We start from the raw sequence: 144,179 nt of genomic DNA on the forward strand, positions 1-144,179 counted from the left end.
AAAAATGGTTCAGGAATGGTTTGAGGAGCACAACAACGAGTTGTTTTGCCTAATCTGTGTATACTCTATATCTCAATGCAGCTACAGTGTTACTTTACTATTATTTACTATTATAATATTCATTAATATTTTAAATAAGCTTTTATTTTTATATTCAGTTTTTATTTTATTTTAGTTTGTTTTAGTCTCTTTTTTTATCACCTTTTGTCTTTTTTTTTTGTTATAAAATATTTTTTTCGATTTAGCTTTATTTTATTTTATTTTTAGTTTAAAAAAAAGTTTTTCTTTAATTTATTGTAGCATTATTTTTAGTTGGTGAGTGACTTTTAATAGTTTTAGTTTTAGTTACCAACAATAACACTGTCATATCTTCTTCTAGGGAGCTTTTCATCCGTTTACTCATATCTACACGCAGTCAGATGTGACGAGAGTGATTGAACATGCTAGAATGAGGGGCATTAGAGTCGTACCTGAGTTTGACACGCCGGGACACACTCAGTCATGGGGGAAAGGTACCCACACACACACACACACACACACACACACACACACACACACACACACACACACACACACGTACACTGTGTTTTTGGGAATTGTGCGGTCTTTCCATAGGTGTAATGGATTTTATACTTTACAAACTGTACATTATATTCCTCTACAAACCTACCCATCATAGGGAACATTCTGCATTTTTACATTTTCAATAAAACATAATTTAGTATGTTTATGAATCCATTTACATTGTGAGGACCAATCGCTGGTCCCCACAATGTAGGTGAGCTCAGGTTTATATTACATTGTGGAAACATTTGGTCCCCACAATGTAATATAAACAAGTATACATACAAACATACACACACACACACATCCTGTATTGTGGAAATTTACTTTTAAAAGGAATGTGTTACGATATTGCGTTACTTTATAAAAAACGACCTAATGGTGTAACAGTTACTTTTTATTAAAAAAAGTTTATAAAGGCATCTTAACACAGCAAAGGTGCCACAGTCATTTGAAGTTACTTATAATCACAAAAATGTGCATTTACACAGACTGTTAAAGAAACATGCTTACTTTTTGGGACTTTAGCTTATTCACCATATCTCCCAGAGTTAAGATACGGTGAATAAGCTAGATAGACAGAGATAAGTCCATACAAACCATTTTTATCTCCCTGCGTGCCATAACTCTGTCTGACGCACGCCCCGCTAGCCTAGCTTAGGACAAAGACTGGAGGTAAATGGCTCCATCCCTACTGCTCAATCAGGCATTGCGTAATATCATTGCGCCGCTGCACCCATGGTACGACAGCAAAGTTCCCTGATTATTACGCAGGAATGAGAGTATAGTTCCTAGCCTGAACCCTTTAGCGGAACCCTTTAGCGGTTCATTTACTGAATCACAACCGTTTCAGTGTCTCCTTTGATATTAAGGGCTGAGGTGGCTCAGACCCGGCGTATTTTAAGTCTGCTTTTGCGGCATTGCGTGTTTACACTGAATTTTGAGCAGACACAGAGCCACTTTAGTGTAAAGATGCCTTTAATTGTACAATGAATCTATTATTTATATTGTGTTTACACTTTGTTGGTTACAGTGAAAGGATTCGAAAGCATTGAACAAAAAATCTTGTGTGTTTTTAGCGGATTTAACACACGCGGTTTTAAACAGATTCTGACTGACTTACTTACTAGCTCCTCTGATAGACTATTACATTCATGTGCTCAACATGTATGATTTTGATTGGCTACAATGCTCAACGCTTGTAAAAACACGCTGCAAATAGAAACGTTTGACTCTCAAACAGTGTTTAAAAGCAGCATCCATCAGCGGGTACCGAATATGCTTAATACTCTGTACAACTGGTACTGCAGAAATGCTGGTTCTTTCTGTTTTTTTAGAACCGACTGGTATCGTTTGAAAACCCTACAAAGAATAATGACGCTTGTCCCTTATTATCAGGACAACCAGACCTCTTGACACCCTGTTACAAGGGAGATGTGCCGTCTGGGTCATTTGGACCTGTCGATCCAACGGTAGACACCACTTATAAGTTCATGGAACGCCTCTTGAAAGAGGTGAAATATGTCTTTCCTGACTCATATGTTCACCTAGGAGGGGATGAGGTCAGTTTTGCCTGCTGGTAAGCACTTTTGTCACACGTTTTAGCAAAAAGGTGGTTATTTGAAGATTTTAATGAAGTTATTTTCTCAAACAGGCAGTCCAATCCAAATGTGCGAAAGTTTATGGCAAAGATGGGCTTTGGGAATGATTTTACCAAACTGGAATCATTCTATATGGAGAGGTTAGTTGAATTTTGAGAGTGTTTCAAATTTCACCAACTCTACACACTTCTGTTCAAAGTTTGGGTTCGGTAAGATTTTTAAATGTTTTAAAAGAAAGTCTCTCACACTCACCAAAATTACCATAAAAACAGCAATATTGTGAAATATTATTACAATTTTAAATAACTGTTTTCTATTTAATTATATTTTAAAATGTAATTTATTCCTGTCAATAAATCTATATTTACAGCATCATTACTCCAGTCTTCAGTGCCACATGATCCTTCAGAAATCATTCTGATATGATTTGATGCTCAAGAAATGTTGTTTTCTGAGTATTATTACTGTTGAAAACGATTGTTGGAAACCATAATACATTGTTTCCCCAGAGTTCTTTGATGAATAAAGCTAATAAGAATTTATTTAAAAATATACATATTTTGTAACATTATAAATGTTTGCTGTCAGTTTTGAGCAGCTTGTGGAATATAAGTCTTAATTTCTTTAAAAAATCAAAATGAACCTAAAATCTATACATACACCACAAATCAAAAGTTTGAATACCAAAAGTTTGAATACATGTTAGAATAACAGCATCTCTTGTTCGTTACTTTTCCTTCACAAGCCCTTGATAAATATTTATAAATACATATCATAAACATTAAAGATTTTAAGTGGTACATTTTAATTAATATTTAATTTTTCAAAAATGAACATGTTTAAAGGAAGTGTATGTAAGACTGTGGCCAAAACTGGTACTGCAATCACTTTCAAATGACTGTAGAGCGGTGTATCCCCTCTCCCCCTCCCCCTGACTCGAGGTTGCCAGATTGGCTGCAGGATCAGCAGGAGCGTTTGTAGCTGCAGCTGTGGTAACTAGAGCAGATCTGGCAACCCGGATGCAAAACACTACTGACTTCATGATTGGTCGATATGAGATAAGGTCATCTGTCACTGTGCATTGATTCAATTCTGTTTCAATGTTTAGCATACTATTTTTATTGTGATAAAATTATAAACAAACTGTTTGTTTTACAGATTTACTGCATAAACACAAGAAACAGAACATTCATGAACACAGTGCCTATGGTTTTTCTTTGTGTCTTTATGTCTCTCTTTATGTTCTTCAGTATAATGAACATGACCACCGCTCTCAACAAAACCTCCATTGTTTGGCAGGACGTGTTTGACTACCACGAGCGAGTGAGTACAAATCTGCTCTACATGGGTGTCTTTCAGACCTCAAAACTAGTGCGCGTGGTTTAACCGGAATGAGACACTTCTCTTCTAGCCCAGATCTAAGTACGTGGTGGAGGTTTGGAAGCAGGGATGTTACCTGTGCGAGATGCGCCGGGTGACTAAGGCAGGGTTAAAGGTCATCTTGGCGGCTCCTTTCTACCTCGACCTGCCAATACCCACTCACAGCTGGGCTCGCTACTACATCGTGCGGCCACTAGCCTTTAGGGGTCAGAGCATGAGTGCAAAAGACTAACAAGTACAACAGATTGCAGTGCTGTGTCTCCTTTTCCTTACATTTTGATTCAGTCCGGTGTGAAAGTGTGTGTTCTGCTTGAGAATCAAACCAACATGCTATTGATAAGCATTTTTTTTAAATATATATTATTTATAAACTATTATAGTTTGTATTAATATTTGTATATTGTCATTTAAATTAGGTTTTAAATTAGCTTTAAGTTCAGCTTTAAATTAAATTAGCTTTAAAATAATTTTTAATAGAGTAGGTTTTAGTAACAACACTGGTCTTTTTATTTTGGTATTATCCCCCTTTTCAATAGGAATTGCATCAAATACTTAGTAAATAACTATTTGAAGAAAAACACAAGAATGTGCTATTTCACGTTCCCCACGCAGCCCTCTTGCCCAGAATGCTGCATGAAATCCTGCTGTCACAAGCATTGCAAAGCACTTTCTTACCAGAAGGTGTCAACAAAGAGTTGACTTTTGAGGTGAAACATGTAACAGCCCAGCCTCCCAGAAGATATGAAGCAAAATGAAACAAAATGTATTTTTTGTATGTCAGAAATGTGGATTAGTGGTTAAGACATTGACAAGACATTGTTTTTTGGGCTTAAGAAAATTGTTGTTTGAGTCTAGCTTGCAACATTTTTAAAATCTCGTTTCCACCTCTTCACCCATCATTTCCTGTCCTCGCTCCACACAATATGCTCATTAAAAGTGATAAAAGCCCCCAAATGTTGCATTTATGCACAAAGAAATTGAATGTCATATTTGGACTAGTGGTTAAGGTGTTTTTTTGAGTTCCAGTCTAGATTGCAACATTTTTAAAATCTTGTTTCCACATTTTCACCCATCCTTACTCCACAATATGCTCTATATTTTTGGAAATCCCCAAAATGTAGCATTTATGCACAAAATAAAAAGACATGTATGTCGGAATTAGTGGTTAAGACGTTGAGCCCGGATGCTTATTTTGGACTTTTTGAGTTTGAGTCTAGCTCGCAACCTTTTTAAAATCTCGTTTCCACCTCTTCACCCCACCATTTCCTGTCCTCGCTCTACAATATGCTTAATAAATTTGGCAAAAGCCCCAAAATGTTATATTTATGCACAAAATAAAAATAAATGTATGTCAGAACTGTGGATTAGTGGTTAAGGCATTGAGCTCTGGTGCTTTTTTTAGTTTAATTCTAGCTTGCAATATTTTTTAAATCTAATTTTCACGTCTTCACCCCATCATTTCCTGTCCTCGCTTCAAAATGCACTATAAAAGTGATAAAAGCCTAAAAATGTTGTATTTATGCATAAAAACTGTATGTCAGAACTGTGGATTAGTGGTTAAAATGTTGAGCGCTGGTGCTTTTGTGGGTTTTTTGTATTTGAGTCTCATTTCTCATTTCCACCTCTTCATTCCATCATATCCTGTACACACACCACAATAAAAATACTAAATGCCCCAAAATGTTGCATTCATTCAGATTATAAGGCCGATAATGCGTGAAGAGAGCAATGCGTGTGACCCAGTCCTGTCTGTACGCTGTCTCAGATTCCACAGGACACGGTTCTGGAGATCTGGAAGGGTAAAGGTTACCAGGCTGAACTGAGCAAAATGACCAAGGCCGGGCACAGGGTTCTGCTCTCTGCCCCCTGGTACATCAACCACATCAGCTACGGCCAGGACTGGCGCATGTCCTACGCAGTGCAGCCCCAGAATTTCTCCGGTGTGTGGAACAGCATGTTAGGCTGGCGTCCAAATTGTAACATTGGGTATGAAATAGATAAGCAAACGGGCGATTAATAAGAGCCTAATGCTGTTACCAGTTCAGATTCAGCTGACTCTAATCTATGGGCTGGTGGTTGAGTTATTTTAATAAATCAGTCGGAATTAGTTAGTTAGCTCAAATTAATGACACATTAACTATTCTAATTAATGATAAATCAACTGTTATCTTTAAACTTTTACTGAAATAAACCATTTTGTTTGCTTTGTTGTTTGTTTGCAGTGCAGTGCTGGTGTATATTTCAGTGTAAATCTGCTTAATTTGTCCATATTCCATGTTTTAAGGACAGAAGAGTAAATTAATTCATTATTTATTCATTTTAAGTATTTTTATTTTAGCTTTAGTATTTTTAGTGATAAAGAACCTTTATTTTTAATAGTGTATTTGATTACATGTGATATGCGTTATTTTCCATGATTTAGGGACAGATGAGCAAAAGAAGTTGGTGATCGGTGGAGAGGTCGCCATGTGGGGGGAATATGTCGACGCCACCAATCTGTCCCCACGTCTGTGGTATGAAAAAATACACTGAGAAGATCATTCATTAATTATAGTACTATTGGTGCAAATCGTCCATAGTTCTAGATCTTTGTGATTGTGTTTGTGAAGGCCGAGAGCCTGCGCTGCAGCGGAGAGGTTGTGGAGCGATGAAGAAAAAACTTTGAATGCAGATCTGGCCTTCCCTCGCCTGGAAAAGTTTCGCTGTCAACTTCTGAAGTATTGAAATATATTCTTCATTAACCTCTGAATTATTTACACAGCACACGTAAAGCATGTTATGTAAGAGTTTTGAGTTTTAAATGATGAGAATGATTGACTTGTTTGTGTCTGTGTTTCTGCAGGCGGGGGATTCAAGCGGAGCCTCTGTTTGTTGGCCATTGTAAGCATGAGTATAATGGGCTGTAAGTTCACTGATGAGCCACTGAAACTAAAGAGGGAGGCCTTTGTCCACTGGAATATTGCTTCTGAATTTGCACAATTTTATTTTTATGATCATGTAAATGACTTTTGCAAAAGAAAATGTGAATTTTATTAATAAAGATCTCTGCAAGAATTATTTGCAAGTTAATCTCCTTTTTTAATAACATTATGTTTACACTAAATACAATGGCTCCAAAAAGTGTTTGGACACTATAAAGTTGCACTTAATTGTTTAAATGTTTGTATTAGATGTATAAATAACTGTATAATATCAAAATATTGTTATAGTGCAAATGTAAAATTCATAAATCATTCAGTTAGTTTATCATTTGTTCCTGACTTCCCAAATGTGGAGAGTACGAGGTTAATGGCTGATGTAAAGTAGCTACACATTTAATGAAATCGTCTGGCACTGGAAAGCAATCCCGTCTCCTCATCCTCACGGCTGCAGATCCTATTAATTCTGATGGGGGTTAAACAGGAGCTGAAGTAGGACACTATGAGGCGCGAATCTCCAAAAGCACACACTACTGTTGGTATATGAGGTGCAGAAAGCACCTGGAACCAATGTCATATATATATATATATATATATATATATATATATATATATATATATATATATATATATATGCATATATATATATATATATATGCTGCAGTCCTGTGCCAAAAACTGGATTGTTTTTCCCTTTTCACACCATTCTTTGTAAACCCTAGAAATAGTTGTGTGTGAAAATCCCAGTAACTGAGCAGATTGTGAAATACTCAGATCGGTCCGTCTGGCACCAACAACCATGCCACGCTCAAAATTAAAATATTTAATATTTTAGCACTATAATTTCATGTATTAGACAATATATTTACTATTTTTAGTCTGTATAAAGACAAGCACCTATTTATCAAACTTTTTTTATTACTGTGAGTCTTCATTTTTTGTTGTCTCTGTTAATTGCAGCTTGATCCTTTTTTGACGATTCAGCAGCGAGTTGCACGTAATGAATAAGCCTCCCTATCCCTTGCTCAGCACTAACGTGGTCTTTTAACTTAAGTCCTCCTAATGTTTAAGTTACTTGCCAAAATGAGCTTACATGCCTTTGATATTTACTTAGACAATTGATTTTCTCATTGACGGGATTATGCTGTGGCTAGCAGATGGCTGGGATTGGCTAATCCCAGAAGGCAACGGTGTCGCCCCATTCCCACCTGCCCTTTTCTGCTCCCCTACATCCACCCGTCCAGTGTGAAGGATGCTAGACTGAACCCTACATGACCTTTAGCTTATTATGGATGTGTAGATGATCATAACCAGGAATGTATACAGCTGTTCATAAAGCAAAAACACCTCGTATTAGGCATGTCTTACACATATTGTTGAAGTGATGATAAAAACGTCATTTTAAAAAGTTAGATATTGCATATAGTTTATGTGTGAGCAAAAGACTATCCGCTTATGTGTTGGGCAGCTGAAGAGATTTCCCGCCAAACTCTCCTCACTTGGCAAGCAACTTGCAATTTCTCTGTCGGTTAATGTCGATTCGGAAATCTAGTTAATAATCTCATTAGTTAATTAGTGCGAAAACCAGGCGTGTTGTTTTGTGCCAATTTTCCTCAGTTCCCCATTTACACAAGTTCAACACGAGCAGCATATGGCCACTTGTGTCCATGAATGCGTTTAATCCCAAACACAAAGATTAATCACGATGAGTCATAGATGTATAAATCGCTGGCTTCCTTCCACCACGAAAGGGGCATTAGGGCTTTTTCTGAATATGATAAATGGCCCTAATTAGATTTTAGAGCTTATTCGTTTTTATTTCATGATTAGAGCCTATTATTGGGAACTGTGCCATAAGCCACACTAAGGACAGCTGCATTGTTTCACTCACTGTAGAAGTAACTCTAAAACTATGTCTAAGTTAATATAAGTGATCTAAAAAGTTTTGTTAGACGACATTGTTTTATATAAATAACACTGACATTAGTCAGATAGGACCGTTCTGGATCACAGAAGGGGGGATATGTAGGATCTTTAATCGTTCACCCTTCACACAGTTTGTTTTCTTGAAGACTCGCATCCGTATCCTAGAGTGATTATCTCCGTCTCTGTCTAATTTACTTTGTTCAGTGATCTGTTTGCAGTTTGTCAAGGCAGCTACTTCACTGATTTAAGCCATAAAGCTTCAGTGAACTGAGAACAGTTCATACAGGAGAGAATGAGGCACGCCAGGTCCAGGTTTCAGTCTATAGCAAAACATACTTAAGGAAAACTGAAAATGAAGCCGGTTCTTCAAACTATTCAGTTTTTTTTTTTTTTTTTTTTTTTTTTTACTATTTAAAGTTTAAATATATAAATATTTTTTACTATTTTAAATTAAATTAAGCAAATCCTCCCCCATTTTCATTGCCGTAATGACAAAAACCCACTTTGTGATAAAAAATATAAAATATTATTGATCATTTTAGTTGTCTTGAAATTATTCAGATGTAAATGTCAGTGTTATAAAGTACTATCATATTAAACTGTTTAGTACAGTAAAAAGAATAAATATTACTAATGAGAATCTCATTAGAATCATCATTGAGATTAATGGGAGTTACAAAAATAAATGAACTAGTATTTGTGGGGGAAATGTTTGATTGCTATGAAAATTAAAAACAAATATTAATAGACTAAATAGTGGCTTCAATTTGTTAATGAAATATACAGATTTGTAATTAATTTTAATGTTTGTGTTTTGTTTTTGTTTGTTTTGATATTGTTTTTGATTGTTTTGTGTTTATTTCATATTTTATTTTTGATTGTTTATGTATGTATTTTGTATTGTGCTTTGTTTTGTATTTTGTTTGTACAATAGGGTTTTTGTACAAAACAATAGTGTTTTTATAGTTTTGTGTTTTTAATTGTATTTTGCTTTGTATGTTGTTTTTGTTTTTACAGTGGGGCAAAAAAGTATTTGGTCAGCCAACAATTGTGCAAGTTCTCCCACTTAAAAAGATGAGAGAGGCCCGTAATTTTCATCATAGGTACACTTCAACTATGAGAGACAGAATGAGAAAAAAAATCCAGAAAATCACAGTGTCTGATTTTTAAAGATTTTATTTGCAAATTAGGGTGGAAAATTAAGTATTTGGTCACCTACAAAAAACCAAGATATCTGTCTCTCACAGACCTGTAACTTCTTCTTTAAAGCTACACTGTGTGATATTTTCCCCCATCTAGTGGTGAAAAGATATATGACCATCCAGTGAATAATAGTTTCTGCTCCTCTCAATTTCGATTTCGTTTCAACTCCTACGGTGGCCGATTTAGTCATGGCTTTCAGTTCGACCTCTTCGGTGAGTGTTGCTTCAAGTGATGAGGTTACTTTTGAAAACTATTATAATTTGCAGTTATTTAATTTACCAAATGATCTATGATCAAGTTAATCTATGTAAAATGAATAATAGAACTGAATAATAACCAGTTCATTGCTAACATCAGCTATCAGGTTCCCAGACGAATGCAAGCTAATCTTAGTAAAGTAACTTTTATCAGTGCTATCGTTATTCTGTATATTGTACGACATCACTAGCGTAAGGCAAACAAATTATAATGCAATTAAAATATTAATCTCATGTTATCCGTCATAGAACACGGATTTATGTTATAAGGTAAACAATACTTTTTCATCATTGACGCGAGGAAAACTATCCTAGACGTCGTTCTAGTGTTATGCACAGCACAGCATGATATAATTAGCCAAGCAACAATAAAACTTCCAATATACACAAATAGGCTGAATTAATATTACCTGTCGAGAAGAAAGCAGGCAACGTCGGTGTTCTTTTTAAAATCGTTGCTCCTCATGAGCTCTTTCCATCTTGGAAAGGCCATTCCAATATTTACTTTTGTCTTGTTGATTTGCCCGTTGCGTTGCCATCTTAATTCTCTTTTCCGCTTCCTTGGCGACTCTGATACATATCCCGCAATGTTACTAGGTCCCCGACCCGGGTCGAATTCGGTAATCAATTCCGGGATGTGGGTGCTTTTACACAGAAGGCGACCCGGCAATGTTCCGGGAATATTGCGGGTCCGACGTGCAGTGTGAAAGGGGCTTAAGAGTGATCCTCCGTCATCATATAGCAGCCTCAAGCAATCCTCCTCTTCACATTCGACACGGTGCCATCGAGTGTAAAAACGCGAAAAGCGAAGCTTGAATTTACGGGTATGTCCCTCTTTGGCTAATGTACTTTCAAGATGGAGGAGCAACATGGCGACCGCCATCCGAACCCTCACCCGTATGTATTTTCAATGGTATATTATAAACTTAGGAGAATACTTTATTACTTGAAAGAAGTAAATATACATTAATGAGCACATATATTTTTGAAAGAACTAAGTGATTTTAGCTAAGAATAAACTAAAAAAGTTACACAGTGTAGCTTTAAAGCTACACTGTGTGATATTTTCCCCCGTCTAGCGGTGAAAAGGTATATGACCATCCAGTGAATAATAGTTTCTGTTCCTCTCAATTTCTAAACTCCTACAGTGGCCAATTTAGTCATGGCTTCCAGTTCGACCTCTTCGGTGAGTGTTGCTTCAAGTGATGAGGTTACTTTTGAAAACTATTATAATTTGCAGTTATTTAATTTGCCAAATGATCTATGATCAAATTAATCTATGTAAAATGAATAATAGTTTTACGTTTTCGTTATTTATTTTACCATTTCATTGCTAACATCAGCTATCAGGCTCCTAGACGAATGCAAGCTAATCTTAGTAAAGTAACTTTTATCAGTGCTATCGTTATTCTGTATATTGTACGACATCACTAGCGTAAGGCAAAGTTTACATTGTAGGCAATATCAGATTACAGGACAGATGTGAAAGTCTCGCTTAGAAACAGCTAATTTACACTAGCATTATCAGATTAGACTACATTAATTGTGTATACAGTAAAATAAATGAAAAATAACTAAAATTTAAAGTGCCTACATATATAATACAAATTATAATACAATTAAAATATTAATCTCAAGTTATCCGTCATAGAACACGGATTTATGTTACAAGGTAAACAATACTTTTTCATCATTGACGCGAGGAAAACTATCCTAGACGTCGTTCTAGTGTTATGCACAGCACACCATGACATATTTAGCCAAGCAACAATAAAACTTCCAATATACACAAATAGGCTGAATTAATATTACCTATCGAAAAGAAAGCAGGCAACGTTGGCGTCCTTTTTAAAATCGTTGCTCCTCATGAGCTCTTTCAATCTTGGAAATGCCACTCCAATATTTACTTTTGTCTTGTTGATTTGCCCGTTGCGTTGCCGTCTTAATTCTCTTTTCCACTTCCTTGGCGACTCTGGCAAATATCCTAGAGAATAAGAGTGATCCTCCATCATCATATAGCAGAGCTCAAGCAATCCCCCTCTTCACATTCGACATGATGCCATCGAGTGTTAAAACGCGAAAGGCGAAGCTTGAATTTACGGGTATGTCACTCTTTGGCTAATGTACTTTCAAGATGGAGGAGCAACATGGCGACCGCCATCCGAACCCCTCACCCGTATGTATTTTCAATGGTATATTATAAACTTACGAGAATACTTTATTACTTGAAAGAAGTAAATATACATTAATGAGCACATATATTTTTGAAAGAACTAAGTGATTTTAGCTAAGAATAAACAAAAAAAGTTACACAGTGTAGCTTTAAGTCCTCCACTCGTTACCTGTATTAATGACACCTGTTTGAACTCGTTATCAGAATAAAAGACACCTGTCCACAACCTCAAACAGTCAGACTCCAAACTCCACTATGGCCAAGACCAAAGAGCTGTCAAAGGACACCTGAAACAAAATTGTAGAACTGCACCAGGCTGGGAAGACTGAATAATTAGAAAATGGAAGACATACAAGACCACTAATCTCCCTAGATCTGCGGCTCCACACAAGATCTCACACCGTTCTCCAACGATCTCCAACGGAAAGCAAAATTCCCAGAACCACACGGGGGGACCTTGTGAATGACCTGCAGAGAGCTGGGACCAAAGTAACAAAGGCTACCATCAGTAACACACTACGCAAATCCTGCAGTGCCAGACGTGTCCCCCTGCTTAAGCCAATACATGTCCAGGCCCATCTGAAGTTTGCTAGAGAGCATTTGGATGATCCAGAAGAGGATTGGGAGAATGTCATATGGTCAGATGAACCCAAAAAATAACTTGTCGTGTTTGGAGGAGAAAGAATGCTGAGTTGCACCATATCTACTGTGAAGCATGGGGGTGGAAACATCATGATTTGGGGCTGTTTTTCTGCAAAGGGACTGGGGCGACTGATCAGTGTAAAGGAAAGAATGAATGGGGCCATGTATCGTGCGATTTCCAGTAAAAACCTCCATCCATCAGCAAGGTCATTGAAGATGAAAAGTGGCTGGGTCTTTCAGCATGACAATGATTCCAAACACATCGCCCGGGTGTGTGCAAAGGAGTGGCTTTGTAAGAAGCACTTCAAGGTCCTGGAGTGGCCTAGCCAGTGTCCAGATCTCAACTCCATAGAAAATCTTTGGAGGGAGTTGAAAATCTGTGTTGCCCAGTGACTGCCCCAAAATATCTCAGCTCTCGAGGAGATCTGCATGGCGGTATGGGCTAAACTAACAGCAACAGAGTGTAAAAACCTTGTGGTGACTTACAGAAAACATTTGACCTCTGTCATTGCCAACAAAGGGTATATAACAAAGTACTGAGATTACTTTTATTATTGACCAAATACTTAATAATTTGCAAATAAATTATTTTAAATCAGACACTGTGATTTTCTGGATTTTTTTTCTCATTCTGTCTCTCATAGTTGAAGTGTACCTATGATGAAAATTAAAGGCCTCTCTCATCTTTTTAAGTGGGAGAACTTGCACAATTGTTGGCTGACTAAATACTTTTTGCCCCACTGTATATTCTTTTGTATAGTGTCTGTTTTTTGTTTTTTTTGTATATAAATTATCTACCCAATATCCTACCTCAACAGCAGCACGTGTTTTGCAATACAACATGAACTCAGTAAGTACAATATAAATTAACACCTAATATAAAGTGAGATACACTTTATAAAAACACTATACTGTGGTTAATCAAACAATAATGACACATAGATAGAAATGGACTAAACCACTATCTCGTTTCAGCAAGCACATGTTCTTGCACACTGTAAAAGTTACCCTCACTCTTTGACAAGAGCTGACATTCAAAGAGATTATTTGCAAAGCGCCTTATGTGATGCACGGAGATGTGAACTTCTGTCAATATGCCTTCAAGGACATTCACTTCACCTGCGGAAAACACGCGGCTTTTTCTGATGCACAGGTGCCTGTCTGTCCTTTTCATAGATATTCCCTTATAATAAATACATCAAAAAATACATCTATAAATAATCAACAGCATAAATAATCATTTTAAATAATTAAATTCATATAGACAATACATAAATACATGACAAGTGTGTGTGTGTGTGTGTGTGTGTGTGTGTATATATATATATATATATATACACACACACACAATTGTGTCATGTATTTACAGTATTTGGACACCAATTTTTCAATATATTTACACAATTATTATATGATATTAGGGTTACACTTTACAATTAGGTCTCATTTCTTAACATTAATGTATTAATTAACATTAACTAACAATGAGCAATACATTTGTTACAGTATTTATATATTTTTTTGTCAACATTAGTTAATAAAAATCCAGATGTTCATTGATTGTCCATAGCTCACAGTGCATTAATATTAACAAATACATTTCATTTTAACAATGTATTAGTAAATGTTGAATTTAACATTAACTAAGATTAATAAATGCTGTAGAAATATTGCTCATTTATGTTAACTAAATTATTTAACTAATGAAACTTTATTGTAAAGTGTTACCAATTATATTTATGGATATATATATATATATATATATACACACACACACTATTAAAAAATCTATTAATTCTGAATTATTTTTGTCTTGCAATTGGATATAGACTCACAATTGCTTCTTTATAATATAAAATAATTAATATTATTTGTTTTTATTTGTTTACATCTGTATTTATTTAGATTTTTACTATTATATTTATTAGATACTTTTTTTATAATAAAAAACTTTTTTTGACATAAACAATGGTAGTTTCATAAAATTCTTTATCATGGTACATGAATAGGCCTATATAAAACCATGGAAATACCATCACTATTTTTAAATGTGCTTAAATTAATTAATAACGTTTTTCTTACAATAAATTACCATGATTCCAGAACAGTCATTTCATTTATACTAATATACCATGATTAAATTAATCCGTTTAATTTCGGCGTGAACGTATTAAAACCATTAAATGTATCCATGAATTGATTTACCCTCAGAACTTATTTGCAGGCCAACTTAAGCAGGAAGTTCTTAACGTCTTTAAATATGTCACGTCTTTATTGATTTAATGCTCCACCGCCCGTTCTTCCACTCGTGGCATACAATCGGTGACACGTGGCGTTGGCGCGGTCAGCCGTCAGTCGGTGAGCTCGTCCCCCGCAGCAGCGATGGCAGGCGAGGGCCGGCTGGAGCTCCTCAGCGGTAATCTGACAGTGATCCGCCCAGCGCTGCATTCTGCTGATCGCAGCAGCGCGACGGCCTGCGCGGCATCTGTTTACTGTCAGAGATCTAGGTCAGGCCGCGTTTGAGGCGGAGGTGAGGGGCTGCGAGTGAGACACACACACGCAAACCCTGCGCTCTGATCCAGAACCTTCCAGAACAACCAGTTCTCTTCTCCTTAATCTTCATCATTAGACATAGCCTACTCTGACTGATCATTATATTTAGATTTAACTTTATCATTTTTGGGGGTAATTTCGAATACCAAACTTTCAAAATACATAGGCTATTTCAAATAATAGTAGGCTATTATTATTCATATATTATTATAAAAATGTTCGATCAGTTTACATTAGCATTGCATTTTTAAAAGGTAATATATTTTGTGCATAACTCCAGTGAGAAATGACCCTAGGGGTAATTAACAGATGGTTACAGAGTAGATCGTTCTCTGAGATGCGTTTTCATGAAAATCGAATGTAAAGAGTTTTCTCTCTAAAAAAATATTAGCTTATAACACTTGTCTATGGGGCACAGAGTAAGTAAAATTAAATCGCTACTTAATACCACTAACACGGCTCAAAATAGTCTCACACTAACACGGGAGCATAATGAGGGTCCCTACATGCAAACCGAAGCACTGAGTAAGCAACTTTGTAAGTGTACAAAAAGTGCATTATGCGTTTACAGTCAGGCGCCATCATGGAAAACAGTCTCGACGAGTCGAGCCACGAGCGTTCTGCTAAGTGATGAACTGTGACTTGGAATCTCATACGGTCCGTTGTTTCCGGAAGAAAGCACTGAACGCAGTAGAGAAAAAAAAGATCCATGTAATTAGATTTCACAAACTTAATTACTATCGACCAGCTCACTTAGCACAGCGTTCGTGGCTCAACTAGTCGAGACTGTTTTACAAGATGGCTGCTGTCTGTATACGCATAATGCACTGTCTTTATAAAGTATCTTCTTATTAAACTGTTTGTACACTTACAAAGTTCTCAATGCTCCGGTTTGCATGTAGGGACCCTCATTATGCTCCCGTGTTAGTGTGAGACTATTTTGAGCCTTGTTAGTGGTATTAAGTAGCAATTTAATTTCACTTACCCTTTGCCCCATAGACAAGCATTATAAGTTAGTCTGTTTTAAGAGTAAACTCTTTACATTTGATTTTCATGAAAACGCATCCCACAGGTAACCATGTGTTAATTACCTCTAGGTTCATTTTTCACAGAGGTTGTCCTTTACAATAGCCGAAGAACCCCAAATTTACATTTTGTGTCTATATATAGCCTATAATTATATATGATTTATAAATATTACAAATATTTTTTTTATTACTTCAGTGTGACCTTTGCAAACCATCACATGACCAAAAGGCCAGTGTACACAACTGACAACAAAAATAAAAATAAACTTCATAAAAAATAAAGTCAAAACAAATGTAATGTTTCATATTTCATATTTGCACCATGTAAATAGCAACTAGATTTTTTTTACACTTAGTGAAAATAATGATATATTCTATCTATTTGCAATATGCTGTGTAAATAATTTGATTATATTAATACTGTTTTTTGACAGATACTATTTGCATCTCAATTGTTGTGCATTAACAGGAGTTATAATAATATAGTGTAAATTATTATATTTATTAAAATCTTTTAAACTGATGCAGCCTTAAGGACAACAAAGGCCCTCCCTACACCTACACACCTACCCTAACCCTACCCAAAATGCTTTTATTATTATTAAACATTTCATAAGGTACTTTTTTCCTTAGGACATTTTCTTCACTTTTATTGAAAGTAAATGGTAAATGCCTTTCCGATGTGATATGTGATGGGTAAAGGAAGAAGAGCGAGCTCGGCAAAAGGTTGATTTGAACCCAAGTCGATCGCATCAAAACCAAGTCCAAAACCCAGACATTGAGGGGGATAATTAGAAATGGCCAACCCCCCCAATAATTAAAAAATGTCTACTTGGTGTAAATAGACACTCTAATATTGGCAAATGTTTTTATACAACATATAGCAAATGTGTATTTTTATGTGTAAATTAAGTAGCTTTTCTACTTTAGCTTTAAGGTTTTTTTTAATTTATAATTTTTCTCCGTTGAAATGAACATTACTACCCATTTTTTAACAGTGTATGAATGGGATTTTACATTACAGTTTTTACTTTATTGTTTATTTATATTTTTCTCCATTTAAAATTAAACATTACTACAATTTATTTTCTACAATGGATGGTAGTCTGACAAGCCAGACCCACATCAAGATGTTTGGTCTGGAAACTCACCATAGACAGGGCTCAATCCGAGGGGCGGGATAAACGGTTGTCTTTCAAACTCCCTCTGCACGCGATAGGATAGCGCTACAACCAAACAGAGCAACGAAGGTGAAACAGAGCTTGTTGATAGATTAAACATTCACCGTATCCGGTCAGCAAAACTCCGAACACATCTTCCCTTTTTAAGAATGACTTCAGTGTCGTTCTTTGTTGTTTTCTCAGAGAAAAGCTTAACTCCAAGTCTTCCAGAATCGCAGTCAAAGCTGATTCGAAAGACCGCCGCCGTTCGCCAGTTTCTGTGTTTACTAGAAGCACGCAAACGCAACTCGGCCGTCGTTATTATTGCACCGCCCACCGACTCTATACACTCTATACCTAACTCTTGCCAGACCGATGTGATTGGTCCGGCAAGAGTGAGGGGAATACAGCTCAGAAGGTGTACTGAGAGTTGCTAGACGACACTCGCGGGCAGATTAAATTTGCTGCCGCTAGGGTGCGTCTAGATTTCTAGGCTAGATGTATGGGGTTTTACTTTATAGTTTTTTTTTTAACATGTCTTTACTTTTTTTAAAAAAAAGAAGTAGTAATCATTGTAAAGTAACATATATATATATATATATATATATATATATATATATATATATATATATATATATAATATGCTTTTATTTACCTTTTATTTACATAAATATAAACCGTACCCTATATTTCTCTATATAGATTTTTAAATTCACTTATTTTTTAACACAATTATTTCCCTAATATTACAGACCAACTAATCAGATTTGACAGTGGATTGAAGTGTTTGTAATAAGCAGGGCTGTTATGTTGTCCTGTGCGTGGAGTGTCTTACATCAACAGCTTTCCCCTGACGTATAGGGAGCCTACAGTAATCTGTGGCGTTCACGGTCTGGTCGCAGACACAGCGAGAGACTTCAGCATACGGTTATGTAACACCTGCTGAGTTACACTGTCAGCACTGCACAGATCAGACTCTAAACGCCTTAAATGTGCCCCATGACTGCTCTGCTACACTAAACCTGTGACAATGAGATGCCATTGTGATCAGTGTGTCTTTTGTTGCGTAAGGAATGTTCACAGCCAAATGTATATGATGTAATCTGAAGGTTTAAAGTCAGTAAATGCAATGAAATGGCAGAAGTTGCATATTGTCCGATATCTAATTTATAGTTTTAGCTTTAGTTATCATTCCGGAAACAAATAAAAGCAAACCAACAGACACAATAAAGTGGTGCAAAGGTCAGGCAAACACTACATTTCTAGATCAGCAGGGGAAAGGCAAAATAAAAAAAATGTGTAATCATATGTGTGTGTAATCATAAACATTTCCAAAAAATAATGGAATATTTTGTTGCATTATTTTATTTTTTACATAAAAAAAATAATAAAAAAAACTGCTCTCCAAACTGCTTGCTCTATGTTTGGGTCGTGGGTTTTGTTTTATTTTCCAAACCACACAGCATGTATTTTATTATTAAGAATTTTTATGAATGCAATGAAATGGTAGTAGTTGCATATTGTATGATAGCTAATTTATAATTGAAAAGGTAATGTTTTAGTTGTTAATATATTATTTTATATTAGTTATAATTTTATATCTTAAGTTAAAGCTAACTCAATCTGTTTCCCATACACATCCCATATATATATATATATATTGTTTTTTGCAAAATGTACTTTAAAAACCAAGACATATCAAAATAAATGCAACTCTGTATTTTGGACAACATAAATATATTTACATTTTATGTATTTAAAATGTATTGTATAAAAGTATACAGAATAGGCAAAAATATATAAGGAAATATGTTATGTAAAATTATTATATAACATATAGTTATTATATAAAATGTAATTATAGTATATCAAACTTATTAAAAAAAATAATAATAATACATAAATAAAAAATATATATTTTTTTGCCTATTTTGAATATATTAAAAAAAAAAATATATATATATATATATATATATATATATATAAAAGTGTATAAAAGATACAGAACTTGAGCACTAAAGATGATTATGAAATACAGTTTGAACACCAAATATGCTTAACCAGCATCCTAGTAAATAGCCTTGACCTGAAATGATCCAAAGTTGAACTTAGAGGGTTACCTGTAAACCTTATCAATCATAGTGTATAATATTCCTTCTATTTTAGGCCAATCTAATCTCTTTGTTTTATGGTAATCTCTGCTCTGCTCATCTAAGCAAGTCTTGTCCTAAAAAGCCACTAGGAACATTATGCGTTATTGCCACCTGCTAGTTACATAAACACAGCTAATGCCGAGCCGCGGTGACAGGCGTCGCTTTGAGCTGCTGAGAAGCACACGCTCAGGTGTGTCACTCACACATGACATCAACAGGAATGTGTCATGCGCCGAGCTATAGTTCTGGAAACTCGCAGTCACATGTTTTGACACCCCTGCTTTCAGCTCTCATTCTCCCATGGAACGCGCTGTTTGGAAACTAATAAAAGCAAACCATCAAAACACAATAAGTGGGTGCAGAGGTCAGGTGAACACTACAATTCTAGATCAGCAGGTGAAAGGCAAAAAGAAAAAGTTCCTGACATTTTTACAACGTTTTTGTGTAATCATACATTTGTTTATGTAATTGAATATTTTATTTTCCATCCGTATTCCAAATCGCATATTTATTTTATGTGTAGCCTACTTTACCGCTTGTCCTAAGTATTTGTCATGGATTTTTTTTAAAGAAAAAAGAAAAAACATATCTGGCACTTATCCTGATGCCTATCCATTATAAACATGAAATTATTTCCGGTAATAACACTTTTTACCACTAGGTACGTCTTTGAGTCATCACACAATTACTAACAACGATATCCATCCATGCATCCATCTTCTTCCGCTTATCTGGGGCCGGATCGCGGGGCAACAGTCTAAGCAGAGACGCCCAGACTTCCCTCTCCCTAGACACTTCCTCCAGTTATTCCGGGAGGAACCCCGAGGCATTCCCAGACCAGCTGGGAGACATAATCCCTCCAGCGTGTCCTAGGTCTTCCCCGGGGTCTCCTTCCGTTGGAACGTGCCCGGAACACCTACCTGGGAAGGCGTCTAGTAAACATCCGAAACAGATGCCCGGGCCACCTCTCGATGTGGAGGAGCAACTGCTCTACTCTGAGTACCTCCCCGAGTGACCAAGCTTCTCACCCTATCTCTAAGGGAGCACCCAGCCACCCTGCGGAGAAAGCTCATTTCAGCCGCCTGTATCCGAAATTTTGTCCTTTCGGTCATGACCCACAGCTCATGACCATAGGTGAGAGTAGGAACGTAGATTGACCGGTAAATCAAGAGCTTCACCTTACAGCTCCTTCTTCACCACGACAGACCGGTACATTGATTGCATTACTGCAGAAGCTTCGCCAATCCTTCTGTCAATGTTCACAACATATACAATTATAAACGGATCTGTAGGCCTACACTATTCAAACATATACATCTATATTCATCGGAAGCATCAATCAACAATCATTATTATATAGAACTTGTGTATTTGAAATATATATACATATAAATGGAACATCTTAGGCTAGATGCTAGAATAGTCATCGTCACTTTACAGACGAACAAACTCACAATGTCTTATTAATTATTAAACATATCTGACATTCAGTAGAAAACACATTAAATGACTTGTATGATCATCAACGCACAAAAACATATCCATGCAAAAGTTCAGTCCATATTCTGGAGGAACCAAGCGGTACCTGTTGCGGTCGGCTCATCAGGAACTGAAATTCACTGACGTAATGTAGTAACCACTGATCTGATTGGTTGTTCCTTCACAACATTGCCGCCCCCATGTTGAACATATTTGCTACACTTTAATGGAACAGTCATTAAGGGAGATCTGAGTCTTTGGCATGTTCAACGTCTGCGAGGGCTGGAAGCAGGATTAGTGACACAGCTGGACGAGGGTCAAGGAAAGGTCTTTATTACTTTACCCAACAAACACAGGTGGGTGTTGTGGGTCTAAAAGCATGGTAATAGTTCCCGGGGAAATGTTACTCACATCTGTATCCCATTTGTGACAAGCTTGGAGTGTTGGTAAGTAGTGGCGAATAAAGCTTGACCAAAACTGATCGGTTAGCAACTGGATTTGCCTCCATCTCCAATGCCTCTGTAGCTGGATATACAACAGGTGAAAATGGCTGCCCCATGAGCAGGTAATTGGGCATAACAGGGTCGAAGTCAGCTCCACTAGAAGATGTGTTTACTATTCAGGATTCCTTCCACTTCAAGTATAGTCAGGATCAATTAGGTGATGGTAATACAAATGGCATTTTTGAGAGCAAATATCTTGTTTCCAGGCACCACCAAAGTGTGGCAATAAGAGGCCGGAAAAGTTAAATGTACATATGAGGAACAGCTGGAGGACCAATTTGAAACTTATTAGGTAAATTGGCAACATGATTGGGTGTAAAAAGAGCCTCTCAGAGTGGCAGTGTCTCTCAGAAGTCAAGATGGGCAGAGGATCACCAATTCTCCTAATGCTGTGGCGAAAAATAGAGAAGCAATATGAAAAAGGAGTTTCTCAGAGAAAAATTGCAAAGAGTTTGAAGTTATCATCGTCTACAGTGCATAATATCATCCAAAGATTCAGAGAATCTGGAACAATCTCTGTGCGTAAGGGTCAAGGCTGGAAAACTATACTGGATGCCCGTGATCTTCAGGCCCTTAGACGGCACTGCATACAGGAATGCTACTGTAATGGAAATCACAACAAGGGCTCAGGAATACTTCCAAGAAACATTGTCGGTGAACACAATCCACCGTGCCATTTGCCGTTGCCGGCTAAAAATCTATAGGTAAAAAAAAAAGCAATATCTAAACATGATCCAGAAGCGCAGGTGTTTTTTCAAGGCTCATTTAAAATGGACTGTGGCAAACTGGAAAACAATTCTGTAGTTAGACGAATCAAACTTCTTTTTGAAAAACTGGGACTAAAGTTTTCCCAGTTGGGACTAACTGTCATTTGGACTAAAGAGGACAAGCACAACCTAAATTGTTATCAGCGCTCAGTTCAGAAGCCTGCATCTCTGATGGTATGGGGTTGAATGAGTGCGTGTGGCATGGGCAGCTTACACATCTGGAAAGGCACCATCAATGCTGAAAGGTAAATCCAAGTTCTAGAACAACATTTGCTCCCATTCAGACGTCGTCTCTTTTAGGGAACACCTTGCATTTTCCAACATGACAATGCCAGACCACATACTGCATCAATTACAACATCATGGCTGCGTAGAAGAAGGATCCGGCAACTGAAATGGCCAGCCTGCAGTCCAGACTTTCACCCATAGAAAACATTTGGTGCATCATAAAGAGGAAGATACGACAGTTGAGCAGCTAGAAGCCTGTATTAGACAAGAATGGGACAACATTCCTATTCCTAAACTTGAGCAACTTGTCTCCTCAGTCCCCAGATGTTTGCAGATTGTTATAAAAAGAAGAGGGGATGCCACATATTGGTAAACATGGCCTTGTACCAACTTTTTTGGAATCGGGTTTGTATCTTTTTGGCAACTTTGTAGTTGTACTGAGTATTTTGTACTGACTTAAGAGCTTGTAGACATTTAAGAGGCCAATTTTTAGGTGTTCAATTTTATTTTGATTTTAGAAAATAAACATGATTTCTCATCTTACAAATCAATTGTTTCTTATTTTCACTGGTATGTCTCCCAGGATTAGTGCATCATTAAGCCTATATATAGTATGAGTAAAATATATAAGTACTGTTAAAATCAGATACTTTAAGACTTTTTCTCAAGTTGTATTGAAAATGGGAGACTTGCAACTTGTAATTTGAGTCATTTTCACTGTAAGGAATCTATACTTTTACTCAAGTATGGTTTTCAGGTAATCTTTACACCTCTGCTAAATATATATTTATTACAAAGAGCCACAATGGTCAGAGAGATACAACGGTCATGTAACAGTAATCAGAGGAAGATCACATCACATGCCACAAAGGACAAGATCAGGTATTGTTTAAGGGTAAAACAATCACTATGGTAAAACAACTATTGCTGCTTATTGATATAATTTTGTCTGATGTAATACTAATAGGATGAAAGAATTGTGTGTAGGTCACAAAACAGGGTTAACCCAAAACTTAATTTCAAGTATTTAGTTTTAGTAAACAATATAACAATATCTTTCAATTATTGCTGCTGCATTAACAACTGTTGTAGATCACTTCTTGTATCTGAATCGGCATCACCAACATTACAAAGTCAGGCGTTCTTCATTACGACCACCACCCCATTCTGGCTATACCAACTATATCTATATCAACAACACCATTTACAATGCAGTCACTTCTACCTTCCTTTCAAACACCCAAATGTATTTTCAACTGGCTCAACTTGTTCTCACTTTGTATAGTTCTTGACCCTCTTTAAGCCTGCCAGTGTCGGGATATGGTTTTAACAACCATTTCAACAATGGGTAAGCAGAATCATTGGTGTAGTATTGATGCATCATCTGAAAAACTATGAAATGTAAATATTAATTCCTTAATTATGTTACAGATCTATGTTTAAACAGAATTAGGAAGTCATTCTACTATTCTTCGATTAATATGACCATATTAAGTAGTAAAGATAGTTAATTAATGCTAGTCAAAACAACTCCATACCATATGTTATAAGGTTAGACTCACATTAACTATAAGATAACAATAACTATACTATTTGATATTTACTTTTTTTTTAACCATTTCCATTCATTGTCTATGATTCTGCTTTCGGTGTAAACACAGCTGAACCTCCATCTTCTCATCTTGACTTTGCTGCCTCATCTTCCACCAAGCAACAGCACAAACCCCCCAAAAAGGCAAACTAATAGCTGATTCGGTTATCTCCATCTGTGATGATAATATCTAGCTAGTGTCCTGCCTAAATAAACTTCTTCCTGCTGAAATGGGTGGGGTTGTGTGACGTTTGATCCATGGAGGTGTGTTAAGGGTGGATTTTAGGATTTTGATGCGGGGCTACTGGCCCGACAGTGAAAACGCTGCTTGATTTTTCGCCTTGTGCTTGAGGTCCGAGGCCATTTGCCCCGACCGACATGCTGTTAGCCCTGGCTCGCACTGGCCCTACTGTGTTTATGACTGGACAAGAATATATCACAATCTCTTCAGTGCCTGCACTTGTGAAAGGACTGTTTGAGGTCCACTGAGTTTGCTCCACTGAAACCTTTCCAAACCATTGCAATGGAGAAGCTTCAAAATATATGGAAGGGAATTATTTTTGACCTAATAGCTAACACAGTGATTCTCTCCTTTGCCCTGTACCCAAGGTTCAGAAGGCAGACATTTTTAACACCTGAACAAATTATAAATGTGCAAGCAAAATTGCAAACAGTGAAGTGCAAAGGGGGCAACAGTAGCAGCAAACATCCACTTAAACTGCATATACAGCTAATGGACCTTTAACATCTGCCTCTTTCCTTTACTCACTCCTTAAGTCTGAAGGATGCAGTGAAGAAGAGAATAAAGAGGAGCAAGCTGAGGAGGACCTTACCAGCCAAGTTAGAAACAAAGTCTAGGCTTACTTTATTGAGGGGTCCCTTGCCAATATGTAAAACCCTTAGCAATGGTGGAAAGCTAACAACACAGCATATCCCACCTAGCCTGGTTTTACCAGACTCTCGTACATTTCATTTGTACGTAGAGTCTGGCCACTCTCCATTGACAAGGGTTTATTTCCGCGAAGGCGGGCATCCTGTTGAGGTTTAAAACTATTGGATCTGCCCTGTGCCACTCTGGATCTGCCATAACCAATCACTAACGTTTGGTCGTGACGTATGTCATGCGCCCTTCGCCTGTTTCACTCATGGAAATCCGACAAAATAAAAGTGCACATGTGCATGCCACCTCAGTAATAAAACTAGGATAAAACCTAAAACTCGTGCATTCGGATTGTGATTTATTCACGCCACGGTGGACAGGAGAGTTTTGTGTTCGGGAACGCGGCGCTCACGTGGTCCGTAACTTCATTGTATGCTGTAAATAAAATGTCATATGCTTGGTATGATAATAAATGTTGCTATAAATAACGGAACGATTCAAATGTTTAAGTGCTTTTATTTTAATTAGTTTGAGCGGTGATTAAATATATTGCTCTTCTAAATACTTGCCAGCATTTTAAGGAAATACAAGTCTATAAATGCATCCTAATAACAGCAAAGCAACCGTATGGTGTTCTGCAGTGGTCAAAAATGATTACAAACTGTGTATTTTGAAGTGATATATTGTTGAAAACGCAAGAGATGTGGATTCGGACAGCTGTTACATCAACATGACCTTGTGTTTGTCAAAAGCAGTAGGTAATTCGGCCGGGGATTTTTCCGCGGGTGGTTAGAGACGGACGGTAATAAAATAACTGACCAGTCCCTGTAAATTAAATGATGGCAATACCTTCCGACCCCACAAGAAACAGTTATCGTCCAAATAGCTTCAGCCAACTCCTTCATTACTAACGAAGCGATCTGGAAAATCAAACTTTTCCCGAGTTTACCCTGTTGGAGGGCCACAACATCATGGCCACCAACAAACCCCAGCAAAGACTGTTATTGCTCCGGCTTTAACTTCTGGATATTCGGCAGCGGTGCCACAATGCAATGAATGGTTTAGTTTGCATCTTTCTCCGCCGCCATTACTGAACTACATCTCAAACTAGCGCTCGACATCAACGTCATCGTTCTCAGCCACTCCCTCTGTTCGCTGATTGGACCGGTAAAAATTTGTTAGACAAAGACTACACAGCAGTCCCAGACGTAGTACTGAAGGAAAATTAAAATTGAGCGGAAGTACGTAGGAGGGCAGAGCCAGGCTATATCCCACCTTGGAGAAACTGGCAAATCCTACTTATACATTCCAGGCACCTTTTGCAAAAGTGAGCGACATTGGAGTGGGCATAAGGGGTGGCAGCAGTAATGCAGATGACCACAGTAAAAGCACATTCGCGGATGACCACGCTATTCCACCACATCCACCTCCTCCTTCTGCTGTTCTTCTTCGTCAACAGGATTTTGAGGATTATTTTGCTGATGATGAGGAAGATGATTGGGTTATTTTTTATAATAATAATAATAATAATAATAATAATAATAATAGGAATAATAATAATAATAATATTAATATAATAATAATAATTATAATAATAATCCATTACATTTCTATAGCGACAGCCATATTGCGCCGTCCTGGTTTTCCCATTTGGTCTCCCATCCAGGTACTGACCAGCTCAGCCCTGCTTAGCTTCAGTGGGAAACCAGTCTTGGGCTACAGGGTGATATGGCTGCTGGCAAAATTACTAAATAGTTTTAGTAAATGTGTTCGTTAAAACCATCAAAAAAATGCGGCTGGGTGGGGTGAGGATGGTCTGCTCCAATCAACAGCAATGGACAAACCTTATGAATATGCTGAAGTGGGAGACCTTTCAAATGGCAAATACTTTCAAATATTTCTGCTGTAAAGTTCAACCTCGCCCTCTGTTCCAAAAGTCTTAAGGAGACCTTGAAAAGCAGCACTCATAGCCCACTGTGTCACCAGGCTGAATATCTGGGGTCCATAACTGCTACTATCTTGTTTAGAGCTAGGTGATGAGGACATCCATATCTTTCCGTTAACGCCACTATGGCGTCTGCATTGGGGTAAGTGAATTCAGTAAGGATTCTGCCATCAGGCGTGCCTCTGTTCATTTCAAGTGATCAACTCACCCTAATGTTGTTCCACACCTGTAAGACCTCCGTTCATCTTCGGAACACAGCTTTAAGATATTTTATATCTTATCGGATCACATGTCAAACTGCCAAACTGCTGAAATCACGTGACATTGGCAATCCGAATCATGAATCAATCTGCTGATTCATAACAGTTTTAATCTTTTTTTGAGGACTGAAAACAAACCAGGAAGAGAATAAGGAAAAGCGTTAATGTCGAGCTATATATATATATATATATGAAAGTGATTGTTCATTTCTACATTTTAAGGCCTTTGTGAACAAGAACCATTTTAATGTCTCCAGTTCAGAGTTCAAGCGGCTCCGTCTGCTCCCCAAGAAGACCCCAACCTAATCGAGGAGCCGTAATCTTTTTACACACTCGTTTAGGTCAACAGAGAGGGCTCTGTCAGTGGGACTAAGACACCAGTTTAATGCCAACTAAGTATTAAGGAGGATCCTTGGTTCACAGAGATCATCTCCTCATCAGACTACATGCTGTCTGCTGCTAATTCATCTTTTGAGTTTAAACAAACCAATTAGAGAAGAGTTACATCAACCGAGTCTAAATAAGGCATGTACAACTTCTTCATATGTATTGTTTTGTGTAAACAGTCCGATGGGTTCAAGCAAAACAAAGCTTTTTGCAATTAAAATGTCAATTGATTTTGGTTACATGTTTATGAGCAATCTGACCACCTGTTGTGCTCGTGGCTCCAATGTAAGACCCTCCGCCGTGGTGGAAAGACTACGAGAGAGATGGGTTTAAGATGGCATGTGCTGCTGTCTGGCTTTTGTGTGTGACCTTGCAATGCTTAAGACTTTAATAAGATAGATACACAAATCAAAAGAAAAAAGCAAATCACTGACTTCAGCCCTCTAATTACCAGTAAATCACACAGGGGTCACTAATTAGGCAGAGCTGGATCCAGAGAGCAGCCACCATATGGCACCGGTGTCGTTGTCGGGGCCCGCATGGCTCCCACAGCCTCACAAGCGGCTAATTGTTTTCTTTCCCTGCTCCCCCTCTTTTCATTTGAGGTCTTTGTTATCTTGGGAGAACACGTTTTATGGTAGGCTAAGCCGCTTAGCTGATTTAAAGTGGGTGCTAGCGGATGCTAGCGGGGGTACAGGAGCGGACAGGACTTCTGCGGAGGTGATACGTGTTTATGCTCTGAAAGTTAGGTAGAGTTAGCATTTGTTGATTTGAGTAGTTTAATATAATATATATTTTTAGTATAATATTTTGCATGTGTGCATTTATTTTATAGCAATATTTTATATAGAAGTGTATAAAATGTAAAGTAATATAAAAATATGAAGGTGCAATGTGCACGGTACACTGTAAAAATGCATAAAACATATTTTTTAGTATTACATATTTTTCTTAGAATGTTTAAAAATGTATTTATTGTTTATGCAAATTATCTATATAGCAGTTGACATCAGTTGGGTAGATCATAAGTTCGTAATATATATATATATATATATATATATATATATATATATATATATATATATATATATATATAAATATATATATATATATATATATATATATATATATATATATATATATATATGTTACACCATGAATATTTAAATACGTTCAAATTTATTGTTTAAAAAATGGGTGGGGTGGGAGTGGTAACCAATTACAGCACCAAAACCATATTTTCCCATATAAATTAATATAATTTGACCAAAAATATTGCTTTTGAATAAAAATTTTGTGCAAAAGTAAAAATATATATAAACATGCCACAATCAATCATTGTTGAACATCATTTTTGGAGTAAAAACAGGATTTAAATCCAGCAGATTTGGCTAACTGGAGCCAATAGAGATTAGCATTGCCTCATCATTACTGGTGGACAGTTGAGGATTAAACAATGATGAAATACCACAAAACTTTATGGAAGAATCCCTTAGCAGATGTTCCCTACAGCCTGTGAACTGTACATAAGAAATAGGATTAATTTCTTTTAAAAAAAAGAGATAGTAGTTACACATCAAAACTTGTAGATACATATAGATATTAGCGTTCCTTCATATCTCGTGTCCTGTGTAGTCAAAAGTGAGCAATGTGAAATCAAATCAAATCAAACAACGAAAACAGGTATTGACCCATGAAATTAATATTGATTCCTGAAACTTAGAAAGGAACGGTAGCCAAGTCACTACATTAAAAAAAAATCAACCAATAGCTAACTATTAAAAGTTTTGGAGGTAACAATGTAACAATCATGCTAACAATGTCTCATTCATGAATTTTGAAGGAAACCCTCCAAAGAGAAGAGATGAGAGCATGAGAGAGAGAGCTAGATGGAGAGTTATGACTCAACCCCAATCCTTTTGTTTATTCGTTTCTCTCCACACTTGTTGTGGATGGAGCTAATACTGAGTGTGACTGATTGATCCACCCCTAGATGGACAGTAAAGATTAAGAGGATGACAAATAGGCACTTGCTTACACAGCGCTTGCTGCTAATCCCTTTGTCTTCCTTTAGGGAGCCCACAGTAGCCTCAGAGTCACTCACTGTCCGGCATCGCTAGACCCATCAGGAGGAGGTGACAGATCATTCTGCACTTTACAAAAGCAATAGACAAGAAGTTGAACAGGACATAGATACTCAGAGTAAAGAAGGGACCATCAGGATAGAGACCTTGAAGGAACTTGAAGAGGCATCTAACATTGTCAAGACTGGGCGGATCTTTTTGAGGACCCTCTAGGATTCCAATTAATCCACCCAGGACAGAAATTTTGACCTCAAAAGCCAGATCCTTCTAAGGGTACATTTCAGGAACAGCTTGTGTGAACTTCTACGATACATTTAATGGAGGATCCAATGTCAGAAATGTCAATGGTACAGTTTGTGTCACCATCAGAGTCGTCCAGGAGCAACTCTACAGATGACAGTCAAGAGGGTGAGTAACTTCTTCATTAATTTAGCTTGTAGACTAGAGGACATGCAACAAGTGGCAAAGACTCTTACAATCAATTACCTTTCTGACTTCTGGTATTCTTGAATTCCAGTTTGAATATTTTAACTAAAGTCCTAAAATACTATAGTTTAAACCAAGGTTTATGTAGACAAAATCTGGACACTTTTTCTTATACCTCAACAAGTATGAAACACACCAAGAAAACCTCCTAATGATTGAAATAGGAATAAGCGATTGCAACCTGGAATAACAAATAGTTGTTTCCTGTCCCTTCACAGGTAAAAGCCCTGCTCCTGGCAAGATCATGAACTCAGGACTTCTTTGTAAAGTGTGTTCAGACACCAGCAGTGGGAAACACTATGGGATATATGCTTGCAATGGTTGCAGTGGCTTTTTCAAGCGGAGTGTGAGGCGCAGACTTATCTACAGGTGAGAAAACACCTTACATATTTAAAGTTGGGATCAGAGAAGATTGAAGGTGGAATGTTGTATAAAACTGGTGCAATAACATAAACTAAGATTCTGATATTGAAATGTACAGATGTCAAGCTGGTACAGGCATGTGTCCTGTGGATAAAGCCCATCGGAATCAGTGCCAAGCTTGTCGCTTAAAGAAATGCCTTCAAGCAGGCATGAACAAAGATGGTGAGTCAACCTTTAAAGGCATCCTCTTCTTCTCGACTTCTTCTTGTATTGTCTCCACTTTCTAAACCTTTCCACCAATCTTCTCTTAGCTGTTCAGAATGAGCGTCAACCCCGCAGCACCGCTCAAGTCAGGTTAGATGCTCTGGATGTGGACAAGGACAAGGAGCACCTCGCCACCACCTTGGAGCCCACTTCCTCATCCACCTGCTCCGTGATCAACCGCCCACTGCTGGGCTCCTCCATCAGCTCCAGCATCAGCTCCACAGATACTAGCCAACACTCCAACAGCCCCAAGAACGGACATCGCTTCATGGCCAGCCTGATGACGGCCGAGACCTGCGCCAAGCTGGAACCAGAGGATGGTAAGTAATGAGACCACCTTGTTCCACCAGCATCTCTCACTAAGTTTTGTTGATATACACCATGTCTGAAAGTTCGGAAATAGAATAGCAACAAAGTAAAACTCACTTGAAGTAAAGCTTAGAATTTGTTCTAGATCTTTATGACTTTATGGTGATTTGGAAGGCAGTCTGAAACCTTACACTATCAGAAAATGTGCAAAAATTTTACCTTTAGTGATGCAAAAGCTTGTCACTGAGGGAGTATTGTGACACTAAGGCAAATTTGTACCTTATTTGCCCCTAAATAGTTGATAGTAGTACCTTAAGGGTACATATTGCTAGTACTGAGGTACTAATATGGCACTTTTAGGGGTATATAAGGTAAAAAAGTTGTCCCTTGGGCACTCCCTTAGTGTGATAAGCTTTAAAGGTACTTTTTTCTGACTGTGTACAAGGTCCCTTAATATACAAAATGATAACTGTTAAGTCATTGACTGACTAGGTAACAAGACAGTACTGCCTTAGGTTTTGGACACAGTCCATGGCTGGCTAAATACTGTAGCATAAATCCGCCTGAACCAGCTAAAGTTAATGTTGGTCTAAGCTGACCTTTTCAACAGGCTAATAACTCTTTATCCCCAACTTCATTAGTTCAATATTTTGTATGTAACTGTGTTTACAGTGGATGAGAACATTGATGTGACCAGTAATGAACCTGAAAGGAGTTCTCCGGAGTACGGCAGTGCTCTCTACCCCTCGCGTGGCCCTGAGAGTGTGTATGAGACTTCAGCCCGCCTACTCTTCATGTCTGTTAAATGGGCCAAGAATTTGCCAGTGTTTTCCCATCTACCTTTCAGAGACCAGGTAAGAGTCACTTGTACTATTTTTTCTCACTCTACTATTTCTTGCCCACAAAGTAAGCTGATTTCAGGCACACGCAATATTAATCGGCAGGTACATTTATCTACCATTGCCACTCAAAATAAGAAATATTGTTGATTAATTACCCTAACAATCTATAACTATCCATAACTGCAAGTTTCAAACCCACTATTTTTGTGATTCTAGGTGATTCTACTTGAGGAAGCGTGGAGTGAGCTTTTTCTTCTGTGTGCAATTCAGTGGTCGCTACCTCTGGACAACTGCCCCCTGCTGTCCCTGCCTGACCTCTCACCCCCAGGACACGGCAAGGGAAGCCCCTCCGCCTCGGACCTGAGGGTCCTTCAAGAAGTGTTTACCCGCTTCAAGCCTCTGCAAGTGGATCCAACTGAGTTTGCATGCTTGAAAGCCATTGTTTTGTTTAAACCAGGTAGGTTTTTCCCTCTTTTTGCCACAAGGGGGCATAAATGACAGCAAACATTACCAAAACTAAACTGTTGTTCTGAGTGAGTAATCATTGCAATCTGTAACAGAAACACGAGGACTTAAAGACCCAGAACAAGTGGAGAATCTACAAGATCAATCCCAGGTGCTGCTAGCTCAACATATCCATACTCTTTACCCCAATCAAGTCGCAAGGTGAGCAAACACACACACACACACACACACACACACACACACACACGCACGACATTTGCATAGTTAAAAGTAGTAAGTTAAAAGTATTTTTGAGAGAAGACACAACTAACACAAATTATTTTTACGAATCTTTGTCTTTAGGTTTGGCAGACTATTACTTCTCCTTCCATCCCTTCACTTTGTGAGTTCAGAAAGAATCGAGCACCTATTCTTCCAAAGAACCATCGGGAACACGCCTATGGAGAAACTGCTGTGTGACATGTTCAAAAACTGAGGAGCTTTTCTGAAAGACTGTTTGTAGAGGAACAAAATCCTCTAGACTTCAGGTGCTTTGCTTTACTGCCATGCTAGTTAGAGTACAATGCCAATGAATCTGCCTAAATGTTAAAAAAGCACAAATGTATTTATTATTTTACATAGGTTGCTTATTTTTCTCATTATGTATATTTTTATGTCTCTTTTTATTTGTGTTATTCTAGCTTTTGTACTCATAATAATGCTCACAAGTCTATGCATCTTTATTATGTGACTCAGCCTGGTTATGTTTATAATGCAAATTGCCTTCCAATGTCTTTATAATTCAAGATTATTTAGAATATGTTTGATGATCAGTTTAATAAAAGTTTGAAAGAAACTGTTGATTGGTAAAAGTTGGAAGATATGTCTCATATTTGTAGGAGTTATAAATAAAATGTATTATTGATCTTCATGATTTTTTGTATCTATCTATCTATATATCTATCTATCTATCTATCTATCTATCTATCTATCTATCTATCTATCTATCTATCTATCTATCTATCTATCTATCTATCTATCTATCTATCTATCTATCTATCTATCTATCTATCTGTCTGTCTGTCTGTCTGTCTGTCTGTCTGTCTGTCTGTCTGTTTGTCTGTCAGTTTCTCTCGCTGTGTAGTATAATATTTTGGGGTTTGCTTTATTATAATAGAAGAATTATGGAAGTAAAAAATAAGTGAAAGGTTCACACTATGAATGCAATAATAAGCATTTTCCAAAACAGGCATTGAGAATTGGCATTGTAGTTGTCAAAAAATACAATGAGATGATATTATTCTACTCACATGTAAACTATCAAACATTAAAAGGACATCTGAAATTGTAAAAGCTTTAACAAATTACTACAACTGATAGTAATAGTATGTGTTAAACAACTAAAGTATTAGCCTTAGTCCTGTATTATATAACACATTGCCTTAATATGCAAAAACTATGGGGGGGGGGGGAGAGATGGGGAGTAACATGTGTGTTATTTTGGCAAGGTTGCCAGCTAAAATTCGCACTCATGGATCTATATATCACATAATAGTCGCTTCAACAAGTGGACATGGAAAACAACCCGCGGGAAAAAACGCGGACTTGGCAACACAGTGCAGTTGAGCTCTGTTGACATTTGACAATGCGTGGCTTCGGTGCTCTGATTGGTTGTAGGTCTATCCAATTGAGGTCTTTCCTGGTTCGGTTGAAACCATAGACTGTAAAAAAATATGGACGTAGTGTCCGTGACGTCACCCATAGGATTCTGATAAGCCGTTCTGAAGCTTAAAGTAGGGGCGAGCTGGGTGTTGCCATCTTGTGAGCGAGTCAACGCGTGTCCCCATAAAAACCCCATAAAAGAAAATGGGCAAAAAGGCGGGATGTGCGCGGAGCTGAGGTGACGCAATAACTATAGACGGCGGATAAATGGCTATCCACTTGTAACCACGCCCTTAATTTTGCAGAACCTTAAGGCTTTATATAACGGAAACGAATGAGTTATAAAAAAATTCATCCCCCTCAGAGTTGTCATGAAGATCAAAATTAGCCTTATAAGCCAAAACCACAATTTGTACCAGGCTGTAAACATGTTTTTTTCTGCTTTAAAGTTGAGAATTTTAACATGGGGCTCAATGAGATTCTGCTCCCTTCTGGAGCCTGCCTCTAGTGGCCAGTTAAGGAATTACAGTTTACATTACTTCCGTATTGGCTTCAAAGGAGATCGCGGGAGGTTGCCGCTTGGTTGAAACACGCCCCATAATCACAGCCCAATGGAACAGTATCAGACTCATATTCTGACAAGTATGACCACGTCAGGCTATGTCACTACTACACTACACTACTACACCATGGTTACTATAATAAAACAATAAAATAAAGTACAGTAAAAAACAAAATAATAAAATAAAGATTCAAACGGTTGTGTATCAGTGAATCGATCAATGATTCGGATCGCATGCCAAACTGCCAAACTGCTGAAATCACGTGACACTGGCGATCCGAATCATTGATCGATTCACTGATTCATAACCGTTTGAATCTTTATTTGAGGATTGAACACAAACTAGGAAGAGAAGATAATGCTAAATAAAGTCATAGTTTTTGCTATTTTTGGACCAAAATGTATTTTCGATGCTTCAAGAGATTCTAATTAACCAACTGATGTCACATATGGACTACTTTGATGATGTTTTTTTTATTCCCTTTCTGGACATGGACAGTATAGTATGCATACACTTGGATACGCTCTCAGACTAAATATAAAATATCTTAAACTGTGTGTGAAGATGAACGGAGGTCTTACGGGTGTGGAACTACATTAGGGTGAGTCATTAATGACATCAATTTCATTTTTGGGTGAACTACCAAGCGTTCTGTTGAAGTCTGAATATGATAACATTATGAAGGAAATTTTACAGCTCTATCAACCAAACTACATCCCATAATCAAAACGAACACAGTAAGATTGTTAGGGAAAACGTTGTGTACACTACAATTGATATTGAAATAACATAATTGTTCATACTAATTTAAAAAATCATCACATTACCTTTTCAAACACGATGCATGCTACTTCCGTTACTATAGAGGGCGCCATTGCATTGGCCCTCAGCACACGACGTCACGGACGTCACGGTAGACGTCGCAAAATGCGGAAGTGCTTCTTGTTTCCATGCATTGACCATAAAACGCCTTTTTTAACGTTAATAAACAAACATAGTCACCACGGAGTGAGCGAGATCTATCCTGGCACGGCATGACGATGTTCGGGAAGTCTTCGGGTTATGAGTATCAGAGTCTGTCGCAGAGAGATCAGTTGTCCAGTGATAGTCCTGGACTGTTTTCATCTCATGCTGAATTCACTCACAGTTATTATGATCAGAGAGGACATTCATTTGATTATGTCCCTAAAGTCTCTCAAAACGACTTCACAGGTATTCACTCTGCGTTATAGCTGCGCTGCACATAAGTAAATATGATAATTTATGATAATAATACTAAATCTATATGTATATATTTATTTGATTAGAAACATTACTGTTTTGAATAATTTTAAAATAAATCTCTTATGCTCATCAAGCCTGGATTTATTGATCAAAAATACAGAAAATAAAAATATATTGTGAAAATATTACTATGTAAAATAATGGTTTTTTATTATGATATACTTTAACATATTTCTGTGATCAAAGCTGAATTTTCTGCATCATTCCTCCAGTCTTCAGTGTCACATGATCCTTCAGAAATCAATCTAATTTGATGATTTATTATCAATGTTGGAAACAGTTCTGCTGCTTAATACTTTTTTTGTAATTTTTTTCCAGGATTCTTTGATGAATAAAAAGTTAAAAATAACAGCATTTATTTAAAAGTATTAAGCAGCAGAACTGTTTCCAACATTGATAATAAATCATCATATTAGAATGATTTCTGAAGGATCATGTGACACTGAAGACTGGAGGAATGATGCTGAAAATTCAGCTTTGATCACAGAAATAAATTATATTTTAAAGAATTAAAATGTTTTAAATTGTAATAATATTTCACAATATTACAGTTTTTTCCCCCTGTATTTTCGATCAAATAAATGAAGGCTTTATGAGTATAAAATATTTCTTTCAAAAACATTAAAACTAGTAATGTCTCTAAACGTTTGACGTGTGTGTGTGTGTGTGTGTGTGTGTGTGTGTGTGTGTGTGTGTGTGTGTGTGTGTGTGTGTGTGTGTGTGTGTGTGTGTGTGTTTTCCTTATTTCAGATAAAACTCAAGGATTGTTCTCCTGGATTTGCAACCTGATCGTTACATTCCTGGTTTTCCTGCTTACTTTCATAACTTTTCCCATATCTGGATGGTTTGTCCTAAAGGTCCGTTCTAAGCACATTATTAGTCTTTAGCACATTATAGTTTTTAGTCTTAAGCACATTAGAGTTTTAGTCTGTGTTAAACATTTATTAAATGTACAGTATTATTTTCAGGTTGTACCAAACTATGAGAGGATAGTTGTTTTTCGTCTGGGCCGGATCCGTCCTCCTAAAGGCCCAGGAGTGGTTCTGGTTCTGCCCTTGATTGATCAGTGGCAGAGAGTTGACCTGCGGACCAGAGCCTTTAACGTCCCGCCATGCAAGGTGCATTGAAATAACATTGCTTTCTTAAAATCTCATCTTTGTATATACCAAGTATTTTGACGTTCCCGCATCTTTTCTGCCAAAAGGTAACCACCAAAGATGGGGGTCTGGTGTCAGTTGGAGCTGATATCCAGTTCCGGATCTGGAGTCCGGTGATGTCAGTGGTGGCCGTGCAGGATCTGAACGCTTCCACACGTCTCACTGCACAGAACGCCATGATGCAGACCTTGAGCAGAAAGACCCTGAGGGAGATCCAGACAGAGAGAATCAAACTAGGGGAACATCTCGGGGTGAGAGACAACATAGAAATATAACACTTTTAAAGTCCCCATGAAATCAAAATTGAGTTTTTTGGCTTTTAGTATGAATATGTTAGCTTTATTGTTGTCTATAAGCTAGTGTGCTCCAAAACAATGACAAAATTCAAAACTAACAATCACTTCCGCCAATATAAATCAATGGTTTTGATGACATCACTCTGCTCTTTAGCGTCTCATCAGATTTTCTGTCCAATCAAATACTCTCTTGAATTTGATGCCCCACCCCTCCATTATGAATAGACGGTGAATTTGTGGCTAAAATCTGTAATCTTTCACACATTTACTATTTTCTGCATGGTGAACTGCACTACATAGGGAGAGGGAATGATTCAGACAGTGTAAATATGCTTTCCATTGGGACAAATGAAGTCTGGTTTCACATTAGTGTCACGCAAAACTCCATTACGTGCACACAGTCTGCTCCGGTCCAGAGACATGACAGCACAGAGCGTATGATACACAATGATATTTTAAAGCGATACGGAGGAGATTAGGAGGAAACTGGCTTTACTGAGCTCAATGGTTCTGGCTGAGCTGTGATGTAAAATAAACTCTATTGCCTTCTAAAAAAAATTAAAGGGGGAGGAGCTTCTCGATATGGCCTGCCCTGTCTTCCCATTTCAGTGGAAATACATCAACACATTGAATAACGCCACATGTTGCTTGCAAGGCACTTCAGTGAGCCTTTAACCACTGAATTCTGAGATTTTTTCGTTTTTTTGTTGTTGCTTGTGTGATGAAGATGGATATGAATGAAATGACGAAGCCATGGGGACTGGAGGTGGACCGTGTGGAGCTGATCCTGGAGGGTGTGCTCCGGGAGCCAGACGGGGGTCACTCTGGGCCCTTAATTATGCCCCCCTCTGTCCCAGGGCTGGAAGCTCTCACCGGACCCATACAGCAGCTTGCAATGCATTTCCTGAGCCAGACGGCTACGACTCAATGCAGTCAAGGTAATGTTTGTGTCCTTCACACATTCAAGAACATACAGAGTGATCAAAAAAAAAAAAAAAAAACAGAGAAAAGGATATGGTTGGATTCAAAAGATAGAAACATCAAGACAAACTTTGAAACTTTTTTTAAAGTCATATGGTAAGGTTATTGTCTTATGTACATAGCTTGACTTTAGCAATCGCCATCCTATTTCAGTATTCAGTGTATTTCAGCAGTGGCGTATAACATAGTCACTTCACTTTGAGGGTTGAATTAATATGTAATATATATATATATTTTTTCAATTGTAGTCTTTTAAATAGCCATCTAAAATAATAAATTATGTGCAATGAAGTGTTGTAAGAATACAAGATTGTGAAATCTGAAATGCTTCCAATACTCATTTTCCACAGATTAGATACACAATCCTATCTCTCCGACAGCGAGTTGCACACAAACCCGCCTCCCCTCACTCACTTTTTTCATTTTGTCACGGCCGGCTCGAAAGCTGCGACAAAGAAGGACAACAATATATATATACAGTCCCTGACAAAAGTCGTGTCGCATATCTATTTTGTAGAAATACCTGATATTAACCTGACTTTTAATTAATCAATTGGTGTTAGAAATAGCTCATATGAAAAGCTAAAACCCTCCCAAATGATGTTTAATGCACTGAAATAAATAATTTTCACAGAAGAAATATTTATCATTTAATCAAGACAGAAAGGTCAAATTTTGACAAGACAAAAGTTTTGTCGCCTATACAGAAATGTAACAAATTTACTGCAAATACAAAAATATGTCAGCAAATTAAGTTGTGGCGCTGCGAGATCCAAATTTAATATCTTGTAGGACTTCCATGAGCTTGAAGGACTGCATCCATGCGGTTTGGCAAGGATTCATACAATTTATTGATGAAGTCATCAGGAATAGCTAAGAAAGCAGTCTTGCACGCCTCCCAGAGTTCATCAATATTCTTTGGTTTCATCTTCCATGCGTCCTCTTTCATCCTACTCCACATATGCTCAATGATGTTCATGTCTGGTGACTGGGCTGGCCAATCCTGGAGCATCTTGATCTTCTTCGCCTTCAGGAACTTTGATGTGGAGATGGAAGTATGCGATGGAGCACCGTCCTGCTGCAGAATTTGGCCTCTTTTATGGTTGGGAATAAGAGGTAGCTAAGATTTCTTGGTATTTTAGACTATTGATGTTGCCTTCCACCCTGCAGATCTCTCGCACACCCCCATACTGGATGTAACCCCAGACCATGATTTTGCCGCCACCAAACTTCACTGTTTTCTGGGTGAATCTCGGATCCATTCGGGCACCAGTAGGTCTCCTGCAATATTTGCGGCGACTGTGGTGTAATTCAACTGAAGATTCATCTGAAAAATCCACCTTCTGCCACTTTTCCAGCGTCCATCCTTTTAGCAGGCTGTGGGCCTTGGCAAATGCCACACGGTTTTTCAATTGTATTTTGTTTAGTGCTGGCTTCTGGGCACTGATTCGACCATGGAGGCCATTTCGAGACAGAATCCTACAAACTGTTCTGGTTGACACACTGCTCTGCTGCAGTGGAAAATGGGCTGGCCTTGGATTTTCGAGCCAACAAACGGTCCTCTCGAGCAGTTGTCTTGCGGGGTCTGCCTGACCTGGGCTTGTCAAAAACGTCTCCAGTCTCTTCAAATCTTTTTTTTCTCCTCTGTACTTGACGCTGAGACACATTGAAGGTGTCTGCCACATCAGCAGTGGATCTGGTCTTCAGCCTCTTGATAATCAAAACTTAAAGGGGGGGTGAAACACTCAGTTTCAGTCAATCTCATGTCAATCTTGAGTACCTATAGAGTAGTATTGCATCCTTCATATCTCCGAAAAGTCTTTAGTTTTATCATATTTATAAAAGAAATATGGGCTGTACCGAGTCTTTCCGGAAAAAACCGAGCGCCTGGAGGCGTATCGTGTGGGCGGAGCTAAAGAATGACAAGCGCGCAAAGCGGTGACATCCTCAAGCGTGGAGAAACCCATCTATCTCAGCTAATACAGATAATGATCCACAATCAAATCTGAGGGAGAAATAAATTGAACAGGAGAAACGGCAACATCAGGACGTCCGTCTCTGTGGTATGTAAGTTACTGTATTTAATGGCCTCTCCACATTTCTGTGTGTTTACTCGCAGTGTATGAGGACATGATTCGGTTTATGGACTATTTTATGCGACTAGACCTTAGAAGTAGCAAGCAAAACGGTTTTGCACGTCAGAATACTGTAACGTTATACAGAGAACAACAATGGAGTAACCGTTAGCGCATTTGAATGACGAAGCACGCGATCGTGTCGTTTACTGATGTTTACTCATGCGACGGTAGCCAATAGCAGAGACATTTGAAGCAGTTTAAGTTAACTCACCGTCGAAGCTTTATCGCTGGGACCGCTCCGTCAGAAACACACTTCTTTGGTATGATTTGGTAAAGTCCTGTGACAGCAGTGGCGTGTAAATCCATTTTGAGACGCAACTGAAACGATGTTGTCAAGCTTCCCGTCATTTCTGCGTTCAAATCGGTTCAAATGCAGCGCTGCCTTCCCGGAATGCTGTGCTGAAGAGTTGAAGTCGCTCGACGTCACCCATAGGCGTGCTCTAGTCACGCGCGCGCGCACCCTACCGGGAGAAGAGCCCGTACGGCCCATACAAGGACCTTCCGCTCTTATTAACGTCAAATAGACCCATACTCGAAAAAAACTCGCCGAAACTTGTGAGAAACCGGAAGGAGTATTTTTGACACAGAAATACTCCATCAAACGTCCAACATTAGTTTTTGAAACTTTGTCTATGTTTAGGATGGGAATCCAAGTCTTTAACAGTGTAAAAAGCTCAGTATGCATGAAACAGCATTTCACCCCCCCTTTAAGTCTCAGGGTGAATCTTAGGCATGTTTGCAGAGGTCTAGTTGCAGTTGATGTGAAGGTCTAGTGTACTGGGGTTCTTTTTATACACACTTGAGACCTAATTGATCCATTATTAGTCACAGGTGAAGCTCATATGACAAGGTGACAACACTTATGTCTTTGCAAAAATTGACTCAATGGGCTTTACCAAGCTGTGAATATTAGAATACTTTTTGAAAGTTTAGTTTTTCACTGAAACATTATCACAAAAGCTGGTGGGATTAAAATGAGCCATTTCTTGTAAAAATATCTTGATTAGAAATATATTTCAGCTGCACTTTAGGTCAATTTGTACACAAGCGACAAGACTTTTGTCAGGGACTGTATGTATGTATGTATATATATATATATCTTTAACATCTTTAACATATATACTGTTTACATAAACTATATAAACTATTATGGAGTTGACATGTTAAAGCTTTTGACCGCAGAGACATTTTTTTTTTTACATTAAAATATTTAACTTTCAGGACTGTGTCCTACTGTGAGATCCACAATGAGCAGGAAATAGGAAAGAGATTACCTGATTTATTCTGAATTATGAAATCATCTTCCATATGGCTAAATGTAAATTCATCTATGATGAAATGTTTTTAAGCCATCATAATAAAAATCCGTTTTATGGTTTCTTCCAGATACATTGAGCTTCGCCAATGAGCTGCCTTCAGTTTCAGCTGTGAGTGTCAGCAGTGTGGATGGACTGATGGATGGGGTCAGATCAGTGCTTTCAGAGGAGCTGGTTCATCAGGTGGGAGCCTGTTACCACTTTCAGATCACCACTGACTCTGGACAGACCAACTACTACTATGTGGACCTGACACAAGGTAAGACCGAAGCTCCGTTCACACCGCCAGCGATTTTGTCGCTGTATATACAATCCAAAAAAAAGAGAGTTTACCAATGCCATTTCACTGCCTATGTGAAGCATGTGTAGTGCCTGCTATTGGTCTTTTAAACCTATTTTGAAATAGAGTCAGGATGGAGCTGTGGCTTAGTGATGATGCTCATTTGATGATTCGGTTTCGTGCCTGGCTTGCAACTAGGGCTGCACGTTTTCAAGTTTTTCATTAACCGTTAACCGAGGCCCTTAGCGGTTAATACTCGGTTAACCATAGTGTGCGTCAGGGTTATTATTTTTAGTTTATCAATTTGACGAACGCCATCTCCGTAGTGAACGCGCCTATAGAGAGAAATGCACATCATGGATTACCTAATCAGAGAGTAGCCTATTTCTTTTCGTTTTAAATTGTTAAAAGACATTTCAAGCTTTCTTAAGATATATTTCATGTCTGCGAGGCGTACGCTGAGTTTCGTTAAATTAGGATGAGATGCGCTCCAGTTCACGAGCAATGCGAGTGGCCGCGAGGGCGCCTGCATGATTAGAGCATGTAGTAAAATATGCAGCCGAGAACGATTCACACAGCGTTTGACTCGCGCGGCAGAGAGTTCAAGCATCTGTGGACTCGTCCCTTCAGCTCTGGCCATCTTGCTTTCAGTCCGCGATTAGCTTTTTTGTTTTCTTCATTACAGTTAAAGTAACGTCTGCTTTTCTCTAGTCATTCACAAGTTTCTCACTTCAAACTTTCTTTCTTCTGCTCCGTTATGCACAGCGCACGCAACTCCCGCTCTGCTTCTGCCCTAATGCGACTTTTAGTCCAGTGCGACGTGTTATTTTCCTCTTCATGACGCATTTTTTGACTGATGCGACTTATACTCCGGAGCGACTTATAGCCTGAAAAATGCGGTAAGCACTGCATTGCAATACTTGCATTTTGCCCCGTCACTCTCATTTTTAAAGTGCTCCCACGCTTTCTTTGCGCGCTTCATTGCCCGCTTAGAAAGTTGGTCATGACTTCTTCTTGCGGATATTACAAATGTCCGGGAGCGCGCTGGCGGTCTCTATAGGTGCAAAAATATATTACAACTAAATTCAAAGCACGTCATTGACGCCACTTAACCGAGCAAAATGTTTCACTCGGTTACACAATTTTTAACGGTTAATCGGTTAATCTCTTTTTTACTATAATTTCCTGATGCTACTCTACTACTAGTCATTAAAAATGAGGGAAAAAAACACAAAAAAGGCAGAGGTAGATCAGGGTTGTTATCATTAACAAACTAAAAGTATATATGAAAAAAAAATCTGTAAATTGAAATAAAGTAAAAATTAAGTAAAATAAATATTAGCTGAAAAACATAAGTTGCCTTGGCATTACACTGAAGTAAGTTTAAGTTGAAGTACTAAAATTATTAACTAGAAATAACATTTAAAAATGAAATATGAATAAATGAAACAAATAAACATACATACAGTCTTGCTCAAAAGTTTACACACCCCTTGCAGAATCTTTGAAAATGTGACTAATTTTAACAAATTAAGAGGATTCATACAAAATGTGTTATTTTTTTATTTATTACTTTCCTGAATAAGATATTTTTCATAAAAAAGACACAATATTTAGACAAAAAATAGCTGAATTTATAAAAATGACCTTGTTTTAAAAGTTTATAAACCATTGAATACTATGTGTAGTTTTCTGATGATCCATGGCTGTTTTGTTTTCTTTAGTTGTTCTGAGTCTCTTGTTTGTCCTGAACAGTTGAACTGCTTAATGTTCTTCAGAAAAATTCATTCAGAGTTTTCCAGAATCTTTTGCATATTTGAACCCTTTTAAGCAGTGACTGTATGATTTTGAGATCCAAATATTGTTAATTAAATCTATAATGCTAAAATATAAACTAAAATAACACTGAGGAAGATGTTTAACTACTTGAAACATCAAGTAAGATTATTGAATGGTGAATAACTGTATAATGCCAGCAGCCATATCACCCTGTAGCCCAAGACTGGTTTCCCACTGAAGCTAAGCAGGGCTGAGCCCGGTCAGTACCTGGAGGGAGACCAAATGGGAAAACCAGGAGCTGCTGGTAGAGGTGTTAGTGAGGCCAGCAGGGGGCGCTCACCATGTGGTCTGTGTGGGTCCTATACTGGATGGGGACTATACTGGACTATATCACTATACTGTCAAAAGATCATCGTCCTCCAGATGAGATGTTAAACCAGGATGTCCTTCAGAAAAAAAGAAGGAAAAATTGTCCCATTGGCCTCTGTCCATCATAGCCTCCTGATCATCCCCCTATCCCGATTAGCTTCATCACTCTGTCTCCTCTCCTCCATAAGCTGGTGTGCGGTGAGAGTTCTGGCGCAATATGGCTGCCATCGCATCATCTACCCCCCCTCCATATGAAGCACTTGTAGGACCCAGAAAAGCGCTATATAAATGTAACATGAATTGTTATTATTATTTGGGTGCCTGGAAAAAGAGTACAAGAAATGTATTTCTTAACTGTGGTAATTATGGTAATCATACACAAAGTATATGATTACATTCAGAGAAAATGAATAACTACGAATTAAGATTTGGATTGACCATTTGGGAATGGTCTCTAGGCTGTTTGTGCACTGTAGTGAAATCCCCTGAATGCTGCCTCAGCGCTTCACTGTGTCTGTGTTCAGGTCGTGGAGCGTGTGGTGTGGGCGTCCTGCCGAGAGAGCCGGATGTTTCTCTGAGCATGAGCGAGCAGGATCTGCTGGCCATGTTCCAGGGCGGCCTGCGACCGTTCGCCGCCTACAGCAGCGGCAAACTGAGAGTACAGGGAGACCTGAACACCGCCATGAAGCTGGAGACTCTCATCAAACACCTCAAGAAAACATGACGTTTATAATGCTTTCAATCAAAGGCCTTTGTAAAGAATTTAAGGTTTACATTGTGAATATTTTTAATACATTTGATTGTGCATGCAGTACAAAGCATTTCACTTCCTGTTGTCTCAGTGTTTTTGTTGTTTGATTATTTATTACAAGCATTTCAATTTATGTATTTACAGAATTGATTGTGTATTCAAAATCTATTTATGACTGACTTGTCTTACGACATATATTTTCTAATAAATGTATATTCTAGTGGTCAGGTGTCTTTTAGATCATTGCACACACACTTAGCAACATCCTTGAGGTTTGTGTTTATGGGCGGATTCGTAGTCTTGTCCAAGGCTGACTGTCTCTCAAACTTTGACCCCCATATGTTTGGTGTCCTTGCACAACTATTTATACAGAAAACATAACAAGGTTATTCCACTATTATTGGTGTATATTTGTTCACTTGATTGAGTTTTCAACTATATATATATATATATATATATATATATATATATATATATATATATATATATATATATATATATATATATATATATATATATATATATATATATTACTTTAACAGAATTTTTTTTTTCTGTCAAACTAATTCATTTTAATTATTATGATTTATTTATTTGATTTATTATATATATATATATATATATATATATATATATATATATAAATCAAATAAATAAATCATAATAATAAATAAAATGAATTAGTTTGACAGAATAAAATATATTCTGTTAAAGTAATTAATTTAATAAATTAGTTAACTAATTCATTTTAATTATTATGATTATGAATTGTATTATTATTTATAATTTAATAGGGTTCTTCTGACGTCATTGGTGTTTTATTTATATATATATATAATTCTGTGACCCCGCATTTAATAAAAGTATGCTGTCAAATCAATGAATAGCATTCAAAACAAAAGTTTGTGTTTACATAATATATGTTTGTACTGGGTATAATTATAATATCCCAATAAAAATATAATATTTTGGGTAAGAGGGTCCTGAAAAATGTTTATTTTTATTATTACTATTACATACTTTTATATTTTTATTACATTTTGCAGAAATATAAAAGGCCAAGGACATCAGAAGAACCCTATTAAATTATAAATTAATAATAAATTAATTAATAATTAAATTTAAGAACCCTTAAAAAATATAAATGTATATCTAATGTACATAACTCCACATCTAATGAATGTCCCAGAGAATTTGGGGTGGTCTCTTTGCATATGTCCTGAGCACACTTGATGACCATCATCCTTGAAGTGTGAAGTCATTAAAGCAAACGGCTGCTCTCCATGAGACACTGAGAGAGAGGAGCGCCAGAGAGAGGGTGTGATGGACCGCTGGAGTCTGAGGGCCCGTCTGGCTCAGTGTCTGTCCACACTGAAGCACCTGCCGCAGGTCAGGACGACACACTCAGGAAGAAAGGACCGCTCTACCGTACAGCCCTTCAGTGAGATTCCTGGACTATGGAACAACAGTGTGGCGAGTCTCTACACATTCTGGAAAATGGATGGCCTCAGGAATATCCACCGGATTATGGTGCACAATTTCAATATGTTTGGTCCCATTTACAGGTAAAACAACACTTAAAAAAAAAACTAATAGTAACCAATAGTCTGCAATATACAGGTTGTCCATGGACATCTGGATATTTCAGGAAAAATGTGATTTCCATGCCTTAAAAAATTCATAGAAATTAATAAACAAAATAGGGCTGTCAAACAATGCATTGTATCCAAAATAAAAGTCTGTGTTTACATATTATATGTGTGTGTACTGTTTATAATTATGTATATATAAATGCACAGTCCTTCGTGTATAAGAACTATTTGCATGTATGTACTGTATATATATTTACATGATGTATCTTATATTTATACATGCATGTGTGTGTATTAAGATGTACATAATAATTATAACATAACACAGTAAACACACATATATTATGTAAACACAAACTTTTATTTTGGATGTGATTAATCAATTGCCCAGCACGAAAAAAAAAAGGTTTATAGATTTTTTAAACTCAGTTTGATGTAATTTAAGTTGAAAAACTTAAACATCCTAGATGAATGTATGAAAAAATGCATCTTTAAAACTATCCCTTTAATTTACCTCTTTGATGATGAACAGGTTCTGGTAAGATCTCCAAATAAAAAGTATTTATTTATGTGCGGTGTTGTAAAAATACATATACATTATCCCTTTAAAGTAATTTGCATACATATATTCAAATGTCTTTAATTTATTTAAATTTACATTTAATTTTATATTTAAAACGTGACTAGCCTTTAAGGGAGTGGTTGATTATGATTTTACTCTTTTAGCTATTAGTGTGTAACTTTGCTTTTTGAGCATAAACAGCATCTGCAAAATTATGGCGCTCAAAGTTCAAATCAAAGGGTGATATTTTCTTTTAAAGAAATTGCTTTATAAGGACTGCACCAAATGGCTGCTAGGAACTACAACAAGCTTCCTCCTGGGTTAGTGACATCACAAACCCTTGAATTTACATAAACCCGCCCCAAGCAACACACAATAAAGAGGGTGAGATTATCATGACATGCTAAACAATGACTTGAAGATCGTCAACTTCACATTTCTTCACACCATTCAAAAACGTCTTGTTACATTCTACACGTTGTCACTTCTTCTTGAGTCTCTCTATTATTGTCCGACTCCGGTTTGAACACAACAGGCTGAACAGTTTCTGACATTTTCAGTGCTTGTCTGCATGAGTTAATCGGAGCTGCTAACATGAGCTCTTCTTGAATGTGGGCCGGGAGCAGAAGCTCATTTGCATCATTTAAAGGGACACACAAAAACAGTGTGTTTTTGCTCACCCTCAAAAAGTGACAATTTTAATATGCTATAAATAATAATCTGTGGGGTATTTTGAGCTAAAACTTCATATACACACACTCTGGGGATATCAGAGACTTATTTTACATCTTGTAAAAAGGGGCAATCAACCACCCCTTTAATTCGAATAAAATGAGGGTGAGGCGACTGACCCTCATACAGAAACATCTGAACATCTAACATTATTTCATTCCTATATCTGCATTTGTACAGGGAAAAAGTTGGATACTACGAGAGTGTGAACATCATCAAACCTGAAGACGCTGCTATCCTGTTCAAAGCCGAGGGTCATTATCCCAAGAGACTCCGGGTGGAAGCGTGGACCTCCTACAGGGACTACAGGAACCGCAAATATGGCGTCCTGCTAAAGTAGGCAGCGTCTTTCCAGATCTGCTATAACCACGTTTACTGGAATGGTAAAAGATATTGATTTGTTCCTGCAGAGATGGAGAGGACTGGAAATCTAATAGGATCGTTCTAAACAAGGAGGTGATTTCTCCAAATGTGCAGGGGAACTTTGTGCCGCTCCTGGATGAGGTCGGGCAGGACTTTGTGGCTCGTGTTTATAAAAAGATTGAGAGGAGTGGACAAAATGAATGGACCACAGATCTGTCCCATGAACTCTTCAAGTACGCACTGGAATGTGAGTTTGACACCATCAGTAACAAACACAACTCTCGTTTTATTACAATTGTACACTGCAATGTGAAAAAGTTGATTAATGTATTGATATTAATATTAATAATTTCTGAAGGATCATGTGACACTGAAGACTGGAGTAATGTCTGATGAAAATTCAGCTTTGATCACAGAAATAAATATTTTAAAATATATTAAAAGAGAAAACCATTATATTAAATTGTAATATTTACACACACACACACACACACACACACACACACACACACACACACACACATATGTTGGTCTATGTGGTTTACAGGGACTCTCCATGTCCTCATAAACCACATTTATAGTGTAATACCCATGTAGTTATACAAATTTGTGTCCTCATAAACCACATAAACAGGCTCACACACACACACACACACACACACACACACACACACACACACACACACACACACACACACACACACACACACACACACACACACACACACACACACACACACACACACACACACACACACACACACACACACACACACACACACACACACACACACACACACACTAATAATATTAATATTAAGTGTTATATAATATAATACTATTTATATACTATTACTACTACTTCTAATAATATTAATAATGATATTAATAATAATAATTTAACACACTTACTGTATAAAGTTTAACTGCTGAAATGTTTCCACTGCAATTAGCGGATAAAACAAGGCTTTCTCCATACTTAATAAACCAAATCATGATCTGAGACCCAGCAATTTTTTTTAAATATATATTAAACAAATATTCTGCAAGAGAAATTTATACAAGAAAGTTATATATGACAGGGTATTGCTGCCAAAATGTTTAGCACTTTTTTTATATTAATTTAACAGGTTTTTGAACAAAGTTACAAATGATTTTTACAGTGATAGTTCACCCAAAACTGAGAACTCTGTATGATTCTTGTGTGTAAGTGAAGGGGATTTGAAAGCTAACCCTGTGTATTTTTCTCAGCCGTGAGTGCCGTGTTGTACGGCGAGCGTTTGGGTCTGCTGTTGGACTACATTGATCCAGACGCCCAGCACTTTATCGACTGCATTACCCTCATGTTCAAGACCACCTCACCGATGCTGTACCTCCCTCCGGCCCTGCTCCGCCGCATGGGGGCCAAAATCTGGAAAGACCACGTGGAGGCCTGGGACGGCATCTTTAACCAGGGTAGCTTGACACTGGTTGCATAGAATTACATTTATGCTGGTCTTTTTGCCTGGAAACACTTCAGGCGCTGAGAAAACAGCAGTTGAGAAAATTGCGATGTGGATGTTTGCACGTGCGCTGCAATTGAACATTAATGTCACGTTTATTTATATAGCACTTTATACAATAGATTGATTTAAAGCAAGCAGCTTAAATCTTTCCCCGGCATTGACAGAAATATTCGTAATTGTAAGTAAACACTTCCCAGCCACTGACGGAAATTTCAATTTTTTTACTGTCATGCGGTAGGGGGCGCTATTACACATCTTATGAACGAGTACTCAATCTCCAGATCAAAACACATGTGAAGAAGAAGCAGACACAGGCAATAGCATATGTAATCAGATGCATATTTAAAATAATGCGATCACAAATATTAAGCATATAAATCAAAACCGAATGTCACTGAATGAAATGTCGTCCCAGGATGAGCTATAGGTCTGTGACGCTTTGGAGGTGTTGATGGACTCGATCTACTCCATCTATGTTTTGATCATCGCTTTAAATCTGATCTGGATGTAGTCTTTGACAAAAACATGATTTTCTCAGCATTTTTGCTTATAATGTTGCTTTTTTGTGTTAAACTTACCCACATTCAAGCGGTGACAAAAACGGAATGCATGAAGCTAGAATAAAATGGGGCTTTTTAAAAAAAAGCTGACCCAGACAGTAATATAGTGTCGATCTAGATCCAGCCCAGATCTGATACACGTGGAATCCACATGTACACTATATTGCTGTCTGGGGAGAGTCTGTTCTTTCTTTTGACATATTGTATGTTCAGATATTCATACAAAAAATATTCTGAGGCCATGAACATTTTGTGAAAATTATCAAAAATGCTGACAGTGGCAGGTAACTTTTTCAAAAACGCTGGCAGGGAAAGAGTTAAACATGAAAAAACAGTTTCACTTTCACTTTCAATTAGAATTACAACTTCGTTATCTTCTATAAAGCGGCTTGTGTGTTCCTGTTTTTACACGTGAACCTCCGACCTCGATAGACTAAACAGGAGAAATGAACCACGTTAAAGAAGGCGGATGCTCAGAGCCACACCTACCTATTACATCATCGCCATGTGAAAATGGGAGTTTGAATGTGTTTAGCCGGAGTGAACTTTTCTGGGAAATACACACTACGCAATGCAACACGTGTTTTTTGCAAGTTTAACCCCGACGCAGTTATCATTTTCACGTCCGGCGCCATGTTGTTTAAAAAGCAAATGCACTCGCGCCCATCTGTTCGCCCATGGGCGTGCACGTCTTAAAACAAGGTGTGTTCAGACGCATTGTTGGCACGTTGCTATTTTGTGGCAACCGTTGCTATTTTGTGGCAACAAAAGCCTGGTCTAAAGTCAATAGTGCAGTATTTTTGTGTCATTTAAAGAGCACGTTAGTAATATGTGCCCATAGGTAGGTGCACAGCGAGCATATACTCTAATTATCACACACACAGGGATGCGCATCAGCACACAAACATTTTTAAATATTAAAAATACAAGGATTCCCCTCTTGAGAAGAGTTTCGTCTTTCCGCTCGCAAGTTCCGCCATAAATTGCGTAAATTGCAAATCCGTAAATTGCAAATCCGTCATGGCACGAGCGCAACTGGCTTTTAAAGGGAATGGGAGATGAGACTCTGATTGGTTTATTACACGTTATGCCTAAAACACAGCCATGACTCATGAAGAGACTAGGTACAACTATTTTGGACCTTGCGCCTGGGCACGCTGACCATTTTTTCTGTAGTTAAGCTAGCAAAAATGGATTCGGACATGGCCACGACCTGTGCCATGAGCTCTGACCGTTAAAGCTACACTGTGTAACTTTTTCAGTTTATTCTTAGCTAAAATCACTTAGTTCTTTCAAAAATATATGTGCTCATTAATGTATATTTACTCCTTTCAAGTAATAAAGTATTCTCCTAAGTTTATAATATACCATTGAAAATACATACGGGTGAGGGTTCGGATGGCGGTCGCCATGTTGCCCCTCCATCTTGAAAGTACATTAGCCAAAGAGGGACATACCTGTAAATTCAAGCTTCGCTTTTCGCGTTTTTACACTCGATGGCACCGTGTCGAATGTGAAGAGGAGGATTGCTTGAGGCTGCTATATGATGATGGAGGATCACTCTTAAGCCCCTTTCACACTGCACGTCGGACCCGCAATATTCCCGGTACACCTTCTGTGTAATAGCACCCACGTCCCGGAATTGATTACCGAATTCGACCCGGGTCGGGGACCTAGTAACATTGCGGGATATGTATCAGAGGAAACGGAAAAGAGAATTAAGACGGCAACGCAACGGGCAAATCAACAAGACAAAAGTAAATATTGGAGTGGCCTTTCCAAGATGGAAAGAGCTCATGAGGAGCAACGATTTTAAAAAGGACGCCAACGTTGCCTGCTTTCTTCTCGATAGGTAACGTTAATATTAATTCAGCCTATTTGTGTATATTGGAAGTTTTATTGTTGCTTGGCTAATTATATCATGGTGTGCTGTGCATAACACTAGAACGACGTCTAGGATAGTTTTCCTCGCGTCAATGATGAAAAAGTATTGTTTACCTTATAACATAAATCCGTGTTCTATGACGGATAACATGAGATTAATATTTGAATTGCATTATAATTTGTTTGCCTTACGCTAGTGATGTCGTACAATATACAGAATAACGATAGCACTGATAAAAGTTACTTTACTAAGAGCTTGCATTCGTCTGGGAACCTGATAGCTGATGTTAGCAATGAAATGGTAAAAAATAACGAAAACGTGAAACTATTATTCATTTTACATAGATTAATTTGATCATAGATCATTTGGCAAATTAAATAACTGCAAATTATAATAGTTTTCAAACGTAACCTCATCACTTGAAGCAACAGTCACCGAAGAGGTCGAACTGGAAGCCATGACTAAATCGGCCACCGTAGGAGTTGAAACGAAATCGAAATTGAGAGGAACAGAAACTATTATTCACTGGATGGTCATATACCTTTTCACCACTAGATGGGGGAAAAAATCACACAGTGTAGCTTTAAAATAGGGCACTTCATTTTGGCCTGATTTTGTTCGCAATTACAACATGCAAGTTCTTCGATTTCTCTTAAAGTATATCGTGGCCTTTCTCTTGAAACTTCCACTGATTTTTCATCTCATTGTGGTTTTTCCAAAGCTGACCGATGTATCCAGAATATCTACAGACAGTTGAGGAAAGATCCAGAAGCCAGTGGGAAATATCCTGGTGTCCTGGCTAGCCTTTTAATGCTGGACAAACTGTCCATCGAGGACATAAAGGCCAGTGTCACGGAGCTGATGGCTGGAGGGGTCGACACGGTATGATAAATAATCAACGCCAGAGATAATCTAGAAATAAAAATGGCATAATTTACTCACCGACATGTTCCACGCCTGTATGACTTTCTTCTGCAAGAACACAAAAGAAGATACGTTTTTGTCCATGTAAGGAAGTTTAGTGGGGTCCAATGTTGTTTGTTTTGGACTCCATTTGGACTTTCAATTTTATGGACAAAAACATTCCTCAAAATATATTTTGTGTTTTTCAGAAGTAAGAGGAAAAACATGACTGAGTAGCTGATTAAAATATTTTCATTTTTGGGTGGTATTAGTACAGAATATGAACTCGATGTGTATAAAGTGTGTTTAATAGAAACGTTTTCAAGGTTGATGTATTGAGATATTTTCTGTATTGTTGTGTGCGTCAGACGTCTATCACACTGATGTGGACACTCTATGAGTTGGCCCGACACCCGGATCTGCAGGAGGAGATCCGGGCGGAAATCTCGGCTGCTCGTGTCGCCTCTGAAGGAGACGTGATGCAGATGCTCAAGATGGTTCCTCTGCTTAAAGGAGCTCTGAAGGAAACTTTGAGGTAAATAAACAGTTCACTCCAAGATATCACAACATAAAACGATTTTCTGTTCAACTACAGCGACTTTATTTTCCAAGAGTTGATTTTGTATTAAGTCATTTGTCTTTTTGTTTAAGGTCAAAGCCACTTACAGCCACTTTACTAGTGGCTGGTGTATTCTTTTATGATTTTTATTTATATAATTATTAGATTTTATAAAGATCCATCATAAATATTGTTTTTAAATAGACTTTTACACTGATATAACTTAACACCATTTCAATATCAAAAGGGTCATGAACTGTAGGGTTTTATTGTTTTATAATGTTTCCTGGGATGCACTTATAATGTTAGTAGGATTTTTACATAAAATTTGGAAATAAAAGGCATTTTTCCTACCCTGATTTTAACCTCTAATTTAAACGCTCCGTTTGAAGGGCTGTGTCCCCTGGGAGACTTCAGTCTAAATCCCCACTGTTGTGATTGGCTAACATCTTTGCATTTGAAATAGCTCAGTATTACTCCTGGAACTCTGGAAAACTTTTAGCACAGCTCTCGTTTTACAGTTCTCAAGGTTAACTAATTATGAAAAGAGATGAGCGCATGTGCAGTGATCTCGTCACACTAGATTTCTGCACACTAATGAATGCTTTAATCATAGCAAAAACTGCAAACAATGTAAATAAGAGACTTTACCGTAAAATTACCGTATTTTCCGGACTATAAGTCGCTCCGGAGTATAAGTCGCATCAGTCAAAAAATGCATCATGAAGAGGAAAAAAACATATAAGTCACACTGGACTATAAGTCGCATTAGGGCAGAGCGGGAGCCGCGCGCACATGTGAGCACCCGCTCGCGTGCACTCGCTCGTGCCTGCTTCACTGCATAACCGAGCAGAAGAAAGAAAGTTTGAAGTGAGTGAGAAACTTGTAAGGGACTGGCGAAAAGCAGAGGTTACTTTAACTGTAATGAAGAAGACAAAGAAAGCTACTTGCGGACTGTAAGCAAGATGGCCAGAGCTGAAGGAACGAGTCCACAGACGCTTGAACTCTCTGCCGGGAGAGGCTCAGCCGCGCGAGACGAACGCTGCATATTTTACTACATGCTGTTTGTATTTTGCAGAATAAGATTTTCTTTATGGGGGCATTTTGTTTGTGTTCAGTCTTTCTAAGTTGTTGTCTTTAAGTTAATATTAGGCTAAAGGAGCAGCATAGAGCGCATTCTCGTGGCTATTCTTATTCTTGTCAGTCAGTATAAATTAAATTTGATATATAAGTCGCACCTGACTATAAGTCGCAGGACCAGCCAAACTATGAAAAAAGTGCGACTTATAGTCCGGAAAATACGGTATAAGAGGAGTTTTGGCGCAAGTCCAGAGCTCAGTCACTGATCAAACTGCACTGTTTGGTTGACAGATCCAGCAATTGTAAAGGGAGTATTCTTTAATGAATTTGTGTGTGTGTGTGTGATTGATATATATATATATATATATATATATATATATATGGTCTCAGATCAGGCATTAGAATTAACACAGTTACTCACATGTTGTGGAATTATTGCCGAGTCCATATTGTAAAAGTCTGTTTTCAAATAATGCTCAAATGAAACATTCACATTGTTGAAAATAAATGACCACATTCCTAGAATTAGGATCCTTTTGTTATTTTTAGTGCAGTGATCCTGTATCTCTTCTATCCTCGTCATCTCACTAACACACCAGTGGCCGGGCCCAAAGATCCAATGATGAATTAGGCGTTGGTTTTCTTTCACCTATATCTATGATAGATAGCACAATGATTCCACAATGAGTCATTTGCTGGACTTGGTTACAATAAAAGCCGTTTTTGGACTAAGAAGAAAGTTTTCAGTTTTTAAACGTACTATTCATAATAGATTTTCATATAGTATGACATCTTGTATGTTAAAAGCTCATGGAAAATTAGATTTATCAGTTCATGACCACTTTAATGTGTGAAATTCGTCAATATTTACACAAATTACAATGATGTCAGTTTAATTGTTAACCTTCAATTTCTTTTGAAGGTTACATCCTGTAGCAGTGAGTCTACAAAGATACATCACAGAAGACATTGTCCTTCAAAACTATCACATTCCAGCTGGGGTGAGTATGAATGTAAGGATATTGCTGAATTCATTCTCAACAAACTGAACACAAAACAAATGTTCTCATGTCTGTCTGGATCAGACTTTAGTTCAGCTGGGTCTGTACGCTATGGGTCGTGATCATCGGGTCTTCCCGCACCCAGAGCAGTACCGTCCCTCTCGCTGGGTCAGATCCCAGAGCCACTACTTCAAGAGCCTGAGCTTCGGCTTCGGCCCACGCCAGTGTTTAGGCCGCAGGATCGCCGAGACAGAGATGCAGCTCTTCCTTATTCATGTATGTGCATTTCTAAAGCGAGGAACCTCATATCCTCTTAAGTGGCTAAATAACGTTGGGCTGATTTTCTTTCTTATTTGTTGTTTTGTCATATTTATAGATGCTGGAGAACTTCAGATTTGAGAAGCAGAGACAGGTGGAGATCAGGAGCACATTCGAGCTCATCTTACTGCCTGAGAAGCCCATCATGCTAACCATCAAGCCACTGAACGCCAGCAGATAGCAGAGCTGCAAACGGAGAAATGATGTCGAGGACTGAACTGGATACAGCACTGAGCTTTAGGGACAGCAAACAATCCATCTTTGAGATGTAATATCTGTCAAAAGACTGGATTCAATTTAAGTTTTTAATGATCTTAGATGGATTGTTCTATCATTTACTCACCATTATGTCGTTCGTTCCAGACTTGCTTCTGTGGAACATAAAAGATGATATTTTGAAGAATGTTCAAAACATAATTAAATTTTTTGTATTTTTTATTGAATAATTTTTTTTGTGCATTTAAAACAGGGATATTAATATTACTGAAATTAAAATCATAATAAACGTTCTCGTTATTTAAAATAAAATAAAATCTAAAAAGTTGCAAAATATACATTTCTCATTTTTATTTGAAGTTTATTTTAATCTTTTTATTTATAAAACGTTTCTTATTTTACATTTATAACTTGATGTACTTAAAAATAAAAATGAAATCATAATGAACAAAAAATATATACACATTTATTTATTTTTAAAAAACTATAAAAAAATGACAAAAGCACATTACAAAATTAACTGAAAAAACTTTAACTGAAATGAAAATGAAAATAGAAAACGTAAACAAAATCTATTTCAAAAAACTATATCACTGATTTAAAATAAAAATACAATTTTTTCTTGATAACTCCTCATTGGATTAAAAGTTTTGATGACTTTATAATTAATATTTCTCAGACTTTAATAATAATAGTAAAAAGAAATGAGTACAGTATGTGTCCAAACATCTGACTGAATAGTATGTAAATAGCATGTCTTGTTATATTTTTAGAAACAAAAATATTGAAATAAATATGAACAAAAAACAAAAAACAAAATGCATCCAAATATTCTATAGGGTTATTAATATAAAAAAAGAAAAATGGCATATATAAATGTTGTGATGTGTTTTACTAACACTAACACTGATTAGATCACTTCAGAGGTTCCAGTTGCCTGTGTCTAGAATGTCCCAATACAGAATCAGTCACACTTTTCTGTTAGGAAATAAAAAAGACGACTCAATAGACGATAACATTGATATAGTACATACATTTCCATAGTCAAACAAATAATAATTATAAGTTTCAATGAGCAGTAGTTATTTACTCACCACGGGCAGATCAAGAAGAATCATGGTTGATGTTCGAGAGAATCCATGTTGATATTCACTGAGTCGAGTCAACATCTCTTGTTTCTCTTTCCCCCATTGTCTGGAGTTCTCTTTCAGCTGATGACCAATATCACAAAGACCGTGTTCAAAAAACGTTATTTATTAAAATTTCTTGAGTTGGCTGGAGTGTCTTTTTCCATGTTTGTGTAAACTAAAACATATTTCTATGGAGCTAAACAGGAACAGGTAATTTTTTTAGGACTTCTTTGGTAAAAAGATAAAGTGATACAGGAAATGATATGGGAAAGAAAGAACAAACGGGAAAAGTCACATGCCAGATTCAAACGTCGATCACCCCACATAAGCACTGCAGCTCGCTTGCACCAACCACCAGAGGTGGTAAAAGTACTCAAAAGTTATACTCGAGTGAAAGTATATATACCTAAATAAAAAAATACTCCAGTAAAAGTAGAAAGTCCTCCATTCAAACATCACTTGAGTAAAAGTACAAAAGTATCAGATTTAAAATGTACTCAAGTACTGAAAGTAAAAAGTAAATATTCAAATTAACTGTAAATATCAATAAGCAGATAAAATCTTTTGGGACTGATATGCAATGCTTTAATTGAACAAATGATAAGATTAGATACTGCAATTAAGAATTTGTTAGATTTGCAATTTAATAGGAGACAATGAAGCACCTTAACGCAGTATAGGGGTTAAACTTAAAATAGACATGTTCCATAACATTAGCTCCATAAAACAGATAAGGAGCAAGATACTATTAACTAATTCAAAATTAATTCAAAAACCATAACCACAATGACATATTACGTAATAATTAGTTAATAGTCATGTGCCTCAACAAGTAAAGTCATACTATAATTTTGCCAATTGTTATGATTAACGATGAATTAAACAGACAACTAAGAGTCGGAATGCATGCTTTGAATAAATTTACATTATTAGTTTATCTAATATGTTATTAGGGAATTAATGGTCATATTTAATTAATAGAAATTCATATATTACTTAATCTATTAATCATAGAGAATGTTCATTAGTTGCTGAGGCATTAATCATTAATAAATGGTTTAGTTCTTCATTAGTAATACATTAACTCATGATTATCTGTGCATTAGGCATGAATTATAATAGTGCACCTGTATTGTAAAATGTTACCGATGTTTTCATAGTAAATAGTGTGCTGCAAAATAAAAAAGTTGGGGAAACACTGAGCTAACGTTAGTGTGGCAAACCTGACTTGTCAGCTTTTCCAAGTCTATACCCGACTGGATCATCCATGACCGACCAGACCGGTTTGGAAATCAAGTGTAATGAATACTCAATACTTGGAGCGGGCATGGGGAAATGTATTGGAGTAAAAAGTAAACTTTGCCTTTAATATTGTAGTGAAGTAAGAGTAAAAGTAGATGCAAATAAAATATACTCAAGTAAAGTACAGATACCCGAAAAAAATACTTAAGTAAAGTATAAAAGTATTTTTACTTGATTACTTACCACCCCTGCCAACCACTGCGCCCAAACCCATAATCTACACGGTGTGAAAGTGAAATGTCTTCTCAAATCAGTAAAGGATCAAACCTGCTGTTCCAGTGTCTGGATTCTACCCTCAGCTCTCGCCAGCTGCGTCAATAAGTCCAGCTTCTCGCTGTCTGAGAAAGGCTGATGGGACTGAGATCAAAACCATTAATGAAATGTGCACAATAAAGCATTCATGCAGCATGGCTGTTTGAGCGGAAACTACCGGTGGTCTGGGGTTTACCTGCACAGGCTGTTGAATGATGACAGGTGGGGGTAAATGACGCTGCCTGTCCAGCTCTGCTCGGAGTCGAGAGTTTTCTGCCGCCAGCACAGACTCGATCTCTCTTCTCTTCAGCTCTTCTTCATCTACATACAACAGCATGATTACTTGTCAGTCGCAATTTCTGAAAAGCTTTCAACACTTTGCATTGATAAAGAAATTAGTAAGAGGACTGGAAACTATAGAGAGAGGGGGGGGGGGGGGGGGGGGGCATGTTGCAGGCCAGATTCTAACCCAAATTTCCAGCATGAGCACCACAACCGTTAAGCCAATGGCTCTGACTAATAAATTATAACTGAAACATGTCAATTAGTTTTTTGGCACACCTTTATGTTTCACAGCTGTTCTCTTCTTCTTTGAATTTTCTTTATTTATTTCCTTCAGTCTTGCATCCAATATTTTCTCCATCTTCTCAATGACCTGCTCATTGAAATAAAACAAATATTAATATAAAACATTTAATATAAAACAAATACAACACATTATGCATTAGGTAGATATGAAAAGAAATAGCAAAAATCAACCAACTATAACCAAGAGTATGGAGAGCGGAAGTATGTATATATATATATATATATATATATATATATATATATATATATATATATATATATATATATATATATATATATATTTTTTTTTTTTTTTTTTTTGACCAAAAGCTATAATAGGACTTGAGAATAGAATAGAGAATGGAATAGAGAATTGAGTCTCATGGATTCATTTTGCAATACCTTTATGTCCTTTTAGGAGCTTGAACATTTTGGATCCCATTGACTTTCATTGTATGGAGAAAAGAAGCTGAGACTTTCTTCAAAATATCTACTTGTATGTCTACTACTATGTTTTTTTTATTTTTAGAAAGTCTCTGAGGTTTTGGAATGCAGTGCTGTAAACCAAAACTATTAAAAATCATTTTCAGTAAATTAAATAAAGCTGAAATAAAAGAGCAGCTCTGTGATGTGGTGGAACTGGAGATTCACATCATGGGTGAGCAGCCGACAAATCTGCAGCAACTGCGTGATGCTTTAATGTCAATATGGACCAAAACTTTTCCAGCACCTTGTCCAATCTGTGTCATGAAGAATTAAGGCAGTTCTGAAGTAAAAAGGGTCCTTCTGCTAACAAGGTGTACCTGATTAAGTGGCCGATAAGTGTAAATGTTAGACGAATAACATAAATGTATTATTATTATTATAAACTTAAGTTGACATTAACAAAAGTTGATATTAATAAATATTAAAGGTGCACTATACAACTTTCCGTCCACTGGAGGGAGCCTATTCTAAACAAAGGCGTAGTTTGATGACGCCAAGTGTGAGCGCAGTATCTTGGGACATGTGGACTTCACCTCACAGCCGGTGGAAAATAGGACTCGGCAGAAATCATGTTGATGGATGCGGTTATTAACCCAACTGTAGTGTAAAGCAGAGCAGGACCGAGTGTTGTGGAGCTGAGCACGGCCGCTGGAGCGATAGTTACAGAAATACCTGCCTCGCAAGCACCGGCGCGCCTGCACTTCCGCGTTTCCGGTCATGAGTATGAGGTAAAGCAGCTCTGTTTATCATATTAGATACATTTAAGTGCGTTTAAAATGATGTTATGACGTTACTCCGTGCGTTCACTCGGCGCTGCTGTGACATGTTCACACCACTAAGAGAAAAACGCTTCTGCAGAATAAAACCGAGGGTAAAGCAGATATGACACGATTGACAGGCGACTCCCTCACACGTCCCGGTCCTTAGTTAAAATAGCAATTTTCTCACAATTTACAAATAGTTGGTTTACGAATAGTTGGTTTTTGGATATTTTACTGCAAAAAGACTACATAGTGCACCTTTAATAAATACTCATTGTTGGGGAAAGTTACTTTTTAAAGTAATGCGTTACAATATTGCGTTACTCCCTAAAATGAACTAATTGCATAACTTTGTTACTTTTTATGGGGGCTGATTATTTTTGTGTTACCACGCCTGTACAGTGTTATTTACAATACTGCTCTTACTTATTACTATACTTCTTTGAAAAAAGTAACACATTTTTTGTTATAAATGTCAAAGTAATGCATTACTAGTTACTTGAAAAAGTAATCTGATTACACAACTTGCATTACTTTTAATGCGTAACCCTCATCAATGACTATAATAGTACATCAATAGCGCCAAAATAACACTATTAGAATGATTATTATATGACTATAAGTGATAAATGATGTCAGATGAATTTGTCCCAAACTGGATTATGAGCATTTTGATAGCTTGATTGTTTGGTTGTTGAAAAATGACAAAAACAGCATATTGTACAGAAAAGCTAAATACCTTTTCCTGTTGGCGAACTGTATCCTCCAGTGCAGTTATTTTACTGCCACGGGCCTGATATCTCTTTAGCACAGCCTGCTGCTGTTGATGTGCTCTTTGCAGCTGGACAAACTCTTTCTCAATGTCATTCTTCTGCAATAAGCAAAATGAAGAGCTAAAACTCTGCACACAGGCCCAGTGAGTCCATGCAGGGGGTTAACTCAATTGCCAGGGGTCTATTAAGACTCCAGCCAGCCTTGTGTATTTTTATCTTTGTATCAAATACATCAAGCAATTTGCCATGCAGTCTGGAGACAGAATTCAACGACCTGATCCAATCAATGATCTTGGGAGGAAACATTAATGCATTTGATACAGCATCTCCTTACTGCCAGCAAACATTACAAATGCATGCCAGTCAATGGACCCCTGGAGCTTCAGAAAGGAAACGCGCGGTCTCTGAGCACTGCTGCAGCTTTTATTAAAAACATTAAATGATCTGGCCTTGATTAACCAACCCTGATGAGCTCGTTTTGAAGCTGTTGGATTCTGTCCTTCTGGGCAGTGGCTTTGCTGCTTTCACTGGAGAGCTTGAACTTCAGAGAGGCTGGAGAAAGTGTCATAGAAGATTAATGAGTGCTTAATGAATGAGCAAACATCAACATCACACCAAGAAACATAATTCAAACATCAATAATTTTTCTATTTTAATGCAATTTTTTGCACTCTAATACCTGCATAATCCAGCTCAAATCAGATCAAAATCTCTCACATTTGGGTCAATTTGGCCGACCTCTTGTGGGGGAAAAAATTATATACATTATAATTATAACATGATATTTCAAGACTCTTGCCACCAGATGGCCATATAGCACAATATGGAGCAAATGAGCTATTCCCTGTGTCCTAGAGTCAGTTCTCCAGTTTATCTCTTCAGAATGCATTTAGAGACACATATAAAGTCTATTTTTGGTCAAATGTAGCATTTTTTGTTGACATTTTTGTTAGGTTTCTATTTGTTCTGAAGCATTCCTCGCATAACATTAATTCCTAAGGGGGCTAAATTGATTACTTTTTTTAACTCCTCAAATTATTATTTTTTTTTTTCTTCTGTGCCTTCGTGGTTCAAGTGCGACTAAAGTCCCAGGGTCTTTGACCACTCCGATGAGTACTCAATTTGAAAATGGATGAAACAAATATGTACGAGCTGCCAAAATATGTTCTTAAAACTTTAACATGTTAGCATTAAAGGTGCAGTGTGTAGTATTTATGAGGATCTATTGATGAAAATGTAATATAATATACATAACTATGTTTTCAGTGCTGTATAAAGACCTTATATAATGAACCGTTATGCTTTATTACCTTAAAATTAGCCATTTCAGTCTACATACACCGCGGGTCCACTTATGGTGAAGTCGCCATTTTGCGCTGCAGTGTTTTTTACAGTAGCCCTGAATGGAGAAACTTCTCTACAGAGTGCAAGTCACTCTCTGCTGTCTCAGACGACATCTTTGTCCTGTGTCGCCCACCGTAGCTTCTCTATGTGCTTCGAAAGGGATTGGTGATAGTTGCAATTTACATCCTCACCGCTAGATGCCGTAATGTTATTTCGGAATGTTCACTGGATGTTCAAAACATCCAGTTTTAAAGCTACACTGTGTAACTTTTTTAGTTTATTCTTAGCTAAAAACACTTAGTTCTTTCAAAGATATATGTGCTCATTAAAGGTGAACTATGTAGTATTTTTGCAGTAAAATATCCAAAAACCACTAGGCCGGTGTTATATATTTTGTTCAGTTGAGTACCTACAATATCCCAGAAGTTTCCAACTATTTGTAAATTGTGAGAAAATTGCTATTTTAACTAAGGACCGGGACGTTTCAGCATTGCATTTGAGGGAGTCGCCTGTCAATTGCGTCATATCTGCGCTACCCTCGGTTTCGGCTTTTATTTCGCAGGAGCGCTTTACTCTTAGCAGTGTGAACAAGTGAACGCACGGAGTAAAGTCATAACATCGTTTTGAACACACTTAAATGTATCTAATATGATAAACAGAGCTACATTACATCAAAATCATAACCGGAAGAGCGGATCTGTGCAGGCGCCCGGCGAATGTGTCCCGTCCCGTCATAATAAAAGTCCCGGTATTCGCGAGGCGGGTATTTGTTTAACAAACGCTCCAGCAGCTGTGCTCAGGGCCATAACACTCGGTCCTGCTCTGCTTTAGACTACAGTAACGTTAATAACCGCATTTATGAATGTGATTTCTGCCCGAGTCCTATTTTCCACCGGCTGTAATGAGAAGACCACATCTCCCAAGATGCTGCGCTCACACTTTGCGTCATCATACTACGATTTATTTTGAATTGGCGCCCTCCAGTGGACGAAAGCTGAATAGTGCACCTTTAATGTATATTTACTTCTTTCAAGTAATAAAGTATTCTCGTAAGTTTATAATATGCCATTGAAAATACATACGGGTGAGGGGTTTGAATGCCGGTCGCCATGTTGCCCCTCCATCTTGAAAGTACATTAGCCAAAGAGGGACATACCCGTAAATTCAAGCTTCGCCTTTCACATTTTAACACTCAGTGGCACCGTGTCGAATGTGAAGAGGGGATTGCCATGTTAATCTTGGACTAAATCGGCCACCGTAAGAGTTAAAACGAAATCAGAACTTTTCACCGCTAGATGGGGGAAAATATCACAGTGTAGCTTTAAGAATTTTTCTATAGGTTTGGTGAACGTTAAGGGAATATTCCATTTTATCAGTTGTCGAACATGGGAATGTTACTTTTAAATGTACTCTAAACATTCTAAAACAAGTAACATTTAAAAAATGGTCGATGAAATTCAAACAAATGTTTTAGAAAAAAAGTATTCTATGAAAATCTAATTTTTGTGCTAACATCTGAGAACGCTATTAAAGAGCAGAAAACTTTGAACGAACATTCAACAATGTTTGTGCATAGCTTTGAGAGAGCCTGTTAGATAGGGACATTTATATTTCCGTTTTAATTGAATTGAATATATAGATATAATTTAATATGATGTAATTATGGTTAAGTCAAAATCTGTACATTTTTCTGGGGACTGCAGAAACATCAACAAATGTTGTGACCATGACACTGGAGATATTTATAGAGAAAACATTCCAGACATTATCTAAACCCCTGAAAGCCAAGCAGCACATTCGCCATAGAGAGGAAATTAAAGCCTGCATTTGCTTTGAAGGCCTCAAAGGTCTTTGACGTGTCCTTTAAGCGGAGCCTTGTGTTTGTGTGCATATGAGTATGTGAGGGACGCAAACTGTCCTTCAGCAGATAAGGCAGTAAGTGCTTATCAGATTCCCTTAGCTAAATGAGAAGCCTTATCAATCCTCAGCACAGCTCGGTGAGGACACGACACCTGTGCAAATCAGTTCACGCTCACAACTTTTAACATCAGAAATGTTAAAAACTTCAATACACACTTCCCAAAACTTTTGTCTGATGTTGTTTCATTCTTCTGCATGTACATATGAGCATCATGTTTATTAGCAGTGTTAGCCAAGCAAGCTACCCAGCTAACAGGAAATGTTTCCATAACTTTTTTTAAAATGTTTGCCATGTAACACGAGTATTGCTAACTACACTAATCCTAGTGTTTGTTAGTTTGTACTATAGACATGAATGATACTGCTAACATCAAAAAGAGACCCTAATTAGCAGTGCTTGCTAAGCAAGCTAGTTTATCTTTTAGTTTTTTAGAGACTTGCTGGCAGGGGCGTGGGACTGGGGGGATAAAGGGTACTGAGTAACCAGGGCCCGAGGCAGGGAAGTCCGTTTTCTATACATACACATACATGGTACGGGGGCCCAGCAAGATGGTTTGTACCCAGGGCCCAAAATTTGGTGCTACGCCACTGCTTGCTGGCATTGTGGCAGCAGGTTTTAAAATGTAAATGTAATAAATGATGCCAGGATGATAACTGGGATGATTTTATCCAAATACATTTTTGACTGCTTCCCAGCTAGTTAATTTACTGAAAGGGCTGAAGAAATGGCAGCACTAACTGTAGCTGGTAATCACCTAAGGCTAATTGGTAAAGTGTTTTGACCAACTTTTATAGGATTTTGCTTTAAAATGTGAATATAGTGAGAGGAATTATACCGATCCGGTCAGCAATCTCGGTCTTGGTCATGATGTCAACGTCGGTGTCGTCCAGCAGGGTGTGGCCCAGGTCCTGATGCAGGGACAGGTCATGCCTCAGCAGACCCTTCTCAGACTCCAGCTTGCTCACCTGAGAGCGCAGGTTGATGATGTCATCCGCCATCTTATGCATAGCCGCGCGATAGTTTTCCAACTCCTAGAGGAGAAATAAAAATGTATATGTACATATGGCCTGCAAACATAGTCTGCGAAACCATCAATTTCCATTTAGGAGATTATTTCAAAGTATAATAGCAAGAAAAATGCAAGAGAATAAACCATAACCCAAGAATCAGATGGTAATACCACTTTGATATACAATTTTCATGGTACTTCAAAGTACCATGAAAAGTCCCAATAAAGTGCTTCAAAGAATACCATTGCACTACCATGTAATTTGGTGTTTATCTTAACATTTGGTGTTTTTCTTTAGCATGTATTGTTAACTAATCTTGACAATATCCAATTAAAAAGCTTTAAGTTAATTTTCAACTTTGGAGGGAAGCAAAATTATGCTAAAAAATAAATGTAGGCTCTCAAAGTTAAAATTATATACAGTATATTAACCAAATGTTCATAATATTTGGATATGGTTTCAGCATAATAAAAAAATAAATATATTTTTTGCATATTTTAACAGTTTGCTTTAAACAATTTAAAAGTCAGTTATTAAATTCTGTAAACAATAATTTAATTTGTCTTTCATTAAAATGTAATATTTTTTTCCTCAAAGATTATACAAGGATTGTATGAAAAATGAAAATGTATAGCTGACTTTATGTTTTAGTTAGGAGTTGCCTCATAACAGTGATGGCATAATCAGTAAAAAAAATAATTACTACATTAATGCAACGGCATATGCAGTTTCCCGCCACTAGGTGGAATCAAAGTCACATGTTCAGTCGGGATTCTGAGGGAATCACCGCGCCAAAACATGATCAACAGCAGTTTGTATGTGACGCTTGTCTGAATCTGACTATCTGCCCAAATAACATTATTTTTTTGTGCCTGAATCATTAAAAAATATATATATTTTTTAAAGCTATGGCAGATATAGCCTACTATCGGTTTTAAAGTGTGTTAAAACAGCCGCTGTCCGTCAACTAGTTAGCAGAGACTGGAACCGAATGAGAACTACAGAGGATAAGGATTAGGATGAATTCCTCCAAATGAAAGGTATTTTTTTCCTCCAGAATCCCTTTTCTGAAATTGTTGGACATGGATAAAAATATTCAGGGAAACAGTATTACCTAAAATAAGAGATAGAGCTCAAATCATGCGCGTATTCACACAAATGGATGTGTACCAAAGTCATTATATTACTAGTATGCAGTCATTCTGGCACATCTACATTTGTCAACATGTCTTTACTTTAGTTCATTCTATGGAACTGAACAATAGCCTTTTGGAGACATTGTATTGTGCTAAACAGACTGCAGCCCAGGGCCATTGTGGGATGTGCCGCACTTCCAGACATCCTTTTGTGCCATTGTGTTAGTCGTATGTCGCGTGTCATGTAACATGCCACCGAGGCGTCTGCTTTTCACTCAGGGTCACTGTGGGCAGGAAGGGGGTCCGCGTTGGGGGTCGGGTGCGCAGAAATGGGAGGGGTGGGAGAGGGACCGATTAGGCGATTCCAATCTGGGCCAGTGTGCTTGTGGCTCCCTGGGGTCGTCTGAAAGAAATTGAGCGCTTAATTGAAAGGGCACACATGCAAGGTGAGAATGATGATGGGTGATGAGATGAGGCCCGCGGAGGGGAGGAGACGGAGGGAATCATCTGAACCCAATGAAGAAGTGAATGGAGAGAGAGATTGGTCCCGGTAGACGCCGCTAAAAGAGGCTCTGCGTAGTCTGTACTGTTGCTTCAAACAATCATATTATAAAAGCACATATGGGCTGCTCTCTTTCTATCTTTCTCTGCGGGGTGCTTTGCAATGATTCCGTTATGATGAGAAAAGCAAAGCCAATACAGTCTTTTCATACTGTATTTCTTCAAACCGTACTATAGAATGAACATTGCGGACATAGCCTATAGGGGTCACCTTGAGATGATCTTTAGGTTTTTTTTATTTGAATTGCCGAATCACGGTGTGTATATTCATGAAGAATAATAACATAAAAATAAAGTATGCTTTGATTTTTAGACATATGCTAAGGTATGTGCATAGTGTATGTACACTAGCCTACTGCACAGCCTTAGAACCTGACTCAGCTAAAGATGTCAGCGGCAAATTGGGACATTGGCTTCTTCAATGGAAGAGAGTGCGTCGTCCATCTTTTTTTACAGTCTATGGTTGAGGAGGAACTGTAAAAGGTAGCTGCTGTTTGTTTGCCATTATCTTCTACAACTCTGCATAGCGGCATGAAGAGCGCTGATGGCATGATATGGACCGAATGCAATGATAGGATGAAAAATATTTGGTTCTGAGACTTCCACAGATTGATATATGTACATGTTTTAATATTTAGACCACTTCTGTTATTGATTGCTATCAGGATGTGAAGATAGTTTTAACCAGTATAAAAAGTGTTAATGAAAAACATACTTTATCTTTAAACTTTTTAGCGCGCATTCGTCGAGCACCTGTGTTCGCATACGCTCTTAAATGAACTATATAATTTGAAAGTCTATGTGTTTAGATGTGTGCATTTTCTAAGCATTCGCATTAAAACTGAATTATACTTTAGGCTGATAATGGAAAGTGGACTACACCTTATGCCAAGTCTGGTTCTGAATAAGTTTGAATTTCTCTTCAGGCAGCACCTGGGAAACGTTTATCATAGGGAAGGGAGCATACAAATATAAATCTACAGTTTTATTACTTACTTTATTTTGATGTTCAGTGACTTCACCTGCATGAGGGTCATTTCTGAAATCAGGTAGTGATGAACTGAAAAGGAAATATTTATAGCAACATATCAAAGTAAAAGGAAATTATAGGTTCGAACTAAAACCAAAAACTGTATTTTGGTAATTGTAGAAGGCATCATGTTATATTATTTTACCTTTTTTGTGCTGAATGCACATCAAACGTTCGGTTGAGCTTAGATTTGGACTTTTTCTGGGGTGCAGATTCTGTCCTGGTCTGAGTTTTAGGATTTTTGACGAGGTGAAGATACTCCAGGAGGATCTTTGAGAGGGCGTCATGTGATGGCAAATCATAGGAATTTCTTTCCATCTGAGGGGGAAAACAAACAGCATGTTTGAAGTCATTATGAAGTCAAAATTGACAATTCTTATTTTTTTAATAGAGTATTGCAGTGTTAACTATTAATGATTTATGTGTGCACATTCATGTGCCTCATAAACTTTAATCAAAACTTTAAGCCTAGACAACAAACACTAAGCTACTACAGTATATCATTTTATATCCCAGTACTTAGAGAGCACGTCACTGGCCTGTAATATTCCTGCATTTTCAAAAATGTATAATAATAAACTAAATATACTCATAAAATCCAAAACATGGCCACATAGAGTTTCATGAGAATGAAGATAGGAGGAAGGTCTTTAACTCATTTTCCAAACAGTTTGTTATGGTAACTACATAAATACACTTTTTTCCCCAATATGCAAACAGGACTGAAGGTTAACTACCACCAACCCATCTTATTCAAACAAACACTCCCTGTTTATCCTCTCTCTGTCATTTCACTCAACTAGGACCCCGTTTTCTCTCCATTCCATCATAAACCATCATATACAAAGACCTGTTGTGAGATAAGCAGTAAAGGACACCAGACCACCAGTATCTGTTAACAGGTTACCTGTGCGCTCGTAGCTTCATTCTGTGGATTTTCAGAGTTCTGCATGAGGCTGAAAGGTTCTGAGATCTTGTCAGGAATATTAAATAGGTGAACGAATGGCTGGATGAAGAGACAGCTCTGACTCTGTTAGCAACCTGACCTTGGGTTACCACAACACAAATCCTGCCTGGCAACATTTATGGCAATTGTTAAAGAGAAAGCACAACATTCATGTTAATCAAGATCACAGATACACTGATAGAAAACATTACTTACATATAAATGTACAGTATGAAACATACATTAAATATAAAATACAATCAAATTATACACACACGGATTGTGTTTTCATGTTTTATGGGGACTTTCCATAGAATACCATAAAAGGGTGTAGTACATGGTCTGCAACAATGCTTAAGTAGGTGGTACGTGTCAAAGTAACAGCCACATGGATGGCAGGACCCAAGGTTTCCCAGCAGAACATTGCCCAAAGCATCACACTGCCTCCACCGGTTTGCTTGTCCCATAGTGCATCCTGGGGCTAGTTGCATAAACTTAGCCACTCTGTTAAGATTGTGTCTTAAAGGGGTACTTCAGCGCTGGGAAGATGAATCTGTATTTAAACTGGGTCATTAATGTTGTAGAAATGTGAAATTATCTTGGTAATTTGGTGCTTTCTAGACTGAGAAAAGACAGAAAATGTTATATATTCGTCTCATGGGGATGAAAGACTACAATTCCCAGACTGCTTCGCTGCCCTGTGAGGCAACTTCCAAAGCCACCTACTACTGAATCACTTTTTAACTTCCCACCACCGCGTTCATCTTCATAAAATCAGTTCAGTTAGAGAACAGACACTACAAATAAAAACTGAAAGTGTCTGTTCAATATAATGTGATTTAGGCGCTGAAGAATTGTCAGCACAAACGCAGCAGGAGTCAGATTACATGCATCGTGATGAGCTGAATGAGCTCTCGTGATGAGAGTTGAGGTAAACACATCCACGCTCGCGGCAGTAGTTCTCAACGCGTGTTAAGTCTGGCGCGTTTTCAGTTCATCACTTTGGAAGATTAACTTTCATAAGAATTAACTTGAGAAGACAAAATAGTCACTTTGCTCCGCCGGCCGCACCTTTTTACCACCGATCTACCATTTTATGTAATTGATTTTAAAAAGTTAGCACCAGTCTTAAAGAAAAAAAACTTGATGACTTACTTTTAAGCCTAGTCTAAGTGGTTTATGCAACTGGCCCCTGGTGCCATGTGTTCCCCAGGTTAGTGATGCACACGCACCCGGCCATCCACATGATGTAAAAGAAAATGTGATTTATCAGACCAGGCCACCTTCTTCCATTGATCCGTAGTCCAGTTCTGATGTTCATGAGCACTCTGACTGGTCTGCGGCTATGCAGTCCCATACACAACAAACTGCGATGCTCTGTGTATTCTGACACCTTTCTATCAGAACCAGCATTAACTTCTTGAGCAGTTTGATCGGACCAAACGGCCCAGCCTTCGCTCCTCACGTGCATCAATGAGCCTTGGCCGCCCATGACCCTGTCGCCAGTTCATCACTGTTCCTTCCTTGGACCACTTTCGATAGATACTGACCACTGCAGACCAGGAACACCCCACAAGAGCTGCCATTTTGGAGATGCACTGACCCAGTCATCTAGCCATCACAATTGGGCCCTTGTCAAACTCTCTCAAAGGTTGATTTCACCCTGGGCCCAGAAAAACATTTTTTATGGGTGGCCCTTTGCTATAAAGTTGGCCATTTACATTTCTTCTCAGTCCTCCACTGATGACAGCACTCACTGTGGCCACCATGGTGCGATCACATGACCAGCCGAATAATACTAGCTCAATCTCGCTGATGCTACTGTTACGAACCCAATTGGTCTAGGGGCGGATCGCAGCAGAAATAGATATGGTTGATGGTAAATGAATGTGCAACAGCAGAGGAAACCCCATCTGCAGGCACAGAACAACTACAATAAGCCCAACAACCAGTCAGATGTAACAAGAGAAGTTTATTTACATAATTCAACAAACAAAAATAATAATGAAAGGGATATCAGCTTCAGAAAGGGGCAAGGCCAAAACAACAAACATAAAGCCAACTCCTACCTAAAAAACAACAACTAACTGTTACAAAATAAAGAAAACAAAATACAGCAGGCTAAACTAACTCCCTATCTAACATAACCAGGAGATATATTATTGTTGACCAGCTAGGATGAGCCCTCCATGAGTCGGTGGGTGGGCTACTGGATTAGACACGCTGTAGATTCTGTATAGGCAGTGTTTAGTCGCGCACTGACGTCAGTATGCAGCACAGGACTGTTTGCTGAGCTTGGTGTCTATAAAAGCTTTTCTTTGACTAACAAGGAAGTTTTCAGCTCTAAAACTTAGAGGATAATCTTAAGCCCTTTCACACTGCACGTCAGACCCGCAATTTTCCCAGAACATTGCCAGGTCACCTTCTGTGTGAAAGCAACCATGTCCCGAAATTGATTACCGAATTGAACCCGGGTCGGGGACCTAGTAACATTGCGGGATTCGACCCGGGACGAGCGCTGTGTGAACAAAAGCCAAAACGAATGCCGCAACGTGTACTTAGTTATCGTGCGACTCCTAGAGCTTGTTTTTTCAATAATACAACCCTGCAGTGCCAGAAGAGCTAGTCTGTGTTTTAAACGCAGAGAGTGTTCGTATACAAAAGAAACTAAAATTAAACAAGCAGAAATGTGCGGAAACTGGACACAAGTCGAGACCACGGAGCTCCTTACTATCCGCGCTGAAGCTGAGATTGCTCGCCATTATACGTTACATCAGGATGTCACGTGTCAACTCGACCCGGGACCGTTACGGGTTGTGTGTGAAAGCGCACATATTACGGTATTTCGCTGGCAGTTTGAATGGACCAAATCTAGCGGCCCGGGAACAAATGCCGGGTCGCATTATCCGTGTATTTGCCGGAATCGCAGTGTGAAAGGGGCTTAATATTACCATGACCCTTTATAAATCAAAAGCTTAAGGAAAAGTTGATTCCTCAATTCATGACCCCTTTAATTGTTTAGCTATTTTGTCTTACAAGTGCACCATCCTGTTTCCTAAAAGACCCAAAGGCTGTGGTCTGGACTGTGGCACACGGGTCTGTAGCAGTAGGTTGATGAGCAGCGACTGCTAATGACTTCTGCTCATGCTGTGAGGAGCTTGTTTCTTATTCTGAGAGTGGCTGTCAGCTCAGCACGACACCTGTACACTTCCAAATACAATGTGTTCCTCTCCCCATGCCAAAGGTTACCACACATTAATATTCATTAAGTGCCACCGTGAATCATTAGACAATCATCTGACAACAATGAACTTTGAGTATTATTGTTTTGCTTTAAAGGACACAATGAAAAAAAAGCTTTTTTTAAAACCAGGCTGCAAAAGAAAGTCATGAGGAAAGTAACACACTTTATGGTTAGCCAATCATAACACAGGTCATTTGCATATACATGTTTTAATGGTACAAAAAGTTACAATAAGAATGTGGAAAATAGTAATGTAAAAACATTATAAATAAAATAGGTATTAAACAAAATACAGCTTTTATCTGCTTATATTATTTTCTGTGTTAATTATTATTTATAATGTCCTTAAATATATTTTAAAATGTAATTTATTCCTATGATCAAAGCTGCATTTTCAACATTACTCCAGTTTTCAGTCACATGATTCTTCAGAAATTATTCTAACATACTGATTTGTTGATCAAGAAATATTTCTTGTTATTATCAACTGCTTAATATTTTTGTGGAAATGTTGATGTTTTTTCAGGATTCTTTGATGAACAAAAAGTAATATTTGAAACAAATGTCTTTACTGATACTTTTTAACAATTTAATGATTCCTCTATATTCTGAATAATTTTTTTTAATTTATTTTTTTAAACATACTGAATTGAAAAATGAAATACTATAGTAATACTAGAAATACAAATACACTGGCATTAAATACAATAAAAGGTGTTACCTTGCCTGTGTGTGTGCTCGTGTGTGTGTCAATCACATCCAGATGAGCCTGTTTATCACATCACTCTCATGAGACAAAAAGCAATTCTGCGGCAAAGAGCCACGCTGAGTCCAATAACAATATGCAATTAGTTTAGAACCAAAACAGCTCTCTTTTTTGAATAAAAAAGAGGCAATAATTTGAGGCAATAATTGCTATTGTTTGGGTTTTTAATTTCTTCAAATTACTTCCATTTAAAAATAACAATGCGAATTCGTCAAATGATTTGTCTCTCTAACTTGTATTGCTATGGCAACTCCGCAGGTCAAAACCAATCAAGAGTACTGCAGAGAATGTTTCAACCATATGAACACTTGATCATGTGAAAATTGACTGCCAGTCAGACCTAAACAAAAAAGAACAAACCAATGCCAAAGATGTGGCTTATTTTATTCTTATGGCTTTCTTTTCTTTTTAATTAATCAATTTAATTGCATATCTTGTATATTATATACTTGTATATTATACTAAGCAAGTATTTGGATGTTTTTTCCAGACTTCCCTCTCAGGCTTAAAATATTAAACAGAATAAGCAAGATCCAATAAGGTAAATATTACTTCTCCAAACCGACTACTTTAATTCCTAATGAATTATTCACTCTGTCCTTGCAGCTATGTGCTCTGAAAGAGACGACGAGAGCAAACTGCATCGAACAGGATGGGGAAAGTGTTTAGAAAACCTTCATTTCACATTCAGACCAGCAGAACACTCGCTACCTCAGGCTCAGCTGAGAAGCGATCCGTTTGCATCAGAACAGGGCGGATCTGGATGCGAGGGGAGAGAGAGACTGACAGACGGGGTAAGAGGGCTCTGACACCAGATTGGCCGGTGATTGCAGTGTGCCGTACGGCCTGTGCTGTCTTTTTATCCCTGCATCTGTATTCAGCACACAACCTTCTAAACACAGCAAATGGGGCTTCAGAAGACTGACAGGACTGAGTCTGCCACCACACGGAGCTCAATTACCCTCAGAACGGGGCGACGTCTCCAGAGTCTTCTTCACTGAGATGCTCTCTGTCTTTTTCGCTTCATTTATTGCTCTCTATGTCCTTTCTTGTATGCTTTTTTGGATCACTTTTTTTCTATTTTTAACACACATCATATTCTTTGACTTAATAATTGCATACATTTTTAAAACATATATATTTAGTGAGAACACAACACAATCAAAATAGTTTAAGGTCATCATTAAATAAAAATGGACAATTCTTGTTTTTTGATGGAATATTGATTTATGCATGCACATCATTATTTAATGTATGTACCCTCACAATCTAATCATAATGACTTCCCCTCCTTCTTGCAGCATCATCTCTTTTCTTCACTGATGATGTGTTTACTGGTGTGAGGGCGGGGCAATCGTGTGAGATTCACGATTGTCGACCAATAGCAAACCACAACCATCCAATCAATTTCCCAAATCAAGTCTTGCTATATATATATATATATATATATATATATATATATATATATATATATATATATATATATATATATATTTATTTTTTTTTTTGTTCGAGAAGCGTTTCACTCGGATATATATCACAATAGGTGTAACCAGTCCTACTCAACCTGCTCTGAGTGGAATTCGAACTGGTGTCTCCAGCATGGGAGGCAGGCATGAACAAGGACACTAAAGACCGTAGCCATTAGTGTTAGTTGCTAGTGCGCCTCTTGAGGCCAGGAGAGTGAGGTTTACATGCACAGTTCTTACTGGCCTACATTACAATCAACCCCCTAAATCTCACTCCCACCCAGGTCATGGCACCAAATGTAACCGTCCTACTCGAGCCACTCTGAGCGGGATTCGAACTTGGGTCACCAGCTTGGGAGGCAAATGCTCTAACTAGAACTCTAAAGATCACAACTGTAAGCATTAGTTGCTATTGCACCTCTTGAGGCCTGGGGATTGAGGTTTACACGCACAGCTCTTACTGTCCTACGATCCACCAACCCCCCTAAACCTCATTCCCATCTTGGTCATGGCACCAAATGTAACCGGTCTTATTCGACCCACTCTTAGCTAATTCAAACTGGGATCTCTGGCACGGGAGGCGAATGCTTTAACTAGGACTCTTAAGATCACAACTGTTAGCATTAGTTGTTAGTGCGCCTCTTGAGGCCTGGGGATTGAGGTTTACATGCACAGCTCTTACTGTCCTACCCCCCCAACTTCCCTCCCATCCGGGTCATGGCACCAAATGTAACTGGTCCTATTATACCCACTTTAAGCAATATTCCAAACTGGGTCTCCAGCTTGGGAGGCGGGCATGCTAACAAGGACACTAAAACTGCAGCCACTATTGACAGTCACTAGTGCGCCTCTTGAGTCCAGGAGAATGAGGTTTACACACACAGCTCTTACTGGCCTACGTCCTTTACATTTACTCCCCTAAACCTCACTTCCATCCTGGTCATGGCACCAAGTGTAACCGGTCTTACATGTCACACTCTGAGGATTCAAACTGGAGTTTCTGGTGTTGGAGCCGGACACTCTAACTAGGACGCTAAAGACCGCAGCCTCTAGTGTCAGTCGCTAATGGGAGGGGAGTGAGGTTTACACGTACAGCTCTTACTGGCCCTACTTGGCCCTAGCCAATATTGGCTGCAGCATAGCAAATATAGTCTGCCAAGACCAAATACATTAACATTGCCATATTCAATAACAAACACTTTTTTGAGAGTTGTCATGATTGAACTGAAGTTTCCAAACAGGTTTCCTTGTGAGTCATTGGTTTGGAAAAGAATATATCTGCCAAAATAGCTGAGATGTCAATACCATGCCAATTTTTTTAATGATTTCAAAAGAACAGGGAAAATACTATAGGTTAATACATAACATGAACGTCTACAAATGAACCAGTTGAATCAGATTTCATTCACCTGTTTATTTTATCTCTTTCAGTCTAGACTAGAAGACCTTTTGATTTTAAAACAGCCTGCAAATTTTCTTTCTCACACTTTTCTTGTCGACTCGCGCCCTCCTATCCTGACATCCTGGATGTGTTAATGGAGGTACTGCTGAGGGTGTGTGTGCACATGACACAAAGAAGTGAAGAAAAATGAAAGGATAGATTAATATACCTGCTGTTTCTGAGTTTCTTAAAGAAAAAGTATATCATAACAATTCCATCCAGCTTGTAAACTACATCCAAATCTTTTGGAGTCATATGATACTTTTATATGAGATACAGACCAAAATGTCACCGTTTCACTTCGTAAAACGTGCCGCGCATACAGAGAACTAGCAATATGTTCGAGGACATTATCTTGAATAAAAACAACTAAAATACACATTTATTTGCCAGCAAAAATAAAAGTCCCATCAATGTCCATAAGAGCACACAGAAATGAGACTCCACGGAAAAGCAATCTGTTCCAAAGTGTCTCATTCATATTAATGTTCAATATAAAGAATCACACCCCCTGCCAGGCGATTCAGATGAGGGTATGAAACAGCCGAACACAAGCTCTCTCTCTCTCTCTCTCTCTCTCTCTCTCTCTCTCTCTCTCTCTCTCTCTCTCTCTCTCTCTCTCTCTCTCTCTCTCTCTCTCTCTCTCTCTCTCTCTCTCTCTCTCTCTCTCTCTCTCTCTCTCTCTCTCTCTCTCTCTCACTCTCTCTCCATGTGTGTGTGTGTGTGTGTACAATCTGAAAGCCAGATGAATTTTTAATGCATCGGTCAGATCCACATCCTCTTCCTTTAACAGGAAGCACAGATCAACTTCTTAAATTTTTACTGACTGTAATGTTTATCTCCTCATTTATTTAGAAAATATAATAAAAAAAAATACACTGTTATTAGGTTATTACATTATAACCTATATATATATATATATATATATATATATATATATATATATATATATATATATATATATATATATATACACACACTCACCTAAAGGATTATTAGGAACACCTGTTCAATTTCTTATTAATGCAATTATCTAATCAACCAATCACATGGCAGTTGCTTCAATGCATTTAGGGGTGTGGTCCTGGTCAAGATAATCTCCCGAACTCCAAACTGAATGTCAGAATGGGAAAGAAGGTGATTTAAGCAATTTTGAGCGTGGCATGGTTGTTGGTGCCAGACGGGCCGGTCTCACGCACAACCATTTCTAGGGTTTAAAAAGAATGGTGTGAAAAGGGAAAAACATCCAGTATGCGGCAGTCCTGTGGGCGAGAATGCCTTGTTGATGCTAGAGGTCAGAGGAAAATGCGCCGACTGATTCAAGCTGATAGAGGAGCAACTTTTACTGAAATAACCAGTCGTTACAACCGAGGTATGCAGCAAAGCTTTTGTGAAAGCACAACACACACAACCTTGAGGCGGATGGGATACAACAGCAGAAGACCCCACCGGGTACCACTCATCTCCACTACAAATAGGAAAAAGAGGCTACAATTGGACAGCAAAATTGGACAGTTGAAGACTGAAAAAATGTTGCCTGGTCTAATGAGTCTTGATTTCTGTTGAGACATTCAGATGGTAAAGTCAGAATTTGGGGTAAACAGAATGAGAACATGGATCCATCATGCCTTGTTATCACTGTGCAGGCTGGTGGTGGTGGTGTAATGGTGTGGGGTATGTTTTCTTGGCACACTTTAGGCCGCTTAGTGCCAATTGGTCATCGTTTAAATGCCATGGTCTACCTGAGCATTGCTTCTGACCATGTCCATCCCTTTATGACCACCATGTACCCATCCTCTGGTGGCTACTTCCAGCAGGATAATGCACCATGTCACAAAGCTTGAATCATTTTAAATTGGTTTCTCTAAAAAATGCTGGGTTAAAAACAACCCACGTTGGGTTGAAAATGGACAAACCCAGAAATTGGGTTGTTTGAATGGGTCCATTCACTTGGTTCAAACAACCCAATTTCTGGGTTTGTCCATTTTCAACCCAACGTGGGTTGTTTTTAACCCAGCATTTTTTAGAGAAACCAATTTAAAATGATTCAAGCTTTGTGACATGGTGCATTATCCTGCTGGAAGTAGCCACCAGAATGTAAAGGACGTAGGCCAGTAAGAGCTGTGTGTGTAAACCTCATTCTCCTGGACTCAAGAGGCGCACTAGTGACTGTCAATAGTGGCAGCATTTTTTAGAGTGTGTATAAATTATATCTATATCATCTTAATCTATAATGTATAAATGAGGTTTTAATGTATAAAATATATAACAAAATAAAATGTAAAATATTATATATATATATATATATATATATATATATATATATATATATATATATATATATATATATATATATATATATATATATATATATATAATATTTCACATTTTATTTTGTTATATATTTTTTATTAATTTATTTTGTCTTCATTTTTTAAATCTCATTTATACATTATAGATTAAGATGAAATAGATATAATTTATACACACTCTAAACAATTTTGGATTAAAAAAAACTCAAGTTGGGTTAAAAAGTTGAGTCCATTCACTGGGTTCAAACAACCTAATCTCTGGGTTTGTCCATTTTCAACCCAGCATTTTTTAGAGGGCAACTATTCTATTTAAAAATATATACAAATATTATAATATGTAATTATTATAATATTTAATGTATATATATTTATTTATTATATTATTATGTTCAAATACTATTTAACAACCAGAAAAAAATGCTACTTGTTTTGAAATTGTATTCTTTAGTATATGTTTGTGCATTATTAAATTGACTATATACTGAATATATTTTTTTTAAACCAGGTCACCAATAATTTATAATTATAAAATGATTGAATTGTTTAAAAAGTATAAACAAACATAAAAATATTATATATTAAATATATTATATTATAATATATAAATATACTATATTATAATATAATATTATATTAATGTTCAAATAATGTTCAGCAACCAGAAAAAATATTTTAGTGAATTTATATGCATTATTAATATATTATATTATTATTAAATACGCTATGCACAGAATCTAAAATAACTTTAGTAAAGCTAAGACCTGTCACCAATAATTTAAAATTGCAATGCTGATAATCTTATTTGTTCGGTGAAATGATGTTTATTGGATGTGATCGTGCACATATGAGCTTCAATGACTGATCCTAATTCACATCTATTACTCCTAAACATCATTATCACTGCTTAAATCCAACTACATTCCATTGTTTGCCTTTGGATATGGCATACGGCACTACTTGAATTAAATCAATTTATTCCCAAGTGGGCTGGACTGGATAGGCAAGATCTCAGTAATGCCTCGTCAGCAAAGTGAACATGTTTGAGTGGAGTGTGTGTGTGTGTGTGTGTGTGTGTGTGTGTCAAGGACAGCAGCTTTTGTTGAAGGACAGGTCGACTCGCCTTCAGCAATTCTTTCTAAACTGGGTGAGAACCGGAAAACCAAATGTGAAATTTAGTGAGGGAAAACACCTTGACATAACCAGAGGAGACTGAACGAACGCGCATTTGATTTAAACACTCACACTGAGGGGACGGTAATACATACATTTGCTCACATTCAGTGCACTAACTACCCAGAATCCAGTGCAAATCTCTCAAATCCCCAACAAGCAGCACTTTACCATGTTCAAAAGCATCTGTTGCAGTCTGCGTTTCCCACAAGGCTCATGTGACCTTTCAACAGCGTGAAACATACAGCACCTAATGGCGTACACCAAATCTGACATTTACACACGCCTGACTGCTGATAAAAAACAACTAATGGTTTTCATGCCCAAGAGGCAGAAGGTTTCGATCAAAGAACGGCTTTGAAATGTGCTTTGTGAAGTAAACTTTTATTTGAAACTATTTAATGAAAAGGACTTTTCCGACCCAAATTGTTTGCGGACCCACCTATGTAAAAAATGTAGGCTTTTTTTCAGACCACCTGGCTATTTGAGACGTGATATCTAGATCAGTAGGCCAGTGTAAATTAACAAACTGTAAGAAGGACACCTGGGGTGAAGCCAGGAAGGAGGCGCCGGGCAGTCTGGGAGATTGATAGGAAGGCGAAAAGCATGATGCGATTTATGTTTGATACTATGGCAGGTCTGCGGCCGGTTATCGGATTCAGATCAGTGCTCTCTCAAAGCCTGTGGCTGTATGATCCACGTAGAAAATGCATTTGTGGGCACCTCCATTAAAGCAGCAGATACACTATCCCATCTTTCGATATCAATGTTGTTTGAAGACAACTGATGCCAACATCAAATCAGATGTCATAATCTCAGTGTACTATGCTTGAAGGAAGTCATGCATTAATACAATTGGTTTGTAGGATTCCTTTTCCATTCATAATAGTGTGAATATACATATATTTCAGAATTCTGAATTCATTATTATTTATTATACAATGGTTAGTTTGTCCTCTTCTTTAATCTGAATTCAAGAACAAAACAAGCAGTTATCGTAATGAATGAGCCATTGAACCAATTACTTAGATGATTGGTTCATAAAAACTAATTCAATCAGGAATAAAACAATTGATTATCTTCATGAGTAAGTTACTGAGTCATTCACTCAACCAATTCATTCAAAACACTGATTTATTCAGAAACAAAATAGGTGACTGTCTATATGAGTTAGTCACTGGATCATTCACTCAACCAATTCATTCAAAACACTGATTCATTCAGAAACAAAACAGGCGACTGTCTATATGAGTTATTCACTGAATCATTCACTCAACCAATTCCTTCAAAACTGATTCATTCAGGAACAAAGTGAGTCACTGAATCATTAACACAAACTGATTCAAAATACTGATTCTATTAGGAACAAAACAAGTGACATGAGTGAGTCACTGAATCATTAAATCAACCGATTCATTCAAAACTGATTCATTCAGAAACAAAACAAGTGACTGTCTTTATGAGTGAGCCATTGAATCGTTTACTCAATCGATTGGTTCAGAAACACTGATCATTCAGAAACAAAACAAATGACTGTCTTTATTAATGAGTCAGTGAATCATTCACTCAAACTGATTCAAAACACTGATTAATTCAGGAACAAAACAAGTGACTGGCTAAATCCAGAAACTGCCCCCTAAACCCTCCAACACTATTCCCTATGTTAGTCTACTAATACAGTTCACTTGAAGAAGTAAATGAAAACAAGTCAATTAATTCAGACAGCCTTTGATTCTACATCGACTGTACATCCGTTACTGCAGAGCATTATGGGATCGAATGAGTGCACTCAGTAACATCCATTATGGTTTCGGACACCATGGCTGTCCCCTCAAATAATGCCAATTTCGGACAAAGCCACTGTCTTCGTGGGTGAGTCACTGAATCATTACCTGAACCGATTCATTCAAAACAGTGTTTAATTCAAAAACAAACAAATTACTGTCTTTATGAGTGAGCCACTGAATCATTAACTTAACTGATTCATTCAAAACACTCTTTAATCCAGTAACAAAACAAGTAGCTGTCTTTTTGAGTGGGTGATTGAATCATTAACTCAACTGATTTATTCCAAACACTGTTTAATTCAGGAACAAAACAAGTGGCTGTCTTTTTGAGTGGGTGATTGAATCATTAACTCAACTGATTTATTCCAAACACTGTTTAATTCAGGAACAAAACAAGTGGCTGTCTTTTTGAGTGAGTCACTGAATCATTAACTCAACGGATTTATTCAAAACACTCATTTATTCAAGAAAAAAACAAGTAGCTATCTTTATGTATGAGTCATTAAATCATTAATTTAATTAATTAATTCACTGATTTAAAAAAAAGCAATTAATAAGTGACTGTATTTGAAAGATTCACTGAATCATTCACTTAACTGAATGAACACTGGACAAAAACATTGATTCATTCAGGAACAAAACACTTAGCACTGTTCTAATTGCTCAAGCTTATGAGGTTTTGCTTAATTAATTATAATATTTTACATAACATTTGACATCCTGTTTCAGAATCCAAAATTATGTTGCATGCTGTCAGTCTAGTCAGTCGACCTCTTTAGTGGTCATATGGGGTTAGTCAAACCTACAGCACATGCAGTCACACTTAACAGAATTGGTTTAAAATGAATGACTGTGCAGGAGTTCATTACTCTGATTGCTTTTTCTTTTTTTTACTGACTCCATACCACATGGCCCAACATGTCCGAATCAATGCTGCATTGTGCTGTAGTGCTTCCTCAGCCATTTACATACAGATCCACTTTCTAAATTATACAGAGAATGGTGTATACATTCAACTGAGTGAGTGATTACAATCAAAATGCTGCCAGAAACTCTATCTGAGGCCGCAGACATGGAGTCTATGGACAGAAATTGAATTTTTGAGGTTGAGAGTGACAAATCGAACCACTGGTAGCATAAACGAATTGAACAAAATGCAGATTAAAAAAGGATCATTGTAGGAGGCAAGCAAATGACCTTTGACCCTGCTATTATTCAGCCCGTGTTCTACCCCCTGATTTATGACAGCTCAGTGTAAGGTCTCTTAAGATGGAGGTGATAGACAGGGCCATTAGTAAGCATTGAGCTCATATATAGAAAAAAGAAGAAAAAAAAACATCAGAGAATGGAGGAATAGAATCTTCATAGAAGAATTTATATGGATTCTCTCTCTCTCTCTCTCTCTCTCTCTCTCTCTCTCTCTATATATATATATATATATATATATATATATATATATATATATATATATATATATATATAACAATTTAAACCAGTTTTACATTTTTTTTTTGTTTTCACTGATGTCAAAGCTAAACAGCATTTTTAGCATCATTACTCCAGTCTTCAGTGTCATGATCCTTCAGAAATCAGTCTGATATGATATGATTGTTTATATTATGTATATTATGTATTTTAACAGTTTAGTTTTATTTTGATACTTTTTGGAAGCAATTATTGCTACATTGTCATTATAAATGTATGTTTGGTCATTTTAAAAGCTTAGGTATTTTTATCATCACAAAAAGAAAACAAATTCAGATTAACCGAATCGCCAGAATAATCGGCCAATTACTCGACTGCCAAAATAATCATTAGTGGCAGCCGTAATATACAGTCACCTAAAGGATTATTAGGAACACCATACTAATACTGTGTTTGACCCTTTAGCCTTCAGAACTGTTTTAATTATTTGTGGCATTGATTCAACAAGGTGCTGAAAGCATTCTTTAGAAATGTTGGCCCATATTGATAGGATAGCATCTTGCAGTTGATGGAGATTTGTGGGATGCACATCCAGGGCATGAAGCTCCCATTTCTCCACATCCCAAAGATGCTCTATTGGGTTGAGATCTGGTGACTGTGGGGGCCATTTTAGTACAGTGAACTCATTGCCATGTTCAAGAAACCAATTTGAAATTATTTGAGCTTTGTGACATGGTGCATTATCCTGCTGGAAGTAGCCATCAGAGGATGGGTACATGGTGGTCATAAAGGGATGAACATGGTCAGAAACAATGCTCAGGTAGGCTGTGGTATTTAAACAATGCCCAATGGGGACTAAGGGGCCTAAAGTTTGCCAAGAAAATATCCCCCACACCATTACACCACCACCACCAGCCTGCACAGTGATAACAAGGCATGATGGATCCATGTTCTCATTCTGTTCACGCCAAATTCTGACTCTACCATCTGAATGTCTCAACAGAAATCAAGACTCATTAGACCAGGCAACATTTTTCCAGTCTTCAACTGTCCAATTTTGGTGAGCTTGTGCATATTGTAGCCTCTTTTTCCTATTTGTAGTGGAGATGAGTGGTACCCGGTGGGGTCTTCTGCTGTTGTAGCCCATCTGCCTCAAGGTTGTGCGTGTTGTGGCTTCACAAATGCTTTGCTGCATACCTCGGTTGTAACGAGCGGTTATTTCAGTCAAAGTTGCTCTTCTATCAGATTGAATCAGTCGGCCCATTCTCCTCTGACCTCTAGAATCAGCAAGGTATTTTTGCCCACAGCACTGCTGCAAACTGAATGCGTTTCCCTTTTCACACCATTCTTTGTTAACCCTAGAAATGGTTGTGCGTAAAAATCCCAGTAACTGGCCCGTCTGGCACCAAAAACCATGCCACGCTCAAAATTGCTTAAATCACCTTTCTTTCCCATTCTGACATTCAGTTTGGAGTTCGGGAGATTATCTTGACCAGGACCACACCCCTAAATGCATTGAAGCCACTGCCATGTGATTGGTTGATTATATAATTGAATTAATGAGAAATTGAACAGGTGTTCCTAATAATCCTTTATGTGAGTGTATATATAGAGATTTTCTGATGAATAGAAAGTTCAAAAGAATTGAAACAGAAATATCTTGTAACATTTTAAATGTCCCTTTTGATCAATGTAATGTGCCCTTGTTGAGTAATATTAGTATTAATAGATCATGTTATTAATATTAATAGTATTCATATCTTTCTTCTTTTTTAAAATAAATGTTATATACCCTGAACTTTTGATTCAGTAATGTAATGTAAAATCTTGCTTTTGTAATGTAAGGCATACAGTTTTCGAACAACATGAGTAAATAATGGCAGCATTTTGGTTTTAGTGTGAAATATCCAATTAAGCAACTAGCTGATAAGAAAGAATAGCATTAAATGTCTCAGAATGTCTTGTCAAAAGTTGGCTTATTGGGCAATAAGCAGAAGAGAGAAAAAAAAGATTCAAGATGAAAATGCAATATTTACACACAATTTCTCAAGATCTATTAAGGAATTGCACTGGTTCAGTGATGGCCCAAACTTCTTTTTCATTATTCTTTCTTCAACTTCTTCCTTTCCGTGTCTGTTTGCATCCCTCTCTCGTGCACTGAGCTGCTGTAAACAGATACAGTTCATCTCCAGTGTTCAAAGCAGCCCGGCAGACCCTGTTTACACAAAATGCCTCTCCCCTTTCCATCCTTCTCTTCTCCTCAGCGAGCCACTGGAGTCTCTTATCAGAGCTCAGCAGGAGCGTTATTGAGTCCGTAGAGCTCAGAACCGCAGTAAATAACCGCTGATAGCGCAGGTGCTAATGAAGCTGTCTCGGTTTGCAGAAATTGAGACCGTCACAGTTTACATTGTGTATGCACTTCCAAAACAGGCATGACAAACCAAATATGTGACCTTGTGAGGGACACAAATGTATTTACACGTGACGGATGCTCGGGAGACAGGTATTGTGTTGACTTTACATTAGTATGCTATTCAAATGCTAAGAATTAACAAAAACGCAGCCTTGAATGCTTGAAAGCACCTGTTGTCGGGGAAAATGGCCTTGAGCGGCTGAATTTGCAGAACATATCTGCGGCGATTGCCTATCTCAAGTATCCACCCACACTCCGCCTACATGAACAGATACGCCATCCAATCCCGACAGCCTGACTCTGCCTTTGTCTGTCAAGGCCAGCTGAGCGGTGTACATGCCCGCTGTGGACGTCTACAGGTCTGAATAAGCTGTTGGAATCCAGGGCTGGCGGATAGTTATTCATGACCTTGACAGTGCAGTGAGGCAAGTCAAAGAAATACGAAAGTGGGGTCAGAGTGAGAGTTGTCGCATATAGCTGGAGAGGGAGTTGATAGCAGGTGTGTTCGGTGTAGCTCAAGCATAAAACAAACCAGTAGATTCAATATAAGAACTAAAAGACATTTGTGATATTTACTTCTTTGCACACATATACAGAAAAACGTACATTATCTAAGCTTTTTGGCATTTATTTAAGAAGAAAGAGGGAACTATGTAGAGGACCGTATTAGGATGCAGTGCAGGCTGGATGAAAACCAATATTTCCCATACATTCATCATGGCTAAATGTATTCTGAGTATCACTGGACAGACAGGCATATTTGGGGGGGGGGGGGGGGATGCACACGGCTTGTGCTACAGACATGAATAACACCTCAAATCTCGCAGAGAAGTTTGCTTTCTAAGCAATTAAATATACGACTTGACTACGGTTGATAAAATTGGTGAAAAAAGTAGTGTGGACATAGTGTGAACAATTATGGCTTGGGCCATTGAACAACCACTGATCAACCACCCAGAACACCCTATTAACCATATAAAAACACCCTGGAAATCACCGGAACACCCTAGCAGCCATCTTGTAACACACTGACAACCACTAAAATCATAATGTAAGCAATTTTGACTTGAGCTTGTAAACAACCACCTAGCAACCACCCAGAACACTCTAAAAACCAAACAGAAATGGCTAGCCTGGCAACTATCCAAAACCATAGCAACCATCTAACAATGTAATGGTAATCACAGAACACCCTATAGACCAAATAGAAACACCCTGGTAACTATTCAAAATACCATAGCAATGCAATGGTCACCACCCAAAATACCATTGCAACCATATAGAAAATGCCCTGGTGATCACCCAGAAGACCATAGCAACAGTCAAGCAACACCCTTACAACCCCCAAGAAGACCATAGCAACAGTCAAGCAACACCCTGACAACCCCCAAGAACACCATAGCAACAGTCAAGCAACACCCTGACAACCTCCCAAAACACCATAGCAACACCCTGACAACCCCCAAGAAGACCATAGCAACAGTCAAGCAACACCCTGACAACCCCCAAGAACACCATAGCAACAGTCAAGCAACACCCTGACAACCCCCCAAAACACCATAGCAACAGTCTAGGAACACCCTGACAAACATCCATTTTTGACTTGGGCCATTACACAACCATATAGCAACCACCCAGAACACTCTATAAACCAAACAGAAATGCCCTGGCTTTTACAAAATTTTTAGAGGCACCCTGACAACCACTAAATAATACCCTAGCACCCATCTGGCAACGCCTTGAACCACCTACAAATAAAAGCAACAATTTTCCATGGGCAAACACTGCAAAGTCAAATTTGGCTCACAATATTTTCCAAAGCTCCCTTCTAATTCTGAATTGTTTTTGTCCATTATATATTATGAGTTGAATAAAAAAGGCACAAAAAACACAAACCAAAGCAAAACAATTACACTACAAATAAAAAAATTAAATGGGACACCAACATTGAACAAACCCAGCACATGCAGACACAGTGCTCCACTAGGTGTCACTGTGGGCCCACTCTGCACCGTGACCCGCCCGTGGCCCTAAAACAGGAAGGCTGTTCCCTGTGGACTACCATCCTGTATGATGGAGAAGCTAAAACTTGCACAGAGCATCCTGTTATTCTGCCCAACAGCTCAGGTGCCTGCATTCAGAGTCTCTGTCTACGGCACGCTCACAAAACACACACCAGAGCCCCGCGGCATGTCTGTATGTGTGTGTGTGGGTGCGAGGAAATTACAGTACAGTCTTGTGCTAGTGGAGCAAGACTGCATGCATTATTTTATAAGTGAACCCGGGGCAGCTCCTGATGGGAATAAAACCAGCCAATATAAAATACAGTATTTTCATACTGCAAGGTGGAGTGAACATGACTATCTATCTATCTATCTATCTATCTATCTATCTATCTATCTATCTATCTATCTATCTATCTATCTATCTATCTATCTATCTATCTATCTATCTATCTATCTATCTATCTATCTATCTATCTATCTATCATTTGGACGATTGGTCTGTCTGTCTGTCTGTCTGTCTGTCTGTCTGTCTGTCTGTCTGTCTGTCTGTCTGTTGTTTGATCAATTGATCTATGTCTCTCCCTGTCTATTTGTTGTTTGGTCGATCGGTCTGTCTATCTGTCTGTCTGTCTGTCTGTCTGTCTGTGTCTGTCTGTCTCTCTGTCTGTCGATTGGTCTGTATGTCTGAGTGTCTGTCTGTCTGTCTGTCTGACTCTCTGTCTGTCTGTCTGTGTTTGTGTCTGTCTGTGTCTGTATATCTCTGTCTGTCTATCTGTCTGAGTGTCTGTCTGTCTGTCTGTGTCTGTATATCTCTCTGTCTGTCTATCTGTCTGTCTGTCTGTCTGTCTGTGTCTGTATATCTCTCTGTCTGTCTATCTGTCTGAGTGTCTGTCTGTCTGTCTGTCTGTCTGTGTGTGTCTGTCTGGATGTCTGTGTGTGTCTGTCTGTCTGTCTGTCTGTCTGTCTGTCTGTCGTTTGATCAATTGATCTATGTCTCTCTCTGTCTATCTGTTGTTTGGTCGATCGGTCTGTCTGTCTGTCTGTCGATTGGTCTGTATGTCTTTGTCTGTCTGTCTGTCTGTCTGTCTTTCAGACTCTCTGTCTGTCTGTCTGTGTGTCTGTCTATCTGTCTGTGTGTCTGTCTGTCTGTCTGTGTGTCTGTCTATCTGTCTGTGTTTGTGTCTGTCTGTCTGTCTGTGTTTGTGTCTGTCTGTCTGTCTGTCTGTCTGTCTGTCTCTCGATTGGTCTATCTATCTATCTATCTATCTATCTATCTATCTATCTATCTATCTATCTATCTATCTATCTATCTATCTATCTATCTATCTATCTATCTATCTATCTATCTATCTATCTATCTATCTATCTATCTATCTATCTATCTATCTATCTATCTATCTATCTATCTATCTATCTGTCTGTCTGTCTGTCTGACTCTCTGTCTGTCTGTCTGTCTGTGTTTGTGTCTGTCTGTCTGTCTGTCTGTGTCTGTATATCTCTCTGTCTGTCTATCTGTCTGAGTGTCTGTCTGTCTGTCTGTCTGTCTGTGTCTGTATATCTCTCTGTCTGTCTATCTGTCTGACTGTCTGTCTGTCTGTCTGTCTGTGTCTGTATATCTCTCTGTCTGTCTGTCTGTCTGTCTGTCTGTCTGTCTGTCTGTGTGTGTCTGTCTGGATGTCTGTGTGTGTCTGTCTGTCTGTCTGTCTGTCTGTCTGTCGTTTGATCAATTGATCTATGTTTCTCTGTCTATCTGTTGTTTGGTCGATCGGTCTGTCTGTCTGTCTGTCTGTCGATTGGTCTGTATGTCTTTGTCTGTCTGTCTTTCAGACTCTCTGTCTGTCTGTCTGTCTATCTGTCTGTGTGTCTGTCTGTCTGTCTGTGTGTCTGTCTATCTGTCTGTGTTTGTGTCTGTCTGTCTGTCTGTCTGTCTGTCTATCTGTCTGTGTTTGTGTCTGTCTGTCTGTCGGTCTGTCTGTCTGTCTGTCTGTCTGTGTGTCTGTCTGTCTGTCTGTCTGTCTGTCTGTCTGTCTGTCTCTCGATTGGTCTATCTATCTATCTATCTATCTATCTATCTATCTATCTATCTATCTATCTATCTATCTATCTATCTATCTATCTATCTATCTATCTATCTATCTATCTATCTATCTGTCCGTCCGTCCGTCCGTCCGTCCGTCTGTCTGTCTGTCCACTTTAGTCTTGGCTGAAAGAAAATCAAAACAAGTCAAATGTATAACAGCCGTGTAACATTTGCTTTATTACTGTAAAACTACATATTATCTAAGTGGGGACATTGAACAAGAAGTTTTGTTCACTACCAAAAGTACGAGGTCTGATTAGCTAAACTAGGTCAGAAGTTGAAATTGAGTTCACTACAAAAATAAATATGTGTTTAACTATAAGTAGTCAGGGGTTCACTGGGGAAATATGGCCTATGAAACAGATGAATCTCATAAAGAGGTTTATCCTGTCTGTCTGCTTACTGTATATTTGTCATGAGGTGAGATCTTCACCCCGAAGAAATTACTTCAAGAAATTAAACTGGGAAAGCAACAAGTGCTTTGAGTATTGTTTACAATATCTGTTACAATATGATCTTTCATAGTCCAGTTCCTTACAAACTGTTGGGTTGTTTTTAATCATGTTTTTTTTTTTTCACAGAAATGATGGGAATACGGGTTCCACAATATATTTACAGTAAATACCCTGATTTACCCTGAAAAATACCCATAGTTCTATTCAAAAAGCAGTTGAAGAGTTAGGCCTACTCTTATGATAGTCTGTCATTGTTTTAGACTGCCGGCAAAGGCTAATCAGATTCTTTTCAAGGCGTCCAGAGAGAGAAAAAAATCAATACTATATAAGCAGACTTGATGAATTAGAAATTTGTACTCAGTATGAATATTGATCAGCTTCAATCGGGCGGGTTATGGCAGCTTATGCAACAACAACAAAAATCAATAGGCCTTACAGAAACTGAAATTAAAAAAAAATGTAAGGAGTTTTTCATACAGTAATTGCCAAGTAAAAGAAAAGATATCTTCAGCTGTATTTGAAGGTTTGGATAAAAGAAGCTGCTATTCAGGATTGACAGTAAATAACCGAAAGTTGCTGTATTTTGCAGTATATATGTGAGTCCTGTATGTATGTGGATAAATTTGAATGTACTATTCTGTATATTAAACATTAAATATTTCGCTGGGCAATAATAAACAGATGTAAAATCCAGACAAAAGGGTGAGATGATGGAGAAACGGGAAGTAGCTCACCGTTGAAAGTAGAAGGGTGTGATCATCTTGGAGGCGAGGGGAAGGTGGAGGCTTTTCTGCTCTGGTTCTGGGTGATGCTCTTGGTTCTAATCATCAAGGAGATTGTAAATGTCTCAGTCAGACACTGAGGATCCAGACAGGGCAGGATACGACAATCAATCTCAGTTAGGATGGAGTGGGCTCTGCAAGAACACATAGACATAAACACAAACAATCATGCTTCTTGTTAATTTGCCATATATACAGCAATTTCTTTCCCCAAGCACAACAATGTGACATGCAAGCATGACTGGGAGCTTTAGAAAAACGGCAACAGTGAAGATGGTTTTAGATCGTTTTAGTCAAAACGGCAGAAAATCTTTTTTTTTTTTTTTTTTTTTAATAACTGTAATCATTGTTGTGAGCCTGACCTAAGGAATCTACCAAGACCAGATTATTAAAATAAGCTAAATTAATCAAAAGTTATTAGCATTTTTAGAAATGTCATTATAACTGTCTATCTAAACTTTTTGAGTATATTCAGGCCATGGTCCTGAAGACACATACAGAGTTTTATAACAACACGCTAATGTGCTCGAAATACAGCCGACACTAAATCAGAAGAGACACGTTGTATGACTTTTGGGAAAATCATTCCTAAGTTATAAGCAAAAAAGGGTTATTTTTCATATCTCCTGACCAATAGGTGGTGCTGTGCATGCAGCCTCGCGTCCAATTTGGCGTGCTCTTCGTTGAATATGTTTGCGCATTATTCAAAAATGGTTGTATTTATTAAAAAGCTTTTGATAACTTTTTTGCAAGCATGGTCTTAAGATGATCTGATTTAATTTTCGTGAAAATCGGACAAACTGTCTAAAAGGAGTTCAAAAAAGTAGGATTTCACTACAGAAAATGACATCATAGGGTGCAGTCGAATCATTTTGAGCCAAGGAATCAGAGGATTTTAGAGGAATTTTGTTTCTAGCCCTTATGGTTCAAAAGTTATTAGCATTAACAAAACAAAAAAATTAGCATTACATTTTTTTTTTTTTTACTTTGGACTGTTGATGGCACTAGAGGGAATGAGTTAGTGACTCCAAATTTGCTGTGATGAATGCTTGGACTCTCCTCTATCAGTGTGCCAAATTTCGCAACTGTCTATCATACAGTTCTGTCGAAGCTAAACATTTTTTAATTTTTTTTAAATCATTAATTTAAATAAAGCTAAAATAAAATAAATATTAAGTGAAATCTTGCTTTGACTACTAATTTAAAATATGTTTTAAGTACTAAAATGACTCAAACTGAAATAAATATGAATTCAACATTAAAGTCAAATACAAACCCAATTCTAAAGAAATTGGGACACTGTACAAATTGTGAATAAAAACACAATGCAATGATGTGGAAGTTTCAAATTTCAATATTTTGCTCAGAATACAATACAGATAGATGACATTAAATGTTTAAACTGAGAAGATGTATCATTTTAAGGAAAAAATAAGTTGATTTTAAATTTCATGGCATCAACACTTCTCAAAAAAGTTGGGACAAGGCCATGTTTACCACTGTGTGGAATCCCCCCTTCTTTTTATAACAGTCTGCAAACGTCTAGGGACTGAGGAGACAAGTTGCTCAAGTTTAGGAATAGGAATGTTGTCCCATTCTTGTCTAATACAGGCTTCTAGCTGCTCAACTGTCGTATCTTCCTCTTTATGATGCACCAAATGTTTTCTAAGGCTGAAAGATCTGGACTGCAGGCTGGCCACTTCAGTACCTGCATCCTTCTTTTACGCAGCCATGATGTTGTAATTGATGCAGTATGTGGTCTGGCATTGTCATGTTGGAAAATGCAAGGTCTTCCCTGAAAGAGACGATGTCTAGATATATCTTTCAGCATTGATGGTGCCTTTCCAGATGTGTAAGCTGCCCATGCCACACACACTCATACAACCCCATACCATCAGAGATGCAGGCTTCTGAACTGAGCGCTGATAACAATTTGGGTTGTGCTTGTCCTCTTTAGTCCGGATGGCATGGCGTCCCAGTTTTCCAAAAATAATTTCCAAAATCAGATTTGTCTGACACCACAAGAGTCCATTTTAAATGAGCCTTGGCCCAGATAATACGCCTGCACTTCTGGATCATGTTTAGACATGGCTTCTTTTTTGACCTATAGACTTTTAGCCGGCAATGTCGTATGGCATGGTGGATTGTGTTCGCCGACAAGTATTCCTGAGCCTATGTTGTGATTTCCATTACAGTGGCATTCCTGTATGTGATGCAGTGCCGTCTAAGGGCCCAAAGATTACAGGCATCCAGTATGGTTTTCCGTTCTTGACCCTTACGCACAGAGATTGTTCCAGATTCTCTGAATCTTTGGATGATATTATGCACTGGAGATGATGATAACGTCAAACTCTTTGCAATTTTTCTCTGAGAAACTCCTTTCAGATATTACATTTTTCGCCGCAGCATTGGGGGAATTGGTGATCCTCTGCCCATCTTGACTTCTGAGAGACACTGCCACTCTGAGGCTCTTTTTATAACCAATTGTGTTTGCAATTGACCTAATAAGTTGCAAATTGGTCCTCCAGCTGTTCCTTATATGTACATTCAACTCCTCCGGCCTCTTATTCCTACCTGTCACAACTTTTTTGGAATGTGTAGCTCTCATGAAATCCAAAAATGAGCCAATATTTGGCATGACATTTCAAAATGTCTCACTTTCAACATTTGATATGGTATCTCTGATATGGTATCTACATATGTTATATACGTTTATGAGATTTGTAAATTATTGCATTCCTTTTTTATTCACAACTTGTACAGTGTCCCAACTTTTTTGGAATCGGGTTTGTAGAAATATTAAATGAATAAAAAAATGTAAACAACAAAAGCACATAAGATTAATAAAACTTATGCTAAAATGTTAAAATAAAAGCTAATTCAAAATATGAATAAATACTGTATTAGTATATAAATAATATTGTTTCCAGTGTGCTTACCTGTTAACATCTACAAAGGCATGTTCTTGTGTGTTCTGTGATGTTTCATGACCTTTTAAGCAATCAAGAGCTGTAAATGTACCTTCATTGCAACACAAATGCATGTCAGAGGAATTCTAATCCATATTATTACTTGCATGACTGATTCAAAGCAAGAGGGTGAGAGAGAAACAACAAGCACTCAGAGAGGTCGACCCAGGATAACCTTGAAATAAAAGCCTTTTAGAGGCTCGGGTCATGCTGTTTTAATTGACACATGAGGACTGGGGGAAGAATTGTTTCCTGTGAGAGGAGATGCTGCCCCGTCCAGCCGAAAAAAAATGGTCTCCATCAGCCGGCCATCCACGCTCTCTTAGACTATTTGAGAGCTGCCGCGTGCTGGAAATGGCTCACCAGACTCCAAACTAATGTCATTACCAGCGGATACACATCAGCAGGACTAATCCAGATGTTCCGCACAATTACATTACATTACATTTGGGCTTCTTAGTCTAATCTGACACAGGTTTGCTGGCGCTGAGATCATGGCATAGAAAGGGGGAACTAAACATGGACATGACGGGATTTTCTTGTGTGTGAGTTCTTAATTCAATTAGTTTGGAAATAGTAAAAGTGAATGCCGCCAATGATGATCAACTGATTGAGTGCAACACTTAGTATTGTGTAGGATGGACATCTTTTAGCAATGTCACCTTGAAATCCAAATCAACAATTCTTATTTTTTAAATGGAATATTGCAGTATTTATTTATTATAAATAATTTATTTGTACACATCTTTTTTATTAATGTGCGCTTGTAATCTTCACAATCAAAATAACTTCCCCTCCCTCTTGCAGAGACATCTGTTCTCTTCTCTGATGATGGGGTCACTCACATGAGATCGACCAATAGCAAACCACAACCATCCAATCAATTCCCCATGTATAAAATCAAGTCCCACCCTTATTTTTTTCTTGTTTCCCTTAAATATATGTCACATTTGGGAGCAAAAGGCTATCGCTCATTTCATGGTGACTTTAAAATGGATTTGTGTAAGGGGCTAAGCTATTTGGCATCATATTTTAAAGCAACACCAATAGCGAATAATTAGAAAGTGTCCCAGACAGCAAATAGTGTTGGCCCAGATCCGGCCCACATCTAGTACGCGTGGAATCCACATGTACCCGATGGGCCGACACCATGTTGCTGTCTGGGGTCCCACTTTACCCCTAAATTCTGTTTAGCTTTTTTGCTTTTGTTTCTTATTTTGTTTTTGTTTGTTTGTTATTTTGATTTGCTTTGTTTGTTATTGTATTGTTTTAATTTGCTTTGTTTGTTATATTATTGTTTTGCTTTGCTTTGCTTTGCTTTGCTTTGCTTTGCTTTGCTTTGCTTTGCTTTGTTATTTTATTTTATTTTATTGTTTTGCTTTGTTTATTTTGTTGTTTTCATTTTCTTTGTTTATTATTTTATTGTTTTGCTTTGTTTGTTATTCAGATGTTTTGTTTGTTATTGTATTGTTTACTTGCTTTGTTATTTTGTTGTTTTATTTTAATGTTTTGCTTTGTTTTTTATTGTTTTTATTTGCTCATTTTGTTTTGTTTGTTTGTTTGTTTGTTTTTTGCTTTGCCTTTGCCTTTGTTTTGCTTTGCTTTTTTGTTATATTTTTTGTTTTACTCTGCTTTGTTTTTGGTTGTGGTTTTTTTTTGTGTGTTTGCTAAATTGCTTTTTTCTTCAGATTAGTTTAAATTTCATCAAAAAGTTAAACTATTTAAAATTACATTTTAAAAAAAAAGAATCTAAAACGAGTCCTCAAAAATTTGTTTTTGCACACAACCCCACAGGGTTTTTGTACATTTTGTACATTATTAAAGAAAGAAAATACAATAGAATACAAAGGTGGCCAAAACAGGATTTCTATTTTTAAAAAAAAGTAATAATGAGTATAAAAACTATTAAATTGCTGTTACAGAGAACACACATTTGTGCTAATATCTGTTCAGATGTTTGCACGGCTGTGTCCTCTTTCATTAAGCCCAGCAAATCTAATCACAACCATTCAACCATTCCTTCTATCTCCCTCCCTACAATTTAAAGGTCTGGCGTGCCAATCTCCGCCCATGGCCAGGAACACAACTCTCTGATCGCTGGGGTAATGAGCGAGGCGAGACAGAGTAGACTAAGCTATGCATAGTCACACACACAGTCTCCCTTTACTTAAGATTTGATCATTCCTAATGCATCCGTCATCCTCCACCTGAGCGCTTTTCCCCAAATACACACAATTGACCTTCGGCACCAGCTCTGTCAAAAACAAACGACCACGGTGCAGAATCATTTATCACAGTCTTGTTGGTCAGGTGCTCGGATATCCCTAACAACACAGAGCGTGGGCGGCAATGACATGTAGTTATGCAGATTCTCGCTTTATACTTAATTTCCATCCTCCCACACACTCACACTCCCACATACACACACACACATACACTGGCGCGTGCTGTAGCCAGCATTCGCCATACCCATGTAATGACCAGAATGCCTTTCCTCAGTGAAGGCAGGCAACCAGTTGCAGTGTTTCTGGGAGCTGTCCGTGGTGCTGAGACCCAACAAAAGCATCAAAGCCGGGCTGGACTGCTCTCGAAGGGTGTGGGAAGGAGGGCAATGTGTACCTGATTCAATTAGTGAGTTCTAGAGGCCTCCCCTGGGACAATGAGTGCAGAAAGGGGGATGGTGGAGACCAAAATCTAACAAAAGACCAGATCCAACCCCCTCCATGCCCTGACCGAGTCTACCTCATTAGTTGAGCAAGTGGGTGTGCATTTAACATATGCCTGTACGCAGGAGCAAGTGTATATGCTTGCACATACATATCCGTGCACAGAATGCAAACATGAGCGTACAGTGTGTGCATACACAATAAGACATTTACAAAGACACCACGGTATTGGCCATGGCATTTTTGCTACATGCCTAACAGTAATAGTTTCTAAAGCCCATCGGAGCTGCATTATGCTAAACTCTAAAGCAATCGTTAAATGAAGACTTGGCTTAACCAAACAAAAGACTTGACTTAAAGGGTTAGTTCACCCAAAAAATGTGATTATTTAATTAATACTCACCCTCATGTCATTGGACACCCGTAAGACCTTCGTTCATCTTCGGAACACAAATGAAGATATCTTTGTTTAAAGCTGATGGCTGAGAAAGGCTTCAGAAAAGCCTCCATTGGCATTCAGTACATTCCCACTCACAAGACCCATAAAGGCACTAAAGACATCGATACAAAGTCCATCTCACTACAGTGGCTGTACAATAATTTTACAATGCAACAAAAATAGTTATTGTGCGCACAAAAATCGAAATAAGGTCTTTATCCACCAAGTTATTGATGTGAACTCGACGTATGCGCGAGAATATGATGCAGATCCGCCGTTCGAATACATGACCCGGAAGAGGAGGAGGAGCGCCGCTATCGCGTGAGTTCACGACCGAGACCTACACGGAAGACAATAACATGGCGGATAAAGTCATTATTTTGATTTTTTTGCTCACAATAACTATTTTCGTCGCATTGTAAAATTATTGTACAGCCACTGTAGTGAGATGGACTTTGTATCGATGTTTTTAGTGCCTTTATGTGTCTTGTGAGTGGGAATGTACTGAATGCCAATGGAGGCCTTTCTGAAGCCTTTCTCAGCCATCAGCTTTCAACAAAAATATCTTCATTTGTATTCCGAAGATGAACGAAGGTGTTACGGGTGTCCAACGACATGAGGGTGGAGTAATTAATGAAATAATTTTCATTTTTGGGTGAACTAACCCTTTAAATGGACTCACCGACAGTGGGTTACACTTAACAATAAGAGACAAAGACACATGGCAGACATGAGGGCTTAAATACACAGACTAAAGACTGGACAAGGGACACCTGTGAACAATGAACCAATGACATGACAGAACACAAGACAAGGGAGCACATGGCAGCATCACATGACGAACCAGGAAGTGCCTGACAAAACATGACAGTGAACATGAAAACCTTAAAAACATGAACCTACACAAAAACACCCTGTGACATAGAGCTCAAATTGTTTTTTTGAGTTTTTAACTTTTATGAGTATTTAGAACTTTTGAGTTCTCAAAAATGACACATAAAGTAATTGTTTTATTGTTTTGATTTTTATGAACTTGTTTCTTTTAATTTAGACAAACTTAAATTTAAATGAAAAACAGGGCTGGGATTTGCTGTGCATGACAATCAAAAAAGGTACAGTAAATGCCAAAATTAAGTGTTATAGTGTTTTTTGTTTTTGCAAGATATGTTAAGTGTTTAATGTTTTATGATAGTTTAGAAGTTTCTATTATGTTTTTTTTTTCTTAGTAGGGTTAAGAAACCCCATCATGGTGACGAGTGAAACATGAGCTGAGTTTGAGAACAGACATACACTTTGTTAAATGTATTATATTGCTGTCCTCATTTGTGCTATGCTAATGCTACCAAAGCATTTTATAACCAACTAGCATGATGGTTAAACTAGTTAAAGCTAGCCAGGTTTCCACAACTAAAAATGATTAAATGATATTTTTAAGTTAAATGTATAAATTAGTTTACTTAAGTATTTCAAGTTCAAATGTAAAATGTATGATTACAAAATAAAAAAAGCTAATTCTGCTCACTTAAAGGAAGTGTATGTAAGATTGTGGCCAAAACTGGTACTGCAATCACTTTCAAATGACTAGAGCGGTGTATCCCCTCTCCCCCTCCCCCTGACTCGAGGTTGCCAGATTGGCTGCAGGATCAGCAGGAGCGTTTGTAGCTGCAGCTGTGCTAACTAGAGCAGAGCTGGCAACCCGGATGCCGAAACACAACTGACTTTGTGATTGGTCGATAGGTGGAGGGCGGAGCTTTAGGCCAAAACACAACATGTCAACATCAACATCAGTTGAGGGCTGCAACAACAACTTTTAAATGACAATATCCTGGTCGAACTACTGTTGTCAGTGATAGAAGTATTTGAAATTAACATGATTTCTTAATGTCTAGTGACATATCAGGGCCATTTTATGATTCATTGAAATACATTTCTTACATACAGTTCCTTTAAACGTCAAATTTCTTTACTTAAAAAAATTGAGCCAACTGATTTCCTCACTTGTTTGGGGTTTTTCCAACTCATTTGGGTTTACAGTGCACCTTTAATTATATATTTGTACATTTCTTTGGATTATAGGTTGTCTGCTAAATGCCATAAATGTAAACATCATACACCTCGAAGCCAAAAAATGCTTGTCTATATATTTTATTTATAAACAAACAAAGATAAAAGTGCTTTATTTTGAGTAAGGTTTGCTTTTATATTTTGCTTTGGATAAGGGCAGTGTTATTATTTTGAATTAAACTATTTGAAAATATCCCAAATATTTTTTGTTAATTGAAATAAAGCTGAAATTAAATACAAATATAAATATTAGATTAAAAAAAATGTAAAAAACATAAGGAAAAAATAGTTCCCTTACAACTAACTGAAAAAAGTTAAAGGAAAAAAATACAAAAGCACATAAACTTAAATAAAAAAATAAAAAAATAAAAACAAACAAAAAAATAAAAATAAAAGCTCATTTAGAATATCAAAAAGTATTATAATAGTACATAATACTAAAATAATAATAGATAAACTGTCTGATAAATAGAGTAAATGTAAAATTGTGTCTTAAAAATGGTTAAAAAAAGAGTCTGCAGGAGGTTTGTCTGTAAAGCAGGACCATGGTGAAGAACATCTGAGATTTTACACCATATCGCACAGCAAACACCTGCCCGTAGCCTGACATCTGTGTCAGCTGCCGAACACCTATCGCTGTACCTCCACTATCTCAAACCCCTCAGATCCTGTTTCCATTTCAGTCCCACTGAATCTCCATTTGAGTTTATATGCAGTGTAAATCCAGACTGCTGCTTCACAGGGCCATGCGATGCGGACACAGACTTCATTCGCATTCAAGACTCGCCCTGCTGGCTACTTCACACACAGCAGATGTCTGTGTTTCTGCATTTGTCAGGCTGTCTGGGTCGGTTTGGAAATGACGGCTGAATTTAAGAACGCATGCGAGCATCTGTTCGGTTATTGTGGCATGGTTTTATGCTAAAGTTTAGAGACAATAAAGATTCAACATGACATTAACATAACATTCAGCTAAAATATTGACATAATCGTCTTGTTAATAATATGAAGCTGTAAAGTTATTTGAGACTACTTTCTTATTACCAGTGTTGCTGGAGAACCAGTGATGGTTGTAAAAGTGCACGGGCGGGGCACGGCTGATTAAGTACAGATGTGCAGATAAAACATCTGGATGGTCCTCAGCAGGGTGATGTATGATTATTGGTCTCAATGGAGGAAGCAAGGTACCATAACCGAATTTCTCATCAACCTATGAATCCATCAGCGACAATTTTGTTTTAATGAAATGCTGGTTTTGATTTGTGAGAGGTCTGTAGAGCTTGAAATAATTTGCAAAGCGGGAGCGCGCACACGCACACCTGCCCTCCCGTGGTCTCCTGGTCCTCGGCGGCAATCACAGCGACGGCAGTTGCCAAAGAGATAATTACATAGCGACTGAAGCGCAGCGGTCTGATCTACACTGGATGTGAGAGGGGAAAAAATGTTATTACAGCGCAACAAGCCTCTTTATTTCAGCAACCAACTGGAAAAAAGGGTTTTGAAAAAAATCATTTCGAAGTTTTCATGGCCCACAATTCTGAATAATGGATCTCCCTTCCACCGTGATTCTCGGCGCTCTGAGGGTAGGGCCACAAGTATCGATTTACTGTGGGCCCTTTCAGTTGCTCCAATTCAGAAGTCTGAGGAAAATTCATACATACATAAACATTAGAGAATAAAATGGTGGGAAAAGGTTAAAAAACACTGAACAGAAATGGCATTTCCACAGTTAAATCTCCTGGCTTTTCCTTTGCAGAAATTATGCGACATATATACACTCTCCTAAAGGATTATTAGGAACACCTGGTTAATTTCTCATTAATGCATTTATCTAATCAACCAATCGCATGGCAGTTGCTTCAATGCATTTAGGGGTGTGGTCCTGGTCAAGACAATCTCCTGAACTCCACACTGAATGTCAGAATGGGAAAGAAAGGTGATTAAAGCAATTGTGAGTTTGGCATGGTTGTTGGTGTTTCTGAGTATTTCACAGTCTGCTCAGTTACTGGGATTTTCACGCACAACCATTTCTAGGGTTTACAAAGAATGGTGTGAAAAGGGAAAAACATCCAGTATGCAGCAGTCCTGTGGGCGAAAATGCCTTGTTGATGCTAGAGGTCAGAGGAGAATGCACCGACTGATTCAAGCTGATAGAAGAGCAACTTTGACTGAAATAACCAGTCGTTACAACCGAGGTATGCAGCAAAGCATTTGTGAAGACACAACACGCACAACCTTGAGGCAGATGGGCTACAACAGCAGAAGACCCCACCGGGTACCACTCATCTCCACTACAAATAGGAAAAAAAAGGGCTACAATTTGCACAAGCTCACCAAAATTGGACAGTTGAAGACGGAAAAAATGTTGCCTGGTCTGATGAGTCTCGATTTCTGTTGAGACATTCGTAAAGTCAGAATTTGGCGTAAACAGAATGAGAACATGGATCCATCATGCCTTGTTACCACTGTGCAGACTGGTGGTGGTGTAATGGTGTGGGGGATGTTTTCTTGGCACACTTTAGGCCCCTTAGTGCCAATTGGGCATTGTTTTAATGCCACGGCGTACCTGAGCATTGTTTCTGACCATGTCCATCCCTTTATGACCACCATGTACCCATCCTCTGATGGCTACTTCCAGCAGGATAATGCACCATGTCACAAAGCTCAAATCATTTCAAATTAGTTTCTTGAACATGACAATGAGCTCACACCCATTGGTGAACAGATGGGGGAAAGTGCATTTGCTATTTAAACAACACGTTGATGGAACGTGAAAATGATAACTGCGTTGGGTTGAAACTAAACACTTGCTTCACGCCTGGTGTCGCATTGCATTGGATGTATGATAGGGTCTTTTGTCTCTTATTTATTTCATGATATACTTAAGCAATATCACACGGGTAACAAGCACAATATCACAAGTGCTGTTTTAGTCCCATACAGCACGGGTGCAAATGTGATATTGATTTTAGACAAAAGTTCAATAAATAACCAGTTAATACTGTGTTATATTTTAAACACACTTTTGTCTGTTTTTGCAAAATTTTGCCCAAAAAAATGTTACTTATGAACTATCCAAGGAATGAATGGCTCAATGGATTACTCATTTAAGCCCCGTTTCCACCAAAATTACCCGGAACAATTTGTACCAGGAACTTTTTTACAGGAACTTTTCTCCCCCCCAGACCTGCAACTGTCTGCGTTTCCACCGCGATCTAAAGTTCCGTGAAGATTAGGCAAATTAGTCCGGTGATGTAGGACTGCGCGCGACTGCTCCTCCAAGTCAGTGACGGACAGTAATCATTTTTGCGATTGAAAGATTTAGTAGACTGTTTACATGAGACCGATCTGGTGTTTACATGTGATGACTTTCAATCGCAATCATTTTGTCACATGCGGTTTGTCTGCCGCATCAAAAATGTCAGCGCTGTTTTCCAGCAGCTGGAATGTGTTAACTGTAGCCATAGCAACTCTTAACGGCCACCAGGACTAATACAGTATTATATGATAAGCTATTTATTTGTTGTAAAGTGTAATAATCATCTCAGAAAAAAAAAATCTTCTGTCAGGCGCAGTTAAAGTAAAAACTGCCCGGGGCAATATACACTGGGTCATTATTCCAACATTATCTTCATAGCTTACGAAATAAAAAGTTAACCCCTCAGAAAAATGAGCTTTCCTCTCTTGCCAACATGAGTGCTGTCACGTCATGTAAGGACGCACACTTAAAAGTAATCGGTCAGGTCGTTTACATGGTGAAAAATAGACTGTAAAAAAATTAATAACAAGTATGGAAGAGATTCAAGCTGTGCTGCTTATGCTGGTTATGGTTATAGGTTTACTAAAGAGGTAATTAACAACGACAGAAAAGAGCACTAATATGCAGATTCAGCAGCATATTCAGAAAGCTTGTAAAGCTAGATTTAAAATGACAATGTATATTATAATCAGCTATTACGACATTGAACGTGAGATGGCTGAGACGAATGCGCGCCATCAGACAGAGAGCAAGACTGATATTTACTGAACGTAGACCGAACCTCGCAAAAGACTTTTAAAATTGCCGGTTAAAATAAAAGGCTGCGTGAGCTCAACCAATCAGCATGTTCAGCGCCCAAGTCCCGCCCTCGAAAGTTCCTGAACTTTGAAAAAGTACTACCCCGCGAGCAGGGCCGTTTGGAGGGGGAAATATTTACCCAAAACTTCATTTAGACCCTGGTTCCTGCGGTCTAAACACACGAGTACCACCCAAAGTTCCTGGTTCCTGGGTAAAGTTCCTGTGGTCGAAACGCGGCTTTAGACAGTTACCGCCACCTACTGGCAGTTTAGTTTCTTATTTAGAGTGTCATTTCACAAAAAAACAAACAAAAACACATTAATACAACCAATTAAAGGTATAGTTCACCCACAAAATGAAAATTATATCATCATTTACTCATTTTTTAAAGCTACTTTTTGTAATGTATATTTAATGCTTTGATCATTTAACACAATAATGACTTTAAATGAAATTAACGCAATAATGACTTTAAATGAAATTAACGCAATAATGACTTTAAAAAAACAAGCCAAATTTCTTGTGTAATTAATAAGATGAAACATTTGAATTGCTTGACAGCCCTAATATTTTAATTACAAACTTTTATATTAGATGTGATTCATCAATTTGACAACACACACACACACAATATATATATATATATATATATATATATATATATATATATATATATATATATATATATATATATATATATATATATATATATATATATATATATATATATATATATGTATATATGTATAATATATATATACACAATATGTATATATATATATATATATATATATATATATATATATATATATATATATATATATATATATATATATATATATACATATTGTTTCATGCTTTTATTTTACAGCAAAAATGATTCAAGATATGATTTAGAGCTAAAAGGAACAGACACATATTTTTCTTCTGCAAAGCCAGACTTCTGTTTACACCACAACATTGTGCGCTGCATTCCAATATAAAATTCCATTTTTTCTCCCTTCGTCCAGAATCCTGTTACACATCATAAAATTCAGAAATTCCCATGAGTCCTTTCTCTCTCATCTTCCTGCCCCAACTCCACTAATGATGAAACACGTAAGTCAGTGCCCCCCGCCCCTCGTTCCTGGGGGTCTTTGGCTCCTGGGGGCCACGTCCCTCCCCCCTCACTCTCAGCCAGCAGCGAAGGCTTGAAGTCTCCACAGTCGTCTGCTCTCCACAGTTCTTTGTTCATCATATCATCTGTGTGATATCCGAGCCACATGCACTCACATGCAATTAACACCCCAGCACCCAAACCCACACTGTCTCATCTTGCAGGCACAGGTCCGGATTTACCCACTGCACTTATTATTTTTATGCAAATCACAACATTAGTGATATAAAAATAAAGACAGCAGTTATAATTTGAAGGGTGTTCCCCTACTTAATGCTGCTAATTAAGAGAGAATTCATTGAACACCTCCTTCATGATAACCACTTTTGTATGTTTTCTTCTGGGTGGTTGCTAGGGCATTTCTAGGGCATTTCACTTCCACCCACATCTCCATTGTGGGTGGTTGTTAAAGTGTTGCTAGGGTTGATCTTGATGACTGACTGTTCTAGGGATAGGCATTTCCAATGGTGCTTATAAATGGCTTGGGCATTGTTAGGTGGTTTGTTAGGTCACTACTGGTTGGTTGCTAAGGTGTTCTGCATGGTTCCTAGTGAAATGCTAGGTGGGCACTAGGCTGTTGCTATAGTGCTCTGGTTGGTTACTTGGGTGTTGCTACAATGTTCTGGGGTATTTGAGTGGCAGCTATAATGTTTTAAGTGGTTATTAGGGAGTTGCTGTGGTGTTTCGGTTAGTTGCTCTGGTTTTCTGGGTGGTTGTTAGGGCATTTCTAAGGTATTTTGGGTGATACAAAAATTGTTGCTGGAGTGTTCTGGATGTTAAAATGGTTGTTGCTAGAATCTTCTGGGCGATTGCTAGTGATCCTGTGGTGTTATGAATAGGCGTTGCTAGTTGGCTGTTGGGGCATTGCAAGATGATTGCTAGGGTGTTGCTAAGGTATTCTGGGTGGTTGCTAAGCAGTTACTTTTTCTAAGGTGTTATGAATGGTTGCTTGGATGTTCTGGGTGACTGCTGGGAGATTTCTGAGGTATTCTGCATGGTTGCTGTGGAATTTTTTAGGTATTGTGGGTGGTAGGATCCTAACAGGTAGTATATATGCAGAAATTGAATAAAGTTATCAAACACTTTACAGTCTTCACCGCATAAATTATAAATTAAATATAGATGAATCCTTCTTAAAGCTACATGAGTTATTAAGTCAAGAGCAGTGAGTGATTTTTTTTATTTTTTATTCTTTGATTATCTTTAATGGCAGACAGCAGCAGGTTTACTAGGTTTCTGTCACTTTAACACCTGATGCACATGACACAGAGTCTGACATGGCATCCCATTTTCTCACAACTCTTTACATTCATTTAGGACTTCATTTAACTCATTTCATTCTGCTTGTGAGGATACTCTACAAAACATTTTGGTATACATTTGTTATGGCATACATTTGGCATACGTGTTTTGTGTGTTTTTGTCGTTCAATTGCTGTCTAAAGTGGCTTTCTGTGTGCATGGGTTGTGTGTATGTCACACAGACACGAGATTCACAGACACTGCCTTCTCTTTTGTTTCTTATTGTACTTGAATGGTTTAAAAGCATTTGCATGAATAAGAGTATGGTAATATAATGTAACAGCCAAAAGAAACAGATTACAAAAGAAACAGATGCTGCGTTAATTGCGTTAAATATTTTAAACGCTTAAAACTGAAAAAAGTAATTGCATGTGTTAACATGTTAATTTTGACAAGCCTATATATATATATATATATATATATATAGTAATTGTGATTAATCGCTTTGACAGTGCAAGTATAATTGCATATCTTGTTTGGTAAAGCGCAGAATGATTAGAATGCACAAAGAAAAAAACATGGTCATGTGACAGATCGTATTTGGGAATTTAAAGCATAAAGCTGTAACCACTTCCAGCTGGTTTGAAATCATCACTCAGATAGAGGAGAGGGATGAGAGGAGGGAGGGAATGACAGAAAGATGGAGATGGATACTACAGCTATGAGAGCTCCAGAGAGAGCCAGTAAACCATTCCCTGTCCCCTTCAGCCAATAAAAACGACTGCATTAAGATAATAACACTGTATGGCAATTATTAAAGGGCAATAAAACCGCTTTAGAGCTCTCTTCAGGCTATGAACTGTGTGTGTGAGTATGTGTGTGTCGAGCTATAAGGCAGAGATGGATTTTCAAACATACGAAGATATTTTGTAATCCAATAACTGCTTTAGGAAATCTTGTTATCCAGAGGACTGGAGCTTTTATAAACCAGCTAGTGATCCTACTCCAAATCCATTAGGCATGACTAATAGTGAATTATTGCATATGGGTCAGTAAAAAGGACTTTAGTATCATAATGCGCTTATACATTGGTATGTTAATTCTTGCTATTTTTGTATTAGCGTAAGTTGCAAATAGTTTTTTACAATTTTGTTTGTTTCACATATGTTTTCAGCATATGAAAAAAAAACACATATACACATATAGACATTCTGAAAATCCTCATTAGAAAAATGGATTTAAATTTAGCTGTTCACTGATTGGTAGAGGCTGCTAATGATCACTCACCTCTGAGCCAATAAGACGAATCACCAGGCTGACAGTGGGCCGAGTCCCTGAGGAGGTCAGGAATGAGCAGCCCCAAGCAACAAAGAGTGTTAGACCGCATCAATACAGCATATTGACAGCGATGAAGAGTAGTCATCAACTGTGCATACAAACAATGGGAGCTGCTTATGAATTAGTATCTTTTCAATAACAAGACTTATATCTTTGGAGACATATTATTTAACCATAAACGTATATTTAAACAAAACATTTAAACAACAAAAAACTTAAAAACATAAAAAATAAAATATATAGCAATATAGCAAACACAATGGCTGAGTGTTTACTTCATATGTTAGCCTGTCCTTATCTACAACTAAATTAAACTCCTCCCTGGCTTTAAGGGTATGGAGACTGCACTCATCAACAGTTGGCGTGGTTGTTGTTGCCTGCTGAGGGCAGTGTTGTTGTGCAGGGGCTGAACGTGTGAGTATGCATGGCACCTGCCCGCTGCTCCACGGGTGGAGTTGGCACTGTTAGCAGATGGCCAAGCCCTGAGGGCACTCAGAAAACCATGCTTCCTGGCAGTATGCCCTGAAGATGAACTGAGGCTGCTCGCAAGAGTGAATGAGAGATAGTTAGGTCAAAGGGTAAGAGACAAATGCAATGAGAGACCATCAGCCAAACCAAAATTAATAAAGGCAAACTATACATTTACAATCATTCCAAAACAGGAATCAATGCCAAAAACCAGACAGAGCTTTAGCAACCAAATAGCAACACCCTAACAATCAACAAGATCACAAAGATAAACCACACAGAGATTTAGCAACCACATACTGTAGCAACATCCTAACAACCACCAAGATCAACAAATCATGTGATAAAATCCACACAGAATCTTAGCAACCACATACTGTATCAACACCCTAACAACCAATTAGATTGCTATGTGTAGAGTTAAAATACACAGAACCTTAGCTACAACCTAAATCAGCATGCATAGTGATAAAAACCACACAAAACCTTAGTAACTGCATAGCAACACCCTAACAACCATCTAGATCAACAAACAACTTAGCAACCACTTACTGTAGCAACCCTACTAACAACCACCTAGAACACCAAGCATAGCGATAAAACCACACAGAACATTAGTAACGTCATAGCATCTCCCTAACAACCATCTAGATCAACAGGCATAGTGATAAAATCCACACAGAACTTTAGCGACTGCATAGCAACATCCTAACAACCACCTAGATCACCAAGCATAGTGATAAAAAACCACAGAACCTTAGAAACTACATATTGTAGCAACACCCTAACAACCACCTAGATCACCAAGCATAGCAATAAAAAACACACAGAACTTTAGCAACTGCATAGCAACACCCTAACAACCACCTAGATCACCAATCATAGTGATACAAACCACACATAACCTTAACAACAACATACTTTAGCAACACCATATAAACCACCTAAATCACCAAGCATAGCGATGAAACTAAACAGAACCTTATTTACTGCATAGCAACTCCTTAACAACCACCTAGATCACCAAGCATAGTGATAAAACCACACAGAACCTTAGCAGCCACATAGCAACACCCTAACAACTACCTAGAGCATCAAGCATAGCGATAAAACCACCCAGAACTTTAGTAACTGCATAGCAACACCATAACAACCACCTAGATCACCAAGCATAGCGATAAAACAAACAGAACTTTAGCCATCGCATAGCAACACCCTAACAACCACCTAGATCACCAAGCATAGCGATAAAAACAAACAGAACCTTAAAAACTGCATTGCAGCACCCTAACAACCACCTAGATCACCAAGCATAGCGATAAAAAACACACAGCACTTTAGCAACCGCATAGCAACACCCTAACAACCACCTAGATCACCAAGCATAGCGATAAAAAACACACAGAACTTTAGCCATCGCATAGCAACACCCCAACAACCAACTAGATCACCAAGCTTAGTGATAAAACCACACAGAACTGTAGCAACTACATACTTTAGCAACACCCTAACAACCACCTAGATCACCAAGCATAGTGATAAAACTACACAGAACTGTAGCAACCACATACTGTAGCAACACCCCAACAACCACCTAGATCACCAAGCTTAGTGATATAACCACACAGAACTGTAGCAACTACATACTGTAGCAACACCCTAACAACCACCTAGATCACCAAGCATAGTGATAAAACTACACAGAACATAGCAACCACATACTGTAGCAACACCCTAACAAACACATAGATCAGCAAGCACAGTAATAAAAACCACACAGAACCTTAGCAACCACATATCGTTTTAACATCCTAACAAACACCTAGATCAGAAAACAGCAATAAAAACCACACAGAACATTAGCAACCACATATCAACACCCTAACAACCCCTTAGATCACCAAACATAGTGATAAAACCACACAGAACCTTAGCAACCACATACTGAAGCAACACCTTAACAACCACCTAGATCACAAAGCATAGTGATAAAACCATACAGAACCTTAGAAACCACATATCAATACCCTAAAAACACATAGATCACTAAGCATAGTGATAAAAATCCTTAGCAACCTTAGCAAACCGCAAAACAATCATTCTTTACTGTTTCGAAAGAACAAATCGTGTCTCTCAGCCAGGCATTAAACATGTAACACCACTCCGCCAAAACGCAGTGAATACTTCTGAGTGTTGCATTGCAGTTCTTTCTAACGTAGCTGAAATTGGCATGCAAACACCAGAAGGGCATTCACAGATGAGCGCTGCTCCCCTGAGATGCTCAGCCCTAAAATGTCATTGGCACTTTGGTCCCTCAGTGCGCACAAAGGTCAATAGTGACAGAGATTCCTCACGTCTGCATCGATTCAGTCTACAGCACCATTACACATGACAATTACACAGTCAACTGACATTCTAATTATGGAGATTCATGCAGATTCGCAGGATTTGGCTCTGGAACCCTAGAACTGTGCAAATAGGACATCTTTTTTTTCTACATATTTCTACAGTATGGTAGCTCTGTCCCAGTCACTAAGCCTAAGCCTAGTTGTTCTTCCGACACAAAAGTTGTTCCACACTTCTGCTTCATGTGCTACCCCATAACTCTAATGCAGCATTGCATTTCTTTTGCAGAGGAGGCAAACCCAGAAGGCAAAGAGACAAGTCTTATATTATACATATATTAATTCGATTCCAGCTCATTCAAGTACAGTACAGTGAGCCGATAACTTCATGTAATATGAATCAGGTTTGCTATATGACTATCTATAGAGTGCTGCACATGGAGAGATGCCACCACACTGACTGGGCACAGATGGCACCAAAGCTACTGTATCTGCACACCTCCACATGCACATGGACACATACAAACACATATGCGCATTCAAACACAGAAGTCCTAGTATGCATGTTTATATGGTTATCCAAAAAGATCATTTTTTTAAAAACTGAAAAAAGAGAAATAAGCAGAGATTACACAAGTGTAAAAATGCGTGGAAGAAAAATATGTGTATTGGCAGGAAAGAGGATGTATGGATGGAAAGGTGCGATCGATGCGGTCAAAGCCGCCCGGGGACTCAGGGGATACGCTTTAGCTACGAATGACTGAAGAAGATGACACATCTCCGCTTAGACCCGTCTGAGAGCTCTGTGTGTGTGGTGGCAGAGGGAGAGCGTGTGAAAAAGAGCGTTGGCAAAGACTCATGGGACGTGACAGCAGAAGCCTCTCCTCAGCCAGGAAAAGCAGGAAAATGACACAGTTACACACATGGGCAAACACTCCTCTGTCATCTAAGAGATGCCAAAACCTGCTTCACTGGAGCCTCTGTGACTCTACCTGACGCTTGCCTGTCCATCTGGCTGTATGTGTGTGACATTACTTCAAGGAGAACTGATTTATGCTTTAGTTAGTCCATTTTACAGTAAACAAAGGGTTAAAAATATACAAAATGCAACACAACACAATAAACTAAATCACAATGAAATAGCACAAATGAAAGAAAAAAAAACTAAACAAAAAACTAAATTCAGTCATGACTACTCTTGAAGTGAATAAATGTCAACCAGCATTTATTGGCATGATTTTGGCTTTAATTTTGGCTTAGTCAAATAACAAACAAAGGAAAGGCTGCAGTAAGGTGAAATGGTAGAACTCTACAGCAGATCTCTACAGGTGGTGCTGGGGAGGAGGAGGGATAACAGACGCTTTCATATCACGCAGCATGCAGATAGCAGGGTAGGGTACGATATGATTGCTTGACTATTAGCATTCAGTTTGGATATGCGGTGTGGTTCTGTTCTGAGCAAGAACTCTCTGGCCTAGCATGGATAAGAGCAGGGAGAGCAGCATTAACCCCTCTTAGGGTAAACAGAACAGAACCAACATAATGTATTTGCAGATATCATTAATGTCCATATCAAATTAATATAAAATAATTTGGAAATTTAGTCTGATTCAAGGGGAATCAGAATACCAAGTCCTGATTGGATGAGAGGAGGAGCTGGGGATGGAGGAGGGCAAATGAGCTCTGGAGAAATGCGATACCTGCTGATAGTGCTGAAGGAGCTTATATAGGACATCGCAGGGCCGGCTCTAGCTCTTTGGTTGCCCTAGGCGAGATGTAGTTTTGCGCCCCCCACCCCACCCCACCCCACCCCACTCACTTTTATCGTCTCTATTCTAATTCAGCACATGTCTGTTTCCCTAGGCCTACCCCTAACCGAGAAGCACTTATTATTAAACACGTTCGACGCTTTATTTCCACTTTTCAAACATTTTCTCAATTTTTATTGAAAATAAATGCCTTTCCGATCTGATATGTGATGGGAAAAGGGAATAGAGCGAATGTGGTAAAAGGCAGGATCGAACCACTGATCGATCTGCATCAAATCTTGATACCATGCGTCTTACCACTACACTACAGCCACTGTGAAGAATTTAGTGAACACAGCATATTTCTTTTTAATGTCAATAATATAGTATCTATCGTTAGGCTGCTCCAATAAAAAAAAAAAAAAAAAAAAACGAGAGGCCGTATTTATTTCCTTCCGACGCCCACATAGAGAGCGTTATTCATATTCATAACGAACTGGACTTTTGATATTTAAATGACATCCATTTAGGTTATTGTAGATTATTGTCAGTGAAGTTATGTTTGCAATACGTATAGTAATTATGTAGAAAACTAGCAAGTGATAGCTTGGTGACAATATTAATAATATTTATAAAATAAATATTAGTTGATAAGATTGATACTAAGTAATTTTATTTTGTTTGACAACTTATTGGCTGAGATAAGAAGACTAACCTCTATACTGGGCTTTCTTTCGATTTTCTTCCTTTCTCTTTTTCCGTCCCTGTGCACCCGCGGGTTTAGGCGCCTCATTTTTGATGAACGCGCAAGATGAGCACTTGCCTGACCTAACGCCTGAACTAATAATCAATAATCACCATCAATTCAATCCAATAATCAGGTTGATAAGTAATTAAACGTGTGGCTGAGGGGGCGCCCTATGATGATCATGTTTCATGAACATTATGTTGTATTTCGCTTGTTCCGATTATATGCTTAATGGGAAGTAATGGGCGGCACTAGAGCGCGATCGCGCCCCTAACACAATTGTCGCCCTAGGCGACCGCCTAGCTCGCCTATAGCAAACGCCGGCCCTGGGACATCGTATTGTTATAGGTAGATGTGATCAGGTGACAGTCAGCTGGTGCGAGCTTGACTAACATGACCTGGCAGAACTGCCAAGCTTAAGAAGTCCTTCTGATTGGCTGGTGCCGTGGGAGTTTCATGCCTGAACTGTGTATTTCCTAGCACAAAACAACAACAACAACAACAACAAACATTACAAACAAAAACAAACACAACACAAAACTAAATAAAACTGCATAAAACAAAACACAAAAAACTAAATAAAACTGCATAAAACTAAACACAAAAAACTAAATAAAACAACGTAAAACTAAACACAAAAAACTAAATAAAACTGCATAAAACTAAACACAAAAAACGAAATAAAACTGCATAAAACTAAACACAAAAAAACTAAATAAAACAACGTAAAACTAAACACAAAAAACGAAATAAAACTGCATAAAACTAAACACAAAAAAACTAAATAAAACAGCGTAAAACAATACACAAAAATAAAATCAACATAAAACTATACACAAAAAAATAAAATCAGCATAAAACAATACACAAAAAACTAAATAAAACCGCATAAAAAATAAAAAATGCAACAACACAAAAACCTAAACAAAACACAGTACAAATAACAAAGCTAAATTCCCAGCCCAAAAAACAACATAACAAAATGCAACATAAAACTAAAAACTAAACGAAACAGCTCAAAAAATAAATACAACACAAAAACCAAAAATGAAACAGCATAAAACAAAACATTTAAAATTGCAACAAAACACAAAATGAAACAACTCGAAAACAAAACACAAGAAGAAAAAAAAATAAAGAAACAACATAAAACAAAACACAAAAAACTAAACAAGAAAGGAAAAAACAGAATGAAAGCATAAAACTAAAAATGTAATGCAATAAAACAAAACAAAACAAAACAAAACAAAAAACAGAATGAAACCACACAAAAGAGTTTAAATATTACATTTAACACTGTTTTATAACAAGCATTTTTGACCTTTTTCATTATAAATATTTTAATGATAAATTTAGCATAAAGAAAAATAAATAATTGAAGCACAACAAATCGTTACCATATCAGATATCAGCCATTTTTTTATTTATTATAATTCGATTTTAATCAGAATATTGACCTTTTGGAATTTTAATTGTGAATAATTGATAATGTTTTAAATATCTTAAACTATTTATAGCGGGAAAAAGACAAAAGTATTTAGGAACATGGCTTGTTTGCTGTGTAAACGTAGAAGCACTACAGCAACATATATGGTACAGATGAGGTTTAACATATGGAAGACGTATCTTAGTCAGACAGTTTTAGGAAGTAATGTAAATTGAGATATTTTGGTGAAAACGTGGTGAGATAGTGTAGAGTTTGGCTTGTGAACCTGTGTGCAGTGAGGGGTGGAACTGTGAAAGGAAACCGAAGCGAGCTCACGCAGATGCCTGGGAACACGGAGCAGCGGAGAGCCAAACAGTATGTTAAAAATATCCAAAGCGTTTTTCTGTGACTGACAGAGACACGGCCTCCGTAAGATTGGCTGAGTGTCTCGCCATCTCTGCAACACACATGAAGAATTGAATACAAGAGAGAGGACAGACCACCAGCCCTCCGGTGATTACTGATACAACCTCTTCTGATGAAACCATTTGGGAAAGGTGAAGAAGATAAATAAAACATGGATTCATGCTTCCATTTCTCTTGCCTTGGCAACATCTCCACTATTATTAGCCGAATGGTGTGTGTATGTGCGACTCAAGACCTGCTTTAGGGATGGAGACATCAGCGCCCACCTGTGTCAACACTGGCATATCCACACCTATCTTTGCTGCGGAAGGAAGGGCTTTTGTGCAGCAATAAACCACTACAGTCATCAGTGTTTAGTGTAGGATTTAAAACAACCCGCTGACCCTGAACATTGTACAGTGCCTCACCTACAGACATCGCAAATTATGCTGCTTGATAAGGAGATGATGCGATTTGTCTCTTAAGAATCTTGCATTGTCAATAAAAGGTCTTGACCAAAATTATATGCACCTTTTGATGGAAATAACATACATTTATTCTTGTATTGTCAATGTAAGAGTCCAGCACATCCCAAAGACTTTCAATGAATTGAAGGTCTGGACTCTGAGGTGAAATGATCCTTCATACTCCCTCTGCCACGATGTGTAGTGCAGCAGAGATAGAGATCCGGGCTTTTATTATTTAAGAATAAAAAAAACCCAGAACACCAAACACCACAAATCAGACTTTAGACTGGAACAAGGAGTGACTACACAAGAGGAACTTAAATAGGGAACCAAAATGAGTTAATAAACAAGACACAGCTGGAACAGAATTAACTAATGAGGGTAACCAGGGAGACAGATAAGTGTCGGGAAACTAACAGAGGAACATGTGACCAGTGCAAACAAAACGGAACACGCTATACATGTGACACCCTCTTAACCATTCTTTCACAATTTGAGCTGATGAGTCTTAACATTTTCATCCTGGAATATGGCCAGTTTAATCATAAACTGATAAGTTGTTTTTAAGCTGTTGTCGCTATTTATAATACTCAATAGTGATTTGCCCGAAGCTGAAGGGACATGGAGATGGGAAAAATATGAGGTGTGAGAATATTTCAGTACTTTTGCAATCTGTCGCAATTGTATATTGGGAAATGTTATTGTATATAATCAGCATGCATCATTGCATACAATAAGACTCATCCGCTTTAATAATCAGATTTACTGCAGAGCAACTGAACGCAATCAGATATTACTGTCACTGTCACTGATGGTGGATCTGGTGAAGAAGCTGTGATCAAAATATTGACTTTAAAGATGTTACAAATTATAGTTTTGAGAATATGTTTGAGATGGTGAATATGAGGCAGATGCTGAATGTTCTGGGAAATGAGCTCTGATGAGGACAGTGATGACGGTATAACACATCTGCTCAAACTGAACCCTTACAAGCTCCAAAAGGAAACGAAATATGCTTTATTTTATTCTTCTGTAATTGTAACTAATATCAGGAGAGTTTATATTATCATGACAGGTAGAGAGCCATCCGTGTTAGATATAGATCCGGGTCGCTAAAGACTCAAATATGTAATAATGACTGGTAAAACATTCATGGATTTAAGGGTTAAAATCAAGCAGCTATAACATATTAAACATTATAAACAGTGTCAGTGTCTATTTTCAACCATGAAGTAACTCCTCAGCGTGTCCATGTTTTTACTCATGGATGTCTGACCTCGATGGACTCAACAGGAGAAATAATCTGGAAAAGATTTCAGCGTGAAAGAAGGCGCGCACCTATTATGTAACCGTGTTAAGCACCCGGAAACTTTTCCGGAAAGTCCGCTTAGCCAAGCTGTTTCGAACTCTAAAAACGAACTCCAAAGGAACATCATTTCGGCCTGATTTTGTTCAAAATGACGTCAAATCAGGTCGTTCTTTGATTCCGTTTGACGTATTTTGGGACCGTAGCCATGTAGATTACATTACTCGTTTTCTGTGCTTTTTCGAAATCGAATTTAGGCTTCAGGTACATCCCTACAACTCTGTACCTATTAAATGGTAAATTACTGTAACAGCCTGTCAATCATCAATGTCGAGAGGATTGTGATTTTAACAGCATAAACAGAAATAACAAAGTCTGGTCTGCTAATTCACACCCACACACATTAAACAAGCCCATCAGAGATTGTGCTCTGCCACGACCCCTCCCTACTCAATCTCGGATGGAGCTTTTAAAGTGCTATTTTTAGCATGTGGTGCGGTGAGCATTATCTCCGTTAACTAGCGTCATGGGTTTTAAAAGCGTTAGCATGTGACACCGTAGCACGCACTTGATGCGACTCTGACTTCAACTCGCTTCGCTAAAAAGCAACAAGGCAGGTACAATGACCATAATTGTAGCACTTATGCATAATAGCACAGCACACCGTACCTGCATAAGTCATATTCAGCAACTATATGAGCTGCAGTTAACAAACGACTAACTGGATCTCTCCACTGTTTGTCAACTGACTGCATCAACACATGTTTTCATGTTTCATGTTTGGCTGAACTATTCCTTTAAATGTCAGATTGGAGACAGTGGCTCATTCTTAACACTGAGCACGGCCGCACATCTCCAGACGTATGCGGCGACACGCACCGGCATTTTAAGCTCATCTGCTATTCAATACCTCCTGGCATGGAGTAGATCAATGGAGAGATTGGGTTAATAGGAAATTGTGAGAGGGCATGATTAAGTTAGATCTTCAATCGCAATAACAGCGGGGAGCCCGAAACAGGAAGACGGAGATCAGGTATCTCAATTAAATGGGATCTAATTAGCACAAAATACTTTTACATATGTAAATAAGCCTGAGATTCATTATTATCGTTGGTACAACACAAACAGTTAAACCGCCACACGAGTATTTGACAACTGAAATTCACTTCAAATTTGATATAACTAGGTGATTTGTGCCTCGAAGGTCATGAAGGAGATGCAGGGTTGTCTGGGCAGGATACTGAGTTTACGCACCGCGGTGGCATAGAGACGCATCCCCGAGGACTCTGACCTGGGACGCTAGGAATAGAAACACAGAGCTGTATTCCAAATCAACACTAGCCTCCATTCAAATACATTTTCATTCCCGGAGTAGGTTTGTTGGATTTGTTTTTGCATATTCTAAGTGTTTAAGTTATAATAATCTGAATGTGATATATTTACAGTAAACATGCAATGATGTTTTTGCACATACAATTATTTTAAGTTTGTTTTTTAATTATTGAGTAAATACCGTTATATAATTCATTATGTACTACTGTAAATGAACAAATATCACAAACCCCGTCAAGAAACTATCCAGATTTTAAAAGATACAAAATCAAAAAATTCAAAAATATTATTATTTATAGATGATTATTCCCCGTAACATTTACGGAAAAAAATTGGCAGCTGTGGTTGCCAGAACTTTACCGTAAAAAATACGATAGCAGCATTTTAGGTTTTACAGATTTAAGATAAATTCACAGCAAATAACCCTATTTCATGAACTGAAATTAAGATTAAATTATCAACCTATTGAAATACTAATATCTGTTATGGTACCTTTGATATTTACTGACAACCACCTCCAATCGCAGTGGGGATGAGAGTACCTCTACTCAGTGTCATTCACACACACGAAACACCATCATGGTAACACACATGAAATTAACAAAAAATTTAACATTCATTTAACAACAGTAAATGTAACATAAAACCCTAATGTACATAAAAATTAAGAAGAAACATTATTTAAATGAAAATACATCCAAAAAATACATAAAAAAGTGTCAAGTAGGGAATTCTGGGAAGGTCAATTTACGGTTTTTCACTGTAAATCACACACACCTTGTTGTTGTTTTTACTTCCAAAAACTGTAAATTAAATGGTATTTTACTGTAAAATAACATGGAATGTAAGGTAAGATTACAGTTAACTTAACTGTTTTGACTGTAGCATTTTTACAGTCTTTTACCGTTAAAATCACAATAATTTTTTTTACAGTGTACCAAAATAATTATCAAAATATAACTAAATGTTACCAAAATATATACCAAAAATGATCATTCTCTTAACTGTAATGAAACATAATAAGAATAATAATAATAATAATAATAATAAGAAGAAGAAGAAGAAGAAGAAGAAGAAGAAGAAGAAGAAGAAGAAATGACAAATCATTTAAAACAATTATTTTATATTCATTTTTAATTATTTACCATAATTATAATGTATATAAAAAATATTAAATGTATTTATTATACAAATAGTAGTAGTAGTACTAGTATTATTAGCAATAGTGGTGACAACAACAACAACAACAACAATAATAATAAAATGTAAGTTATATTATCTTTTTTGTACTTAATTTAACTTATTATAAATGCTACTATACATTTGATCGTGATTAAAATAGAAAAACATGGTATTAGAGTACTTTTTACTGCAATACAGTAAAATTACTGCATTACACACATTAAAATAGAGTCTTCATTCTCTTTATGCAAAATGTAATTTAATAATTTTGGTCTGAAATGTTAAATTTTTCAATATTATCATGGGATTCACTAATATATCAATCATATGTTTTTACTACCTGGTACCATCACTTTGCCATGGTATCAGCAAAACAAAAAAAGAAGGAAAAAAAGAGATGGTATCTGCTTTAGTTTAAAGTAATTGGTTGTCAAATGCCTTATTCACACAAGCAGTATATAAACCCTTAAAATATCACCCTGCGTATAACAATAATGGTTTATGTTGAAACGGTTCCTTATCTCGTGTGTGCATTTCCGTGTGGATGCATGTGTGTGTGTGTTGTAGGTGACACACGAGGCCATTGAGCATGTGTGATTACAGCTCAGTGCTCTCCTGAGTGTCCTCCATTAAAACAACACTGAGAGGATCAATGTTTATGAGCATCATAAAGCATCGCTGGCGAGGGTGGGCGAGCTCAGCTTATTCATCAGAGCCGCATTCTCAATCTTGATTCATGACTGGCTACGGTTATTCTAAAATTCATCCAATCAATCAATAAGTGTTCTTTGAGGAAAATACAGAAGAAAAATACTACTCAATATAAATACACTCTAGCCATGTCCTTATAATCAGGGTTATTATCTATAACTAAAACTATTAAAAACATTTCTGTTAATTCAAATATATTGCAGTGCCTGCCACATAAATAGTTAATGTCTTTTAGTCTACGGTCTGTGATGAAGTGCAGCCCAATCATGTGTGAACACATCCACTCTCTCTGTGGGTTTTGGCTAGACGCTGACAGCTAAAGGGCAAAACTCAGAGAGAGAGAGAGAGAGAAAGAGAGAGAGGCAGAAATAACACCTCACTGTCTGTCCTCCTCTCTTTCTTACTTTTTGTCTGGCTTCTCTTGTTTATTTTTAACCAGTCTGCTTGTTTCTCTTATACTGTAACTTACAACATAGGCACTATCTCTATTTCACTGTCGAAAATGCCTCTCAGACAAAATCACAGATCTGTTTCCCCCATCCTGCCTGTGGTCCTCCACACTGACCGGGTGGAGCGGTGTCGGTACAGCACTGAAATAATGTCATTCCCTCTGCTTACTCATTATATTTAGATACGCTTTTTGGTCAGCTGTGAAGACTGAGTTTGTTCAATTTAAAGTGTATCTTGCACAGATCTCTAGAGTAAATACTGTGAACAAACACATGCTGGAAGGGGTGCCTGTGTAATAGCTATGGATAACAAGCTGATGGAAGAGAGAATCACATTTTAAAAGGTGAAAAAATATGCAGAGGTTGCAGTTAGAGATTGTGTATTTTTTATATAAATTTACAAATCATATCAGATCCTGCACTTCGAATGCAACAATATTATGATATTTTGTTATGTTATGTGTCTTATGCATATTGTTATGATATGTTATGTTATTTTATGCTATGTTGTTTTATGTCTTATGCATGTTGTTATGATATGTTATGTGTCTTATGCATATTGTTATGATATGTTATGTTATTTTATGCTATGTTGTTTTATGTCTTATGCATGTTGTTATGATATGTTATGGGTCTTATGCATATTGTTATGATATGTTATGTTATTTTATGCTATGATATGCTATGTTTTTTATGTCTTATGCATGTTGTTATGATATATGTTGTTATGTTATGTGATGTTATGTTATCTTGTTATGTTATGTTATGTTATGTTATGTTATGTTATGCTATGTTATGCTATGTAATGCTATGTTATGCCTCATGTCTTATGCATGTTGTTATAAAATATATTGTTGTGTTATGTTGGGGGGAGGTTTGGGGGGGTATAAATCCTCACATAGACCCATAATAATAATACTTTTAATTTGTACCTGTGCACTTCCTACTTGTATAACAACTTAACAAGTAGGAAATACACATAAATTGTTATCAGTTTGCACTGCATAAGTTATGAATTATATATAGATTAATCCTTATTAAAGCTACTGAAGTTATTTAGTCAAGAGCAGAGCATATTTAGTGAGCAATTACTTTTGTTCTTAAAGGGATCCCCTGGTGTTGAGACTTGTATGGCTTAATATAACATAAATGATGTCTCTTACTGAATTATGTGGTAGAAAACCCATGAAAGATCTACGTTATTTAAAAAATCGATTTTATATTTGGACCATGGGCTGCGCCATTTTGTTTGCGTTCTAGGTTGATGACGTAGAGTGGTTGAACTCCTCAATCAGCTGGCGTTACCCGTTGCTATTTTTACCACAACGCAACTCGAAAATTGTTTCAGAGTTAAACAAAACAAATGAATTGCTTTGTAATTGTACTTAAAACACACTCAAACATACATGTGCACACAAACTCACCTACACAAGTCACAAACAGATCGGCGGGCGCGCACACACACACCTGACTGCTCTGTCTCAATCGCATGCATCATCACCAAAACATCCTGCCTCTCTTCCTCACGTTACTTTATCCCATCGTCCTACCTAGATATTTCCCTCTGCTGGTCACATTAGAAATTATAGTTAATCTACTATCAACAGTCTATCTAGGGAACAGGATGTGTTGAACAGGATATCAACACAGGGAATAGATTGAGGGTTATGTATGCGCGCGCAGTGCGTGCGTGTGTGTGTGTGTGTTCGCGCCGATCTGTTGGGGTGTGTGTGTGTTCGCGCCGATCTGTTGGGGTGTGTGTGTGTGTGTGTGTGTTCGCGCCGATCTGTTGGGGTGTGTGTGAGTCTGTGTGAGAGAGAGAGTTTGTGTGCACATGTATGTTTGAGTGCGTGAAGTCGGACAGCTGTTTGTAAATCGGCTTTACTCGTTATTGCGGTGGAACGTGAGACTGAATGACTGCACTCGAACATGTCCACTATGGTGTCGGACAACACTACAAATGTCCGTCCCTTCAAATAATGCCCTATTTAAGGGTATAGGGTCGATTTCAGATTCAGCCCCTGTCGTGGAGACTGAGCAGCCCAACATCTCGATTGAGACAGAGCCTGTCGTGTGCGCGCCCGCCGATCTGTTTGTGACTTGTGTAGGTGATTTTGTGTGCACATGTATGTTTGAGTGTGTTTTAAGTATAATTACAAAGGAATTCATTGGTTTTGTTTAACTCTGAAACAATTTTCGAGTTGCGTTGTGGTAAAAATAGCTACGGGTAATGCCAGCTGATTGAGGAGTTCAACCACTCTACGTCATCAACCTAGAACGCAAACAAAATGGCGCCGCCCATGGTCCAAATATAAAATCGATTTTTAAAATAACGTAGATCTTTCATGGGTTTTCTACTACATAATTCAGTAAGAGACATCATTTATGTTATATTAAGCCATACAAGTCTCAACACCAGGGGATCCCTTTAACATTGTCATTATAAGTGGTTACTGTCACTTTAAAAGATCTTCCGCTGTCGCACATTATGCAGATGTGAAATGCTGAAGTCGCAGTTACAAAACTTACAAAACGCGTGACTGTCCCCCACCCTGCTCCTCTTCAGAAAAATTAAATTCGCTGTCCCATTGATCACGGTATTTACACAAGGGCTTTGGTTTTTTGGCAGGAGTGCCTTCCGTCTCTATCATTACGTCCATCATCCGTCTCTGTTTAGTTTTTTTCCCGCGTTGTCACTCGTCATCTGACCTCACACACTAACCTCGCGACAACGGCCATTATCGCGAGGCTAGTTACAGAGCTCAGATTGGAAATGTTTTTTTTTTTTTTACTCCGGTATTAGTATTTTTTAATAACGCAGGTTAAAATATATAACAAATATATAAACATATATTTATGTTAAATATAACATATATTTTAAAAACTCCTCAGTATAACTTTACAATTATTTAAGTGCACCATCTAATAATTAATCAACATAATATCCATCTTAAATGAATAACTAACATTCAAACATCATTAAATTACAGCGCCTAATGCTGAAATAGAGATTGACTCTTCTGTCTGAGGTTAGACAGAGGAAATATGCTTTATTCATGCTGCTCTCAGAGCCCCACTCCGACTGCGTTTGATGAATAGTGCCTGAGGCGACTGCAGTCGCTCAATACCTACAGAGCTGCAGGTATCCTGCACCCTAACCAGGGCCCATGGAGGGGTGATGAGCTGTCTTCAAATCCTTTGAATCCTTTGCCAGCCTGCTGTTTCCCCTCACTGTAGTGTGGTAGAGCTGGATGACCAGGGGTGAACTCACTGCTAAATGTCAACAGCAGGATTGTGAATTGTTTGGTTATACTAAGTCGATTTTGAGTTAGTTGCTAATAGGAATTGGTGATGGTTTAATAATAATCATTTGTTACATTTATGTATTGTTTTTCTCAGCACTCAAAGCACTTTACATATGGAAAGGGGGAATCTTCTCCACAATGTGCAGCATCCATCTGGATGATGTGACGGCAGCCATATTGCACCAGAACACCCACCACACACCAACTGATTGGTGGAGAGGAGATGGAGTGATGAAGCCCATCAGTATATGAGGATGATAGGAGGCCATGATGGTGGACAGGATGGTGGGCACCCCTGCTCTTTTCCTAAGGACATTCTGGGATTTTTTATGACCACAGAATCTGGACCTCGGTTTAACGTCTGGTTCAGTTCAGTTTAGGCTTGCAAGTGAGACGTCTGACATTCAGCATCAAGTCTGGTTCATAACACAGCTTCTTCTGGCCAAGAACCTACTTAAGGTATGGACATCACCATTTTTTGGAGAGTTTCCGCAGGTGAAACCCTGTCATTTCAATTGGAATTCACTAGGGGTGACCCCGAATAGTCGAAGATTCGATGCATCGATATGCGGAGCCTGATTCGACCACTGATCTCACGGTCGAATCTTCGCGGGTGTTATGAAACGAGGATCATACCATTTTGGCAATATGGGGGTGCTCAATATTTTAAAGACGTGTCGCGGCGCTGAGCTGAGCATCGGTGTGCGACCCCTTTAAGGGCGCTGAGCTTCGCACCACGCCTTTAAAAATAGAACACGTTCAATGAGGGTACACACACCGGCGGCAGCATTCAGCGCCTGTCCGCGGCCACTCAGGAAGTTGTTTAAAATCCTGCCGCACCACAGAGCGCTTTCGTGCAGCTCATCTGTCAGTCAATTTCAAAATTGAGCTTGCATGTATAATGTGCGCGTCAGGTGGCGGTGTGAGTGAGATCCTGAGGCGCGCAGGGCTGAGCTTTGCATACGTCTTCCCCCGCTTAAGGCACAATCGGCTTCAGAACGTGCATGTAAACGCACTCAAAGTGTTCTTTTCCTCTCTAGGCAGGTATTTTTTTAGGTTTATTTATCAAAATGTTCTTTTATATATTTGTATGATGTTCTGTATTTTGATTACGGCTTTAACATGTTATGAGAAAACGGTTTATGAATGTTTATCCACCACATTACCTTTTAGGCTATTTAAACCTAAATAAGAAAGCCGTTGTCAGTTCGTCTGTCAGTTGGCAGGGAGTTTTGGTCGCTTCATTAAAAGTTGTTGCTGTGTGCAGTGTGTAAAGGAAAATAAAAATAGTTTTACCCTTCTGCTGACAAGTGTCGTGCCCCTCCCAACCCATTCACACGCACAGATTATTCGACTATCAGTCGAGCATAGAGATTCGACAATTCTGATTCGATTGTCTAAATCCTTAGTCGAAGACAGCCCTAGAATTCACATGTTCTTGCTGGAATTTTTCATCACAAGTTTCTCACCAGGTTAAAGTTAGTCATGCAGATTCACGTTGACCAACATAAAGCTGCTTGGTCTGAAAGTGACTTCTGTGTGGGCTGATGTGCTTCACATCACTATGATGTTGACAATAGACAGTGGACCCTTTTTGCCTAAAAAACTTGCTAACGTGACCGCACCTTTAGGAAGAGAATGTCTGATCGACATGTACACAATAACCAACCACAATCAGTTTGTGCACTTGATGTACAGGGGTTTGTATCTGAAATCGATCATACCACAATTACAGCATGCTGTGCTGTAAAGTGGTCCATTCAAGTGGTGTGATGCAAAAGCTTGGACAAGAAACACAGAAATTAATGGAAAATGGGTGTGAAGCTGGCCTAAATGTCCTTCCAACTAAAGAAAAATAATAATTCCATAACGCCAAGCAAATAAGACTGGACTGTCGGATTTGACCAGCTCTGGCTACTGTGTGTATTAAGTTATTCAGTTTCGAATCTGGCCCAGTTCCCACCCCATTCCTCTTTCTCTCCCAGTGATTTCAAATCCAGTCTAAATGTGTTTGGGTATAGGTCATGCTGAGTGGAAAGTGTTCATGTGAAGAAAGATTTCAGAGATAAGAAGGTATCTTCAAACTATGTGAGCCAGGTTAAAAACAGCACTGAAAAATGGCTTGAACTAACTCAAGGTGAGAGTGGTGAAAAGGCTCCGACTGAGATACAGGAAGCAGATAGTGTTCATGGAGCTCTTTGGTTCGATCATCCACCAAAACTGATAGTAACATCTGTTAGTGAAAGAAACGTTTGTACCACAAAAAAAAACCCAATAAAACTGCCCCCTTTTACAGCATACTTGGGCGTCCATAAAGGATACCTGCAATATTTCCTCAAATATCCTGGATAATTTAGTTAGCATAACAGCCCTCTATCTCACTAAAGTCTCACAAAGTTTTGCAAGGAAACTTACAACAGGATTTAGGCCAGTGTGTTGCACTCAAATTGCCAAAAAGAGATGTAAAGGGTTGTGACAGGCTGAACTAATTCTGTGTTGACTGTATGCAGCTGTTTTCAGATTTCCCAGCTATTAAAAAGAAGAGAACATAAGGCCGCTACAGAAGTGGCTTCCCTATTAGTAGCTGCTTTCAGCACAGTTTTTTTTATAGTGTGTCAATTTGGCTTTGGCTCGATGTGCTCTCTGAACTGAGAGTGAACTCTTGGATTTGTAGCACTCTCATTTGAAACTCCTGGCTCCAAAGACAGCAGTGGTCCTGTCTAAACCTGCCCTGTTTCTTTTTTTTTTTTTTTCTGCATGTTTCTGAAAGTTGGTTGTACCACAAGATATATTTGGTCACACCATATGACTTAGTTGACCACACCACATGACATAGTGACACAATAGGCTTGTTCGACTTCATACAGCGATGCGCAGACCGATCGGCGGCTGACTTGAAGCAGTGCGTGCGGGTTAGATATTTTGTCCGAATTGAGGCAGCGCCGTCAGCATGGGACTGGGACGTATGTCAACAAAGTAACGCGAGAGCGATTCGAGAGCAGCCAGCTAATATTTTGACATATATTGCATTTAATTAACTTCAGCTGTGATCAGTGCTGCGTTCCACTCCACTATTAGACACACACTTGCAAACTTCCCTAAGCACTTCCCCTCGGGGGAATCCCCTCTGCCATTTTGAAGTGTGTTCCACTTCGTGAAGTAGACGAGGGAAGTTTATATGGACAGACCCTTGCTCCCTCGATTCTGACCGAGGGAGCGAGTCTACTTTATATGTACACTTCAGGCAGCTTCATATACCACAATGCAACGCGATTGTGACGTCACCGTATATCGCGTTTAATTACCCCACCACAAACAACTCCATGATATTTTAATTATTTTTAAAAACAGTTAAAACAACCCAAACCCATCTACATACAAATAGAATGTTGCATTAAACAATTTCGTAAAGCAAGAAAATAAATAATGAATACACTCCATAGTGAATTCCAAGTGATCAAGGGCTTAGGGCGTTCCAGTTCAGTCCATTGCAAAGGTTCCGCCAGTAGTGGGCACTCATGCAACGTAAGCAATGACGCACATCTGAGAGAAACAGACGGAGGGAAGTTAGCGAGTGAAGGGCATAATGAAAAACGAACCGGAAAGCAGCAAAAGTGTGCAAACACACAAGGGGGTAATCTAGCACTCGGAAAGCGTTCCACCCATAGGGGCGGCCATTGCTAACCAAACCATCACCTGCTGTTAGCATCCCATTGACTCCCATTCATTTTTGAGTCACTTTGACAGTGAATAACTTTACATCTAAGGCGTTTAAAGACTCCATTTGTCCATTTTTTATCTCTAAAGAAACACGACAATGCATAAAAGGCTCCGTTACCTTGTATCTTACAATATCGCCCCGCAGACGCTGTTTTTGTAAAAATAGGCTAACGATTGCGTCATAACCAACGTGACTCTGTAGCACAGTTGAGAAATTACCGTATAGACAGGAGGAGACGCTCGCAAGCAAACTTTTACTGTCTATGAGACAGTCGGGGGGACGTGGAGACATAACGTCTGATAAAGTCAAGGGAGAAGAATGGGGAAAAGCCCATAGTGAGCCAAAAGCAACGGGAGAAAATATTTAAACAACGGGATTCAGATTTCACTTTCCACAACTACTAGAAGACCTACAGCTGTCCGACAGGTTGCTCACGTCACATCTACGTCGTCAAGCTCAGTCTGAGCCTGCGCAGTTCGCTCAGCCATCTGGAAGTGAGTGCTCCTTTTTCTGACATCAAATTCCGCCGTTGAAGTCAATGGGATAGCTCTGTCCATTTCTTTTACTGTCTACACTGTAAAAAGACTGTTGTTGAATCTACTAAAGAAAAACTTGTAAAATTAACTGATTTTGGAAAATTTGTTGATTTAACTTGAATATACTGAGTATTGTGAACTTTTAGGTGGATGCAATAGCTAAACTATGCAAGTTTAGCACATTGTACTTAAGAATTTTGAGTGTGTTGTACTAAATGCATGTTCACACTGTTAAATCCAACAGCTGTTCTTACTAAGACTTTTTAGTAAACTTACTTAATGTCCAATAATTAGAATTTACTTAAACCAATTTAGTAATCTGAACTGTTTGCATGCTATGCCTTTGTTACTTAGAAAACCCAAGTAAACATTACTTGACTGGTTTGAGTACCATTTTGCCAAAGGAAAAAAAACACACAAAAAAACAGGTGGGCGGGCAAAAGGCTTAGGCGGGGCAATTCTTAATAGACTTTTCATTAATTTCCTCCACTTCTGCAGTCATCATTCTTCTTAGTTGCATTCACTCATTTTACAGTCATCTTGAATGTTATTGAAAATACAACTAAATACTTTGGGAAAGTGTCACATAAGCTGACTTTATAAATTAATGTTGATTTTCTAAAATTTCTCACCATTATGGCGATCAGTGTTCCCTTTGGTTGGGCACTTGGAACTTAATTTATATTACTATAAATCTCTTCCTATTGATGCAGCAATGCAATACGAAATCACAGATTTCAAAGGAAGGTAAGTAATAAGTATATATATATATATATATATATATATATATATATATATATATATATATATATATATATATATATATATATATATATACATACACACACACACACACACACAAACACCTACACATATATATAAATGTAATACCAATTAATTATATTTTAACATTTTATTGCTAACACTTCTGTTTAAATCTTTTTAAATTTTTAATTGTGTTGATATAATGCCTTTATATTTGTGACAATATCCGACAATTTACCATGCCTGAGTCACACACAGACTTTAACATTCAGCGTGCAAAACACAACAATGGTAACATTTTTTGTTTTTACACTTAATAAGACCATTACAAGTTCATTTGCTGTCATTATTGGGGTTATACTGACAAAAGACAGCAAATAAAATGGTAAAATAAAGCCAAAAATAACAAAACGGAGTTACGATTGCCCTGTGATTAATTTATTCATGCTGCAATGCATTCTGGGAGCACACTTCCTCAGCTCACAGATAGAATTATGTCGACTTGAAGGGTTTAAGTAAGATCAACTTGATGCAATTAAGTTGTTAAGTTCAGCTTACTTGAGAATTTTAAGGCAATCAGTTTCCACACATTCTTATAGTAAAATGAACAAGTAGACATTAAAAGAACTAGTTAAAAGAACTATATTGTTTGAGTTCTGCTTACAAACCCCAACTTATGTAAGTTGGCTGAACTTGTGAAATTGAGTTACTTGTACTCAGGTTTTATGGTAACCTCTACAAATACACAAGATAACTCTACAAAGTAGTAGTAAGTATTATCAAGTTAAAAATGATGACCTAATTTGCTTGAAAATTTTGAGGCAATCAGTTTCCACAGCTTTTCCAAGTAAAGTCAACTTATTACTTTTTACAGTGTATGCAAACGCAGCGCAAGCGTCACTATGGAAGCAGAAAGTGTCCACTTTCAAGTCTCTGTTTGCAGCTCCTCCCCCGCCTACACACAGCTACTCTCGCCGATCGGATGCATCCAGCCGCAGGCGATGTTGAACACACCTAATATTACATACAGTTGTTTGCTTCACAATAGGCTTGTTCGACTTTACCCAGCGATGCGCAGACCGATCGGCGGCAGACTTGAAGCAGTGCATGCCGGTTTTCTCAAGGGGTCTGCAGCAGGCTGCACGAACTCTGATGACGACACAGCTGATCCACGATTGGCCGGATTCACCGCATGACAGCGTTCACCTGTGTTTCGTGTTTATTCTAAAACCTTATGTTACGCTAATGCTCACAAATCATTTATTTATAACAGTATAACCTCTTTTCATGCAGTCACGATGTTATATTGTCATGTTTATCAAACTAAAACTGATAAAAACCGTTGACAACTCTTCATTGATACAGTAGGTTTATATGTTATATGTACTTTAATCTTGTCCTAAAAGATGCTTTATTAAGCAGTAAATAAAATATTGAATGAAAATGTCATTTGAAACATCTGTGTATTTGAGAAATATTGCATTTATTTAATTTCAGCTGTGAAAAAGTTTGCAAACAGCACAAGCGTCACTGCGGGAAGCAGAAAGTGTCCGACTTCACGTCTCCGTTTGCATCTCCTCCCCGCCTACACTCGGCTACTCTCACCGATCGCATCCATCCAGCTGCAGCCGATCACACCTCATATTACTTTGTTGGACAAACCACGTGACACAGTCACACCATATGACATACATTTGTTTGTTTCACCATAATATTATTACCTTGTTGGCCGCACCACATAGTTAATGGCAAAATATGACACAGTTGTTTGTTTCACCATATGACTTTGCTGGTTGCACAATACATAGTTAGTCGCACCATATGACATACAGTTGTTTGTTGCACCACATGACTCTTTTGGCTACACCAAGTTACTTTGTTGTCACAGCATGTGATTTTTTGTTGGTTTCACTGCTTTTTATTTTCGTAATATAAAAGATTATGCCAAACTAATCAATATATTTTTTATGAGGCGTTATTCTTTATTATCAGAAACGTTTTTGATTTTATGATAAAAAGCATGGAGTCTATGAACTGCACTTTTTTTTTTTTTTTATTAATAGATCTTGACATTTAAAGCATGAAGACACAATGATTCAAAGTCATTCCCTGGTTTTATCTTCTTATCTACCTCTGACAAGACAATCCATGCCATCTTCTCCTATTTCAAGGCAAACATCCTCAACGGGCATCCCAAAACTTTTTTCCAGACTCAGCAAGGTCTTCTGTCTTATATATGCCCACCAATAAATGACTTCATATTTAGCCAATAAGTTTCCTTCTTTATCTGGGGAGGTTGGACACACAACCCATAAGAGAGCGGCTAAACGTCATTTACGGGCATACGAGATGTTTCGGATTCCTCAGCAACTTGCTCAGACGATGTGATCAGAATTCCACACGCATCCAGAGCAATCATCCCGTCCGCTCTCACTCTTTCTCTTCAGGGGAGCCATTAAGCCCAATGTGTAATTATTCTGTCAGTTAGCAGAAAGCATGTGGCTGGAATAATCAGGCCCACACTCCGCAATTATCATCAACACACGGGCCTTTCAAAATGCAGCCTCCCTGAGCAGAGAAAGCAATTTCACATGGATAGATTTTTCTGTCATTCTTTCCTTTTTTTCTTTCCCAGCACATGGCAGAAAGACAAAAAACTTGTCTATTAGAATTCAGCAATGGCCAGTCAAAGGCAACAATGGCTTCCGAAAAAGCAGAAGCATTTTTGTTTTACTTTATATGAAAAAAAACTTAAAAACAAAAAAAGAGTGCTTGCTGCCCTCGTCCTTGTTCTTAGGTCAAAAGAAAGTTTATAAATGTAAATAAATATTGTATTTGTTACACTTAATTGTCTCCCATTTATGTTAAGTGGCTCACCCCCTACTTATATGTGTAAGTGCCTTTCAACATCAAATAATTTCAATTTGGCCTTTCATCCTGTGGTGTAATTTGTAGACTGCATCAAAGCCCACATGTCATTACACAATTATTTCTATCCTATTTGCTAGTGTTAGCCGAGCAGCAGCTCATCGTTCCCAGTCCTGGAGCTCAACCGAGAGTTTTCTCTCCCCAGGAGGGGTGCTGTGTAGGTTGCGGTGGGCAGAAGGTCACAGCGTGGCTCCTTCTTTCATGGGACCTGTCTACTACACTCCTACTATAGGCAGAAAAATAGAGATTATATTAATCAGTCTATACTTTTACCATTTCAAATTTCTTAAATATAATAATAATAATAATAATAATAATTATTATTATTATACAATGTAATACAATGAATTATTATAATATACAATAATAATGCAATTATAAATATCATAGGTCAAATATCATCATATTTAAAATACATATTCATTATCATTTATATAAATGTATAATTATATATAATCATTATCATTCCCACATTAGGGCTGCACGATAAATCGCAATAAAATTGCACGCAATTTGGCAGAGGCTGCGATTATTGCATGCGCAGCTTCTCAGAGCAGCACGGCTGTGATCAGTAGTGAACGCTGCTCCGCAAGCCAGAGGGCGCTCTCGCGCAGGGAACTTCAAGTATATCCCGCAGAAGTACGGTAGCACACGTCATTCATGGAAATCCATGTGGAAATCGCTATGAACATCATACTATCAGTGGATAAACAGATTAAACCTCTTTGATGAAACATGACTAAATGCTTCTCATGGTTGGAAAGATGTTTGACGCATGTTGCTTTTTCAAATGCATGTTATAAGTGTTACGGCAGAATGAGAATGAAGACAGAAGCGGATCCAATAGTGAATGCAAAATGTCTCTTTATTACTGACACAGGTAAGAGACAGTAAATAAACAGTAGAAGCTCAGTCTCTGGTGAAACATTGCAGGTCGATGCAGGAAGCTCTAGGAGACGGTGCAGCAATGTGAGACAGGGACGCAATGGGACTAGCCGAAACGGCTAGTTTACGAATGAATCGTCGATAAAAATTGGCGAATCCCAGAAACCTCTGCAGGGCTAGCGGGAATCTGGGCTTGGCCAATCTATCACAGCCTTAACCTTGTCGGGGTCCATTCGCATTCCCTCGGGTGAGACGATATACCCAAGAAACGGAACAGACTGTGCATGAAACGCGCATTTCTCCGCCTTGACAAAAAACCCAATCTCTTGCAACCTCTGGAGCACTCGTCTGACGTGCTGGACATGTTCCTGGAGAGACGAAGAAAAAATCAATATGTCATCCAGGTAAATATATATGAACTGATCTACCATGTCTCCCAGCTTGTCATTGACGAGTGCCTGGAAAACAGCAGGCGAAATGGACAGGCCGAAGGGCATGACCAAGTATTCAAAGTTGCCTCTGGGGGTGTTAAATGCTGTTTTCCATTCATCGCCCTTCCTGATGCGAACCAAATGATATGCGTTACGCAAGTCCAATTTTGTGAAGATGGATGCTCCCTGTAACCTCTCGAAGGCTGAAGACATCAGCGGTAAAGGATAAGTATTCTTTACCGTGATGTCATTCAGCACCTCAGTAGTCAATGTAAGGTCGCAGAGATCCATCCTTTTTACCCACAAAAAAGAAACCCGCCCCCGCTGGAGAAGAGGAAGGACGGATGAACTTGGAAGCTAGAGAATCAGAAATGTATTTATCCATGGCCTCCCTCTCTGGTGAAGACAGTGAGTATAACTTGCCCTTAGGCGGAGACATACCTGGTTGTAACTCTATAGCACAGTCATAGGGACAGTGAGGAGGTAAAGAAGCAGCCCTGGACTTACTGAACACTTCTTTCAGGTCCAGATACTCCGTGGGCACGTTTGACAGATCCAACGACTCATCCTGTAACACAGAACTAGACACAGACGGACGGGCAGACACAAGACAAGAGGCATAGCACTGATCGTCCCAGGCAGAAACAGAATTACGACCCCAGTCAACCCTGGGGTTATGCTTAACGAGCCAGGGATGACCGAGGACAACAGTAACAAGAGGTGAGTCAGTGATGTAAAAGTCAAGTGTCTCGGTGTGGTTGCCAGATGTGATCAGTGTGAGAAGGTCAGTGGTGTGTGTGATAGCAGGTAGTCTTTGTCCATTCAACGCATGCACAGTGATGGGGTGACAGAGAGGCTTGGTGGGGAGCTGAAGCTGTTCAGCCAGCGAGCAGTCTAAAAAGTTACCTTCCGCCCCACTGTCCACCATCGCCTGGCAGCTGTGATACCTGTTTGCCCATTGCAGTCTTACCGGGAGAAGAGTGGTGGATGAGGATTTCCCCAACCTGGAACCGCCGATAGTATCCTACGCTCTACTGTCGGGCTAGATCCTCTCCCCGGACAGCGGTTGAGGAAATGCCCCATCCCACCGCAGTACAGACAAAGACTTTCTGTACGTCGCCAGTCTCGCTCCTCCTGGGAAAGCCGAGCTCGACTAACCTGCATGGGCTTGAGATCGATAGGTGGACTGACCATGTACTCCCTGGAACTCGCTGACCGCTCTGCCAACAGTCCGAGTTGAGAGCGTTGGTCTCACTGCTGCATCCGCGCGTCCACACACAGCGCCAGATCCATGAACGCGTTGAGACTGGTGGGGAGTTCCAGAGTGTAGGTCTCCTCCTGCACACGGTCAGCCAGCCCATGCAGGAAGATGTCCCACTGCGCCTCCTCGTTCCACCTACACTCTGCCGCCAAAGTCCAGAAGTCAATCATATAGTCTGAGACGGATTGGTTGTTCTGATGAAGATCCGCGAGCCTGCGGGCCGCCTCGCGACCCACAACGCCGTGGTCAAAGACCCGTCTCCTCTCTTCGGAGAGTGCAGGGAACGGCAGGGAACAGAAGCGGATCCAATAGCGAATGCAAAATGTCTCTTTATTACTGACACAGGTAAGAGACAGTAAATAAACAGCAGAAGCTTAGTCTCTGGTGAAACATGGCAGGTCAATGCAGGAAGCTCTAGGAGACGGTGCAGCAATGTGACACAGGGACGCAATGGGCAAGGACCAGGATGGAAGAATCCACATAGACAGACTACACCAGGAAGATGACTGCACACGAGGAAACACACGGGGACAACTGCAACGATCGACAAACACAGACTGCAGGTGAGGCAATTAAATAGGCAGGTGAGATGAGGTTCAGCTGGTGAATGATTGCAGTGATCAGTGTCCATGCCTCCAACACAACCAAACGCACATATTCAAAATGAGCCGGTGAATCCATGAACCGTGACAATAAGCAACTCAAACTCACAGTGCTTTCAAATGGAAACACATTTACTACTGATCACAGAGCTGTCCTACACTGACAAACTGCGCATAAAAGATAACTGCAGCCTTTGCGATTTGATAATCATGATAAGCCAAAACGAAATAAGCATGTTTTCATGTAAAATGGGATGAGGGCATCCCCTCTTCTTTTTTTAAACAGTCTGCAAATGTCTGGGAACTGAGGAGACAAGTTGCTCAAGTTTAGGAATAGGAATGTTGTCCCATTCTTGTCTAATACAGGCTTCTAGTTGCTCTACTGTCTTATGTCTTCTTTGTCACATCTTCCTCTTTATGATGCGCCAAATGTTTTCTATGGGTGAAAGATCCTCTTGTCCTCTTTAATCTGGAGGACATGGCGTCCCAGTTTTCCAAAAAGAACTTAAAATTTTGATTCGACTGACCACAGAACAGTTTTTCACTTTTCCACAGTCCATTTCAAATGAGCCTTGGCCCAGAGAAAACGCCTACGCTTGTGGATCATGTTTAGATATGGCTTCTTTTTTGACCTATAGAGTTTTAGTTGGCAAGGGCTAATGGCACGGTGGATTGTGTTCACCGACAATGTTTTCTGGAAGTATTCCTGAGCCCATGTTGTATTAGTAGTAGAAGTGGTAGTAGTAGTAGTAGTGGTAGCAGTAGCAGTGGTGGAAGTAGTAGTAGTAGTAGTGTTAGCAGCAGCAGCAGTAGTAGTAGTGGTAGCAGTTGTAGTAGTAGTAGTGGTGGTGGTGGTGGTAGTAGTAGTAGTAGTGGTAGTAGTTGTAGTTGTAGTAGTAGTAGTAGTGTTAGCAGCAGCAGCAGCTGGAGAAGTAGTAGTGGTGGTGGTGGTAGTAGTAGTAGTGGTAGTAGTTGTAGTAGTAGTAGTGGTGGTGGTGGTGGTAGTAGTAGTAGTAGTGGTAGTAGTTGTAGTTGTAGTAGTAGTAGTGGTGGTGGTAGTGGTAGTACTAGTAGTAGAAGTGGTGGTTGTAGTAGTAGTGGTGGAAGTAGTAGTAGTAGTGTTGAGCTATCAAGCTCATGGGAAACCCGGGTTCAATTCTGGCCCGATTCATTTCCCATTCCACTTTTTATTTATGTAAAAAAGAAAAACTTGTTTATTTGTAATTACTTAATTAAAAAGGAAAATGAGAAAAATACAATGATTAAAATGATTTTAAAAAGATATGTCTTCAGACAACTGTTGAATTTTTAATCCTTGGAGTTGATCTAATTTGAATTGGTAAAATGCTCCAGATTTTGGAGGCGTAATGCCTAAAAAAAGCTTCACCCAACCTCATTCTGCACATTACGTTCATATAAGAGTTTTGATGTTAATGCAATTGGACCATACCATATTTTAATAAATATTTCAGTGTATTTTAGTTTTGCTGTTACACAATTAGCCATCTCAATCCTCTTTTGTGGTTATACACTGAGATTGGCAGGACGGTGGAAAGTTTTGTAAGTATCCGTTTACCCTTTCCAGCTTGACAAAATCATTAATTCGCCTGTTACAAAACACACAGAAAGATTAATACACTGCTCACTAATCACACAAATCCTTCCTCTGAAACCTTTGAACAGTTTCTTACAGAAACTCACACACTCCTTTAATAAACTCTATTGAATACATAAATAAATTGTGACAAACCCATTGCAATTTCTTCAGCCAGATGCCATGTGCATGTGCGCATGTGGTTAATCTGACAAGCACTGCAGAGACCTTCGATGAAACGCCCAATTTAGATATGTACACACACGGCATTGATGTGTGAGCAGCGTGCAGTGGCTGGGATTAGAAACTGGCCAATCTCAAAGACAGCTGGGAGATTTAATGAGCCTGATTTCTGCCTGATCAGTTGGACTTAATGCAGGGCACACCTCTGGGGCAGAAGAAGAAAACAGGGAGAGTCTAAGTCACCTTCCTAAATGGGGGGAAAAATTACTAGATGATGATTGGGAGCGCAATACATAGGCAGCATCTCACTCCTCACATGAGACTCAACTCACATAGAGTTTGATGATAGCATGTTGCTAAGCTAAATATTACACAAATACTATTAGTTTTTAGTTAAATTATATAGTTTTTTATATGATACTCCATCCATCCACCCATCCATCCATCCATCCATCCATCCATCCATCCATCCATCCATCCATCCATCCATCCATCCACCCATCCACCCACCCACCCACCCATCCATCCATCCATCCATCTTATGCTTATCCACAGCCAGGTCACGGGCACAACAGTCTAAGCAGAGACATGCTTCCAGGAAATATCAAAAATAGATGCCCGAGCCACTTCAGCTGGCTCCTCTCAATGTGGAGGAGAAATGGCTCTACTCTGAGTTCCTCCCGAGTGACTGAGCTTGTCCCCCTATCTCTAAAGTAGCACCCATCTACCCTGCTGAGGAAGCTCATTTTGTCCGCCTGTATCTGGGATCTTGTCCTTTCGTTCATGACCCACAACTCATGACCATAGGTGAGAGTAGGAACGTAGATTCTGTAAATAGAAAGCTTCGCCTTACAGCTCAGCTCCTTCTTCACCACCACAGACCGGTCCATCTGCAGAAGCTGCACCGATCCCTGTCAATCTCCCCGTTCCATCCTTCCCTCACTCGTGAACAAGACCCCAAGATACTTGAACTGGCAAGAACTCTTCTCCAACCTGAAGCGGTCAAGCCATCCTTTTCCGAGTGAGAACCATGGCCTCAGACTTGGAGGTGCTGATTCTCAAAAGCTGATTCTCTTCTGTATTTAGCTAGCTATTTTTGCTCACTCCCTAAATGTGGCAGTTTTAACATGCAATCAATATTATCTTTGGGTAGTAGTGGGTAGTAAATTATCACATACCCACATGAGGACATCAGAGACTTATTTTACATCTTGTAAAAAGGGGCATCAGATGCCTCTTTTAATACCTGGTTCAAACAGGGTCTGGGATTCTTTGCCAAAGACAAAGAATACATGATATGCTTCCTTATGCTAAACGTGGATTTGCAAAGTGATGGTGAAAGTTTTTCTCAACTCACAACTTTTAAAACTTTCATGGAGGTTTTGTCAACTGAAAGTTGGGAAAGTTTTTTTCCGGAAAAACATTTTGTTAGCTGAACAATCGGTAATCGGTATTACCCATTTAACACACTGAATTCTATCCCTCACAGCCTTGTTTTCATTACTGTCAGAAATGAAATATGTCGCTACCCTGATTGAAGGTCTATTGCTCATTAAAAGCGTAGGTAGGAGTCTCATATTCAGCTGCTGAATTTAAAAGGGTTAGCACAGGTTATCCAGGTGCCATTAAGTGATTGTAGCTAATCCACTATATACTATGCTATGCAGAACCTACTTGAATCACCTACGCATGTGCCAAAGAGGACTTTGCATTTCAGTTTAGAAAGATTAGAACCTCTCAACCCCACTCTTTACATTTGCATTGAAATAACATGAAAAACAGCAGTAGGCCTATCAACAAAAGGATTTTCTTTTCAAAGAGATTTTTTTATGGGACTTGTTAAAGCCAGTGTGGATATTATAATATATTATTGCTCATATTTAAAGGGACAGTTCACCCAAAAATGAAACTTATACTTAAACTTATAATTTACTCGCCTTTATATAATTTCCAAACCTATATGATTTTTTTTTTTTTTTACTGTGGAACACAAAATAAGATATTTTGAAGAATGTTTGGTAACCAACATTCTATTTTATAGTGTCCTTGTTATGTGTTACATGTACAGTGGGGCAAAAAAGTATTTAGTCAGCCACCAATTGTGCAAGTTCTCCCACCTAAAAAGATGAGAGAGGCCTGTAATTTTCATAGGTACACCTCAACTATGAGAAAAAAATCTAGAAAATCACATTGTCTGATTTTTAAAGAATTTATTTGCAAATTATGGTGGAAAATAAGTAGTTGGTCAATAACAAAAGTTATGGGCAACACAGATTTACAACTCCCTCCAAAAAAATTCTATGGGGTTGAGATCTGGAGACTGGCTAGGCCACTCCAGGACCTTGAAATGCTTTTTACGAAGACACTCCTTCATTGCCTGGGCGGTGTGTTTGGAAGCATTGTCATGCTGAAAGACCCAGCCACGTTTCATCTTTAATGCCCTTGCTGATGGAAGGAGGTTTTTACTCAAAATCTTATGATATGTGGCTCCATTCATTCTTTCCTTTACACGGATCAATCATCCTGGTCCCTTTGCAGAAAAACAGCCCTAAAGCATGATGTTTCCACCCCCCATGCTTGACAGTAGGTGAGGTGCAATTCAGCATTCCAAACACAACAAGTTGAGTTTTTACCAAAAAGTTCTATTTTGGTTTCCTCTGACCATATGACATTCTCCCATTCCTCTTCTGGATCATCCAAATGCTCTCTAGCAAACTTCAGATGGGGCCCGCACATGTAATGGCTTAAGCAGGGGGACACGTCTGGCACTGCAGGATTTGAGTCCCTGGTGGCATAGTGTGTTACTGATGGTAGCCTTTGTTTCTTTGGTCCCAGCTCTTTGCAGGCCATTCAATAGGTCCCCCTGTGGGATTTTTGCCTACCATTCTTGTGATTATTTTGTCCCCACAGGGTGAGATCTTGTGTGGAGCCCCAGATCGAGGGAGATTATCAGTGGTCTTGTTTGTCTTCCATTTTCTAATAATTGCTCCCACACTTGGTTTCTTCACACCAAGCTTCTTACCTATATGACAGAAAATGACGTCATAAGGTGCAATTGAATCGGCTTCAGCCAAGGAATCAGAGGATGTGTTTCTACCCATTAGGGTTCAAAAATGTGTAAATGTGTTTCTACCCATTAGGGTTCAAAAGTTATTAAACATGAGTGAAACTTTGGACAGTGGGTGGCGCTAGAGTGTGAAATTTGGTTGTGGTTACTATTGGTACTGTCCTCTATCAGTGTACAAAATTTCACAACTTTCCCGCAAACGGTTCTATGGACTTCCACAGACTTCAATGGAATAATAATAAGAAGAAATCTAACGATTTCAAGAGGGGCTCCGCACTTTTGGTGCTTGGCCCCTAATAAATAAAATGTAAAAACGCCCTAGCATTGTGGCTAAAGCTAAGTTGCTCAGGCAACAAATCAAAAAACTCTCAGAAATGTTTATCTTTAATAAAATAAAAAAATAAAAAGTTTTTTGTCATTTTAAACTTTGTGCTACTTTTACTGATAGTGGATAGAGAACAGGAGAAAGCTAACAAAGAGCTAACTAGCAAATTAGCATGTGTGCTAACCGCTAAACCATGGCTATGACATGAAAACAGACACTTATAATGTGCTAAATCGTTGACTTTTGAGAAATTGTGGTTATAAGCCTCATGTGTAATCATTTCAAAAAAGTCTGATAAACAGTTAAAGCACTCGTTAGATATGTACACAACCATTTTCATGCTCCAGTTCGCTACAAGTTCACTACAGTTCGCTTCCAGTACACTACAAGGACAATTATGGATAAAGTCATTAAAAGTCTCTCAGGAGGTTAAAAAACGAAAAACTGCAGCAATTACTGCGAAGCAGAAAGAAAAGCAAAAGTTATTGCGCAACTTTGTGAACCGGAAAACAAATCAGTTTCAGAATGTCGATATTGGTGTCTTACAACTGCTAGCTCACTAGCGACTAGCTTACAATATGTCAGGTCTTGTAAAAGCTACTTTAGTCACTGTTCATATGGAAGCAATAATGAATCACCACCAATAAAAGCAGCTTCACATCAAGCGCAGCTTTTTAACAAGTTTAATTCTTATTCTTCCTCTGCTCCCTCCCATTGATGCTGGTTGTTTTAACAAGCCCACAGCCGTCAGGGCACATTAGCGTCAGAGCGAAAGCAGCACCCGGAGGATTCGGCGGTACTGGGAAATCTCTCATTAAAAGTGCAGGCAGTCAGAGGAACTCCCACTGAGAGAGCTGAGCCGGGGAGGGGCGGACTCTCAGACCACTCATCTTCGTGATTTAGCTCAAATATAATATGAGCAATGCGATAGAGCACCATTATACCTAGATAATCGAGGTTATGATGCGCATATGAATAAAAGTTGAGCAGAACTGAACTTTTATAGCCTTTGACCCAGGTTGGATAAAAAAGAGGATGTTTCAGACTGAACTGAAGAAGAAAATGTCCAGAAAGATTATGAGTTTGGACTTTATATAGCTATATGAACCACGGTTGATGCAAAGGTCAAGCTAACTAATGTGATACAGAAATATCATCGGTCATAAATTAATTATGTTTATTGACTCCAGCTCAGAATTACATCCAAGGCCTTTGTTTGTAGCATTCGTGGTTGAAGGCTAGGCTTTTTTACTCCTTCGTTATGTTAAAATGTTTTTTTTGGATGTGACTCCTAGTCCTAGCATTACACCAGATATCAGGTTCTATTATTGAGAACTGTGAACAAGCAATTATTAGGAAAGGCAAAATCCTTCAGGTGTATTAAAGTCAGTTTTGGTGGGATGATTCATACTGTAGCTGGCTTATTTCGCATTTCAAATGTCAGTTGAGTTTATCTTGCATCTACTATCTGGCAACTCCTCCACATTGTTTTCATTTTTCAAATACCCGTCATGAAAACGTAATCAACAGAGCAACATTTTTCAAAATGAATGAACCATTTTCCCAGACTGTGATGATGCGTTTCCCCAAACTTTAAATCTAAGCTAAGGTTGGTGCAAAGCTTAAATGTGTCATGAACTGGCTTTTTTATACTGTTGTCTGAGGTCAACTCAATACGTTTGCATGGTTTTTATATTCAAAAACATCATAATGAATAAGTAATATAGGCTATTTTCGACACTGATTTTGAGGGTCTTCTTCACGGTGGGTTTTTATGTGCGTGACACACTGAAGACTTGGATGTAAACGCCCACAGCTAGGATTGGATAAGATTCACATATTTAATGAGCTTCAGCTCATTTTGAAAGCATGTGGGAAAAAAACGGCAACCGGAATGATTCGTCCCACAGGGTTTCAAAAAAACGTCTTCATCAAACAAACACAATGGGTTTACATGCACACCCGTAAGCTGATAACTCCAAAAAAATCAGCTTATTGAAATAACCAGTTTTCCCCAATTACATGCAAACCAGTAAACGGACAACGCAAGTAAACCGCGTTTACGTGACTATTTATAAACCGGGTTATTTCCCTGTAGTGCCGTCAAAAATAATAATGTCCGTATATCTGACTATGAGTTTTTCAAATGTTATGTCAGTTGTGGTGTTAAATAAAGCGTGCACCGTGTCAGCGGGAGATTTACGGCTCATATTATCCCTTTTATGCAGTTATGCAGCGTTTTGACTGAACCTCTTCTGGGCTACTTCTGCTGCATGAGAAAAGAGAACACCTCTTTACAATTTTCTGGGTCTTAAACGAGTCTGCGTTTGTGATATATGTCCTTATTTCATGCAAAACGCTAGCTCACTCTGTCTGGATGTGTTTAAATCTGATAAGTTTGCGTTTTTGTTACCTATCACACATGCGCACTTCAATAAGCCGACAGAAAGCAGGTTAATGCGTTTACATGCATCGCGAAATCGAGGTAAGAGGCAAAAAGCTACCTGTTCCGACCGGTTTATTCTTACGCCGTTTATGACATTACTCCGATAAAAGAAAACGTGTTACCGCGTTTACATGGCCATGTTCATTGTCGGCCTTATTGGGCATAATCAGCTTAAGAACGTGCATGTAAACGCACCCATTGATTTATTTCTCATCTACCTGCAATTGATTGGAATGTTATTTTTTTATTACTTGGCCCACATGATCGGTGGATATAAGCGTGAACCATGCATCACTAACAAACACACACAAATACACACACACACACGCATGCACAAGCCAGAGTCAGACAAATCAGTATGTTTAAAACTTCAACGATGGTATTTTTCCTTCAAATATCAAGTCAAGAGAGTGAATAACGCACATCAAGAAAGGAATGTTTTTTTCACTATTTAAGATGTGGCAGGCTGGATTTCTGATCCCAAATAGCAATGAACCAACAACACCACAAATAAAGGATTCTTCAGCCTTTGACAGCGAGCTAAGGTATGTTCAGTTAGACACATACACATAATCAATAGATCTACAGCAAACGATCTATAACAATGTAATACTATCACATCTAAAAAACATTTTTACTCACATTAGTGTGTTGCTTCATTCATGCATGTCATCTCATCCTGTCTGCAAATCCAGTCTCTTGTTTACAAACGTATCCACGGTGAAATATAGGAAGAAACATGCAATGTCTTCCCCACGTGAGCTGGATATTCATTAAAAATAAAAGTTCATCCATGCATTCATAATATTAGAATCCGAATGAAGCTTATGCGTTATGTTAAATGCTTTGAAGTTGGATCCGGTTTAGCTCCATGTAGGCCAGTGTCATGTCCATGGCACGAGTCGGTGGGCGGGGCTACAGAATCAGGCGTTTCACCACATGATGGCGTCAGGATGTGGCATATTCTGAGAGTCTAATAAATCTTTTCTTTGACTAACAAGGAAGTTTTCAGCGCTGAAACTTACAGGATATACTTATTACCATGACTGTTTATGAATCAAAAGCTCAAGGAAAAGTTGATTTCTCAATTCAGGACTCCTTTAAGCAAAATAATATGATACAGAAACTAGTAAATAAATAAAATGTATAAATATATAAACAACTAAATAAAATGTAACATGTATAAATAAATAAATAAATAAATAAATAAATAAATAAATAAATAAATAAATAAATAAATACAAATAATAATAATAATAATAAAACAAAACAAAACAAAACAACAATATATATATATATATATATATATATATATATATATATATATATATATATATATATATATATATATATATATATATATATATATATATATATATATATATATATAAATGTAAAAACAACTAAATAAATAAAAATAAAAATAAAATAAATGAATTGTAAAAACACACAAATAAATTGTAAAAACATATAAATAAATAAACAAACAAACAACAGAGCTTTTTAATTTTTAAAATATTTTTAAATGTTGCATCCACAAAGATTAGTGTAGGCCTATACGATTTTGGTACATTTAAAATAATAAATAGATTTATAAACAAAAACATACATTTTAAATTAAGCACAGAGGTTTCTTAGGTTGGTTTTATGCATAACATTAGATTATTTTAGTGCTATTTTTCTCATAATGAAGAGATTTGAATGATTCATATTAATATTAGAAAGTCATACAGGTTTGACACAACACGAAGAAGGTATAAATAATGGCAGAATTTCCCTTCACTATATCTCATGAGGGCACCTGGCAGTCACTTTCTTTCTCTCTTGTAGGACATCAATCGCAAGAGCCTCCTCTTGCTGTCCCAGAGATCACAGCTTCTGTTCTGCCCCGGTTTACTTTAAGAGAAGAGGTCGGGAGCATCCAAACAAGACTGGAGTATAAACCGTTCTTTGTTCTTCTTTAGTAAATAATAATCTTGTTTTCTTTCGTTCGGTTGGCTCCCTCCCCCTCTTGTTTTCACTGTGTTTTGGCTTCGAGAGCCCAGGTTTGTGTAGAAGCTTTCGATTTGCCCCCCGACTGGCCTGTCCCCCTCCCCCGTCTGCCTCAAAGCCAGATGCAGATGAAAAATTTATGGCAAAGTGCCTTGAAAAAGCCCCCTTCCATTTCATTTGAAGTGAAGCTCTTCCTCTGAAGTTGCCTCGTCTGATGACGGCCATCTTCGCTCTCGTTTTCGCCCCTCTGCGTGTCAGTCTGATAAAAGATGGCGTAATTGAGAGAACTGATCCAATCGACTATTGATCGGTGCGTTTTTTTCAATCAAGTCAGTCGTGATTATTATCGGTTTTATAATTAGCGATGGAAGTGAGTCCCCAACTAAATTTGCATAGATAACCCTTCCCACTTCTCCGATCATGGCCCACTGAATCTCCCCGCAAGGTCATACGGAACGATCTGGATTTATTATTCATAAGCGTCTCATTATTTGGCCATCAGATCAAAAGGTAGAGAAACATTAGCACAGTGTCTCTTTCTTTCTCTGGGAAAAGCCTCCAGCTACCTAAATGGAAAACAACACAGAGATGGATTCACAATTCAACCTTTCATTTCAAATCGACAGCACTCAAGGCATTTAACGCACCCCTCAAAAAGCATTTTTGCATGTAATGGCATGTAATTTTGTTTAAACCTTGGGAAAAGGGTAAAATGATGATATCCTGTGCTCTAGCATTTAGAAAAGCTTCTAAGATATTAAGAAAAAAGATTTATAGTCGTTTATAGAGCTGTGCTGTAAGATAAAGAGG

At 38.1% G+C, this 144,179-nt stretch overlaps 5 protein-coding genes across 11 annotated transcripts in view; 4 read left to right on the forward strand and 1 right to left on the reverse strand.

Moving 5' to 3' along the window:
* Positions 1–6,602, forward strand: part of hexa (hexosaminidase A (alpha polypeptide)) — a 10,205-nt gene extending 3,603 nt beyond the window's left edge. The window contains exons 7-14 of the mRNA XM_067436649.1: positions 380–512; positions 1,963–2,143; positions 2,219–2,305; positions 3,416–3,488; positions 5,311–5,485; positions 5,968–6,058; positions 6,155–6,262; positions 6,388–6,602. Coding sequence (XP_067292750.1) covers positions 380–512; positions 1,963–2,143; positions 2,219–2,305; positions 3,416–3,488; positions 5,311–5,485; positions 5,968–6,058; positions 6,155–6,262; positions 6,388–6,451 — 912 coding nt within the window. The 3' untranslated portion in view covers positions 6,452–6,602. The remainder of the gene's footprint in view (positions 1–379; positions 513–1,962; positions 2,144–2,218; positions 2,306–3,415; positions 3,489–5,310; positions 5,486–5,967; positions 6,059–6,154; positions 6,263–6,387) is intronic.
* A 23,397-nt stretch (positions 6,603–29,999) lies between these two features.
* nr2e3 (nuclear receptor subfamily 2, group E, member 3) lies at positions 30,000–32,951 on the forward strand. The gene is made up of 8 exons (XM_067435968.1): positions 30,000–30,090; positions 30,387–30,537; positions 30,650–30,753; positions 30,843–31,115; positions 31,777–31,958; positions 32,163–32,403; positions 32,507–32,612; positions 32,754–32,951. The coding sequence occupies exons 1-8, from the start codon at positions 30,000–30,002 to the stop codon at positions 32,884–32,886; spliced, it is 1,281 nt and encodes a 426-aa protein (XP_067292069.1). The 3' UTR covers positions 32,887–32,951.
* Positions 32,952–35,533: 2,582 nt separating this feature from the next.
* stoml1 (stomatin (EPB72)-like 1) lies at positions 35,534–45,189 on the forward strand. Its single transcript, XM_067435969.1, has 7 exons — positions 35,534–35,827; positions 36,650–36,756; positions 36,868–37,017; positions 37,104–37,307; positions 38,080–38,290; positions 41,858–42,046; positions 44,740–45,189. Exons 1-7 carry the CDS (start codon positions 35,650–35,652, stop codon positions 44,937–44,939), a joined length of 1,239 nt encoding a protein of 412 aa, XP_067292070.1. The 5' UTR covers positions 35,534–35,649; the 3' UTR covers positions 44,940–45,189.
* Positions 45,190–46,249: 1,060 nt separating this feature from the next.
* LOC137065145 (cholesterol side-chain cleavage enzyme, mitochondrial-like) lies at positions 46,250–56,224 on the forward strand. Its single transcript, XM_067436713.1, has 9 exons — positions 46,250–46,531; positions 48,033–48,188; positions 48,263–48,462; positions 49,467–49,670; positions 52,887–53,047; positions 53,437–53,603; positions 55,630–55,708; positions 55,793–55,984; positions 56,085–56,224. The coding sequence occupies exons 1-9, from the start codon at positions 46,290–46,292 to the stop codon at positions 56,205–56,207; spliced, it is 1,524 nt and encodes a 507-aa protein (XP_067292814.1). The 5' UTR covers positions 46,250–46,289; the 3' UTR covers positions 56,208–56,224.
* ccdc33 (coiled-coil domain containing 33) lies at positions 56,073–90,939 on the reverse strand. Of its 7 annotated transcripts, none has more exons than XM_067436719.1 (13): positions 69,423–69,669; positions 68,661–68,833; positions 68,482–68,545; positions 65,614–65,809; positions 61,977–62,065; positions 61,480–61,611; positions 59,488–59,581; positions 59,123–59,247; positions 58,942–59,031; positions 57,337–57,453; positions 57,148–57,220; positions 56,370–56,397; positions 56,073–56,212 (listed from the first exon to the last, which is right to left on the reverse strand). In XM_067436719.1, exons 1-11 carry the CDS (start codon positions 69,465–69,467, stop codon positions 57,158–57,160), a joined length of 1,188 nt encoding a protein of 395 aa, XP_067292820.1. In that variant the 5' UTR covers positions 69,468–69,669; the 3' UTR covers positions 56,073–56,212; positions 56,370–56,397; positions 57,148–57,157. The 7 variants fall into 7 exon arrangements, with proteins under 7 accessions (XP_067292820.1, XP_067292816.1, XP_067292821.1 ...); XM_067436715.1 differs by having other exon boundaries at positions 57,142–57,220; XM_067436720.1 differs by lacking the exon at positions 69,423–69,669 and adding an exon at positions 90,764–90,939 and having other exon boundaries at positions 56,124–56,261; positions 57,142–57,220.
* Between the last annotated feature and the right edge of the window lie 53,240 nt (positions 90,940–144,179).

The sequence above is a fragment of the Pseudorasbora parva genome, chromosome 25 (genome assembly GCF_024679245.1).
Source record: "Pseudorasbora parva isolate DD20220531a chromosome 25, ASM2467924v1, whole genome shotgun sequence".
Classification (NCBI taxonomy): Eukaryota; Metazoa; Chordata; class Actinopteri; order Cypriniformes; family Gobionidae; genus Pseudorasbora; species Pseudorasbora parva.

What these genes read in the sequence shown, in the direction of transcription:
- nr2e3 (XM_067435968.1), top strand. Translation starts at nt 30,000, where the DNA reads ATGGAGGATCCAATGTCAGAAATGTCAATGGTACAGTTTGTGTCACCA. An exon ending in AGGCGCAGACTTATCTACAG is followed by an intron (nt 30,538 to 30,649) that starts GTGAGAAAACAC and finishes TGAAATGTACAG; the next exon opens with ATGTCAAGCTGGTACAGGCA. An exon ending in ATCTACCTTTCAGAGACCAG is followed by an intron (nt 31,959 to 32,162) that starts GTAAGAGTCACT and finishes TTGTGATTCTAG; the next exon opens with GTGATTCTACTTGAGGAAGC.
- LOC137065145 (XM_067436713.1), top strand. Translation starts at nt 46,290, where the DNA reads ATGGACCGCTGGAGTCTGAGGGCCCGTCTGGCTCAGTGTCTGTCCACA. An exon ending in GCTCTGAAGGAAACTTTGAG is followed by an intron (nt 53,604 to 55,629) that starts GTAAATAAACAG and finishes TTTCTTTTGAAG; the next exon opens with GTTACATCCTGTAGCAGTGA. An exon ending in TGCAGCTCTTCCTTATTCAT is followed by an intron (nt 55,985 to 56,084) that starts GTATGTGCATTT and finishes TCATATTTATAG; the next exon opens with ATGCTGGAGAACTTCAGATT.
- ccdc33 (XM_067436719.1), bottom strand. Translation starts at nt 69,467, where the DNA reads ATGCAGAACTCTGAAAATCCACAGAATGAAGCTACGAGCGCACAG. An exon ending in GTGCATTCAGCACAAAAAAG is followed by an intron (nt 68,546 to 68,660) that starts GTAAAATAATAT and finishes TTTCCTTTTCAG; the next exon opens with TTCATCACTACCTGATTTCA. An exon ending in CAGTTCGCCAACAGGAAAAG is followed by an intron (nt 59,582 to 61,479) that starts GTATTTAGCTTT and finishes TTCAATGAGCAG; the next exon opens with GTCATTGAGAAGATGGAGAA.
- stoml1 (XM_067435969.1), top strand. Translation starts at nt 35,650, where the DNA reads ATGACGATGTTCGGGAAGTCTTCGGGTTATGAGTATCAGAGTCTGTCG. An exon ending in CTCTCAAAACGACTTCACAG is followed by an intron (nt 35,828 to 36,649) that starts GTATTCACTCTG and finishes TCCTTATTTCAG; the next exon opens with ATAAAACTCAAGGATTGTTC. An exon ending in AACTAGGGGAACATCTCGGG is followed by an intron (nt 37,308 to 38,079) that starts GTGAGAGACAAC and finishes TGTGTGATGAAG; the next exon opens with ATGGATATGAATGAAATGAC.